At 30.6% G+C, this 144,179-nt stretch overlaps 2 protein-coding genes across 2 annotated transcripts; both read right to left on the bottom strand.

Annotated features, from left to right (window-relative positions):
- Positions 1 to 21,582: 21,582 nt before the first annotated feature.
- Positions 21,583 to 23,934, bottom strand: LOC129958426 (uncharacterized). The gene has a single exon (XM_056070916.1). The coding sequence runs from the start codon at positions 23,932 to 23,934 to the stop codon at positions 21,583 to 21,585; it is 2,352 nt and encodes a 783-aa protein (XP_055926891.1).
- Positions 23,935 to 24,466: 532 nt separating this feature from the next.
- On the bottom strand, positions 24,467 to 116,566 carry LOC129958427 (uncharacterized). Its single transcript, XM_056070917.1, has 11 exons — positions 116,393 to 116,566; positions 45,860 to 45,890; positions 44,679 to 44,731; positions 43,208 to 43,273; positions 37,690 to 37,764; positions 34,698 to 34,719; positions 33,017 to 33,058; positions 30,664 to 30,705; positions 30,535 to 30,560; positions 29,484 to 29,529; positions 24,467 to 24,551 (listed from the first exon to the last, which is right to left on the bottom strand). Exons 1-11 carry the CDS (start codon positions 116,564 to 116,566, stop codon positions 24,478 to 24,480), a joined length of 651 nt encoding a protein of 216 aa, XP_055926892.1. The 3' UTR covers positions 24,467 to 24,477.
- Positions 116,567 to 144,179: the final 27,613 nt, after the last annotated feature.

Here is a 144,179-nt window from a genome sequence, read left to right on the forward strand (position 1 = left end):
TAAAAGAGATTAAAATATCAAACAAATTATATGATCCTGTTAATACTGGCATCTAATATGTACTATTTATTATCCGGCATCTAATATGCATTCTAACATTCTCTTTGCTCATTATCTATTGAATTTTTATGCCGTATTTTTAAAAAAAAATACAAGAAGAGTTTCAGTACGAAAACTGCATAAGCAAGAATTCACGAAAACAGCCCACAGACTGAGAATTCCTGATTATGTTTGTTTCGCGCAACCAGATGGCAATAATTTTTGAATAACAGCTTTGAGCAATGTCTCAAAATCATGTTTTTCCAATATTTAACTGCTTGTCGAGAAATGGGTGGATTGTACAGTGACACATTATAAAGACCAATGGAAAATTTCTTCAACATTTCTCAAAACGTAATCCACTGGAAATAATAGGAGTTGAAATAATAGGAGTCTTGATTGTACAGGGTGCGGAACAAAAACTCGGACAAAGTTATTACATCATAGAATAGAAATTAATTTTTTTTTAAATTTTTGTTCACATCTTTTTATTTTAGTGGGACAGATGCGTACGGGTCTTAAAAGGCCAATAAAGTATGCGTAGCTCTTTCAAAAAAAGAGGATAGGGAAAGATTAGTCTAGGTTTGATAAAAGGCGAGAAAATGTATTGGTATTTTAACTGAATTTTGATGCTTAAACACAAGGAAAAAACTTTTGTCTCAATGTGTGTATGCTGGCTCTGTACACACCAGGCCATCTGCCTATCACATTTGGCCAATATGTACTTTGGAGTGTAGGAAAGTGATTTTTTGAATTTTTAATTATAATTTTAATTAATCAAAAATTAAGACAAATATTGACTTTTTTCCGTGATAACTTTCTAAAACTTTACAGTAAAAAAATAGTTTTTACTGGCAAATCATATCAATTTCCTGCATTATTCATTCACAGTCAAAGTATGTTAAATATAGTTCTCAAATGAAAATCAATAAACTTTATAAAGAAAATCCGAAATAGAAATTCCATTCTAAAAAAGGACACCTGAACTTAACTATTGCCATCTCAAACTATGCCAACTGTTTTAACCCTTTCTAGGGCCGTGGGAAGTATGCTTCCAACCAAATTTATCAATCTTTGTATGAAATTATGTAGGTTGGTATAAGTTCTGACAAATTTTTTTTAGTAAGTCAGAAACTTAGATGCTTCAGTTCTTTATCTCAGACAAAATGATGTACCTTTATTTGTTACTTTATTAATGAACCAAATTAATTAATGAAATTAAATTTATCTAATAAGCTAAATGAATCCCTTTTCTTATTCTAATTTCAAGCCTAAAAATATTTTAACATAATATGACTAGAAAAAAATGGCCCTTTAAAGGGTTAAGATAAGTGGATCATTTAAATGTGCATTTCAGCTAATTAATAGCACACAAGTCAATAAGAGAATTTAACGGTTGATAAATTTCCTATTTTTTGAAATTAAATCTGTTCAAAGCTTTTAAATTTCTGGTAATCAAATAAATAATTCATACACACATGAAATAATAAGCCTGGTATAGTTATAAAAATACATCTTATCTTATATTTAAAAATCTAGTATTCTCGTTTATATGAAAACTTTATATCTTTTCGTTAGTTTAAGTCAGAGATAACATTTTTTTGTATTAATATTTTTAAATGTACTGAATTGCATATTCCCTTCACCCAAATATACGTGTGTTACTAGAGAACCAAATAGCTGTATTTTTATTTGCACAAAAGTTGTTTTTAAGTTCAGAAATATATATATATATTTAAAAGAAAGCTCGTTCTCTAAAAACATATTTTAGAGTTAACAGCTCTATCTGAAATTTTATTTGTAAACTTTTCCAAACAAGCAAATTAGATTCATGCAATTTTCTAGCGTAGATTTAGTATAGCATCTATGCGAGTTTTCTGCATTGCAGAAAGCCTATAAAATTTTTAAAAAAAGATTATTCAAAAGAGATGAAGATTCTGTGAAACATTGTAAAATTACAATTAAGCCCTTTTTTTCAAATATGTTTTCTTTAATAAATCCGTGATTGTTTGGAACAAATTTTTAAAAAAGTATATCTTAGTGAAAATAATATACATTTACGTAAATACAAATTAAAATGATTTCTCTAGAATATATTATGAAAATTAAAACTCGCTGATATACCATGTTTCATGAACTATCAACATTAAATAAAAAGTTATTCTATGTTAAAAGAAATACATTAAATACTAAATGACTACATTAAATACTACTAGCTACTACATGTGTTACAAACCGAGTTTATTTTGCTTTTCTTCATTTTGTATCCTTTATCTTCAAATTGTATTTTGTTGTTGTTGTTGTTTGCATTAGGAAAAAGGGGAAGCATTTCTTTGCGCAAATGATATTTAATATTAGCCATGTATAAATTTCATAATAAATGAATGCTGAACAATGGTAAAAATATTTTTATACTTTAAGTATTTAGAACATTTCTGGTGCGAGGTTATTTCGGTAATTTTTAAATATAGAAGTGACACAAGAAATAATTTAAATTATTTTTTTGTGGATAGTAGAAGGAAAACTAAAGAATAATTCTCTGTTAAATATTCCTTCAAATCCAATAGAAAACCACCAAACTTTTAGCCTATGTTGAGAATTAAATTATAACTGTTACATAAGTATTATAATGCAATTCTTTTATTTAGCAATATATAAGTAAGAATTTATTCATTTCATTTTAATAAAACGATTACAAATTTCTATAATGGAAATATACTTAATATTTAATCAAAGTTTAATGAATTATGAATGAAAGTAAATTACAGTGAATGTACACTTATATAGTTACGAAGAAATAAAATATTTCTTTAAAAACTTCTTTATGTTACAGCAAGAATTTCTCATGCAATGCAATAACAGAAATCTGACTTTATTTCTTTTAATAAAGAAACTAACGTTCTAAATTCCTTTGCTCTTGAAATCTTATATTGATCTCGACTGGACTTCTGAAAACTATGGGCTCATTTTGAGATAACCAGACTTTTGCCCATAGCAAAATACCTGCAACTTGTGCATTGTTTCCCCGAAAAAAAATCGCTTAAGAACATCCTAATCAATGGGCACATCGAAACATGCCCTTGAAGCCATTTTTATTAAATATGATTAAATTCACAAGAAATTTGAATCTACTATACAGAAGCTGTATTGCCAACAGTCCAAAAAATTATTTAACTAATTCTAATCAAGGGGGGGGGGGCAAGATTTTTTAAATAGGTAAAGTTGGCAATTGTCAGCTCTTGATAATTTTTAATATTTGTAGAAAGGTATTTAGTTTTATACTTTCATTTAATGATAGAGGGCCCTGCAATCAAATTTATTCAAGTCATAATCAAGTATTGATTAAATTAAATTTAGAACTTTATTCTAGTAATATTCCTAATTACCATTTACAAGTTATTCGTTATGCTATTTTCTAATTCTAAAAAATTGGAAGCTTTACAGTTTAAAAAAATATATTCTCTTCTTTTACAAAATTGTTTAGAGTGTTTACAAAGTTGTCTTTTGTTTTCAATATTTTGCTTAAAATTAATTTTACATTTTAACTGTGCCCTTTTTTTTTTATTTGTACAATATTGATATGGACTTTTTAGAAAGGGACTTTCAACTTCAATTTTAAAAATGTACTACTTAAAATTGCTGAATTAAAATTAAATTGAAGTCAGTAAAAAAATTTGGAGGGAAAGGAGGGCTTTGAGATTTTCGTTATCTCAGAGCCCCTGGAAGGTTTAAAACGGCCATGAATTCTTCTGAAATTCGAAATATTTACATTGCTTAAAATATGAGAAAAAAACGCATAGTTAAGCATTTCAATAAAGGGGTATTTGTATATTGTTGAAGAGTGTTATCAGAACTTTATTCAACACTATTTTTAATGACTTATTGTACATATAAGAACGATCTTTAATAAAATTAAAGTTTCTAAAGAACATATACTACATATATTAATAAAAAAGTAATTTTTATTAATTCTGTTTCATTTTTTAATAGTAGATTTGGATTATGATTTAATAAATAGTGCAACTAGAAGAAAATTAAATTTGAATTCAGCTAATATCCCCTAAAAATTTTCGCAGATACAAATGATCAGTTAACCAGCTATTAATATACTTCTGATTTAGTAAGCTGCTTATTTTACGCACCGTATACTTACAATATTTTATATACAAAATGCAAAGACATATAATGAACAAATAATTTATCTTCATAAGAGTACAGATTTAAAAAAATGTAACAACATTTAAATTAAATCCACGATGAATAAACAGAAACGTTTAAATTTGTAATGGCGTTCCACTCTGGAAACTGATTTTTTTAAAAAACTGATATAGCATAGAAACTTAACATCCGTAGTTGGAAGGTTTTCTTACTACGTACGGCATTTCAATAATTGCTTTTGCAACTTTTCCCTCCTTACAAATCATTCCAATACCACTAACCACATTTAATTGTACTTTAAATTTAAGAAATAACTTTTTTAAATGCCTATATTTAAATAACATACATTTTAAAGCTCGAACTTATTGAATTAAAGAAACGAATCAAGAAGAAATAAAGCAAAAGCTAATGAAACACAAACTCTTATTTATTTATGTAAAGTAATGCATTTATATCTAAAATCTAGAAGAAATAGCTATTTCGAAGCGGATACACTATTTATATGAGAAGAAATATCATTCATGAATGATTTTTATCATACATATTTTGAATAAATGCATTGAAAAGAAATTCATCTTTCATAAAAAACAAAGTGGAAATTATTCATATAGAATTAAAACGCACGAAATTGATTAATGGACGTATCGTTAAGTATTCGAAATTGTGTCAAACATCATGCTAACTCTTGCCAAATATGACACTTTTAGATAACGTTTAAAATGTTGTAACCTCTTCTAGAACTGACCTCATCAGTGACGCAACCGCATTGTAAACAAGACTATTGATTGACGATTTCATGACTGGTATGCAAAGTGTACTGCACGCAAAAATCATACAACCACCACTTCAGTTGTAACATTTTATAATGTATCTTAGTTTATGTACTGATTTTTGGTCTTTTTACAATGCCAAGCAAAAGATATGCTATTTTAAAGTTGGGAAAACGAACAGTATGAAGTCATTCATTTGCTTAATGTGCCTCGGCAAACAGTGTCTGATGCAATCTATCGTTTCAAATAGCTTGGCAATGATGGTAAAAGTACAGGAAGTGAACTAAAACATATGGTGAACAATTTCAGTAGCCGTAGGTTATCAAAAAGCGAGTTCAATGAAATTCGAAGGTTTCTATGAGAAAGATCGCTCTGAACTGAAAAAAAGAGACAGAGCAGAGCAACGAATGGCAAAATCAGAACTTGGTTTGAAGCCTTACTAAGTCCAGAAAGTTCAGCTTCTCACTGAAGAAAACAAACTCGTGCGGCTCGAAAGACGCCGAAAACTTTTGAAACGGGCCGCTTATCAGAACTGAGAGATTCTTTTTTACTAATGAGAAGCTGTTTACCGTCCAAAATTTCGTAACTCCAAGAACTATAGGATCTGGTCTATAGACGCACCAAGCACTTCAGCAGTTGGTGAACATCGCAAAAATCCAAAGTCGGTCATGGTCTGGGGTGGAATTTGCGAAAATTGCAAAATCTCTCTGGTTTTTGTAGATGAGGAATCTAAAAAAATTCAAAAAGTGTACCAGTGGGACATTCTAAAAGATATTTCCGTGAGCCGAAACACAAATGTAAAATGTGAGTTTCAACAAAACTCTGCATCAGCTCACAAGGCTAAAGACAGAAGAGTGATGGAAAGAACATTTCTGGACGTGATAACATCTGGAAAATGGGCACAACAAACACAGAATCTCAATAACATGATTAAAGTGTATGGACCATTTTGAAGTCTAAGGCTTTCACTAAAGGACTTAAAAATTTGGTCTCATTTCTCATTGCGGCCCATTTCTGAAAATTTCAATAAACGTTTGCGCCTCTGCATCGCTGCAAAAGCAGGCCACTTTGAAACCAATTAAATTTATCAGTAAAAGTCTACTCATTATCATTTGTTATATTTTGTTAACTTATTAATTTTTATTCAAGTTATATTAAAATTTGTTCGGGTTTTTCTACCACATCCTGTCTACGAGATGCAACTGTATCAATGAGCGTAATCTACCTTTAACAGCCAATTCAAATAAGAAAAAGACAGCCGCTTATATGCAAAGAATCTTTTTATGACGGTAACACGATACAAGGAAACAAAAATGAGAGATTTGTGCTTTAAAAGGTTTAAAAAAGATTCTTGTCCGATGACTTGAATTGAAAAGAGCCCAGGCAAATGCTCAAATATAAGAAATGTCGTGAACAGCATGTCCTTCTAACATGAAAATACTGAAACATTTGCGAGACATTCTTATGAAGAAGGGTTGCTGCTTGATCAAGAACTCTTCAAACCACTCGGGAGCTTTCAAGGTAAACGAGAATGACAGTCACAGAATTTATAAATGTCATATCAAGTTTTTATTTCCGGAGAGACCACGTGCTCAATTGAAAGCACATAAAATTGCAAAGGAGAAACGTTTCGACTGTCTGCTTTATAATAATGAAAATATTGAAATCTCCACAAGTATAGAAAACTAAGATGAAACTAGCATGTAGTACAAGTGTTTAGATTATTATTTTTATAACATTTATATTTGGAATTCTTTCATACCTAAGATTATTCCTTTTGAATGCTCAATGAATATTTTAAAAGTAGATCAGAACAGCAAATACTGAAAAAGAAATGGAAAAACATTTTTCTGAAGGCAAATAATTAGATTTAGCCTAGGAATATGTTTACCTTTAAAAATGATCATAACATGGAAGAATCTTAAAATTTTACTACTTCAATGAGGAAAAGATGGCATAATGATTGTAAGCCCATTAAGTAATATTTGAATAATATTATGAATATCTGGGAATACCGAACACTGCAAGAAAGATATTGTAAAATATCTGACCAAAGTTTTAAAATCCTAGATTTTCAAAAATATTTTAAGGACTTGTACATAAATATTGATTTTCACGCCAGCTATTATTTGATTTGAAGTATTACATAAAAGAATTCATGTAAAAAAACTATTCTTTACAGTGCTGATTACACTTCTTACTGTAAAATACATGTAATACGGTAAAAACGATATATGAATTCAACGTCTATCGACGTTGCATAAAATGTGTTTGATAATATAATGAAATAAATATACGAGTGCATTAGAAACTAAAATTTGACTTTCAATATTGTAAAAATACATATTTTAAAGACTCCTCAAAATACACAGAAAAAGAAGGAAAGATGAAAAATTTTTAATAAATAAGACAAGGTTATAGTTAAAATACAATTTTTCAAAATCAAATAATTCTGAAATGAATTTATTCTTTCTTCCAAAAGATAACAGTATACCCCGTTAGAAAAAAAAAAATTCTCCACAATATCTTCCACGTTATTCGAAATGCCATAAACTATCACGAAGCATTATTCCGCATCTTGTGCTAAATGGAATCCAAGTATGTGGCACAAAACTATGAAAAAAAATAAATAAATTCTATGTTTATGGAACTTCATGTATGTGTTGAATAACGTACCGAAGTGAATGAGACATTTTAAATATTAAAAGTGCCGCTTAATGCACTGAAAAAGAAATAAATAGTCAAATTAATCTGTGCATTCTGTTATGTTGAATATTCCATTATTCCAAACTGAATTCTAGTAACATTTTTAGTTTTCAAGTTACCGACTCCGAAAATTATTCTGTTCAGTTAAAGCAACAAGACTCCGTTTCACAGAGAACTATTTCATCTCTTATAATTAATACTGAAATTTCCCTGTTTATAAAATAAATCAAAAGTAAAAAAGTACATATTACATAATACATTACGCTTTTAATAATTTTGAATGTAACATCCATAATTTGTTATAATAAGCTGAGAAATTCTCTTTTCTTCCCCCCAAAATTTCCAAATTAACAAGAGATCATTACGGAATTAAAATGTCTACTTAAAATTCGATCGGGAAGCGCAGACATTCCCTAAACTCCCGAATTCGGTAACTGATATCATAATCTTGGCCTTTCCAAATCTCAATAATAGGATGTCTAAGATGCTGATTAGCTTGTCCAATTTCGATACTCTAAATAAACTTTTCTATTATAATAAGAATAGCGGCAGGATAAACGAAAAGAATTATAAGGAAATATTACGAGTGTATAAATTTTTTTCTTTTAATTTACATAAAGGAAAATTAAAAATTTTCATTATTATACAAGATTTAATGCAGTATAACATTACCCTATATTTAAAAATTTTACAGCATTAACATTTTACAAGCTCAAAATACTATATAATATACACTGAAGAGCCATAAAAACAGTGTAGCAGGTCGTATGCAAATAATGGAGATGTTCCCCCAATCAGTTTAACGCGATGCGGTCAACAGTGCATATATAAGACAACAGGTATCTGAGGAAGCTATTGCATCGATTCTTGCTGTTACAATGGCAAATTATCAAGATTTAAGTGATTTTCAAACGGGATTAATCGTCGGCGCACGAGAGATGGGGTACAGCATTTCCGAAGTAGCGATGAAATTTCAATTTTGGCACACGGCTATTTCAACGGTATGCCGCGAATATCAGGCTTCCGGTAAAACTTCAAATCTCCGACAGCGGTGCGGCCGGAAATAGATCTTGACAGAACGAGATCAGCGACGGCTGAAAAGCATCGTTACACGAGATAGACGTTCAACACTTCCTCAGATTGCTGTGGATTTGAATGCAGGCTCATCAAGTGTCAGTGCATGTACTGTGCAACATACGCTAATTGATATCCGTTTTCGCAGACGCAGACCATCTCGTGTATCATTGTTGTTGACTCGGCGGCATAAAGCTCTGCGCCTTGCCTGGGCTCACCAACATCGTCATTGGACTCTCAATGATTGAAGAAACGTTGTCTGACGAGTCACGTTTCCAATTGTATCGGGCTGACGACCGTGTACGATTATGGGGAAAACCCAATGAATTCTTGGATCCCTTTTGCCTACAATGAACTGTTCAAGCTGGAGGAGGCTCTGTGATGGAATGGGGCGTGTGCAGTTAGCATGAAATGGGACCGTTGATACGTCTACACTCGATCATGACAAGTCAGAGGTACGTGAACGTCTTTTCTGACCACCCGCATCCATTCGTATCATGTGTGCATTCCGTGCATATCATGTGTGGACAATTCCAACAGGATAATGCACCACCCCACCGGTCTACAGTAGCTATCGAATAGTTCTCTTCTAAATTTCATTCCTCTCTTGGCCACCTAATTCCCCTGACATGAACATTATCGAGAATACCTGGGATGTTTTGCAACGTGCTGTCCTTGGGAGACCTCGCGCTCCCATGTCTTTGTGAACTGTTCTGTAGGTGCCTGTTCTGCAGCAGACCTCATGGTGCTACAGAATATCTTCAGAAATTAATTGAATCACTGCCGCGTGCTCGTGGGGCTTCTACACGATATTAGATTGGTGTGCCAGTTTTTCTGGCACTTCAGTGTATACAAGTCTTATATTTAACATTGATTCAATATTGGGGAAAATATGCGACATATTTGCTATTTCTAAAATTATTATTATTATTACTGCACATCTCATTTTTACTGTTGCTTGCTGATAACCTAGAAGCGTCAAATACGTCAGCACTAAAACCTTTCAGGAACAAGCGATGCAAATTCAACTCAATTATTCGAAGCAGTTATTTCCTTCTAATGAATCGAAAAGAGGCAGAGAAAAAAAAAGAAAAAGAGAGTGTGTAATGAATCCTTGAATTAACGAGGATTTTGATTAGCTTTATTTTTCATCATAGAACTTCCTTGCTATGAAAAAACAATGATTTGTTTGGTTAATTTTTCATAACAAGGATCTTCCTTTCCGAGGCATATAATAGTCCGCAAAGCGAGTCACGAGATTAGAAGGCGCAATAGACAATTGAAAAATGACATCAATACAAGCGGAATTGTTCTTGTTTTAATCCTACGGGGCCAGTTCAATGCACTCCATCCATTGTAGCATAAAGAAAAGTTGATTCATGCATTTCGGAAGTTTGTCTTTGGTCCGATTCTGCACCAAATGTTTCGACATGACTGGTCATTTGCTCAGATTCAGTATCCAAAGTATCAAAATTCCAATGATCTGAATCATGTAATTTCGAGTTATAATTATCAATAGCAGATGTTCGCTAACACCCCTCCCCTTAATATTTACATCTAATTTTAAATCAGTATTAAAAATGGAAATAGAATATGAAACCTAACAACTCATTAATTTGTACAACATTGCCTATTTGCCTATTTATTATAAGTTTTAAGCACTTTTTCTTCTCTACTCTGGTTTACCCTCGATTTTCAGCATTTTTAAGGGTTTTCTTTTCTTTATTCACACACACACACACACACACACACACACACACACACACACACTAGTTTTCTTAAATTTTAAATTTAAAAAAATGGATTATAAATTATGAAATTTTGAAACTACATTTTTATTTAAATGTACTACCACGTTTCAACACTAGTATAGAATTGAAATTCAGGTATCGAATTGGGATTAAAATAGTTACTAGTTTCATAAATTGATTAATAATTATAATCAAAATATTTTGAAAGAGTATTGCTATTGGTAATATGCAAATGTACAAAGTTCCATCCTTATTAAAACGAAACTAATCAAATTAAAAATGTATAATAAAAACTACTCTTACTGTTTGTCAAAGACGCCTAGGTGAAGGTTGCGCTGCTTGTGGACTAGCAGGAAAGAGCTGCCTGCGTGGCCGGGGAGGTGACGCTCTTGGTGATGGAGGCGGAACACTTGTGGGAGACATTTCCGCTGTGAACACACTTTCCGGTGTCCCTACCGGCGTGGATACCCTCAAGGGTTCTGGTTCTGAAACCAGCAACGGTTGTGGTGTTGCTGGGCGTGTCACAATCGGCGGTTGCACAGCCGATTTTTGTTCCAGCTGCAGGATGGTTTGCTAGAATTAATGAGAACAAATTAAAATTTCAGAATTATTATGAAACAGAAGAAATAGAATAGAAGCAATTTAATCTTCAGAGATGAATACTGTCGTAAAGAAACCAACTGCTTTTGCTTAATTAAATGAGTAGGTACGACTATTCGATTAGTTCTGTTTGTTTCTCAGAAATTAGAACTGGATTTCGATTTCATTTCTGTGTTATTCGATTGCAGTTCACAATTAAGCACTCATTAATTCCCTAAAACTAGAAATATGTCCTAGCATAAAATATACTTTAAATGATATATAAATGATTGTGTTTCATGTTTTAATGAATAAATGCATTGATGAAAAATTTGGTGAATTTTACTCGGTCGACTCTTGTTGGAATTTAGTAAAATAACACGGTAACAATTTAATCAAAAATGTATCACTCTTCTATTAAAACTGTACGAAATATCATGATTTGAATTTCATTTTTGAACAATTTAACAATCGCCTGAAGGAAGAGCTTTGAAATGATTGCGGATATTTCTCAAGTCTTTTAAGGTCTCTTTTCCAGATATATTCAAAAGTTCATAATTAGAGAAATTTAGTCTCAATAATGAATCTTTTTTTGATCCAAATGCAAGTTGAACAAGAAATTATATAAATTAAAAACAGCGGACAGAAACAAATTTAGACTGCCAGATTTTTTTCAACATTGCCTTTAATGATTTTACGATATAATTGTTTATTTCTCTTAGAGTAATTTTTTCAAACTAGAAGTATACGCTTTATCAACTATGAGATTGGAATTATTTGAAACTAAATTAGAGAAACAGTGCTTGACCACTTGAATGATTTGTCTCCCTCCCACCCCTACCCCCCAATCGGTAAACATCTGTCACCACTTCAGAAGATACATAATTGTTTATTTCTCTTAGAGTAATTTTTTCAAACTAGAAGTATACGCTTTATCAACTATGAGATTGGAATTATTTGAAACTAAATTAGAGAAACAGTGCTTGACCACTTGAATGATTTGTCTCCCTCCCACCCCTACCCCCCAATCGGTAAACATCTGTCACCACTTCAGAAGATACATTTTCAAATAAAAAAATTATTAAACTATGATACGAAACTAAGTACTTTTTTTTGTGCATGGCTATGTGACAGCACGTAAAATATCAAAGAAAGCTAATCTGAGAACATGTATGAAAAGGATGAAATGATATATTTAATTTGTCGCACTATAATTTAGTATCTACAAGTAAACAAACCAACATAAAAATGAATATTATATTTTAAATGTATAACTAGTCAATACACCAAAAATAAACACACCTAAAAATAATATATCCCATTCTAATAACTTCTCACGATTATTTTATGTAGACGCGTAAGTAAAGAAAACATTTAAGTTTTCATTGTCAGTACCTTCCAAATTTCGTTGTCTGCAATAATTTTCCTTGGAAGTGTTTTTATTCATATCTGAACACTTTATTAAAATGTTTAGTCATTATTCCTTTCACTGGAAGTTACCAAGGTTCAATAGACTTTTACAATTCTTTTGGAAAAATGAGTGTCTAAGATATTGTACTATATTTTATCAACGATCCAACTAATTCTGGGAATACGATATTCTCCCCATTTGAAATGAATGTCTCTTTGCAGAGACACGAGTTCATCAGAATAAGTCGAGACCGGCACCACATCGGTGCTTACAACTTCGAATCCAGAAGTGGAGTCACAATCGCTTCACTAGAAGCTTTCAGATTCTAAATACATTCTGTATCTGATGAAATTTCAACTTGAAGAAAATATGCATTCGAAATTCCAATCGTGAAACTTTTCCTGTATAAGAATAGTATGACGTACGAGCTTATCAAACGAGATATAATAAAACCAATTTGATAAGGTTTGAACGAATTCTATAAAAAGACTGTGCGAGGTGCTGAACACGTCAAATATCTTGAAATGGCTGACAAACAAGTGACATCAGTTGCGAATTATTCATGAAAGGAAGAATAACCCCCATGAAAGGGATTAAAAGAAATGCATTTCGTTTGCGATAGGAAGAACGAAGAATCCTTCGCGTTTGATTTCAGATTAAAGTGTGGTCTTTCGTATAATTTGTCAGAATGACTTCAAAAAGATTTAAAAACAAACTGGTGTGAAATTTCCTCACAAAAGCGCAACACGATTTTTTAGGTTACGGCTGGGCTCCCTTCGTTACGTTCTTTCCTGGACTTACGAGCACTAAACTCCATCTTGAAATTATTTTATTTTTATTCATGAAATGATATACATGTTCTCGGTTTTAAATTATGTAAATTATGCAGGAAAAGTGCAGAATGTTTTGCGGCGAAAAGAAGTCAATGGTGGAAATTGTAATTTTCATTTTTCTTATTACATAATTTTATTTAAAAAGTTTGTTGTCATCGAATAGATGCAACAGATAGCTCCTAAATAAAATGTGTGGTCAAAATTTAAATTTGAAGACTGAAACCCATTTATGCATTTTGTAATTTTCTAAATATTGAAATTGTTTAATTCTAAATTTAGACATTGTTTGAAAGCAAGGATTTCATCAATGTATGATTTAAATAAAAGGTTGCATAGCGCATAATTTATCACAAGATTAGACTTGCTTCAGGAGACTTTGCTACACTCATTCACGATACATTGAAGGTAAGAATAACAAATACTGATCTAATGTTGTGGTAATTAGAATACCACACTCACATTTTTAAAGGTATAAAAATATACACTGAAATTTACTAACCTATGTTTTGCACCATAAAATCGATCACGGTAATTACGATTTGCAAAAATAATACCGTATAAAATAAGTACCGTTAAGCACAAAAAAGTACAATACAAATACCGTTACAAAATAAGTACTGTTAAGTACAAAATAAGCACAATACAAATAATATCTCTTAATCTAATAATTTTTTTTAATTTGTCCATATTACTTTATTCTACAATTCTCTTATTTTTTGATCCAAATCTCACTTTTCTTTTTATTTCTAACATGTACTCTAATAAATTGCTAACTAATTCTCAGACTTCAAGCAAATAAAAATCCCTAATGCCTACGGAATTCCTTTGAAAGATATCCAAGATTCCCTATAATGAATTGACATGTGTTAAAAGGAAACCATATAAATCTCCTAGCAAAAGCACCAATGTAATTTCTCATTTTTAGATTAGGTCCTGAGGTGAACAAACGTATGTCATTGCTTCTGCCCGAGTACAAACCAGGCCCTCTCATGCAAAAATAAATTGAAGTTAAATCCCAAATTTGGTTCTTGTCCGCCACTTATATTAAATCAATACGCAGAGTGTTATTCAAAAACAGAGGGTATAAATGCGAGATTTTAAATTAAAGACAAGAAATAGAAATGCAGTGCATAACTATATATAAAAATTCGAATATTTATGTAAAATAAAAAATAAATAAATAAAATGTAATGTTTTCTTTAATAATCAAAGGATTTATCGACTGTTGCACTGCAGCATGCATTTCATTGTTATGCTAATATCCGCATCTTTATAAACAGAATTACATCCGATGCAAGAAATTCGTAGAAGATGGTTGAATGTGGAAAGAGATGGTTTCATTCTTGTCATCCTTGCATGCCAGATGGAACTGGCAAGCTTATCGGAACTGCTTTCGAACATACAATGCACAAAACATACAAAAGCAGAGAAAACACGAGCTTTCGAATCTACAGATACGGGGTGTATTTGAAATTTATCTAATCTGCAAAATTAAACTGTTACAACAGTGAATTCAATAATCAGGGACCAGCAATATTTCATCAGGAGAAAAAAAATGGATTTCCGATTTCACTTTGCCGTGTAATAAATTGAATTCAGGTTAAATGCATACAATAAAACTTCAAAATCCCCTTTATTCAGTAATGTAACTCATGAGGTTATCTATCAGTTATTGTTAATTAAAAATAAATATTTTAAGTCTATTCCTTTTTTAATAACCCTGTATATTATATATGCATTTTATTTTATTTGAAAGATTGAAGTGAAAAACTTTGTAACTCAAAGCTTAGGGTGGGTGAAAAGTCATGCTGCATTTACTGATACTCGACCCTCCATTTTTACCTTTTACCCCCTTAGGGAGATGAGATGATTTAATAGAATTAAAACTTTTTAAATCCTCCGAATATTGTTAATTCATATTGAATTTTATATCTTATATTTTATGTATGAGTATGATAGGATGTTTTTTGAAAATAGTATGTCATTTCTTTATCCCACTTTCAATAAATAATAGATTTTAAGAAAAACTGAGGAGTATTTAGGATTTTAGTAGATGTTTCTTTTCGTTGCCGACACCAGAAAGATTTGAAGAGCATGAAGGAATTTATTATTTGTCATAAATAAGGCGATATCTTATAGTAATAATGTTAATCATTTTTTTTATCGGTTTCCTTTCGCTTTTCATCAACTGCTCGTGTAAACTTCTGTATCTATTTTTTTCTGTCCTCACATCATCATTTCTAATTTTAACTTTTGAAGTTAAGAAATTCTTTAATGCTTTTTGTAAATAATTAAAAAAATAGAAATAGTCGAATTTAAATATATTATTATACAGTATTAAGTAGGGTTTGACGGTTTTCAAACCCGGTTTTAAAAAACCGGTTTTTTAAAGTAAATTTATCACATTCGAAAACCGGTTTTTAAATTAAGAAAACCGGTTTTAAAAATTCGTATTATTATGTAAAAATTAATTTTGAACTTATTTGATTTGCTATTCATTCTATGTAACGGCCAGCAAACATTTTTTCAACGTTGCAAGTTGCGTTGGCCAGTGCTTGTGCACTGCCCAGTTGCGCCTCGAATTCGTCAGTTTATGTTTTTCATGAACATCCCTTTTCACTTTTTTTTCTAGGTGAAACAAAAGTTTGATAAAGTTCATCTCACTTCTCATCGGATGTTTTGTCTATCGGTATGAAGTCGGTGCCAATAGATACGTCAGCAATTTGACTGGCTCGTTTCGAAGAACGTGTGAATGGAATAAATAATTCCCCGTTTTCTGCTTCCTGATCACAATATTTAATGATATCATTTAAAATTTTCTTCGTACCACTCCTGAAAGCTTTTTTACTACACCACTTGAACTAGCCATATCAATAAGAAATATTCAATTAAAATAAAATTGGAATTTTAAATAAAACACAGGGCGTTAAAATATTCCATATTTTCTTTCGCAACGTTTTAACATAAATTATGTCTTTAGCAAGCATCGGAATTAGATTAAAAAGTGTTTATTTTTTTCAAAATTCCTAGAAAATGTATAGATTAGATTATTTTAAATTGCATTAATATTAATAGTTAAAATAATAAAATTGTAAAATAAACTTCGAAAATATTTATTCAATAACTTTAATTTCATTTTTAAATAAAGTTTGAGAAGTTAGTTGGAAGTTCGGGATAATTTCAAAATGTTCGGGATAGACAAGGCAATCTGAAATCATTGTAATAAAATGTTGAGTTGCAAAGGATCATCTACGAGCAATCTACATAATCATTTGAAAGCAGTTCATAAAATAATTGACGGATATAATATAACTGTCTATCCCAAAATAGGGAAAAATATTTTTCCCTATTCAATTTTTTTGGGCAAAAATTCGGATACCGGCTAAAACCGGTTTTTTTAGAAATATCGAATTTGAAAACCGGTTTTTCAAAAGTCGGTTTTTGTATAAACCCTAGTATTAAGTTATTATTAGAATGTTTTTTTATTCTCTAGAATTAAAAATGAAATTAAATAACAGTAAAATGATTGTCAATTAAAATTAAACTAAATAACAGTTCAAGAATAGGGATTTCGCAGTGGCCACGTCACGTATTTTTAATGATCACGTATTTTAAATAAGTCTATAAGTAAATGCAGCATTTCTTTACCATAGATTGTATGTTAACTAATTAAACAAATACAAAAATTAGATTACCGAGAGGTGCGATTGAAAGTTTTAAATGGTGAGTGAATGGTTACGAAAGCTCTGGAAGAAGAGTGAGCGAAAGTAACCGAGATTTAAAAGCGCCATGAAAGCAAAACAAGCGAAAATTAAGAAGAGTACCGAAATAAGTGCTTGAAAATTCTATACAGAAATCCGATGGCTTTTAAATGCAGCATGACTTCGTAAAACAGTTGTATATGCTTTTTAATCTTATCGAATTTAATTTTATTCTATAAAATGTAAAAATGCATATACAAAGTTAATTGAACATTGTTTCGTCATTTGATCTTAATAATCATTAAAACGTTTTCTATTTCAGTTATAATAAAATGGTTAAAAAATTGTGAGCAAACTATATTTTCTGTTATAAATATTATTAAAAACTAGAATTCTGTGAAAATTTTTCATTCGTTAAAAAACGATTTCAAATTTCGACAGTTTATCTTTTTAATAATTCAGGATTGCTCTACGGAAATCTAAAAAAAGTTCTCATTTTTCTGGTTTTCCATTAAATTTTTCAAAAGTTGAATAAAATGAGTATTTTTTTTTGTCAGAATTAGCACAGCATGAGATACATGAGTATGAGTTCGGCGCTTACACATTGGACAGTACTCAATGCTTCGAACCCTGAAGTGTAAGTAATTGTCATTTGACTGACGGTATACCGATTCTATTACACAGTCAATTTTTTAATATGCGGTATTAATATAAGTTTTCATCTACCAATTTAAAGCAGCTTACTTGCAGCGTTGCTATTGTGCCTTGGGCATCCTGGTATTTGTGCTTCCAGAATGAAGCCTCGATTTCCAAGGCTTGGATCCTCTAGAATAGCAAAAGATAAAACATCAGAAACATATTAATTTTAAAAGAAATTACAAAGTTTTAAAAATAATTCGTAAATTTCTGGAAATATATCAATTTCAAATTTACATTTAAAATAAAAATTACTACATCTTGTAAAAATGTATGGAAATGGTTCGATATTTCATACTGCTAGAAATCCACAGGAATTAAATTTGCATTCATGCGCAGTTTCATGCAATTGCCTTTTTCATTCAATGAGAGCCGTTTCATTTCTTCTGCAAAGGAGTTTAATAATAATTATTTCAATTCAGAGGAGCGATTCTCGTTGCAGGAAGAATTCAAGAAGTTTTAATCATTCATTAATATCAAATGCATTTTTGTATATGGTTTCACAGTAAACATAAAACAATTTATATTTTTTATTTTATTTATTTTTAGAGATCACACAAATGTTCCTCGAGTTTAGTATTTAATCATAATAGTTTCAAATTTAAAAAGGTTTGAGAGCTTTGCAGAACAGATATAGTGACCTAACTTTCTTTCCAAACTTTCGTATTCGCCATTGGAAGAATATTTGCTCCACGAAATCGGATTTAACTTGCATCAAGTGAACTCTTCAGATCATAATTCAAGTAAAATGAGAATTCCATTTTTATAATGAATTAGAAAATTTTAAGATGACAGAAAATGCTGTTAGCAATTAAAACATCGTCTCGCACTTCCCGTTGCGGTCACTGACGGTTTAATGGACGGGACGATTGAAATTTAAAACGAGAATTTTTAAAATAACAATAAAGAAAATTGTAAACAATGGCTACAATTTTCTTTGCAAAATGGAAAAAGAATTATCTATGAATTGTGAATTTTAAAAAAGTCAGTGGCCCAGTGCTTAATTCGATTGTTACCATATTGAGGCAGGTAAAAATCGGTAAAAGAACCCATTATAAATTAGAAAAAGAATTTCAACGATAGCTACTAAGAAAATAAATTTCTTTTATAATGATAATAAAGATGAAAATGAATATGGAAGATGTAGTGCAGTTTCTTTCCTTTATTACAGAGTGCGAGACATTGGGCGTTCAAGACCAAAGAGACAGGAAGCGATCCATTTTTAGAGATAAATGATCCTATGATTTTTCTTTCCTCGAGAAGTTGATGAAAAATTTTCTCAGCAACTCTTTTTCGAATTTAAGTTATGGGCACTTGATTCGTTATTTGGCTGCAAGAACGTAATATGGAGAAGTGCCATAACAGTCCGATCACAGTTACATTGGTCATTGTCCTTAACAATCCTGATATCAGAAAAAATGTAAATATTTAATATGAAATAACATTTCTTCATCAAAATTAATTTAAAAGTAGTTTAAAAATGATAATTTTAAAGATTAAAACTGCATAAACTAAAATGAGATACGTTATCTACGAAATATATTTAAAATAGTTTTCAACCAAAATAGAAAAAAGGTAAATATCAATGCCATGACAAAATTTTCAAGTACTTTTTTAATAAAAAAATAGCAAATATGAAAGTAAATTAGCATATCATTAAATTTCCCATAAATTTTTAAAGATGACAGTAAGATTTCCTTACACATCCTACGTGTATTTCTTGTGGCTGTTCCAACAACGGCTGGCGCCTACTTAACGTCTAGGCCTGAGTGATTATTTTAAATCCAGTTCAATCTTAATAATCGCCCGGTTCAATCATGTTGATTGAATAGAAATAAATACAGGAACCCATCATATTCTAGATTATTATATTATTTACATATTTACAGTAATGGTTTAAAATATAAAACATAAAAGTGAATCAAGCCTCTCGTTCATGGCGAACCACGCCACCTTCGCTCGTCGTCCCTCGTCCTTATCTTGTCTAGTCCACTTCCTGTTCGTCTCTCCTGGTTTTCACCCCCTCGGATACCACGTGACCTTTCCCCTCCTGACTGGTTTTGCAAGCTTCGTCGTTGGGAGCGGAGGAGCGGGTCTTACACGCCCCCCCTTGGAGAAGCACATTGTCACCTTAGAGACAATGCTGCGTCTTGAGAACTGGACGGGTTGCTTATCACTGATCATCTCTCATGGTAAAAGGTTGATCCTGAAATGAAACATAGTTCCAAGCAGTATTTGTCGCTACAACTAGGAAAGGAGCAGGAAAGGGTGGGAGAGCAACTGATATGCAATTCCCAAAGAAAAGAAACAACACATACACAAATTCAAAATATAAAGACAAACAAATATGTATAAAAAAAATATCAAATATGCACAAAATTGGTGATAAAAGTAACAAAGCAGATGCACAAATGTTTTCGTACATTTCTGGAAAGCTTTTCTTTCTTACTGCTGCAATGGCAATCTAGATAGAGAGTCTGCATTGCAATGTTTACTCCCCTTCCGATATGATATTGTCACATCGTATCTCTGTAAGGCTAACGACCATCGTGTAAGTTTTGCGCTGTGAGGCGTTTGTTGAGTGAGATACGTCAAAGGGTTGTGGTCGGAGATAACTTGAACACGAGCACCAAATATCCATGTGTCGTATTTCTTCAAGGCCTCCAGTACGGCGTAGGCTTCTCTCTCGATAGTAGCCCACCGTGTTTGAGTTGCAGTCAATTTCTTGCTGAAAAATGCAATGGGTTTTTCCTTCCCATCATCCCCTATCTGAGCTAAGCAGGCTCCAACGGCTGTTGCTGAGGTATCCGTGTATAACTGGAATGGTTTATCCAGTTGTGGGGTGTATAATGAAGGCATCTTGATTAATTCGTCTTTTAAGATTTGGAATGCTTGCTCTTGTTCTTTGGCCCATGGAATTTTGTTGGGTACATTTTTCTTGGTGAGATTTGTTAGTGGTAATACTAATGAAGAAAAGTTTGGGAAATAGTCCCTGTAATAATTTGCAAGTCCTAGCAAACTACGGACTTCTTTCTTATTTGTAGGTCTCAATAACTTCTTTATGGCTTCAATTTTCTCGGGATCTGGGGAGTGCCTTCCTGATCCGACGATATGGCCAAGAAACTTCACTTCCTTTTTGCCAAACTCACACTTCTCTAGATTTAAGGTAAGGTTGGACTCTTGAAACGTACGAAATACTTCCATAATGTGCTTTTTATGTTCTTCCCAGCTTTTGGAGAAAATGGCGACATCATCAATATATGCACGATAATACTCTCGATGCTTTGAGAGGATCTTATCCATGCTTCTTTGGAATGTGCTTCCTGCATTTTTCATACCGAAGGGCATCACATTCCATTGGTACAACCCAGAATGAGTGATAAAAGCGGTATAATGCTTCGCTTCAGGCTTCATGGGAATTTGCCAATATCCTTTGGTGAGATCTAATATGGATATAAAATTAGCTTTTCCAATTTCATACAATAATTCAGTAACCAGTTTCATTGGATAGGCGTCTGCAATCGTATATTTATTCAGTTGACGGTAGTCTACGCACAGTCTGATACTACCGTTTTTCTTAGCAACGCACACTACGGGATGTGCCCACTCACTCTCGCTATGTTCAATGAGTCCTGCTTCTAAAAGTTCTTGAACTTGGCGTTCGACTTCCCCTTGCAAAACAATTGGGACACGATATGGAGCCAATCACTTAGGGACACAGTCATCAGTTACCTTAATATTATGTCCTGGCACCTTAGCTTTCCCTGGAAACTTACTGAAACTGTCTGTGTACTTAGATAAGATATCAATCAGCTCAGCTTTTTGTTGTAATGATAACTCCTCTTCTTGATTATGAATTTGCGTTCATATATCACGACTGATTTTGCTTTTCTGATTGCAATTGGTTGGGGCAGGAAATATTTCTCCAAATTCATTGTCTTGGTCATATATCACTCCGACTTGCTCAAGTCGTGCTATGTATGGTCGAATTTTATTGACATGAATCTCTTTATTCGTACCATCTTCCATCTTGACGAGTACTGAATGGGGTCTTGTAAAAGCAACAATACTCACTGGCCCGATCCATTTCTTTAACAGCTTATGAGAAGAAGCTGAATCCAAAATCAGAACCTTTTCTCCTACTTGAAAGGTCTTCTCACGAGCTCGCAAGTTATATCTTCTTGCATATTCTGCCTGGTTTTTTTCGGCATTCTCCATGGCAATGCCATGAGCCTTTCCTAAATTTTCCTGCAAATTTTCTAAATAACTCTCAATGGATCTGGAAACACCTACGGGGATTCTTCTTTTTCCGGTCCAGAAATCTTTCATCAGAGACAAGGGCCCTCTGGGTAACCTTCCATAGACCATTTGAAATGGTGACAGTCCTGTTGTACTGTGTGGTACTTCCCTATACGCGAATAACAGATATGGCAGATGTATGTCCCAATCTTTTCCATTTTCCTGGATATTCTTGCTGAGCATTTCTTTTAAGGTTTTATTCCATCGCTCAACTGCACCCATACTTTCCGGATGCCCGGGAGTAGCAAATCTTGGTGCGGTGCCAATCACTTTCAGGAATTCTTTAGTTAAAGTCGATGTAAAGTTAGTACCTTGGTCAGTGCAAACGACTTCAGGAAATCCTGTAGCTGTAAAAATTTTCATGAGCACGTCACACGTAGTTTTCGCAGTAATATTTCTTACTGGGATAGCTTCTGCCCAACGTGTACACAGGTCAATAGCGCAGATGATGAATTTGTGTCCTCTCCTGGACGGAGGCTCCAGTGGACCTATACAATCAATGCTCCAAACTTCAAAAGGATTTTCTGGTCTGATGATAGGCTGTATTGGGATCCTATCTCTGTATGTAATTGCCCTCCTAACTTGGCACTGTTTGCAAGACTGACAAAATTCTTTGACATCTTTCTTTATTCCTGGCCAGTAGAATGAGTACTTTATTCTTTCCTTCGTCTTTCTCTCTCCCAGATGACCTGCCAATGGTAACTCGTGCGCTGCCTTAAGCACACACTTCCGTTTACATTCTGGCAACACTACCTGTTTCACCTTTTCTCCACATACCCATTCAGAGTGCAATAAGATGCCATCTTCAACTGAATAACCATTCTGTTGGGAATTGCCAAATGCCCATGCCGTCTTCAGAGAGTCATCTTTTTGTAACTTCGAGAAACAAATTTTCTCCTCCAATGGACTTTCTTCATTATCTTCTTGATTTGGCTCTTCATGGACAGGTTGCTCCGAATCTACATTATTTATCACGGGTAATAAGGTATGTGCCTCTATTTTCTTACATAATGCTTCGTATGTAGTCGAGGAGATCAGCATGTCGCTTATTAGTTTCTTCGATGCTGCACAAGTAACAGGAACATTGCCATGCTTCCCATCATTAATTTTTACATTGATAGTAACTAATGGGGCAAGTTCCTCTTCCCCAAAGGCTGATATAATTTTTATGCTGCCCTCTCCTTGTTTAGAGCAAGAATCAATTATATCCTGTCTGATGACGGTGATTTCAGCACCTGTATCCACGATACCTTCAAATGTATTGTCTTCAATTTTCACTGGTATTTTCTGTAGAGGGCTGATTCGTGTTATTTCTTTTTCTGGTGCCTTTAACTGTGTTGTGAGAATCGTACCTTCATCAGTCTGATTTTCAGCAACATTCTCTGGAAATCTCTGCGATCCACTTTTCTCGCTTGTCGTTTCTACCAAACGTCTTGTCACGCGGTTAATCCTTGAGAAATTCTTCATCTTAGCTAGCTTTGGGCACTGGGCTCTTAAATGTTGCGATGATCCGCACTCGAAACATTGACGCCGATCGGAACGTTCTTGCTTCCAATTCCGAGGACTATTCGGTCTCTTATAATCAGTGTTCATTGCATTTTTGTCATGGACAACTGGATTTTTCTTTTCAAAATTCCCATTTGTTCGTTTCCTATCATTACCAGGAATATGTCCAGTTTTTGAGCTTCTTCTTACGCCGTCGTAATCATCAAGGAGATCGGCTAGCTTAGATGAAGACGAGATTTTTGTCCATGTGTCGACAAAATGTTCCCGAACTTCATTTCCAACTCTTCTTTTAATTTGATCTACAACCATAAAATCTTTCAATGATTCGAAATCCTTTACGTTAACACCATCCAACCACTCCTCCAAGAAGCTTCTCAACTCAAAGGCCAGATCCCTCCATGAACTTTCCATTCTCTTTTGATGTTGCACAAACCGCAATCGAAAGGTTTCTGCACTCAACTTAAATCGTCGTAAGAGTAATTCCTTAACATACTCGTAAACGTTTGATTCCTCTTCAGGTTCCCATTTATAGATTTCAATTTTTTTTTTTTTTTTTCATATCTTTACCTTAATCGTTTTTCTTACAGTTCTGTTTATTTTTCGTTTATTCAATTTTCATTTTATGAATACAGGGCTCTTCTTTCTTTCGAATACTAATGAAATTGAATCGATTTGTGGAATTAATTTCTCGTTTTCTCCCTTCTTGAATTATTCGGGAAAATAAAAAATAATCGTCAAATCTGTATTATTATTTGTCTAAAATAATATTTAAAAGTCTGCCGTTTGAGAAAAATTTAGCAAGTATGAATTTTAATAAGATGTGCACGAACCATAACCATATTTTTAAATACTGTTTCTCCAGATCAACAGAAAAAGCTACATTTTATTATGTGATAATCATCCGCTCTAATTACACAAAGAATTCATTTACTTTATTGACGGAATGAAAAAATTTTAGTAAGCAAATTTTAGTGTAAAAAGTTTTATTGCAACATTTATACATACCTGCAACAAATCCGAGTCACCCCCTGGAAAATAAACAAACATTTATAAGTATTTTTTTTTAAAAAGCTTTTGAAAATTAAAGAATGACACTAATATACTGGAATTATATAAATATAGGAAAACAATTTCTAAAAGTCAGTAAATGAATGTATTTCCATTAAAGGATTTCAGTGAATATTAAATTCCGATAACAAAATTAAAATTATAATTATGTTTTACAACATGCTTTCATCAGTGTACTAAAAAGTACCAAGTACACTAATGAAATTACTCTTATTTTCTGCTTTTAATTTTTTACTTTGTAATTAAATGTTATAAATATTTCGGAATCTTCATTATCAAGTGGCTGATGCATTACATGAAATTTTAATTTGCTAAATTAATTGGTAAATTCTGTAAATTTTAGATAGAATACTGCCATGAAAAATACAAAATTATTACAGATTATAAATATCAGATTTGTAAACCCCAACTCATCAGGAGGCTAAAAAAAATAGAGATTCCAAAATTCTATTGTTATAATCAGAAAAAGGAGAGTTCATTAAAAATAAACGAGTACAATTTTTCGAATACGTATAATGAATGAGTCATTTTTCTAGGTAAAACTTCTGCACAAACCAACGCCTTGTTCTTAGACTTGAAAAAATTTTACTTATCATTGATTACAAATATTCCGTCTTACCTATGGGATTTGTAAAACGAAAAAGGTGTATTGAATTTATTTCATACTTTTCATTTATAATATATATATATATATATATATATATTCATCGATAAGATGCATATATTCTCTACTCTCTATGTAAGTGCAGCAGTAGCACTTAACATGATTGTAGTGTAGGCTGGTTAAAGTGGCTGCCCGGTAATTCCAGAGCCATCTCGAAGCGACATTAGGAACCAGTGTTCACTCTAAAAACAAGGAAAACTCCATTTCGAAATTGTAAAGTATCATTCATTTGATAAGAAATTTGTGTGCACACTATTGCTTGGAAGACAACGCATGAAATGCGCATTAACACCGTTTTCTTTCACAAGAATTATTGGAATCATTCAGAAATTCAGAGGAACTGACTCGAGACTTTAACGAGAAAATCATGCATTTGAATATTAAAATTAGAATATAAAATAACAATGGTATTCGAATGCGTAACTTTGTGTAATAAGATACTAAGTGCTGAAATAATATCGAAATTGGGCCACAAATAAGCTTTTGCAGTATGTTCCCCTTTGTATTTCCTGTAAAGCTTAAAATAAAAAAAAAATCTACAGGAATGGACATCTTCAACCATCCTGCGTTATTAGAACAGAACTATCAAAATAAAGAGATTCTTGCTGAATGGCATTTTATATTACAGATAAACGTTCAATAATGTTATTATATTCCTGAAGAAACCGCTGTGTTTAAAGAAAGAAAGATTTAGAGAAGAAGTTTTGAAACTTCTTAATTCGTCTTGGCCTATTACTAAATCTAATATTTTTCCAAGTCCCCGGAGTAAAACTTCAATAAATTTTTGATTTCATAAAAACAGTTAATTATTGTCATTTAGGTTAGATTAAACAATAAGTATTTCAGGTGGCACAAAAATTTACCGAACAAACTTTAATAAATATGATTAGTTCTGTTTGAGGGTAATCAATGTTTAGGATAGATGAACCATTGATTCCTATTTATTTTCTTAAGGTGTAGAATTAAGATGACATAGTCTCTGCAGTTCTTTTTCTTTATTGATTTTCGAGTGAGACAGCAGCTGCCTATAATTCCACTTGGCGCAACCAAAAAGTAGAAAATTCTCTAAAATTTGACTTTCTATCATTTCTTAAATGACTTGCAAGCGAGCAAGTCAACCCTATTAGTAGAAAATGCCCAACGACGTTATTATGATATCTATGCGATACTGGCGAGTATTCAAAATGTTGGATAACATTGTAAAGATATCGTACAATATCTTCTGCTAATAGTGGAGATCTCCTAGTCCTTTATTATCTCATAATATATTACAACGTTAACTTCAATAAATTTTAAAATCTCTATTCAAATTTTATAATTAAAAGAATGCCAATGAAAGAAGTGTGCTCAACAACAGTTGTATTAACAAGATGTAAATGAGAATTGAAAATAATCCTCATCAACATTGAAATTCATACTCAATTCGAGAGATATACTGTTCGATTAAGACTAGGTTTACTTTACACTGTTTGCAATGTGCTTTTATTCTATCATTTCCTAAAATATTTTTAAATAATTCAAATGAAATTTCGGCCAAATTTACTTTTTTTTTGTACATATTTTATTTGATATACAGGATGTTCATAGTTAAACGGTCCTATTACAAAGCATACTACAACTATTGTTCAGGAAGTTACGAAATTTAATAGGACCAATGAAAGGATGGGAATTTTATTGATCTAATAATAATTTAGTTCAAAATGTCGTCACCAGAGGACGCTTTAAAATTGCACATTTAGCATTTACGATCAATTCTGAAGTTCTTTACTATAGAAAATGTTTCAAGACGGCAGGCAGCATTTTCATCTACTAATAGAGATCGTAAAATAGTGTTCCACCAGCAATGAGCTCTGGGGATAGAGGTGTCACTTCCACTGCCCTAACAACACCAGGGTTGGCAAGTCTGCTCTATAGAAATGCTAAGAACAAGTCGTGAAATGTCATTTTAACGATTAGATAAAGATGTTTCAAATGCTCCCATAGTCAAAAGCCGCATGGATTGCAATCTAGAGATCAGGGAGGCCACAGATCGCAAAACTGGTGGCTGATGACACGCCTTCAAAAATTACAAAAGAACATCCTAAATCCTACTATCATCCGGCTCAAAAAATCTTTGCGCACTTTTTTCTCCATTCCTAGTTCCAGAATGTCACAACGAAGGTCGCTTATAATCGACATACCCAAGATTTCCCAGTTACCACACGACTCCGTTGCATTTGAGGATTGCAATGAAATCTACAAGATTGAACATGAAGATTCTCAAATTCGGCAGTTGCCAACAGTCATCGAACCCTCCAAATGAAAGCAGGCTTCTTCAATCCAGATGATATTTCAAGGTCATTCTGAAACAACCTCAAAGACAAAAAGAAACTGAAGTACCGAGACTTGAAATCGTATGGATGTACCTTGCCGCGCAACATAGCAGTAGAAAAGGCTATCCAATCCTTTTGAAACACGATGGACTTCGTGCTAGCCTGTACTTCAGAAATTGTGCTCTTGCTTTTGGAACATCGAAATAAGCGAACTTCGATATGGTTTCTGCGGGAAAAGGTCCCCCCCCCTTCTCCAAAATAAACATTAAACGAACTTTTTTTCTTTTCAAATTTCAACTCCATTAAAGAATGATTTTCAATGGACATTTTTCGCATCCTATTCCGATTCAGATATTTCAGTAAAGCAACTACTGCTGAATTATCGCTTTGATAAAACAATTCAACTATAAAAAAGAACGTTTATAAATATTTCGGATGAAAATTAATAATCGAAAAAGTTTTCGATCAAGTGAAATTACGATACTTCATTAAAAGACCTAATGCTTCACAGTTGCTTTTGCACGCGAAGATAAATTTCTCAGTGGAAACTCACCTTTTAAGCGAAATCGTCAAAGACACTTTGCTTCTCAAATGTCTTTTTTTTTTCTTGTTAACTATCAAAGTGACTGTATTTTTTAATATAAATTTTATTCGAGAGCAACGAGTTCGATGGCAGTTGCTATCAAAGGTGTATCCTGGGGGGGGGGTTAAGTGTTTATTTATATTCCCTTTAGAGTTTGTATAATTCAATGAATATGAACTCGAGTGACCTATGGATTAAAAAAAGTGGCGAGATCTAATTGAATAATGGATCTTAAATGTGTAATTCCTAAAATAATACCGTCTGGCTGCTAAATTGATTTTTTTATTCGATCAAATAAATTACCGTCTCTTTCATGTAATGCACAACAGTTTATTATTTTCTTTAAAAAAAAACTTCGTTTGTAGTCAATAACAAAATCTTGTCACTTAATTAAAGACACTTGCTATTTCATATATTTGCAGAGATAGAATTTTATAATAGATTTTCCACTTATTTGTGTAGATCTAGCGATCTGAAATTTTACACGCTTGTGCATTTACGAGAACTATGATAATTACCTTAAGACTAAGAAGTAGAAGATAGGAAAACTTTTAACCGCATTAAAATAAATATGTTTAAAAGATAAAATCAAATTTATTTATATTGCAGTTTTTCTGCAGGTCATTCTATAAACAAGACGTCACATAAAATCTTGCAAATCCCAAAAAACAGGTTAGAAACGAAGCAGAAAATCAAAGCACGCCTTATTATTGTGGAGACATACAATTTTGTTTGGAAAAAACTGGTCTTGAGTGTGTTTGGTATCACGATAACTCGTTATACCAAAATTATATTTTAATAAATTTTTTGCTTAAAAATTTTTGTTCGTTTCATTTATTATATCGCTGGAAAGTTGTCTGCCTGCCCAACGACTTGATAATTAAATATTCCTATAAAAGATAAGTTTCAAACTTGGCATATGGTTTAACAAAAAAAAACCCCAAATTTATGAATCAGTGTTAGTTTTTGAAATGTAATGCCAAAGAGTCAACTGTCTACACTGTTGCGCACGTAAAGCTTTTAATAAAAATGTACATAAATGGATCTTGATACGTGGCCTTGACACCCAAATCCTATCTATCGGAGTTCCCACAAGATGAGCGAAAAGATGGGGATAGGAAATACATATTTTATTTCCGTCTCGAAATGGAATGCAAAGCATGCGACGAAGTCGACAAGAAATATTCCCACTATTTTGCTTCCTTTTAAGCAACTGGCGAACGTTACAAGACGTTTTTGCAGTTTTAACTACTTTGCAATAAAAAATTAAACCATTTCTGAAATAAAGGACATCTAGTTGAAACTTTGTATCGCTAAAAACAAGGACACTTACGCAGAGGTGGCCGTTGCTCTGGAACAGCAGAAATGGGATCTGGCAGCTGAAAAAAAAATAAAGATTTAGTTGATTGAAATTAACACATGAACACAAATCTATACATAGTATACGATGAACTCTCCTGAAAGCGTCTGTATGTTTGAACTCGAAAAACAGTTAACTGATATTGGAGATATTTGTACCATTTTGTAGGGCATTTATTGGGGAAGGTTTTAGTATATTGAAGTCCATGGGAAACTAACTTTATGTGGCACTTTCTAGATTACATCCAATTACGTTATATTCAATGATTTCTTTTTAAAAATAAATTTTATGACGACATCCATACTTTGAAACGACCCCTGTGCATCAAGTTTCAATTATTATAAAATTTTGCACACAAATCATTCATTACTTTTTATATCGATTAAAAAATGAAAAATTGCAATTTTAGTTTGTGCAATATTTTACATACTTTTCAAGAACTAAAAGGAATTAAGGAAATAAATATTTATAAAATATCAAAATGTAATGTTCATGGATTAATTGAAACATATTTATTCATTTCCTATATAAAATACTAAACATTTGCCTTTTTTTTTTTTTTTTTTTGCAGTAGCAGCACGATATTTTTTTTTTAAATCCAAGATTCATGGCAGTGGCTCAAAAATTAAGAAACTTTGCTCCGAATGTTCACTGCACCCATGAATTTCGAATAAAAGAATTAAAGGAATGCTTCTCCATGATGCATTCCCTTTCTCAAAGGGATTTCTCCCTTTTGCTTATTATGAGTTAGTTCATTGTGTTTTATGCGTCATCCTTTGAACTCTGTTATTAAATTCCATGTATAAAAGCAGTTTATCCTTTTTCTATGTAACAAGACAAAGCAAGCAACGTTTCAGATTTCTTTTTAATTATTTTGATTGTTTTCCATTAGCAGTACCGATCTTAGAAGCTGAACAAGCTCGAATTTAAAAAATACTGTATGTATAAGATATTTTGCAAACTGCCTTTTCATTTTATAAATGGCTGAAACAAAAATATACGGAAGAAAATAAAGCATAGTTACCTGGTCCAGAATCTCCTGTAGTGTTCCTGCAAAAGAGGACAATTTTTAAAAATCGTACTCGCTAAATTTGAGAACAAAAATGAATTGACAATAAAAAAAATGAATTGACAAACAAATGAATATGCTTACTTGTGGCTCCCACTACAGGAGGTGACTCTGTGGCTGGGGCATCTAAAATAACAAAATCTTTGAGAATATGCAACAACTACAACAAAAAAAGAATTTTCACAGGAGAATTCTCCCTTAAGAAAGTAGTTATCTTATTAGAAAATAAAGTAGCATCAATAAAGAATCCGATTCAAATTGTAAAGGGACACTAAAAAACGTTTTCTGAAAATTTATTCTGATCGTTCACGTCCATTTATAATATTTATACAAATTATTCGTAAAAATATTTGGTTTTTCAGAATTGAAAAGGAAGTTTTTTGATACACTAACTGGTATTTTCAAAGATAGTAATGGCGTTTATACATTAATAAAATAATAGGATCAGACATTTACTGCTAAAGAAAAAGAATCTTATCAAACAATTACTTATACGCTCGATAAAAAAAAAAATTGTTAATTGTTAAGTTTGAAAGCTTATTTAATCCATGGTTCATTTTTGCTGTGCAACTGTATGAAAAGAAAGAGCTTCATAGGATAGTCCTGTATCATTTCACAGTTATGCACAATAGACATATACTATTTATATCCATTTGATTTTAAATCAATTTAAAATTTGCAACTTGGATCACTCGGTGATTTTGATGTTATAACTGAATGATATTTCATACCTCTATTTGTATATTATTTGTATTTAATTTAATTAACTTGTTACTAAGCTTCATTTAAACTGATATAACTGCATTATATTTTGATGCTTTATTTTAATCTCAAATCTGTTGCATGAGCATAGCTGCAAGCTTGGGGTGATTATTTTTTCCACTAATACGTATGTACATATAAACCATATTGACTGATTAATAATTGTGTAATTATTTTAATACAAATAAATTTCCTTATTATTTCTAATATGTAGTTCTGTTTTACTATAAATATCCAATTTTTTTATGCCGTGAATAACATTAAATAATCATTGTTAATGAAATAGTGAAACTAAAACGTATGTTTTATTGAAAATGTTAAAATTTTATAAATGTTCAAGTAATAATTGCACGTTTTTATATATTTTAATTTAAATCTAAAAAGAAACTAACATATAATGTAAAAATCAGTAAATGTTAAAGGCAAAAAGATGTTATCTTGACATTCAGACAAAAGTTTCATCCATAAACATTTATTAATGATTTACAATGTGCTCATAACCTAAAAAATAACGTTTTCGTAAAAATTTCGAATATTTGTATTAATTTGTATTAAAGCCAATACATTTAAGATTCCAAAACGGTTTAACTTTTGTTTCTGCAATTTTTAGAAGCAAAGTTACTGGCAGAATTAAAACCAAAAACAAAATTTTTAAAAACTGATTTTAAGTTATAGAAATATTAAAAATGTGACCAAACAGCAGTTTGAGTTATTTATGCTAAAGAACTGTCATTTAACCTTAATTTACTTTGCAATTATCCTGTTACGTTACAATCAGTATCTTACTTTTGCAAAACAATGTTTACCATACAGGACAGTTTTCCTTTACGATGCTCCTCTAAAGAAAAAACTTGCAATCTCACTACTTAATTACAGATTATATATATATAATTGGCATACAGATTGGTAGTTTTTGTACATTTTTGTAGATTCATACAATTTTTCTTATTAATATAACTTTATATCATAATACATTCTTTTTTCTTATCAAAGTATTTGAACATGTACTGGAAAATTAAGAGTTTTTAGATAAATAATTAAAATGTTACTTAAAGAAGTATAACCATTTTTAATTAATGCAAAAAACAAAGTAAAAAACTAAACACGATTTAAAATCAACACATTCAGTTACTGATGTTAAGAAAAAGAAACCATTATGTACGAAGCCAGTATGCTTAGTCTTCAAAGAATGATAATCTAAAAACAAGAAGAAAAAAATTCAGGAAATGAGCGGACCCAATATCGGGAAGCAAAATGGTGCGCAACAGTTTTTGAGTATGCCAAGATTTGCGATATGGAGCCAAGAAAGGTATTCTTTCTTTAAAATTCTCCCCAGTCATACGACTCATGTTGGGTACGATTATTTCTAGAAACTAGAAATTAGCTCCCTCCATTTATATCTCAATTCTATGGTGCCTTATACCTTCTGCTTTTAAAGGAGTTCCAGTTTTGACTGTGCAAATTTGAGCGAATTTTACTACAGGGAAACGGTAAAATGAGAGAGTTTTGTGTTATAGAAGAATTACGTTTAAAAAACATTTAAAACCTGCGCAATTCTTTTGCATCTTGCTTTGAGGAACTCAATAGTAGAGTCACTTAACAAATCTTGAAAGGGGAAAATAATCTTTGGAAATTAATTATTTGCAAGAAAAATATATTGGATAATCAAACTTACCTGATACCCAGGGCCCCTGAAAGACCGCGCTGGCGGACGGTCCTAGATCAAGAAAAGAATTATTACTCACACTGAAAATAACAGAAAAATATAGATTACGCTACAGCAAATGCGATTATGCAGAGTAACAATAATCGCCGCTTTATTACATTTGCCATAACAGATATATTTAATGTATAAAAAATGCGTAGGGTTTCTTTTCGTTAAAATAATATATAGCATCTCAAAATTTATAACTACTATAGGTGATTTGGAATGTAATTAGGAATTCTGAACAGGTATTTTGATCAAAGTAACAAATGCTAAATGAATCATGTTGGTCATTTTTTATTAAAAGCCATATTTACCTTGTGACTGTGCAGAAGTATCATTTTCATTTAATTTAACTTCCTGGCCATGAAAAAAAATATACATTTGTAAAATATTGATATTTATTGAATTAAATACTTTCACGTATGAAAACTCTTTTCGGCATAACTAGCCGAAATATGTAGGTTCGATTACAAATATTTTGCATTCGTAAATAACACTGTTATTTCTAAAACAGATTTTTTTTTTTATTGCGTCTTATGTTGATTTTCATTTCTCTCTCTCTCTCTCTCTGTAACAAGCTAAGATATTCCTTTTTTCCCGCTCTCTATCATTTCTAGAGCGATAACAAGAATGCCTTCTTATGGCTGTTTATTACTATTGAGTCCCATTTCTATTTCCCAAAGTATCATTCTCTTTTTTTTTTTTTTTTTTTTTTTCCTTTCCAAAATTCTTAGTGACCAAAGACTTCAATAATTTTGGAAAAAAAAAAAAAAAATCAAAGGAACTCCACATGAAGAATTATTTAATTAATGTCATTGACTGTTATGCATACAGAATAAAAAATGTGCATTCCTCTAAATAAAGGAGGAAGTTTTTTTTAAAAATGTTCAAAGAAAAAAAGAGATTTATTCTTAATTTTATAAGTGGAAAAAACACGCGAATGCGGGTTTCAACGAAACAAAACTGGTTTGAGTTCGATAGAAAATATTACTGGAAATTGCGCTTAGCATTAATTTTTATAAATTTTTCAAAATTAAAAAAAAAATTTTAGGTAATTAAGTTATTTTTTAAAAAAAGAACTCTTATCTTTATGATAATATATAAATATATTTTGTGCAATAATTATTTCAGATTTCTTTTTTGGATGAAATTCTACTAAATGCAAAAATTTTTATCGTTTCATTAAATGTCTTTAAAAATTTGTAATATTTTACCGTTGAAACTAGTTGATAGAGAGCGATATATAAATTAAGCGTTGATATAGAAGTGGACAGCAGTAGGGCACACACAAATACCATACTGCAGCCCATTTAGAAAGATATGTTATAATAGACAAATAGACGTTTATTTATCGCATTATTTGCAAATAGGTTTTATATATGGAAAAAAATGGGCTAAAAAAGGAAGGAAACTGAAAAATTTATGGAAAAACCGATGAAAACATTTCTTACCCTTATTTCAATATGTGTCCAAAATATAATTTAATTATTTATGGGTGCGGAAAATAAATATGGAGATATTAAAAGCAATTTTTTTTTAAATTAGCAAAATTGATAACAGGATAACTTGTCAAATTTATATTCGATTCAACTCTGCGTGTGTTCCGAAAAGGGCTGAAAAACCTAACAAAGCAAGATGGGGATCTTACCTAGCTGTCCCAACACGGGAGGCTGCAACAAAAAAGAAAAAAATTATCAGATACTCAAAAACAAAACATATGAATTATAAAATTAAACTCTTATATGAATTATATTCCGAGCTAAAAATTTAAATAGATTATTCATCTGTTTAATAATGAAAAAATATTTTATAGATCATTTTGAAAGCTGCACAAGAAAAAAAGAATTGCTTCAAATAAAAACCTAATTGCAATCAAGAATTGCAAATTGCATTTATAGGATTGCAACTATTTTTATAAACATTCTGCAAAAATTATTTCCCTTTACAATTGATACACAAAGGGCTCATATTTTGCAATCAAAGAAAAGGCTATTTATTTAAACTTGTTTATGTGCTAAAAATTTTTTTATAAAAGTCCCCATGAAATGAAACTGCCGTATTTCCGATTATTATAATATTGTATATAATCGTAAATAGAATAGAAAAATTCAGGCATTCGATTGGCTATTTCGTATTTTTTAGATGCACAAGTCCGATACGAATTCCTAGCACGTGCAAAAACGAAGAACTCCAAATAATTTGCGAAATATTTATTGGCGTTCCCTTTTATGAGTGAAATCACTTTTTACTTAATATTTAAATAAATGATGGAACAGATCAAATAAAAATAAAATAAAAGTGTACTTGAATGTCAAAATAAACTTCTTGGAAAACAAACCTTTGTTAGAATTTCTTTTGGTAAACAAATGTTTTATTACAAGATAAAAATGAATTTCATTCGAATGTTTGAGTGTGTGTTATTACTTTTTTTAAAGATTTAATGTTTACAGAGCAGGCAGGATTAAAAATGACTTTAAATACTTGCGTTTAATTTGTTTTATCTCAGTTATATAATTAATACCGATTTATAAATTTGTTCTTGTATCTTTTGAAAAATTACGGACTTTTAAGAGCGAATATAAAAATTAAAGCAACATTTATTTTTAGACTTTTAAGTATAAATTATTATGTTTTTGATAACTTGCATTTGGTCGTATTATTACGATTTATATGTTTTACTGATTTTGTTACTCCATTTATACATTTGCTTGATGAATGCTACATTTCAATGCCTAGTTAATTTAATCAAAAAGTTTCTATTTAATAATGGAAAAATCCTTAAAGCTAGTTACTTCTGAAAGGACTTTCTCTGAAATAATTATCCTCGTAAATATACATCGTAATATTATACCTATACTAATATATTTATACTTATTATTTCCTGCGTTCAAATTTCTATTCATTTATTAGAAGCAGCAAAATAAGTGATGAATCGCTATCTTAACTACACATTGATGTAAATTAAAGATGTATATATGTGGTATATTAACTCCACGAGAGGGCGCTCTGCGTTCTTCCGGTGATAGCTAGCAGTCGGAGGGCAGAGTTCAGAGTTCACTGGACAGGGGGAGAGAACTGACGTCCGCCGAGAAAGGTGCGACCGGAAATCGAGAAGACGTGAAACTCTGAAAAAGGGCCGAAACTGGAATTCTTGCGAAGAAGAATTCCTCTGCAAATGCCTGTGTACCACACATAGGTGGGAAAGGTCCTTTAAACAATATCAACTGTCCATCTTCATGTAATATAAATTCCTTCTTTATTATCAGATTCTCATTTGTAAAATTCATCATTTGTTAATCAAGAATAAAAAGATTAAGCTAATCCAAGTGGACTGATGCATTAAAACACACATATACAACTGGGTGATGTTATGCAATTTGAATTCCGTGTTTATAGCATGCTTATATAATGCATAAAGGTCTTCATGTACTGAAATCTTTTGCAATTAAGAAGCAGTGTTCTACACAAAATGGTCGTCAAAGCATAGAAGAATACCGATTTTCTATTTATCGTCGAATGAAATGCTCTAATTTTTTTTCTACTCATAAAATCAAGAAGTTAATTGTTTAACGTCTGTTTTTGAGTGGTAAGCATTGAGGTTAGGAATAGCACATACGATAAAGAAATACAAAATTACAGCTCAAAAAGAATTTTTTCCCCTCTATTTCTCAATTACTTCACTCATGAATGATACTTTACATTTTACTATTTTGAGCGTAATGGTGACTCGGACTCGGTGTGATTTAAACAACATTTTCAGTACTCTTTAATAATTCTTTGGGAAAAAGAATCCAACTTCTCTCAGCAATGTTCATAGGTAATATTCTCATTCTATTGTCATGCATTCTGTAGGAATTGATTTCAACATGTAAATTGCAACATTACAGATACTTTTGAAGTGTCACAAGGAAAAGACCCGAGGTCAGGAGAATGCTAAACTTTGCCCTTATAAATATGGAAAATATTCCTTAACGAAAAATATTCAATACCTCCCTTTTTAATCAAAGTATATTAACTAAAATAGATACTCACTGGGAATTTATTCATAACGACGCTTAAGGGTTTAACCCTTTGGGTACATTTGACGTATCAGAATGTTCCGTATTTTTTTTTTTTCTTTCTATAATTCTAATTAGCTTAAGTCAACTCAGTATCAAGCATAAGTATATATTCTGAATAAGAAAAAAAAACGAATCCTTACGTAAAAGCCACTGCCTTCACGTGTTCAAATAATTAAATGCGCTTCAAATAAGTGTGTAGTCAAAGAATTAGAGTTATACGAACTCTGCTGACGATCTTCTACGAGTATCTTAGAACGCGTTGTCTTTTAGTATATATTTTTATTCACTTTAAAACAATATTTTTAGTTTTCACATACGATGTTCTACAGATAAAGTTCTATGGCTCTTTTTTTCCGCCCACGATTGTGCAATAAATATTTTAAAAAATAGCCATGAATGTAAAGTACGAATTAAAATTCACTTAGAAAAAGAAACATCGATATATTCTGGTCCCAAGAAGTAATGCAGTAAGAGACATTCTCATGAATTAATGAAAAACAAAGGACGAAATAGCAATATGCAGAAACTGAAAAGCAAAAGATCTAGCATGGTTACTTAGGAGAAGGCGGAAAGTCTTACCTCAGCTCGAACCTCCTCACGTGTGGTTCTTCTCTGCTCCTCAAATCCAATTGGTGGAGCCTCTCTTTGTGCTCCCTGTAAGAATAATATGCCATTTAGTGATAATTTCCTCAATTTTTTAATCCACCATGAAGTGGGTACATGAAAATCCGTATCCCACTTTCTTTCCAATTTCGGTTATCCCATTTGTTATTTTTTTTTATTATTTTGCTCAAGATTCCCCAAAAAATTCGGGATATCCAATTTTTATTTTGAAATTTATAAAAATTCATACTATTAAATCCATTGCTTCTATATTACATAATTAATCGTAAAACAAAGTACAGCAGTGCCATTCTCATCAAGTATGGAACACAAAATATTACTGAAAGGATTTGACCTTTTCATTCAGTGGCAATAATTATTGCCCCTTATGCATTGCATTGATTTATGTGTCACTAAATATTTCGCTGTTTACACAAAAAGCGTAAAGCGTTTGCATAACCTTTTTCCTGAGAAAGAAAATATTTCTTTCATTTACCATTTCAAATTGGTAAACGTTGCCTGTATACACATTATAAAAGTTGCATTCTTAATAATTTAATTTTACAAAATTTGAAGAAACTTGGCAACTCGGACTGACTGAGGGAGAACAAACTTTTGATGTTGATACTTAGATTAGTATACATGATTTTCTAAACAAGAATTTAAATATGCGTCGCCTTTAATTTTCAGAAACGTTTCCGATTTTAGCTTATAACCTCAGCAAACAGTCGTCAGCAATAAATGCCTGAAAAATGTATTTGAAAATCGGATTTCAAAACTCATTAAATCCGGTTCTTTCGCGATTTATTGTGGCAAAATTATTATATAATAAATATTTATTGTGGCAGTAAAAGTGAATATTTGAGAGAAAAAAAAAGTACTTCCGTTTTCTTTTACTCCTCTTTCGAAAGTTTTAAAACTTTTTCATTCTTTTTATTGTGCCGTGGTAATCCAAACAGCAATATTCAGCAATCTTTCCATTTAACCTTAAGATGCATTTAAACTTAAAGCTCAAGATGCAGCTGAATTTAAAATTGAATTGAATTTTGATAAACGACACTAAATACCATTTCATTAGATGAATAGAATGGATACGGTCGCAAAAAATAATCTCATTTTTATTCAGAATCACATTTTCACAAAATTGCGAATCTAACCAGCAGCACAATGCGACGAGTTATAAAGCTCACAGATTACGTGCGTGGTTCGAAGAGCACCGGGACGAGTTTACCGTACTCCCTTGGCCAGCAAATTCCCCGGACTTGAACCCAATCGAGTATCTGTGGTATCATCGCGATAGGCTTGTTCGCTCCATGGATCCTCATCGCGTAACCTAGAGCAGCTGGCCACGGCACTGGAACTGGCATGGTTCAACATCTCAGTGAACACCTTGAGGAATCTAAGTGACTTTCTGCACGTTTCGCAGCTGTCTTGCGAATCATTAATGTAACTGGACCATGTAGATATAATTTTTGTACATTTACAAAAAGCAAAAAATGCATTCTTCGGTTTTATTCCATCGATATTCCAAAAAATTGAACAAATTCAGATAAGTCAGATCTTTAACATGGATATTCATTTTCAAATAATATAGAAAGTTGCAATTGGAAATTTAAGCATAGTTTTCAAAGCTTAAGCATAAATTAAACATAAGTTTTCAAAATATTTTTTGAATTCGCTTCAATTTTAGACATTTTAATGACACTCAGAAATTTTAATTGTGAACTAGCTAGTATCCGGTGTGTTCCTGCCGCAGAAGAAATAATTTTGAAATCGTTTGAATCACTATCTTATTTGATTAGGAAAGATAGAAATAATGATATTTCTTTTCTTTTCGACAGTGAATACATTTATAGAAATTGAATGATATATAAAGGTGAAGTATAAATAATATTTATTCCATTTTTTAAACTTTATTTTCCGAGTGTCTTAAGATAAACAGTATTTATTTTTCCCCATCTTCAGCTAAAAAAATAAATTTTGTGGCCGTCCGACTCGTGAGCATGCAACATACAACTTGCCATGTGAAAAACATGGATTTTCTAGGGTTAAAGCAGGTGAAATTTTTCAAGTGAAATTTTACTTCATTGGTAGAAAAATAATTCGCATAATGGCATTTTACGCCAATGAATTTATCAGCCTTTATTTAAAAGAAGATATTTTGTTTTCAGGTATGAGCGATTGTGAATCAGATAGAAAATTCATTAAGATAAGAAGTACTTTTGATTTTCAATTGATTTCAACAATATGTTTATAAGATCAATAGAATAAGCAAGTTTAGGATTTGAAATTACAGAATACCTTAGGTATTGAGGTTGGAATAAAGGTTGATTCACAAAAGGAAATTGACTTCCGGTTTTAAAAAACGCATACGGAAGATATTTATGGCGCTGAAGCCATTCACTGAAATTTTATATATAATTTTTTTTATTCGCTAGAATTAAATTCTTATTTTGTCGTATGCGAAATATACAACACTATGCATTGTAATGGGCTAATAATTTGTCTCCGTGAATTAAGAGAATCTTCATGTTTTGGAATTCCAAGAAGCAAAAAACTTATTTGGAACTATATCCGCTTGTCTGTGAAAACGGAAATTCAAAAATAGTACTGGTTAGAGTTGTGAAAATTAGTATTATGTCTTATATATGACATCTGATATATGGTTTTATCATAAAACTTAAAGATCTGTTTCAAATTTTGGGTCAATTCATTGGCCAATGGTTGACTACCTGTCTGTCAATTCCCGAGCGTTCAAATGAGATTGCTCAGAAATGCAACAATCGAGACGCATGAAATTTGGCATGCAGTTTTGGCACTAAAATGGTACTCCTGTGTCGATTTTCTAATCCAAGAGTTAATGTCTAAAAGCAATAAGAAATTCATTTTTACTTCATAAAGTAACTAAAATATCAATTTTTGAATATTTTCAATAAGAATATTCATCTGCAATATAGTCACAATTTGAATACGGCCACGGAAGGTAATCACTTGTAGAAAGCATTAAAGGGAAAAAAAAGAAACAAATTAACTATTAATTTGCATACGGGCTTTGTTATATTGCATCTCCCAGTTTGAATTCTATTACTGGAACCAAAACCCACAGAAAGAAGTGCGGGTACTCAAATAGCAGAACTGTATGATATATAAACTACGAATTATCAGATTTTAAGAAAAAATATATACTTCTTTTACGGCTGTATAATTTTCGTCCTTTTTAAAAAATTTATTTTAATCATCGTTACGCAATGAGATGTGTTAAAACAAGGTATTGAATGTCCAGTTTACACGAGAATGATATTTGCATTACTATTTCTAATCACACATTAAATTAACGTAAAAGAATAAGGGTGCAGATTTTTAGCTATATAAAATTATAGATTCATTAATAGATCGCTGATTCAGCCTTGAGAGGAATACAAAAACTAATGCATTTGAAAGAGGAAAAAAAATCCACGTCCGAGTCGGATTAGAGGAAAATTCTAAAACCGGTTTAATGGACTCCACTTATAATTTGCATGAGAATCTTTACTTGTTTATCTATATTCCAAATTTATAAAACGAAACTGTTTAAAAATGTGGTTATCAGTCGAAAGCACGCGGTCTTGTTACTGCGACGGAAAAAAGTAAAGATAAAAATTCTTTTATTTCAATCTTTGTGATAATTGTTTGACTACCATTTCACTTAGATTTAATGATTTAATTCCTTGAAGTTAAACTTTCTTAATTTGCGTATTTCCGAAAAAATTATATAATCAACTTTAAAGTCTGATAAGATTGTGATTACAATCAATAGAGTACCTTAATCATAAAACGGCATTCTCTTTCATTTACGGTTAGTATTACTTTACTATTTGGAAAACAGAAACTTTTAACAATCTTTGAGGGCTTTTTATAAACAAGACAACTTTTATCGGCCTTATTTCAAATCCTTATGTTAACTGAAATCGGAAGTATATAGATTATATGATTAATGCTTAAATTCTACATAAAAATTCTTAAATTTACATTACTTGCCCAATTATTTATTGATTATCAATATTTAGAAAAATTAAATATGAATGATTCGATAAAATATAATCCGATAAATAAAATGTTTTGGATAAAATCATCCGATTTGGAAATTATCTAGTGATTTTATAATACGTAAAATTCCCCATTATGATATGCAGATCTATAGAAAATTAGAAATAACAGCCCTACAACAAGCAGCATGTCACATTGTTGTTACCAATCAACGATGGGAAGTTTGCAGTTGCATTTTTTGAAAATGTTTCAAAAACTTTTACAGATATGCATGTAATTTTAGGAATTCGATGTTTAAATATTCCAGCTTTGCTTTCCCATAAAATGAATTGTAACGTCAGAAAATTTACCACAATAGTGTTTAAAATTTTTTAAAAAATAGTAATTTTTTTTAATTTGTAAATTTTATTCACTCATTAATGAATAAAATTATGCTCTTTAAATGAGTCACCCATCCATAAAAAAAATCAGAAATAATTTTCAAGGTATATGCGATATTTTTTTTTTAATTCATTTTAAATTAGACGTGTCATTTTTCGAAACTTCGTAACTCCAGAAAGTTTCAGCAGATGCTGGTGAGAATCTGTGGTGACAAACTTCGTGACAAGTTATTGATTGAGTTAAAATGATTGGTAGGCGCAATGGGAAAATTTCGAGATATTAACCATTTTAATTAGTCAATGTGTCAATCCAAACAAATTTGTCAACTTGGACCAATTTCATCGAAACCAGTTTTATGAAGATGCGATAATAAAGAGCAAAGTTACAGATGTGTCCCATTATTTTTTTTATTGGCCACTATATATTGGACTATATACCACTATATATTCTTCCATCATGGTGAGAATTAAGAGAAATTACGAATTTAGAGATTTAATGAAATCATAGCAGAATTACTTTTTAAGATTCTCAATGTTTATATCTTTATGCAGTTTGTGTAGATGTCTTCTAACGCTTAAATTATTCCCCATAAAGTTCCCGAAAGATGCAGTAAAATATTTAAGCATTAAATCCAGAGACACGGTACGAAATTTAAAATAGCACTACAGTAACTTTTAATCCATACAAGATAATGTTCCATACTTACACACTTTCATTCTTGCCAATTATTGTAAATTTTAATTTATTCAAGATTAATTAATTCGAGTTTTTTCAATATGAGGTTGTTTTACTTTATAGTTAAATTAACACATTATTTTGAGTCATAATTTACAGCCTTAGTAAAATACTAGGCTGCAATATTTTTATGATCATGAACTTCTTGTGAACAATTTTAATTCGAGCTGATGCATACAAAGAAAGCAAATTTTAGAGTGCCAAATTTTACTTAATTTTCTGGTATTGTAAAACTTCTTCCAGCACTTTCAACAGGAAAATGACAAAGCTATTCATGTAGAGAAATCAGCTTTAGTATTTTTATGTCCGTTTATAGGATCAAGAATAAAAAGTACGAGAGCAAGAAACATACCCGGGCTGGTCTTGGTCGACCACCTGTGCCCGTTCGCCTCCTCAAAAATCGCCTGATGTCATAAGGCTGAAAATAAAAAGATAAATATATTATTACAGTTTTAAACATTCGAATTAAGCAAATCACAACAACACACGAAGAAAACTACAATCTGATTAAATGTTAATCGATTGGTGATCGATTTAAAAAAATGGTAATTGTTTTTTTGAACTGGTAATTAGTTCAAAAAATTGCTTCTCTATGGTTTTTAAATGACAGGATGCTTACCAAAATTCAGGTATAAAGACAAAGGGAAATAAAGGATCAACTACATGAATTGAAAAATTAAAAGCGTCCAACTTGTATTTGTTATTGAAGGGAATTCATCCTAAATTCATGGCTAATAAAGTTTAGAATTGCAAGATTTATTAAACTGAAAAAGTTGAAGAAAAAGATTTTCAAGCGATTTCATACTTAAATTATAGGCCACAAAACATTCAAGGAAAGGACTCAAATATTATTTTGGCACACTAGATGTTTTGGAAAGATACATTGTGACATAAATTAAAGTTTGAAAGAATTTGTTTTTCAATTTTGGAAATTAAGGCATTTAGTTAAGCAAAGGAAAAAAAAATTAACCAATCGGATGTGTTGCGAATATTTAAAATCGATCAGCAAGAAACCATCAAAATTTCTTGAAAATTAAAATAGGTCACACTGTACAATCCGGTGACACTACGTTGGTGACCTCCAAAAAAACTATCTGATCTAAACATAACCAAAACGATCTACCGAAGCCAAACAAAAGAATCCCAATTAGACATGTGAACAGAATAGTGTTAAAATTTGGTTTCTATGGACCATTTTTGTAAGCATTCATAAAACTTCATTCAGCAACTAGCTTATTCGCCCAGATTACTGACTTTTTTAGGCCTTTAAATGGTTTCTGAAATGCGATTAAAGACATTTCTTCTTGTTATTTGTTAATACTGAAAAGCATGTATTCAATTGAATCAGTTTACTGCAAAGCTATAAGTGTATATATAAGTATATCAATCTGATAATATATAACCCGATTATAAATTCATATATAAATCTGATGATCTGTCCCGACTATCATGAATTGCAAATATTTTTAACGAGTTCTCTTAACCCTTTCTAGGGCCATGGAAAGTAAGCTTCCCACCAAATTTATCAATCTTTGTATGAAATTATGTAGGTTGGAAGTTCTGACACATTTTTTTAGTAGGACAGAATTTTAGATGCTTCAGTTCTTTATCTCAGACAAAATGGTGCGCCTTTATTTGTTACTTTATTAATGAACCAAATTAATTAATGAAATTAAATTTATCTAATAAGCTAAATGAATCCCTTTCCTTATTCTAATTTCAAGCCTAAAAATATTTTAACATAGTATGACTAGAAAAAAATGGCCCTTTAAAGGGTTCAAGTGGAGAAGGGAATAAGCATAATAAAATTGGCTTCGACTTACCGCATGTCTGGACCGTTGTGGATCTTCTTCGGAAGATTCTCTTCTGTCCCCCTCTGCAAAGACAAGAATTCTATAAGGAATGCCAGAAATATTAACACAAATTTTTAATCGTGTCTGTTAAATTACTAAATCAAAAGTTCTTTTATTCTTCAGTTTACTATTGTTTATCTCGAATCAGATGGAAAGGTTCTCATGCCACACTCGATTCACTTTCTCATTATGGTGCGACGCCACTAATGGTTCGATTCATTTAATTAACGATTTCTTAGTGAAAGCCCATATGAACCGAGTCTACCAAGATGTGTGCAAGGTCTGAAACTAGCCATCGGTGATAAAGCCAAACTTTTGACTGTTGAAACCCTATGGAGCAACCGCTCCCAAAAGAGAACACTTAAACCCGATGCCATTCCCGTGCGATCCCTGATACACAGAGGTGCTCCGCTCATCCGAGAGTAATTTAAAACCCTTGTTTAAATCCACACAAAAGCTAGTAAAGGGTGAAAATATCGCCCGATCTCCTGAATGGGCCATCCTGTTCATAGGAGGAGCGTGGTTGAATTTTCATCTCCTTACAACTTATTATTGAAGAGTGAACGATGATTCAAATTAGAGCTATCATTTCGTCATATTAAACAATTTCAGATGGCAATTTTTTTGGACTTCTTTTTATCCCTTAGGAGAGAAAACCGCTTCGAACGATTTTGATTGTTATCAATTACAGACACCTCAAGAAAATCTAGGAATCACAGGATTGAGAAAAGGTGAAAATTCATTTAATTTTATCTTTCATGATGTGACGTTTTTATTTTTGATGAGGTTTTGATGAGGGTTTTTATTTTTTTAAGTATTGTTTTTATTAGAAGATTTTATCCTCCAAAAACTTAAAAATTAATGATAGTTTTTTCTTTTTCAAAGCTACGCAGACAGAACTTGCTTCAAGACATTTCATTGTTCAGATTTTGATAACGCATCAATACTTATTTTTGCTAAACCGATATAACAGATCGTCAATAGAATTTAAATAAATTTGTGGAAAGATTTCACAGCGTAAGACAAGAAAAAAAAACTGTAGTAGATAATTATATATAATAACGCAAGACAACTTTCAGAAGTGAAAAACAATCATGCAAAAATATTTAAAAAAATGAGAAGTGAAATTGAAAGAAATGAAGGTGACTTACGTCCATTTCCATCATTTTTGTCGGAACTCAACTGAAAGACAAAATATTTTGTTTAAGGAATAAATATATATTCAGATACATTAAGTTCGAAATATCTTAGTTTATTAGAAACTAAATTTATGATAAACAGAAATGGAGAAGAATAATTATAATGATATTTTGCATTCAAAATTTGCATTACACTTTTTTTTCCTGCCAAATTTTGTGCCCGATAAACGTTTTCGAATTTCATAAGCACAATTCACCAGTCTCTGAACCAGAAATATTTAGATTTTGCTTTCAAATATTTGAACGAAAAATATTTTAAATTAATTCAACTGAAGGAATAAAAATTTGTTTTACATTAAAGCATACCTGCAAATATTTCTTTAGTAATTTCTACTTCACCTAACTTTCAATTCAGTTGAGGCATTTAGTCTGGCTTATTCATTAGGAATTCGTGTTTCAGATATTAAAATAAAATTCTATCACGGATAACCAGGGCAGTGATCTCCTCGAAACCTTCTCGCATACTCCCTAAAGAAGATATTATGCCTATCATAACGCATACCCTGTGAAAGGGCGTAAAAGAAAGGGCGAGTGCTCAAATATTGAATCCCATATACGTCAGTTGTGAGCTTCGTGCTCGAGTATCGGTACTTGTGTAATAATTAAATGGCGAAAAAATAATTTCAGAGTACTGACATTTGGCTTGCATCTAGAATGCGATGACTGGACATTTTAGTGACGATTAATCATTAGCAATACAATACAAGTGCCAGAAAGCTGAATGTTTCCGAACCGATTGAAACCAAAACTTGGCACAGAGCTAAAATTGTAGTCGCACGATCACACAAATTTCCTTTAAGTAATTGCGTTAGCATACAGACGAATGAAAAGAAAGATGGATGGATTTCTTTCAAAGTTTTATACCTCCCAACATTTTATATTTAACTTGGATACCAAATTTTATCTATCTAGCTCTTTACCCTTTCCTAAATATCACATTCATTTGCAATCGGACAGCTGGTCAAACAGACTTTGAATGAATTTCATTATAAATTTTTCAGAAATCTACAAATGTGACGAACATTCAATGATGATATTCATCTTCACCGAATGCTTTTCATCACAAATTTCATCCATATAGCTCATTCATTTTGAATTATAGTGTTTACCGGTACTTGTATAGATATATTTTACAATTTCAAATTAAGGACAATTCAAATATGCGCTTTCTCAATTCTTGCAAGTCTGAATATTGAGTTCGAATATTTGTAATGATTACAGTATTTTCAAAAATTGTATATTTCACATGCGAGAAAGTAAAAATGAACTTCACTAAAATAAATAGGTTTATTTCGGTATAGTTGAGGTCCTAATATTTTTTTCTATAACTGTCAATTTCGAATCGTTTGAATACGTAAATGTATGAATTTAAATGAGCAAATATGTTTACATGAAGATGGTATTGTAAAATCTCGGTTCTCTAAAATGGCCTATACATTGAGTACAAATATGTTCGTATTCACATAGAATCTATTTCAAAAAGGTCCTCCATAAAGTTGTTAGCAAATTTAAAAGGCAGGTCATACTTGAAGAAGCACATCATTTTTGCTATTGAACATGAAAGGATAAAATGTACAACGCATATTTTAATACAATGAAAATTTCCAATGTCGCAACAACAATTAATCTCTATAAAAAATTTGAAACCTAGACAGTTTCAAGTCTTTGAACACTCCGGAGACTGCTTTCCTACTTGCCATTGTAAAAGACATGCTGTAATGCCATTATTTATCGATTTTGAAATGCTCTTGTACATGTATGTTCGGTTAAACATGGATTGCATCATTTACCTGTCATTTTTTTCTATTACAATTCAGTTAGAAAGAGGCCCCTCCCTCGCAGCGTAGCAACCACCTTTTGCATTTAATCTCAAGCTATATTTTAAAATTATTCCAATACAGCTTGTTTTTGTAAATTGTGGTTGCTTACACATGTAAATGACTTGTTGGGGTACTGGCTAGTTAAAAGCTATAACATTTGTTGCAAACATGTGGCAAGTCGGATTGCAAAAGATACAGCCAAGTCGAAAATTCAGAACCAGTTTGAATTTTTGGCGAAATAATATACTTCCTAGAAGATTTAACAATTGAAAACTTATCATTGCGATTTTATTCTGCAGAATTTGTGTGCTCGTTCTCGATACCTTAATGACAGCGAGATGTTCTAGTGATCTGTGAATCACGGTACAAGGGAAAAATTCTGTCTTTCGTCAATTTTGAATCTTATCCTTTACAATTTTTCACTCTTCAGAATTCTGTATAAAGAGGAATTCTTTAACTTACAAACTAGGAATTTTTTTTTTTTTGGGGGGGGGGAGGCATGTTGCACACTTTTTTCAAATTAAGTCGTATATATCCAACATTTACGAATTTCGTGATATTATATATAATTTAAAAAATTGATTGTGGGTAGTTTTCGTTAATTTAGAAGGAAAAGCAGTTTTTCTACTTATACACGAAATTACGTTTCACGTATAAACATTCAGATTTTTTTAAAAAAAATTTCTATTTAATTCTTGATTGTAATAAAAATAATAAAATTTCCAATATCAAAGTTTTGAAAAAATTGTTATAATATATTAAAGTTCTGAAATTTTTTCCCATCTTAAGTATTGTCGAATTCGACAAATGCGTCATTATTATCTAAACGATATTGAAGCAATGTAAGGAACGGCAAATAGATTTACCGCTTCATGTCCTCCGATTTATTTTGCGTCCTAAGAACCTGATTCTATGAATCGTGAAGTATTTGTAAAATGCAATATAATGCGTCATTTTTATGCCTTCTAATACGAGTTTTCCATTAAAAGATGCGTGATCCTTTCTTTTGAAAGAGAACGTGTTAACTCGTTTTCGTAAACGATCTGTTAATATAAGTGATGTGCAAAACCTATTGTCCTTGAACGTGTAGAAAACAGTTTACATTGATGATCAAATTTTTGGGAATATCTTCAATTTCGTATAATATTATTTTTATCATAAAACGGAAAAAGCAATCACTTCAAAGGAGAACTTCAATTTTATTGTCAAAAAAATCCTTAAATTTCGAACCACTGAAAATTCCTTTGATTTTCGGCTAATTCAATCCTTGATTCAATCAGCCGTTGCATTTTGAGAACATCGATTTTTTTTATATATATCAGGAAATTCGCAGAAAGAATAACGGCCAAAAAATATTGAATTAATAAAATACGACGACATTTAACCGTTTGCATTCAAATGTCTTCTCTCAGTCCTCATTCAAGATGGCGCATCATTGACATTTTATTTAATTACAATTGTTATAAATACCTACAGAATGTTAAAAAGATGAGTTTCCCTAAAAATTAAATCTACAATAAAACATTTGTATGTATTTATTTTTTGGTCTAATAAACAGATCCATGAATTAAATGAATAATTATGCATCAAATTATCTCACCGAATGCAAAGGGTTAAAGGTATTAGAATGCTCAGTTTCGAAGCCCTTTTTGAAAGGGCAAAACAACCATCCTTCGATACTTTAGCTTACTTACACAAAATAACACTTTACAAAGAGTGAATTTTCTCAGTGGTATCAGCGGAGGACGGGACGCAGGGTGGGGGGGGGGGGGAGTAATAAAGCCTGCAAATCAACTATCAGCTTAAAAATATTTCATTACTTCCCAATATTATTCGTGTATAATGCTGCTACTAATACATTTTTACTATGTAATATAATATGGAAAATCCGAGTATCATCCTTTTCAGTGCAATTCTCTGAGTCATTTTAAGTAGGAACACTTCAGAATTAAAAATTTGTAATTCTTAAGCATAGATCTCACTTTTATGATGAAATTGTATAACAAATTTCACTTATACAGAGAGATGCGTCTTTGAATTACGTTCGCATACACACGACTTCTCTTAGACGCACTTTGTATAAACAGCATATCGAATTTCATTAGTATAACTGAAAATACATCGGTTCATTTTCATACACATAATTAAAAAATGCAATTTTTGAGCTCGTGTGGGGGAGGGAGAATGATATAAACGTCGTATACTTATCGAAATATGGAAGTCGATATTTTCGCCATAACAATATTTTCCTTTTTTGTTTTTGAAAATGAAAACATCGTTTGAAATGCATATAAACCAACATGTACCAAGCATTGCTCGGAGAATTCCACGTGTTAAAGCTCGATGATTTTGTGTAAGGACTTGGTAAAAAAATGCATTCAAATGGCAATCAAAGAACAAAAATATTTCAGGAAATTCTAAAATTCCTCTGAATTCATTATCAATAATTAAACTAAAATATTTTAGAGAGCGATTTAAAAATTATTAGAATTATTGTTTTATTTTTAATTTTAAAATAACACAAAAATTCTCTTAATTATTCTATTTCATTCGATTGCACTTTTTAGACGAATACACCGAAACAACGCGTAACTCTTACTGGAGTTAATCCCTGCATTAGATAAACTAGTTTTGTAAACTTGAAAATTTTACCAGAGTAGTTGTTATGGTCGATATCTTCCAAACTATTGGGAATTTTCACAAGTGTGCAAGTGTTGGTCCTTAGTAAAATCGAATTTAATTCCTGCACAGATTTAAAAAGGAAACGCCGCAATGCACTTCGGGGTATTTTGAACTTTTTGCACTGACAGAGGTGCAAATGAAGAGTTATTTTTCAGCCTTTAGTACAAAAGTGTTGCGCAGACGCATATTTCCTTTGACGTAAGGGCTCACTGCAAAGCTTTATATAAAAATATTTTTTTCTTTTAAATCGTAAAGTGATTTATTTATTTATTTTGAAAAAAAATTTGCTGTAATTTTTTGCAATATTATATGCGCTTGCTTTTAACTATCAAGATTATAAATTAACTTTAGTGCAGTGAAAATGGATGTTGACTGAGAATGTTTGAGTTGCCTTTACGTAACAGGCTTTTTAATGTACGTACATATCCGATTTTCAAAAAAATTTTTTTTTAAAAAATAGAAAGTTTAAGTTGCATAATTACTCTGATTATAATGAGTTCTAGCATGGTATCTTAAATGATCCTTTCGAGTACAAAACATAATTAGTTGTGGGGAAAAAAGTCAAAAATTGTCGGTTTTGTATTAACGCGACTTTGTTTGCAGGTGAATATGAAATTTTCGACTTTGTTTCGATCTCAATTTAGTATTATTGAGATTTTTCTCAATTTAACATTCTGTTGGAGGAGTTTTTCGAACCTCAAACTAAGAATTGTTTCCCATCCACAGAGAACGAGGCGGTTCTCTGGTTTAGCCACTTCATTGTTTGAAAAAAGCGTAGCTAGAAGAATCGAATTTGATGACCTAATTCAAAATTTGCTGAATGAAAAGACAAAAAATACAGGTGGATAGAGCCTTGAAGACGAAAGGTAGGCAAATGAGTTTTCATTAAACTATATAATAACGGTAATCATAAACTTGGTCATTAACTATTATTCTGAAAATAGATTTGACATTGAACATTTAATCTGGCTTATTAATAAAAAGACGTTATTCTTATTCATAAAAAATTTGTTTCACAAAATAATTAACACTATATCCTCTAATTAATTGCATAAAAAATAGTTTCTTCTATAAATTTTATTTTATACTAGTCCAGAACCTACAGCTATGTCATTGCTTTATTTGCAAGAAGGAAAAAAAAAAGATTTTCCTTTAACAGTTTTTGTATCTTCAGTATAAAGTCTCCATGCAAGCACTTAGCAATTATTCAATAATAAAAAAGACATGCTATAACGGTAATTTTTAAAATTTATTATAGTCCTTACACAATTCATTGTATTTTAATAGCAATTTCAGAATTGTAAGAATAGAAAAAAATTGCATACAAATGTGATACAAATTTGTACAAATAAAAGGATATTTCAAGCTAAACAGTTTTCTTGCAAACACTTATCTATATACTTATAATAAAGCTCTATGTGTGTGCGCGCGCGCTCGCTCTACAGGTCAGACCGTTCGACCAACAGCCACCAAATTTGGCATGTGTATGCTTTGAAGGCTGGGAATGGGAAACCTCGGAGCAATTTTTGAATTTTTAATTAGAATTTTAATTAAACATTAAGCGCAATTTCAGTGTTTTTCTGCAATAATGTCCGAAAATATTACAGCACAAAATTTTTGCATCAAATTAATGTTCAAAAGATTATCTTTGTAATAATACCAATAAATTAATAAATAATAAAATAAATACCAACTTATAAATTAAGTTTCGATTTTCAACGAATTTTTTTAATATATTTCTCACGAAATAATAATAAAACTTAATCTGGAAAGGGAATGGGAAAAAATAAGGGGAAAATTCTTAAGGGTAAAATTAGCTTTTATCAACGTGTTGCTATCACATTGAGAAATAAATCCACAATTATTGCAAATTAAACATACAAAAGTGCAATTTTCAGCACATATCTGTATGAAGTGAAAAAAATTTGAATTATAATATTTTCTAAAAAATAAAAATGGAGGAAAAGTTTTTTTATGATCTTTTACAACATCTAGATTATTAATTCAATTGAAACCGTTTAATTTAAGGTAAGCATAGTTCAATGTATAAATAATAATAACAATAATCATCGCCCATCAGCTAATTTGGGGCATACATCTATTAACAAAATGGTCTAAATCGACTAATTTTTGCAACTTGAGTCAATAAATGCTTCGATGGATTACAAATTTTAAATTTTTACATAGGCCATCTGCCCTTTGAATCATATTTAACAAAATATACTTTAGATACCAATATTTTAAATAAAAATTATTGAACTCCAATCAACTAAATAAATCACTTTTCGATAAAAATTGGCAATTTCAGGCCACTTCATCGACCGTCTTAAAGAAGAAACACTAATCTTCTGCCAGTGTTTCTCAACAGTGATTGGCCTATGATTAGGAAAATGTTGATTGTTCTAAAATTGATATATAGAAATTTCATAAATCAGTCAAATTTGATAGCAGAAGATAGAAATGTTTATTTATCTATTTAAACGTCAAAGTGTAAAGAATACTTGGCAGAATATAATTTCTTAATACAAAAGGACTGTAAAATTTAAACGTATTTATGAAAAAATTATAAAGTTTATTGAAAGAAATAAAATATATTTTTATTTATATCATTTAAATATTTTGAAAGTAGAATTTTACGGTGAATCAGAAATTTTTGTTGAATAACTCTTTAAAATACATAAATTACGAAAACTATTCTGCAGTGACGACTTCAATGCCGAAAGGCTCTGCTTTCATATAAAAAAAAATACATGGTTTCAGTAAAAAAAAAAAAAAAAAAGGTTTTATATATTACAGTAATCCCGAATAAATATAGATATTCAGACCACTAGCTCGTTCATTATGTTTTGTCACTTTTACAATTTTATTATTTTTAAGTAATGAAATGAGCAATGAATAATTTAATACATCTACATTCTGAAATTCTCAATCTAAATTCAATAATTCTAAAACTTTCATTGCATCTAATTACCTTCCAACTGCAAATAATCTAATAAAAGAAGGAATGGAATATCAATGGCTGTAGAACTATTTATAAACTTCCATTTAAACAGTCAACAAAATAAATCTTGAATGAGGAGACTCATTGAGAGCATAAGTAGAGTTGCGTCACATTGATGACGCGGAATACAACTAATGAAGCGTTGGGAAGAAGATACTGGAATTATAAATCATTCAATACTATAATTTAAAAGTGAATTATTGTGGCAAATACGAAATTACTTTTCGGGGGCCAAATCGCGAAATTGGAAATGTTAATCATCGACTGATACAGATAAAATAAAATGCCTTAAATTTCTTGACATAGTCAAGTTTAAATTACTTTCCGATAATCTGAAGCTTTTCTGTATTATATATATAACATATAAACGAGTAATAATATATATAAAAGAGTAATAATATAAACGATAAATATATAAAACATAATAAACGAGCTATATATAGAATCTTTGAAGTTTTTCGGTTTTTATACGAAATGGAACTATTTATACATTAAGGAAAAAAATTTAAACAAAATTAATGCAAGAAACCTTTTTGTTTTTAAAGCAGAAAATTCCAATAAGCAAAAAGACACAAATATCAACAAATATTTAAAACAGATACGCAAATCGCAGTAGTCTAAAGGACTCAATAAAGTTTATTAAAAATTAAGAACACCAAGAAACACCAAATAAGTTAATATCCATATATATCTTAACTAATATTTATTTCGTGCAGTTTCTCGGTGCTTTATTGTTTTTAGTTCAAAAACGCGTGTCGATCTCGCATTAAACAGAGGTCGGAGGAGCTTTTTAATATGCCATCAGATATGAATGAAGGGAAATTATTTTACAAGAGAGAGCACTAATTTACTAGAAATCTAAGAGCAAGTTGACCGGAGGGATGTAGTGCATTGATTTGACTGGAATTACCATTTGAAATCAAAACACATAACCGATTATACGGTAATACCGATAAATAAGAATCGGACTGCGGTTTGTTATATCAATAAAAATTATAAACCTACGATTCCGCACGATGCTAAAAAATGCAAAATATCCTTTTAATCAATTGGCACTTAATGGCATGCATCATCATATAAAAACTGGAAATCGAGGAATACAACATTTCAAATATTACATTAACATGAAAAAATGAACTAATTAAAATTGTAAGTTCGAATCAGTTAAAAGCCTTTTAGCTAAACATAGTTGTTCTGAATTACGAAATGGAAAGTAACAAAAATCTACAAAACTATCATTCAGATATAAATATGGAGTATGGATAGCTAATTTCATATCTTGATGAAACTTATTTTGTGAATGAAGGGTGGTTAAATTTTACTTACTTTTACAAATTTTCAAAAATGATGGAATTCAAATTAATTCAAAAATAGCATTAATATAGCACAAAGAATTATAGTAAGAGCACAAACGAACAAAGTCGATTTGCAATAACGAGAATCTTCAAAGTATAAACTTTTTATTCGATTAGAGTAACCCTAACATGAGTAGGGGCATCTTTATTTAATTTTCATCGCCTTGGCTATGATCACATGGCGATAAGAATATGTTTGGAAAAGGCTTTGTTTTCATAGTCTTCGATGGAACTGCACAATCATCAAAATTTGTGATTCATCTGTCTATGAATTCAATAGATTAACACCTGCTTTCTACTATTTCTTTTCGGTTATCAAAGTAAGAAACGTTTGCTAAAATAAATGTTTTATAAATTTTCATCTGCTCTCTTTCATTTCGGAGACATAGTACACGGTTGAACAGTAAATAATTTCTGACTCACAAAATCCAACAATTACAACTTTCGACGATTTTAAAATGGCTACAGTAATTTAAATTTATCAGCTTTAAAATTGCATTTATAATTGTTTCACATGTTAAAAATTAAATTGTCTTTATCATTCAAGTATTAGTTGAATGAACATTTATTTTTGTATAAAAAACGTATAACTTAAATTAGATAAATTTGCAAATTGATAGTTTGAAATTAAAAAAAATATCTGAGGTTGAATCCTGACTTCCCGATTTCTAAACGACTACTTCAGCTACAATTCTGATTAGCCACTGAATTGTTAATTTAAGTAATTTTGAAAAATACCCAATCATATTTGTTATTTTCCTACTTAAAAGCCAACCTTCAAATTTTGGGAGAATAAATATTTGTTTTTGCATAAAAAGAAGAGTTAACGAATTACAAATAATTTTGCAAAAAAAAAAAAAAAAAAAGTTTTTTTGTTTTTTTTTTAAATTTACCGGCGATACAGACCTCTTGGCGACTACTGTACTAATCGGCTGCTCAGCGTTGGCGACGATTTAATTGTATGTAAGCTAATACAAAAGTTTGAAGTTTATTTTCTAAAAATCGTTTCGCTATTGCGCTTTAATATTTTTATCCTTATATTACAGCTCATCCCGAACTCAATTTTCCAGCCCATGCCCTCCCCTTGTTAGATGTGCAACTCAACATTGGAGATCCAGCTTGCACCGATAGAGTTCGGAATGCTAACCATGCTATAACCATACAAAACCGCCTTGTTTTGAATACGATCAAAAGAAGCAATTAGGAAATAAAAAATATTACAACTTTTTTCAATCAAAGCAAAGTAGTAAATGCTAACCAAATTAATCTTCGTTCCTCAATTGATGTGTCAGAGGTAAGAGGCCGCGGTGGCCTGGTGGTAAGGTCTCGGCTTGTGAAAAGTAGGGTTTCAGGTTCGAGACCCGATTCTACCAAAGAACCGTTGTGTGAGGGGGTCTGTTGCACGTTAAATCCGTCATGCCAAACTTCCTCCCACTGGTGTGGTGTGGTGTGGAGAGGGGGGGTGCTAGCTCAGGAGTCGTCCTCGTCATCTGACCATGGTTCAAAATTACGAGATCCGTCCCAAAATAGCCCTAGTGTTGCTTTACAACGGGACGTTAATATAACTAAACTAAAGTGTCAGAGGTAAGGAGTTGAACAGTTTCGGGCAGACAACAGGATTTTTGGCTATTTCATGTACTATTTCGAAAAGTCGATCGTGAAACTTGAAATAGTTGATCCGAGAAAATTGTTTATGATGTTTACCAACGTTTGAAAAATTCTAGTTCTTGAATAAAAAGTATTGGAATTCGCTAAAGGCAATAATTTCAAAAGGGAAGAAAAAAGGATACGTTAGAATTTTCGTGATTTTATTTTAAATTGCTTAAAATTGTAAAGGTCAACATTTTCTATATAAATTGCTACTTTAAAAGATAGTGTATTTAAGTGTTGATTTTTTTTTTTTTTTTTTTTTTTTTCGAAAGAGAAAAATCTTTGTTTTGAGTGTTTTTCTGAAAAGTACGCAATTTGAACCGGAATTTAAGTTTATTAATTTCAAACATCATTATCTCACATTCACATGCAAATTTCCATCCAAAATACGAAAAATACGGCAAAAGAAATCGCTGCTACTACATAGAAACGAAGTCTTTTCGGTGGTTCGAATCCCTCAATTCATAATTGCAGTATTTTCTGCGTTCTTCAACCGTCATGCCCGAACCGGGATTCGAACCCGGGACGCCCAGATCAGGGGGAAGATGCATTATCCCTATGACAGGACGCCGGCTTTTGAAAACTTAAAATTCCAAAATAAATGTTCCATCGAATTATCTTTTAACAGAAAAACTTTCTAAACGGATTAAAAAAAATCGGAGTTTTCATTGTTTTCCAATTCATTTACGAATAATAACTTTCAGGATTAAAAAATAAATAAAAAAAGAGAGGGAGAGAGGGCAATTCCGATCTGAGATCCACTTTGTTTAGCATTTTTCAAACCACCTGCTTGTTTTTAGTCTTCTTTGCTTTCTATTTCCCAGAGTCGGCGTCAAAAATTATCATAAATGCGCGCGCATCACATGGGCAGTTGAATCTTGAAACTTTTTTTCAGTTCGTCGTTCGATGGGAAAGCAAACTGTCAGCGATTCTGTGTTTTATAAAATGGATTATACATTTCAACTTAATAATTTCGTATATAGGCTGACGTTGCTGTTATTTTAACAAAATTCATTCGGTAAGTTTCTTTGCTTTTTTTATGCGTCGGTACTTTTTTGTTTCTTGATTCACTCTTAAAAAAATTATCGTTACGAGCTGTATATTTGTTTCTATGAGCATTTGTTGTAAGTTAAAATTTGAATTGATGTAGTTTATTTTAGTTAAGTTTGATACGTTACTAGTTGTTTGCAGAATGTGTTTATTTTCTTTTCTTTTTTTTTTTTTTTTTTTTTGCATATAAAGTGTCTACATTGATTTCGATTATTATTTGCCTGATTTAAAGGATTGCATGTAATTCGTAATTAGAATGTTTTAATGACCTAAAAATTTTGGATTGATAATAATGGTCTGAGGAAAATGATTAATATTTCTTGCAGAATTTGTTGAAAGTATTGAGATTAAATGAAACGCATAACGCTTTATCGCTTCGCGCTTTTTTAAGCATTTTATAATTTTTTGGCCTGAGTGAAGATTAGTGTGCACCAGCCGATTATCGCCAATATTGCAACCCATCGGATCCCTCTTATAGCAACCGTACTGCTGTTTTGTTTACTACTTTTTGCAATGGTTGAGTTGTACTTAAACTACAATTAAATTATGAAAAATGTTAAATTAAAAATATTAAAAAAATATCGATTAAAGATTTTACTTTTGTTCTTTATTATAATTAAAATTTATTAAATAAAGAAATTTAAGCTTATAATTAAAAGTTATTTTCTTCTTTCTTTTTTGAATGTGAATACGAACAGAAAATATTTATTCTTTTGCAATTTTTAATTGTCAGTATTCGCTTTAAAAAAATCGTCTGCATTCTCACTTTCAAAGACAGCTGCAAATGGAATTCTTCGCAGTTCTCGTAATTCTTTTGGTGTTATAACGGTTGGTTCCCTTCATAATTTGTTATGTCGGGATTATTTTGAACCTGTAGAATGGATGAAGGGCGACTTAAATATGCATACATATATATTTTACGAGTTAATGAAATTAGGAAAGGATGCTTGTTTGAAATTTTGTATTGAGAATGGTTTGATATCGAACCGGCAGAATGGATGGAAGGTGAGTGGAATATATTTTTTTACAAGTTGATGAAGGTGGAGAAAGTATGTTTGTTTGAAATTTTGTATGGAGAATGTTCCGATTGCTTATTTCTCCGTTTTTTCTTTTCTCTTGGTTATGTACTGTTTCTGTTTTCCACACAGTCTTTATGTTCAATGTGCTAGCGAAGCTACTAGGTTCCCGCTCCCGCTGCTAGCGAAGCCGTAGGATGTTTTTTTTTAAGTTAAAAAATTCTGCCCGGTGCCATCTACAGATGCCGAAGGCACCGGGCAGTATGAAAAAAAAAAAATGCTTATCAGTAAAAAGTTCTAATTAGATGGCGGGAAATAGTAACCGTAACTGTTCTGCGGAAGTATTTGTTTATTTTGTCCGCCATCTTTATTGGCGACTTGGCATTGTTGGCGCAGCTGGGTGCACACTAAAATTCACTTTTACCATTTTTTTTTTTTTTTTTTTTTTTTTTTTTTGATATTTTGAAAATGTTAAAAAATCTGATTTCAAATTTTGATGATGTATTTGAAGCTTCCATATCAGATTTATTTATTTCATGTTCGTAAAGATGACATTTTCGTAATAAATCTTGACCTTAATCCTACAGGTGTGAAATTTCGAATCCACATTTCTATTGATGAATTGCACTACAATTACAGTTACTAGCATTTACAGAATTTTATTTTGGACTTAAGAAAATAACCTTCTGCTGTAAATTGGTGTTAAAGTTCATAGGATCACATTTTTTTTTATGTCATTATTTTCGAGACTTGGGAATGATCGAAAATTTATAGCTTTAATGCATGGATCTCTTTTTAAAGAATTATCGCGTAAGTTTTTAAGTTAACTAAATAATTAATAAGTTAATAACATTTTTGCATTTGGTCTTTCAATCACTTTTTTTATCGGTATAGTTTGGTGAACACACATTTTCAAATTTTACTTAAAATCAATCAAAAGCTCGGCTAATCAGTGTGAATTTACCGTCTTATTTAAAAACAGAAATAAAATTATATTCAACGAATTTTGATAATTTTTATAAAAGATTATGAAAAGAAATTGATTGAAATTTGTTTATGTATGTAAATTTTATTTATACTAATTTAATATATTATAAAATATTTGAAATGCCAGCCATGCTGTTTGAAGAAAAACGACTTATTAATTATTAAAGCACTTTTTATCAAATATAATTAGTAAAATAAAAGGTCATTAATCCTGGAGCATTAATAGTAAATGAATTGATTACTAGCATTTACAGAATTATTTTTCAATCACAACAATAATATCCAATAAGAAAATCTAGACTCAGTTTTTAAAAGAATATATTTCACTATACTAATTACCGACTTATAACAAGGTAACTATTTTAGTAAATGCTACTCTAAAAATGATTCATGAACAAAATTTAATTCCTATGTATACTAGTTGTTCCTTATTAGGTTATGTGCTTTTATTTTTAAATTATTTTAGACTCGTGAGAGGCTATTGTAATTCTTGTATTGAATATGTTATCAATTCTTATTAAATGTTTATTTTTAATTAAATTCAACGTAATTTTTTAAAACTTTTGCTTTATTGGTAAACGACACCATACGAGATTAGCCTCTAAAACTACCTAATTTTACAAATATTTTTGAATAGTATGTGCTCATTCGGAAGAGCCGTTTTAATATTTTAATTATTTTTAATTAAAATTATCTTCAATTTTATCATTATTCCACAATATTTCTAAAGATTATATTGACACAAACTTTTTAAAGTTTAAAAAATTAGTTTTTTTGTGATATAAATTTCTGAGCATTTTTTCCTGTAATTTTAATACATGTATTATTTTTTTAAATAATTACGTGCATTAAAATAGATTAATTGGTAGATTCCGAATTGCATAATTGCTGCAGCCATCAACTCAAATCGTGTCGAAACGAATAAAAATCTCTAGTCGATTTAGAATGCAAATTTGAAACAAAATCAGAGTAAAAAAATCAGTTGGTTGTAGATAATTAACAAAATTCATATGAAATTCAGATTTAAACGAATAAATAAAAATATTTAATAAATCGTTTCTTTAGTGTGGTCATATTAGTGTGACTGTCTTCTTACGTACTGTGGAAGTTGGAGAAATTGAGAGAGAATAAACTTTACCATTCATCAAAAACTTAAGAAAATTACTATAATGTTCTTTTAAAAGTAAATCATGTAAATCATTTACGAAATAAAGTTTTAGTAATGAACTTCTCCAGAATTTAATACCGTTTTTTGAAATAGTGGCAATACAAATGCAGGCAGATTGCAAAATATGAATGCGCTCTTTCAATGAAAGTGAAATGATAAATGAAAGAAGCAGTTAATATCGTAAGCTAATATAAACGATTTTTTTTTTCGTAAATATTTATAAACAGGAATTTTATATATAAATTTAAAATCGCAGCTAGTGAATCCATCAAGTTCATTGAATAATGGAACAACGAAACAGGCAATTTATATTCGAACAGTGAATGGAATAATAGGCAAGTTAATTCGAACAATGCGATCAAATGGAATAATAGGCAATTTAATGGCATCCAAAAATATTCTCAAAAAGTTGTTAAAATTGGAAACATTGTTCAACTATCTATCATTGAAGAGAACTTTTTTGTCACACTATCTTTAAATTAAAAAAAAAAAAAATGTTACACTGTTATTTTTGTGTAGTAATGTTTTCAGAAGTTCAGAAGTCTAAGACAAGAGATTTCTATTAATTTGATTCATTAAAACTGAAATTAAAAAAAATTGCTTTAAGGTGTAACTTCCTGCCATCCAAAATCGATTAGTGTCAAGTTTGATTAAATTTGGTCAAATAGTTGGATCTAATATGCCAGTGGATTGACATATACAGTTTCTCCTTTAGTATTAAGATAAATTATATATTAAATATGGATTGCGTTTCATCTAAAAGACATGATAGTGATATCACATTAAAATGTTTAATTTTTTTAAAATTATGCCAAAAATTTATGAAATTTTGTTAAAAATGTCTAAGAAATGTTTATATTAATTCTTTAAATCACTTAAAAAGGGCTTGAATAATAAATTCGAACTGTTTTATCTCTGAAAGTTTTGAACTGTGCTAATATTTTTAGAAGCATTTTTTTAAAAGAATCTAAGAATCTCTAAACTGAATCGAATATTTTTTTCTGTCAGTGATTTAAAATTTCGATTTCTCAGAATATTCATTATTGGAGCTTCGCGACTAGGTTTGAAACTCCATTCCACTGAAGAACTGTCGTGTAAGTCTGGTCTGTATTCAAATAAGCGGAATCAAATGCCACACCGCTGAAGTGACGCGGAAGTTTGGAGAAACGAGTGCATTCTCAGAATCCATTCTAGTCATTTGACCACGGTTTGAATTTATGAGGTCCATCTCAAAATGATGCTCAAATTCATTTAAAACGAGTGTAAATATCTGTAAAACCCAACTAGATCTCTTTATTCATCCTATGTATCGTATCTATTAAATAGAAAATATGGTCGTAGACTCCATGTACTGCCATTGATAAGATGTGGGAAGTTATGATATAATATTATTTGACTGCAATTTCCGATAAAGCATTTAATAATTATATTGCACAAAAGTAGCATTTAAAATTTGTGAATGCATCAAAACGAGATTCAGGGATTTTGTATCGACTACAATTTTGTACCTCTAGTTAATAAGTTAATTTTGTATCTTGTGATAAATTCAATTTAGTTGGTTTTAAGGTTTTTACTTATTTCCTGATCACATTTCTTACAGAAATAAAAAATAAAAAATGTTGTCAAAAATTGAGTTAGAAAAAAATAGGATGCGATGCATGACCCTTTAGAATTTCTTTGGGCTTCTCTTGTAAAATGTTCTAATTGCCTTTTCGGTAGTTTATATACAATTTTACAAATTGTACATCAATATGTGACTGTTTACAATTAATAATTTGATTTTAGAAGCAGTTTGGAGTATTAATGCTTGTGTATTTTAATTGTTCTGATATTTTTTATTCGGTTCTTGCAACTGATTCGTGTTAATAGAAAGCTTCAAGCGATCACTAGTTCTTAATAATCAGCAACATTTATCATAAACGTGTGAATTATATTAGATGAATTTTCATTTTTAGTAATCGTTCCGAGAACATCAAATATAAAATATATCGAATAATCAAATAGACTAAATCTTTTCATTTTATTTTCTTGATTTCAGATTTCAGTGTAACTTAAATATTTGTTCATTTGTATAAGTTTTGTTTATTTAGTACGAATGAATTTTTCAAACTAACTATGACAGAAGGTTGGAACCTATTCTAAGTAACATTCATGAAGTTATAAACAAAGGCTGACATAAATTTGACTGGAAAAGCAGTCACCTTTATGGTAAATGTGTTTTTTATGTATTTCTAGTTTCATGGACTTCCTTGAGAGAATTGCATCTGTAAATTTATTTCTTATTTGTGGAGTTTTTTTTCTTAGTGCATAATTGGATAATAGCACATATCAAGTCATTAAAAGTAGTTCATTTGGATTGCATTTTAACAGCTTTGAAAGTTTTCAAGAATAAGTGCAAAATTGCTATCTTGCTCGTGTATTTTTTTAATCATGAAAAAAATTGGGGGGGGGGGGGAAGGTGAGAACAAATGAACATTTTTAGCACCTTAAGGTATTTTTTCTAGCTTTCTTTTTCCAGATATTGTTTTTAAAATAACTAACCAATAATCAAGTTGAAATCATTATTTATTATAATTGTTAAAGATTAATTCTAATAATGGTAAGTAACCCTTAATGGTTAATATTTTTTTAGATATTTAGGTAAGTATCCTTGTTTTTACAAACTTTATAATGTACTTTTAAACACCTGTGCATTTTGAAGGCCCAATTCTTGACGGCTCAGTATAAAATATTTAGCAAACATGAATGTCCGTTCATTTTCGAAGAATAATTTTAACTCCACTTTTTTAACAGTAGCGGATCTTGAATATTGTATTAGAGCAACAAATTTTAACATAAACTGCAAATCCCTAGCGTCAAAATTTACATCTGTACAGTTAAACGTTTTAAACATTTTATAAATTCCTGTTTGGAAAATTATTTGGAAGATTTAAAAAATCCATTTTCATGAGTTTTCACTTCTTGACATTTTTTAAATAAAGATTAAAAAAAATCTTTTAGTATACGAAATGAAAAATATTAAATTGTCAGATCTTTTTAAACAGCAATTATATTATTAGGTGTAAGTGGAAAAATGAAATATTTTATAGCTGCTCTTGTAAAACACCAGGAGTTTATTAAGTTTCTTTTATGTCTTTCACATGGGGTTGTCGCTTAAAGTGTGTTCACAAAATTATGGTGTGTTTTTCTTGGGCTTTTCGCAACTTAACGTCTTCGACTGGCATCCATATATTTTCTTTTAAGTGAATGAAGTAACTTTTCCTGTTCACTTTTCAATCCTTTCTTTTATGATACTTTTTCTATTTCTCCGCGATAGCTTATTTGAGCTTAAATTAAATGAAAATTCTATTAACATAGCATATCAAATATGACCATTTGATTAATGTTTTAAAACTCTGAAATTTTGTAAAATATTTTTTATTAAATCTTGATAAAAGCAGTCTTCAGTATAACGTGTCAATCTCAAACGCGGTTCAAATTTGTAATTGCGTAAGTTGTTAATAAAATGTTTTTAATTGTGTAAATAAGAACAATGAAGATGACCAGAGATAAATATTTTACATTGCAGACAATATAAGAGAAAGTGCTAAATTTGTGCGTAATGAACGTTTGCTTATCTCTTTGTAATGGAATTGGTGGCTCTCAAATTTATTAATCGAACTTTCAAGTTACCAGAGAGTAGGTAATTCCAATATAAAAGAATTTAATTCGGTATTACCCATAAATTATTGGTATTTTATATCACAGCTTGTCTAAAAGTAATGAGTTAGATTCTAAATTTTAATCATTTTTAGTCATTGTCTGAATCCATGCATTAATCCAAATACTCCTAGTGTTGCTTTAAAACGGGACGTTAATATAACTAAACAAACCATGTCTTAATCTAATAATAAAACTATTGGGTTAAATATAATAAATAATAATAAAATCCAATAATAAAACTATTGGATTATTGGAAAAAATTAGTAATTGATATTAAATATTATTTGTTACTTACGTTTTAACTTGAACATATATTTATTTATATTTTATTAAAATGCTGAAATTTTAATAATAATGATTGAATAGTAGAAGTTTTAAATGTTTTATTTGATATATAACTAAAGCATTTAAAATGCATTCGTTTTTTATTTGAAAATATTTTTATGATGCTATTAATTATGTAGTACAAAATGTAAAGATTGGAAAAAACCTAGCATTGTAAACTAATATTAAAACTGGTTCTGGCTATGCGAAAACAGTTTTTTTTTTTTTTTTTGCTTCTTATGAGAATCCTGCTATTTACTTTACAGTATAATACATTGATTTTATTAGAAACTTAAATTTAAAAATATCAACTAAACACTCTATTCTAACAATTTTTATAATTTCTAAATGCTGGTATGGATATAATATATGTACCTTTTTTTTTTTGCAAGTTGCTTGTGAGTTATGTTGTCGATATCTAGACTCGGAAGTTTGCAAATTCGTGCCATCGGTATATTATAAAATGCTATACAATATTTTTAATCAATTCTGCAATATCATATGAGAATCTTGAATCTGTAGATTTTTTTGATCTAATACGATTGTTTAGGAAGTCTTAAGATATTTTAATGCTTATTTTAGGTATAATATATATGCATATGCTTTTTATTTCATTTTAGCACGTTCATAAAATTATTTTCTACATTGTTAAATTCAAACTTAAAAATATTTAACATCTTAATGCACTGGAATTACTTTATGAATCTTGGAATGCAATAGCAGTAACTGTTAAAACGTCGCGAAACTTGATTTTTGTCCTTTTAACTTCATATTCATAGAATCGAAGATACGCCACATATTTCCTCAATGGTCATGTCTCGGACTCTGACAGTTTAGAAAACTAAATTTAAGGTTCGCCCTTTAACTCTTTAAAATCCAAGCACTTTTCAAGTGGCACTCCCTTTAACATCCAGACTTTCTCAGCGGGTCTCTGAAAGACATGGACTCTTACTAGCTGAGGGGCAGTTACCCCCCGCACTCTGAAGTAATAAAACTGTCGACGCTCTACCTTGAATAATTGCCTTGCGGTTTTCGGCAACGAGATTCATTTTCCATCAGCTTAAGAGTTTTATTCTAATGTATTTATATTTTTTAGTGTGAAATGTTTCGCTCATCATCTTTGTGGGGTATTTTTTTTTTTTACAAAAAATTTGAAATTTATTCTATAATTTAGAAAATAGTTTTTTTTTTTTTTTTTTTTTTTTTTTTTTTTTGTAAGTTTCATGTTAGGCTTCCAAACCATTTAAATAAAAACTGGCTTTACTAGCAATTTCAAAAACCGCTTTATGTTTCATTTACTTCTCAATAGGCTTTTACATTTTTTGTTGCCAAAATTAAATAATATGTCATATATTACCATGTAAAAATTTTTTACATAGTAATGTAAAACATACATTATACATATATCGATGCAATTAGTACATTTTTTTACATAGTATAGATGTCAATGCTTTTCAGTGATAAACAAGATAATGTTTTAAATCTTCATTTAATACCGAAATAAAAACAATCGTTGGATAAAAAAAATGTTATTGCTCTTTTTGAAAGATGTTTCGAAAATATGTTCTTTCGACACTCAGCTAAGATTTTTTTTTTATTATTATTGTCTTTGGCATTTTTTTTTAGTATAAACGATTATCTTTATTGAATTTTTAAATTTAAAATATTATTTTTCATTTTCGATAGTGATACTAAGAGAAAAGTTTTAGAACTTTAATTAAATTTTTAAAGAAGTTTTCACATTTTTTTCCCCCAAAACCTTACGCATTCTTGCTTTTACATTAAATAATCGAAAAAGAATGTAGGGTGAATATAAATTCCAAAAATATCTTTATTTTGCCACTCATTTTTACTAATCTTTTAAAATATAACTATTAAAATTTTTTTCTTACCAAGGGAATATATTACGTCAAACGTTATATATCTCATCTATCAAATTGTTTCGATAGATGAGATAACATATTTTTAAAACTTCATTTAATAATGAAATACAAAAATTTATGAAATAAAATTCGGGGGAAAAATTACTCAGTGAAATATATTTCGAAAATACATTCCTTCAGTTTTCAGCCAGAACATTTTACTAAAACATTATTCTTCATAAACTAAATATGAAGATTTAACACATTTAAAATTACATTAATCATAAATATTACTTTTTTAGTATGAACTGTCATGTTGAATTTTTCAAGCTGAATTTCTGATTTTAAAATGTTATGTGAAGTTTTCTATAGTATTGTTAAGACAAGATAAATTTTTGAACGAAAGCTTCATATTAAACTTCCACAAATTTACACACGAGGGAATCATTTGCAAATTTTTGATAATATATACATTATATAACATTTTTTACTCCTCATCTCTATCTCTCTCGTTCACCTGACACTCGTTAGTTTCATCTCCTGCTTCTTTGCTTAGAATAAATGAGAGATCAGCTAAAGTATCATTTTTTGGCCAACCATCATCTTCGCTAATAGATCACTGTCACTTTCATCAGAATCAAGTAAAATTGCTTTAATTTCTTCTTCAGTGTGTTCACGATTTCTTTTACTCATAATGAAGAAATAATAAGCGTTTCAACAGAAAAATTACTCTGATAATCCAAACACCCGATTCACAGTACATAAAATAAAGAGTAGAAATTCACATCTGAAGAGAAATTTTCAGAATGGCATTCTAAAAAGGAACTCCGTATTTATATAACTTATCTCACTCTTTGAAGAGGGCGATAAAGAATACTCCCAATTTTTTTTTTTTTTTTTTTTTTTTTTTTTTGTCTTTTAATTCTATTTTAAAAGCGGTAGTTTGTACACGGCCTCGGAATTTCCGACAGTCCTTTGATGAAAGAATAAGATGCTTGGAGTGTAAAACGACTTCCTTTCATAGTAACAAGTGTCGCTACCCATTTTGTGAGAAAACTACGATGTGAATAGGCCGCATTGACAATGCAATGGTTTGTCTTTATATCATTACAATAGTCTTACTACTGAAAAGGGCTTCTGATGCTTGTCCGAAAAATAAACAACGTGTCGGTATCCTTATATAACATTCATCGTTACCAGAGAACTTCAGTGGAACATTTCTTTTATAAATGGCCATAAAATCTTTCCAATTTTGAGCTAACAACACGTGAAAATAGAAACTAAAACCCTTTCAAAATACAAAATGTACGCCAACAACCTATTTAGTGAATTCCTCCTCAACCCCTACCGCCCTAAGGCAGAGGGGAAACTACTGTGAAAAAGCCGCGATTGTCGAAGATAACGAGGACCTCATTGAGTGTTCAGTAGAGTAGCCTCTTTTAATACCCATCTCCCCTAAAACGGCTAACAGCCGCTCCAAACCGCCCCGCTGGAATCGAGAGGGTTAATCTCTCAAAATCAAAGTAGTTACGGTTTGAAATCTACTGTGCATTATCTATTTATCATATTGTTTATATTTGCAAGAATATCAACCATATTCATTAATTCAAATAGAATGAGTAATTGTGATTTTAAATTTTGAAACAATCTATTTTTAGATTGTAATTTTTGGAAAAATTTATTTTGTTTCAATATTGCTTTTAAAAAAACTTAGTTAAAAGAATATTAATTTAAACACTATGTATTTTTTTTCATCTAAACGATTTAAAAGAAAATGAACGAACAACAGTTATTGTTATAGACTATGAATCACCTGTATTGAATATGGAATGCATTTGTTAAAAACAATCTATTTAAAATTTAAGTCAAATATGACGTTAACTGCGACATTTGTAAGATATTAGACCAAAAGAAATTGCCTTCAAAATGCAAAGGTTTTTGAATTCTGAATTTTGTAATTATAGCTTTGTATGTTTTTATAATGAAATTATATTTATAAATATACATTTATGCACTTGTGAATGTTTTAATGCAATTGCTTAACTGTGCATGTTCAATGTTGAGGGAGTTCTATCCCTCTGATTCATGTCTCGATTCGACTTCTGACTCCGCCCCATCACTATCGTTCTTCGAGCGTTTCGGGGGATTCACCCACCACGACATTCCTTGTGACTGGGAACGAATCCTACAATGCTCGGCAGACCACAGTTTCTGTTCTTGCATCTCCGCTCAGCAAATGAAATGTATGCAATGAATATTCATCACATTTGCAGGGAATTGAACGGTATAGATTATTTCTCCCCTGCAGTCTTGGCCAAGAGTGGTGAAACATACACGATGGGGGGGGGGTAACTCAGAGGCGGCGGCAGAAGATAGTCTACGGTGGGGGGGGGCACGATAAATCCAACAAGAGGGCAAGCTTATTTTCTCTTATTTCTCTTTAAAATAATTCATAATAATTCAATTTAGTTAAAGGACATTAAATATTATTTGGCCTTTTTTTTTTAATTCAGATACTCAGATTCTTTTCTGCGGAAAATCTGCGGACCTGACGTCGTTGTCCAAAAAACGCCAACCAAAAATTATCGGTGATATCAAACGTCCAACCAAAGATTATCGATAAAAGCGACATCCTATTGATTTGACAGCTTATCAATTTGCCAAATGTAGTCTAACCTCTTAAACCTTATTCGGATGTTTCGATTGTATACAGTATATTAACTTTAAGATGGTTTTTAAATTGTTATAATCGTTAATACTCAGCTCTCCATAACCATTCTGAAATGATGGAACTCTTAAATTTCTCGCAGACGGGGAGAGGGAAGTGGTTGCCAACAGAGTAAATGCCCCCTTGCTAATGCCGCCTCTGTTAACTTAAAGCCAGTTTAACTTAATAATGGGATCGGGTTTAACTACTGTTTAACAATGAAATGTGTATCATAGCCGATAAATATGCAATCGCCCGAATTGTTTAAAATCGTGGGGGGGGGGCGGATGCAGGCATTTTGTTGTTCCAATAATAATTATAACCCCCTCATTAAAAACTAGCAAATTTAGTGAGACATTTAGCAGAACTTTTGACTTATCATTGTTAATTTTTTAAATAGCTTCGTGGCAATACATAGATTAATTTTTTGCCATCCAAACAACTCAGCTTTCACTAATTTTCGTGTTCAATTCAGAAGTCAATAGCTCAGTTTTATATGCATATTTTCTTAAAATTTCAGAACTGAATTATTCTAAAGACAGATATTTTGTTGAATAAAAAATATTTCGAGTTATTTTCTTTCAAAGGTTATATTTTAGATGTTGACCCTCATCATTCGGATGCTTATCCCTCATTTTCGCAGGTTGTAATTCAGTCAGTATTTTACTGCATCCCGTTATTTTTTTATCTTCATGTGCTTATCTTTTTTACTGTTACAGATTTGAATCGTATCATATCATTATCGGGTGCCATATAACAGCAGTTCCATTCTTTAAAAAATTGAATTTGTTAGCAAACGCAGCATTTAAATAGTGATTTTAAAAATGCGGCAGTAAGAAGGTTAAAGCTATATCAGATCAAAAGAACGAACTTTTATTATGAAGAAATAATAAATTTCAAACAAATGTAATTTTAAAAATTATTTTATAAGACTTGTAAAATTGAATATGCCATAACCAATTAATAATTAAGATTCAAATAATTATTCTCAACTTTATTTTATGATTTTAGGGATTTAGTGTTAACAAACATTATAGCCCTAATATTTTATAGTTCATGGAATTTATTCTTTTGACGAATTTATTTACAATGATGTATATTTTTAATAGACCTACCTGCATTCTGCCCCCCCCATCATTCCTGAAACTCAGCAATTCTAATCATTTGCCTAATTGAAAATCCGAATACTCGAAAAGGTATTGTACTAGAGCTTTAGAAAATTTATGACTTAGTATCAGAAGCTCTACTTCATTCATTTGTTATAAATAGTACATATCAGATTGCACCCTATTTAAAATAGCCTTCAACGTATTGGATAATTGTGGCTTTAATTAATATGATTTCAAAATGAATTCGGATTCAAAATTAATATTATAAAAGAACAAATTTTTGAATTTTAAACCGGCAGTTAATATTATCATTGATAAAAATGCGATGTCTTTCATCTTTAAGTACACAAGTCTTACTAGTGTACGAATGTGAATCACTTAATTAAGCTTTTATGTAGTTAAAGCACAATATTTGCCTGAAGAGGTCGGTAAACATGAAGCATATCAAATCGCATCACGCTTGTGTAAGAATGAAATGCTCACAAAAGTTTCCAGCTCTGGATTAAACACTTGATTATAAAATGGATTCAGATGTGGTTTTCATAGGTTGTGGAAAGGCTGCACCAACAGATTTTCGTTCTTTTAGAGGGAATGGAGTGTTAAAAATTCACCATCTTGCCAAGACTGTAGTTCCTGCATATGCTTTTTTTAGTGCTTGAATAAAATTTATATATTTTAAACAGATACAGTCTTCAGAAATTTTTTGTTGTACAATGAAGTTATGAAGCCAATTAAACTATAAAAAGCCTGAAAACTCACATCTCATTTCCATTCGTACTTGAAATGTTGTGAATTTTATTGTGTTCCATATTTCGAGTAGCAAAAATTTTGAGTGATGAGAAAAAAATGAGTTGAAGCTTTTTCAGTAAAAAAAAAGTTTGAAAAGACGAATAAATAGGAATGTCATTGCGTTTCTTAATCTGTCTCAGAACTAGCATTAGTTAAGCACTGGTTTTTACTTGTAAAATTTGGAGTTATTGCCTTTAAATAATACATCCTAATTAATACAATGCTCATGTTAGGGATAGCAATGACTCATCTCGATCGAATAAACGAATAACTTTTAAAAGAAATTGATTTTAGCGTATTGGGCGAGTCAGTATTGGAATTTCAATAACAGAAAGTTGCTGTAATGTGTATCAACAAAATATTATAGCCAACAGCTAGAGAGGTTGAAATATTTTATAGTAAATATTATAATCATTTGTAAAGAATTTTTGGGAAGTCTGAATTAAAATGAACCAAATCATTCGGTTTGAAATGAAGCATTGGAATTTTTCGGAAATTCATTCCATTCAGGTATTTGCGCTTGATATAATATGTACACATAGTTATTTCGTGGGAATTTGATAGTTGAATGATGTTTTCTCATGACATCTAAAATACCATAATCGAGTCACATCGTGCAGTTTGAAATTAATAGAATACGGAAAATGGATGCCAACTATTTTATTCACTTTTTAAATATTCATTTCAATCAGTTTTGAATAAAAACTTAAAATCTTCAAGTTACAAAGCAAAAAATGAGATTATAAAATATCGTTCTTTACGTTTGCCATTTGTTATCTCATAGCAGTTCTGATTCATTTGTTACCATTCTAACAATGTATTTCGTATTGACGATTCAAAGCTTCATTTATACGTTTTCCTTTTTATAAATTTTCAGCTTTAATCTTGCTTCTCCTCGACTACTAAAGGAGAAATCTTTAATTCAATAATCGTAGACCAAATTGTCTAGTATTAATGTAAAAGATAATAAAGAAAAATGTAAAATTGCACCACTTTTATTCTAAGGACACTGCAGAATCTACTGAAAAACCTGGAACTCATTTTGTTTATCAGAACTCCAGTAAAAAAATATTAAATGCATTTATTCGATTTATTCTATTCAGTTTTACTTTTAAACACGGTATTAATATAAACATATTATTCTTAATACTTAGTTAGAATGTCAGACGATTAAGTTTTTTAAATCAAACGCTTATTTGTATGCATTTAAATCTCATGCATTAAGAACATAATAATTAATAAGCAAGATAAGCAATTTAAGTATGAATTTTCACTTTTATTAGCTTAACTATTTAATTTTAAAACCTATTCTCAATGCCAACTTGTAACATATTAGTATTATCTTAAAAATTCTTTATAATATATTAGAGTATCTTTATATATCAAAATATATTAGTAGTTAGTCTTTGTATTAATAAAATTAAATGCTTAATAATCAAAGTTAATTAAGCGTTTTAGTTTATACCAATCCGTTAAACGATGTACAGTATTTTATTGAAATTAGAAAACTGGTTTTCTTTCTGAAATTTAGAACATGGTAAAAAACAAACTTTATTTATTTTTTAATTAACGATTTGTTTGTGATTTTAAATAACGTAATTTGAAAAAATGTTTCTGGAAATAGCACAGAATTGAAATAACTAACCTCTCTCAGGTAACAATGCTAAGCTTTTCGAGCAATAATGTTTTAATCTATACTTATAATAAAGCTCAATGTGTGTGTGTGTGTGTGTTGGCGCTCTACAGGCCAGACCGTTTGACATACAGCTACCAAATTTGGTACATGTATACCTTGGAGGTTGGGAATGTGCACCTGGGGTTTCTTTTTTCGAATTTTTAATTAGAATTTTAATTATTAATTAAAAACTAACTTTCCCGCCAAAAAAATCTTCCATTATCCCCAGCGCCAAACGAGAAAGGCTTCAGTTTTTTTTCTCCCAACAGTAATGAGGCTAGGGTTAAAATTTTTCGGCGGATTATTTCAATCGGTTCTGTTTATTTTCTTAATGTTTGATGAATTTAAAATTAAACATTGTTAATGAATCAATCTTTCAGATTCATTCTGAAGTACTTTTGAATTAAAATAAAACAGAATAAAGGAAATTAAAAATTTCTAATCCGCATAGCGTTACCCCAACTGGCGTAGAAAAAAATCACGTATTTGCGTTACGTAACCGGCGAAGAAAATTCACGCATGCGCATTCTGTTCTGATTGTTGTCATGACAACGTTATCAATGGATTTAAATTATTTTTGGGTTAGTTGCATGCGTTTGTAAGTAAATTGTATTTATGTTAGTTATATATTTTTTGTATATACTTATAGTTTTAAGTACATCGTTTTTTAAGTAGTTTTTTTAAAACCTGTTTTCAACCGTTTATTTTAATCGATTCGTTTTATTTTCTTAGTGTTTGATGCATTTAAATTTAAACATTGTTAATTAATCGATCTGCTCATAATGAATCTAAGAAAATTTTGTTGACCAACTCTTGAGATATTACATAAATTAAAAAAGATATTCTTTAGTGCCCATAAAGTTTAAACGCTGAGTGACTCTATTTTCAGTAATCAGATTATAAAAAAATGCTTTGTTTCAGTAAAAAATATTATTATATTAATTGAAGATAAATTCTTTCCACTTTAATTTAAAGCATAAATTCTACGGGTGCTAACAGAAAATGAGAGAGATACATATTACGTTATGACTGAAGGCCTTTATAATATTATGAATGAATTATATGATAATCAAAATTTGAAGTTTTAAAATATTTTGATGAAGAAGCTATTAAAGTAGAAATTGCATAAAATATTTAATTATTAAAATTTTAACGGACATTAAGATTGGCGAACCTGCTGGTCGCCAAAGGCGGCTAGTAATAAATAAAATAAAATGATAAAAGCTGAATATTATTAATTATCAATATGCTTCAAAATTTAATAGATGTAAGACCATCACTGGTCATTAATTAAATTAATCAAAATTATATAACAGTTGAATTATCAATGAGAATGCACAATATTTTTGATCATTCATGCTTATTATTAAATTAGGTGATGATATGTCTAATATACAATGTTTATTAGTGTCTTGTAAATTTTTTTAATAAGATTATGAAAGCACTCAGTTCAAATAAAATGTATTAAATGAGATCTTATAGCAGGAATATTAATCGCTTTCTGCTTATTTAATGTAACACGTAGATTTTTTAAAGTAAAATTTTCTAAATTATATAAATTAGAAATTAACTAAATTTAAAATGATAGTGTGAAAAAAAATTAAACTACGAAAAATTTTGAAATTTTTTTCAAAAATATTGAAAAATCATTTAAAACTCTTTTAAATATATGTAGGATTTTTTTTAATATGGTGAAATATTGAAAAATAAAATTTTAAATTCCTTGCATTATTTCAAAAAATATAAATTTTTGAAGTGACTGTGCATTGACTTCTCAATCTAACGAATAGTCAAATATGTGCCAGCTGACAAGTTAGAAATATATATATTGACTTCGAAAGTATTCCACTATTTTCACTTTTTTCAGTTACGACAGTAAAATACATTATTAACCTTCTGACGTTGTACTAAATATTGATTTACATTTAGAATGACTGTTATCTACAACTAAATTTTTTCAAGCCTCGTGTAATATTTTAGATGATATCATTAAATTGAGTCTTTAAAAAATCTTTAAAATTATTGTCTATATTCTTACACAAAAACTTGGTCTAAATTCTTAGTTTAAAATAGTGGGCGATGTTTATTTGTTTTATTTATGTACAGAACCTGCCTATTCGAAGTTATATTAAAGAAAAATCGAATCAAATCAAATTCATGAAAATCATGGCGGAATGGTTTAATTAATGAATATGACAAAGTTTTAATCAAAATGCATTATTTGGATTCTTATTTTTTGATACGTTTATATGTTTTTAATTCTTTGATGGAGAGGTTATTCTCTCTGATCTGAAGTTTGAGATTAAAACAAAATCTTACCTCGTTTCGGAAACTCTTACATGCATTGCAATTTTGAATTCGTATTTTTTATAGCCTGCATAACTCCTGTTTTTTGTGCTATCTCCTCGGGGTATAATAATTTAGACATGTTCATTGGATGGATACGTGAAATAATGTGTTGTGTAGAAGATAAAATATATAAATTTTATTTATATATTTTAAGCTTTGTTTCCATTCTGATAAATTAATATTTTGATGCTTTAGTTGACGAGCTTCGAAAATTTTCGTATTTCTTCAATTGAAATTTAAATCTGTCCGGAATAAAAAGAATAAATTATAATTTTTTGGTTAAAGTTCAGTAAAGTAAATTCAGTTTTTCTGCCCCACTGAATCTTTTGATGTTAAATAAAAATATTGAAGAGAAATAAACGTTGCTTCTTGTTTTCTTGAAAATGTAAATCTAAGGGATCTTCTGTTCTCTTTAGTAGATGCTTTAAACTGGAGTTTGAAATGGGAATTGTTTTAGATTTTGTTTTAGATGTTATGCCTTCGTGAAAATTGTTTTTCTTTGGTGTATAATTGTCAGGCATCGAGATGATGATTTGTAAGGCCTTGTCACTTAATGATAATGTTTTATTCCTTTGCTTGAATTATGTGCACATTTTTCGAAATGATGTCGTTGCAAAGTTTAAACATGCAACCATAATCACTTTGGTTTTTTAAATTTTATTTTTGATTTGATTCATTTCTTGCGTTTACTTCAGTTCTTTTTTGCCATTGAACAACATGAGCTCGAAAGTAATGCTCCGTTCATTTACAATTCGATTTGCTGTTCAACAGAAAATGTTCTTGTAGTGATCTAGATTCTTTTTCCATTTCAGAATATTTATCAAAGTGAACATTTTGTATTTCCCAAAATTGTAGGGATAAAATTTCAAACATTTTCAGAAGTATTGAAATGTATGGCACTTGAATGGAATAGGTTATACTGATATGAGGTTAAAACCCACGATGAAAACGATTATGGAAAAGTATAATTCTTTCATAAGATTTTTTACATAATATCTTATTCCAGATGTTAATATATTTTTGTAGTTCAAAAACTATGACAATAACTTCTGTTCTAGCTTCGAAATTTAAGTCTTTCAAAAATGCTTCAATTAGGTATGATGCAATGCGAAACTTTCAAAAGAATTTCTTATACAACGTTCGTTTCTTATCTAAACTAATTTTTAGTATGGATATGTAGGCGAATTTCTGAGATTATTCTCAAGAGTAATTTGATTTTTCTGGAAATAGATTAATTGTGTATGCTGCCATTTTTGTTATTAATCTTTCCAGATGTTATGCTGTGAAAATTAGATAAAGATGTTTTAAAAATAACTGTTACCCCCAATTTAAAAAAAAATGCGATACTATTTTTCTTTGTGACATATCTATTGTTACCACCCACCTTCATTTTTAAGATAATTTTAAAGGTCGAATTCTACCTTTAAATTTGAAAGCATTAATGTGATGTCTTTTTAAAAATGTTATAATTATTCATGTTTGTTTAACTAGTCGAAAATCAGAATCGGTTTTATTTTTAAAAAACTGAAGGAACTCACACATGAATGTTACTAAATGATGTGCAAAATGATCAATGAGTTATAAATATCAGTTATTATGCGCAACTAAATTTAAGTGCAAAGAAAAACCCCTAAAATTGGTAACGTCCGATATTAAAATGCATGAATCATCAATTTAAATATATAAATAGTTAAAATGGGTCGTTCACGTTTTTATAGCAAATCCTTGAAAAAATTCTTTCCGTTTTTCGCAGTTTTAAAGTAACGCCTTACACGCTGACTGATATGTACCATACAGGCTTTGATCTGTGATTCGTTTTTGCACTTGCATGCATATAAATGATACCTTATAATGTCATAAACGAAAAAAAAAATTAGATCTCTAAATAATTCTCAGCGGACTATAAAGATAGATATTCTTTACAGGGTGAATTAGACGCCGAAAGTATTAAATGCATTTAAAACTAATTTATTGTTTCAGAAACAAAAAGAAGTTTCACATGAGGGGGAATTAAAATCCTAAATTTTTTTAAATACCTAGATATGTGCAAAAGCAGATATTTGCGATTTTTTGACATTTTCGCTTCTGGCACTTCTTACATTTATCATCCTTAATGAATAAAATGAATTAAGCCACTAATATTTAATTTTTAATTTAAAAATATAATTTTTAAAATTATTTTACCTGGATATCTTACTTTTATTCATTTGAATTACTGTTAACTGGAAAGTACCATTTAGTGGAGTATTTTTGTATCCAGTAGAATGTCCATCAGTAATGCGTTTGGAAAATCTTATTTCTGTCTGTATTCAAACCTCTCATTGTCCCAGATTAGCTGAGAGAGTTCCGTTTTCCGATTCAATCTCTGCTTTTCCTTATTTTCCCTTATATCTAGAGTTTCCCCCTAATGATATTGAAAAGATCTTACCGTTTTATAGTGTAAATAACCCGAATAACAGTAGAAAATTCGAAAAGATAATTTTCAAGCATAGCCATTAACAGATATAAAAGCGTATTTTGACTAAGTGGAAAACTAAATAGATAACATGGTTCGCCTGAAATCCGACAAAGATTGAATACCTAACAAAATTCAAATAAAATGTACAGTTTTTCAATTTTATTATGGAAATTAAGATCATAATGAATAATTTAGGTATCAAGTTCATCACTAAAGACTCGATCCATTCCAAACCAAAATTTCGCGATCTTTAAAAAGAAAATTCTAAGAAAAGGTGTTTTCTGTTTTATTCCAAGAAACCTTTCTCAACATTTCCTTGGGAGTCTCTTGGGGGGAGAAGAAACTAGTTTTAGCTTCAATATTCATTTCATATATAAACCGGGTAAAAACGATATCGGATAGCAAAATATTAAGGATTGCGCATTGATAACAAAAATAAGTATTGAACTTAATAGAAATAGACTAGTACATTATCGACTTTCATAAGTCCTAGGTCCGAAATCTAATTTCTGACATATGTGGACATGGTGACCTTGGACGTCAGGTTTAACATCCACACCTACCTTCAAATCGTTGTGTTTGGAGGGGAATTTGCTCAGGTATCGTCCACGGCATCTGTTCACGATGTAGAATTACGAAATTTATTTCAAAATAATCCTTGTGTTCTTATGTAGGATATTATTATAAAGAAGAGCAGCAATTTCTCACTCCATCAAGACAATTAAAAAAAATGCTAATAGTTCAATGATGAATGGTAGCATTGTTTCCCTTGAATTCAAGCGTATCTTTAAAAAGAAATAAACGCGCCTAAATGATCGGAACCGCTATATAATTATAATATATTTACTCAAAAAGACTTGCGAGCAACCTTTATTTTTCTTCATAGCTTTAATCTAAAAATGAAGAATCTTGTCAATACTGCAACCAATTACTAAAAGTCATGATTACTGTATAAAATATGGCGCATCTATATTTACTTTTAATTTTTATGGCTTCTTTTTCAACCATAAAATATATTTTAATCAAATTTTAGGAGAACAATTTCCCAACTACCGACCGATCGAAGTTATTGACTTCACGATACATGTTTTCCGTGAAACAGATAAAAAAAATAAGTCGAAGGCTATTCTAAGCAAGGAAATCTTACAAGGCTGCCAATGAATCTAAATATGTAATAGCAATTGCCTCCGTTGTGATTTTAGTGCAAAACTAAAACATTTCCATATTTGAAAAAAAAATACGCAATTTAGTTTCTCATTAGTATGTTAATTCCATCACTTAATCGAACAAAGGTAATTCTCTTCTAATATCTAAATGACATCTTTTCAATTTGCCGTGTTTTCAAATCGCATTAGCAACGAAATCTTAAAAATATCAAATGTCGATGGGTTAATCATGAAAATACTGTAACTATTAGTTAACATGACTCATTTGTTAATTAAAGAAACGGTTCTGTTGTAAGTTTCGTCATATTTTCTTCAGTACATTAATGATTCTGCTCATGTGTATGTCAACCATTGATCAAATTTCTACAAATATAATTCTGCGATTTTCTAGCATCATATTTTTTTACAAGAAACTTAGATGACAGGATTTATACAACTAGAAAGGACGTATTATTTCATTGTAGTTTTAACGATTCTTGCCTGTCTAAATTCCTTTTCTGGTTTACTCATCAAGCATAGTAATTTTTTCTTAAAATTTTAATGTTAAGATGAATCTCGATATAGAAATTATTTTTTAACAGAACATTTTTTCGTCAATTGTTAATTTATAAAATTTTAAAGTCTAAAAAATCTGGATGGGACTCAATGATTTATATTATTACAATGATATATATTTAATATTTGGATGAATCTCAAAAATGAAATATGTGTAAATAATATACTTAAAGTATTCCTTTGTTAGTGATTTCATCTTCCCGAAATTTTATAGGCTGAAGTAATTCGCTGATGTGGATTATAAGAATTATTAACATTCATTTCCATGAAAATATCTCATTGAACGTATAATGGAACGTATTCGTATTTGATTTAAGAAAACGTTCGAAATTGTGGGAAATCTTATCATTATCAAGTTAACTAATGATAATCTTGAGCAATTTTTTTTGTACTTCTATTAGTTTTTGTATTTTAATTTGTGATCCTTACAAAATTTGGCTTAACTTCCAACAATTTATTCAATTTAGAATGTTCATCTGTTTTGTAACATTTTTGCAGTGAACTTCAGTATTTAATGCTAAACAAAGGCTATTTTACTATAATGGACTGTCTTCAAATTCATGTAATAGAATTGAAATTTTCTATGCTTATAAAATTTTCGACTGCCTTATTTTGAATTTGTGAGCAATTTTGTCGAGATGGATATAACGGAAATGTCTTGAAAATTAAATATGGTACATTTAATGCTGATGATAAATAGATCTCTTCAGTCATTACAGCAATAGGAAATACAATTTTAAGTCCCAGGAGACATCCTTAAATATAGGAATATAAAATTGCGGAAATGAATAGTGTGACAAAAATATGATTAGTAAGCTTAGGTGAGATTTTATTTTTGGTTTAAAATATCGGTTTCGAATTTATTGCAAAAAAAATGTGTTATCCTGAAAATTTTTCTCTATGATCACAATTTCATTTTTATGGATTATGGGAATGAATTAGCTCAAATATGAAATCTAAATTGCTAAAGAAAACAAATGTTTATTTGTTTGCTGCATTATTTCATTTTATAAGTACAAGCAGGTATGTTAAGACTTCATGAAATTGATTAAATATTCTTACAGCACATTAAAGAAGTTATTGATTGCTATTTATTATTATTAATTATGACTCGGTTAATAATAATTATAAATAATTCTATGCATTTTTAAAATTAATAATTGAAATTAGGACATTTGTCTCATGAAATGAATGCTAGTTTGCTCATGAAGTAGTAATAATTACGAAAGTTTACTTTTAAGAACTTTAAAAAGTGATTTTAGATATTAATATTTAAAATTAGTAATTGGATATAAAAATGTTAAAGAAACTTCTGATCTAATTTTTTAATTTTTTTTATTAAATGTTTTCTTGTATCTAATATTTTTTATTTGAAATTATTTTTTACTTAATGTATTTTGCACTATTAAATGTATATTGCACCAATTAAATGCATATTGTAAATGTATATTCCATAATTATTTGATCTAGAAATGCAAACTTATTGTAAATTTGAAAGTGGAAAAAATTATCAAAGTGTTTGTATCGATGAATGATATAAATTATATGTGTATGTTATGTGCGAAGCTTTACGTTTATAGTTTCTGCAATATTTTATGTTCGTTGAATTAGAGAATGTTATATGTATTAATTATATTACTGATTATATAATTATATTATGTGTAATTATTTTTCCTCGTACCATTGAGACTCCAAAAATATTATTTATAAAGGAAATTAAATTTACATTATAGTTTTTTGCACCAGTGCATTAAGCATTTCTATGAAGTTTCCGAAACATTGTCTTGAAATAAAAACTATTGTTTATCATAATTATACAAATAATATACAAAGGATATTTATCAAATGTGATTATTCCCCAGTAAAAAAAGATGTTTTTTTTTGGAAATTCTGTTTATTTTATAGAAGGTGTTTGGTGATAAATAATTTTTTTAAATAAAAATAGCATTTCTAATAATTCAGATAACCAAATTTTAAGTTAAATACATGTGAAATGAATATAGTACTTTATATTTCTCTTTTAAAAATTGCAGCATCAAAATTGTTTCTGTATATTTCAAATGTTCAATTAAATGTACAAATTAGTTTCTGTTCTGCAATTGTATATATAACACTAAACTTATGATTTTTGCAAGTAGTAGTAAAACGATTATTGGAAAAGAACTCTCATTACTGTAAAGTTCTTCTTTGACTGCATCAGTGTACCTTACCAGTTATTCACCTACGGTAATGGAAATAAATTTGTCATGGTTACCAGTTAATTGTGACATGAACTGAACTTACGCCGCTAATGTTTTGTATTGATGCGTAGAAGTGATGCGCATGAGCATAATGTTTCAAAATTACCAGCTTTTCCACAAGTGAGCACGAACGAATATGCAACTTAAGAAGAGAAGGAAGGAAAAAACAAACACGATTTCGAATGTTATTCAGTACCACAAATACTACTTTCTTTACTTTCTTGTCTTCTCTTCAACTTATAATGCATTATGTGAGAAGGTTAGTGATATCAGATATATGAATTGGTGAAGGCTTTATTGGTTAATGGAATGTCCACCCATTATAAACTATATATCGAATATGTCGTGATCAAGTGATGATGGCTGTTGCAAGGGGAAAAAACCTCTTCCTTCGATTAACCATTGCAAGTAAAAAAAAAAAAAAACTTGCCTTTGATGAACTGTTGCAAATAAAATAAAAACTTGCCTTTGATGAACTGTTGCAAATAAAATAAAAACTTGCCTTTGATGAACTGTTGCAAATAAAATAAAAACTTGCCTTTGATGAACTGTTGCAAATAAAATAAAAACTTGCCTTTGATGAACTGTTGCAAATAAAATAAAAACTTGCCTTTGATGAACTGTTGCAAATAAAATAAAAACTTGCCTTTGATGAACTGTTGCAAATAAAATAAAAACTTGCCTTTGATGAACTGTTGCAAATAAAATAAAAACTTGCCTTTGATGAACTGTTGCAAATAAAATAAAAACTTGCCTTTGATGAACTGTTGCAAATAAAATAAAAACTTGCCTTTGATGAACTGTTGCAAATAAAAAAAAAACTTGCCTTTGATGAACTGTTGCAAATAAAAAAAAAACTTGCCTTTGATGAACTGTTGCAAATAAAAAACAAACAAACTTGCCTTTGATGAGTTGTTGCAACTGAAAAAGAAAAAAAAACTCTTGCCTTCGCTGAACTGTTGCAAGTGAAAAACTGTTGGCTCTAATAAACTGTTGCAAATGAAAAAAAAATCTTGCAAGAAGAAACTAAAAAAGAAAAAAAAAATCTTGCAAGAAGAAACTAAAAAATCTTTGTCTACAATTAAAAATAAATCCTCTTGCACAGCTGCAAAAAAAAAAAAAAAAAAAAACTACTTTAATGTAAAGGAAAGAAACTGCTGCATGAATAAAATCTACTGCAGATAAGTTTCCAGGCTCAAGACTGATTCTTCACAGTTAAATCTTCTCTTAATTCATCTGGGAACTCTAAAAGCCATCCTCTCAGGTCAACATCCATAATCTATTTCTACGTGTATGTAGAAATAAATCGGCCTTCTTTCACCAGCAGATGATCAGTCTTAAAATTACAAGTTTGAACTTCTCAACTAGTTGACGAAATTGCCTGTAAATTAGAATCCTTTAAGCGGAAACGGCGAGAAAAAACTATTCTTGAAAAGAAAGACGGGCAATTTGGTGGGAGGCAACTGTTAATGCCACTTCTTTCTGCTATTCATTAGTCGAATGCATTGTATCGACCACTGAAAGTTTGTGAAGTGAAATGATTCTGAACGCTTAAAATTGCATTATCAAAACGAAAGCGTTGCATCGAAAATTTATTTATGCATCCGTTGAAAATGCTATTTTTCAATCTCTTCAAAAAATATATGTTCCATCATTACGGACAAATTAATCGCACTTTTCCATGCTTGTGGAGTGGACTTGGCACACTAGCAGTCTCATAAAGTAGTTCTTCTTTTTGCATTATTTAGTTGAATGCTGCAGTGTTCAACCTAGTATTGTAGACTGTAAAAGATGTTTTCTGTGAACATTGCTTCTTCGAATAATTTTGCTCTGCTTGTATAAATATTGCTGATTTATGTGCGATAATGACCATATCATATATTCATAGTATTTATACTTGTTGACCATATTATATATTTATGATGCTGCAATTTCGGATGAATACTATGTGTAATAGCGTAATAATGATTTTATAAAATAATTTGCTATAAACTCGTAATAAAAAAAATATTTTTAGCATAGAATTAGTATGAAATTGAAAGAAAATGTTCGTTAAAATATTCTTAATATTGGGAGATAATACTTGAAAAATGCAGTTGTATTGCGCTGGTGCAACAAATAACTCCGATGTCTGTTTAATTCGAAAAGAATTAATCTGTTTTACATAATGAACATTTCAGCAAATGTTTTTCTGAAAATGAAAAAAAAAATCATTTTATGATACTTTCTTTGATAAATTTTATATATTTTTAAGTAATCATTTAAAAAAATCTAGTATGTAATATTAAAATCATTAATTAAATATTTTTTTAACTGTTCACAAAGTTAACCGACTTTTTACTATGTATATCTGCTCAAGTCATAATCTATAAAACCTATTCCAGCCGATTTATACTTTGGAATTTTAATTCGTTTCCAAAACTTACCATTTAGGGGAAATGCAAGATATTAAGAATCTTTGCATGTTTTGGAGTCTCAGTCTCAAATCAACATTAATTTCAAACATGTGCAAGTGACATGAACATCTTTTAATGTTGCCTGTTCAAACGGACTGCATGGGACAGGCCAGAATTTTAGGCTTGTTTATAATCTTGCATTTAAAATATTTCCTTTTAATAAAACAGGAAATACTTTAATTGATATCGAAGTTTATTCTATTCGAATTATATTGAAATTTATTAATTCTATTAACATTCATTTTCATAGAGGGCTTCTAATAAAATTAAAAAAAGAAACTTCTAGATATTTCAGAAAATTTCTCTTTTCCTGAATTTCATTGTTTTTTCATTATGTATTTCCTGCAAGTCAGAAATACGTTTATAAATCGATAAAAATATTTGAATGAAAAGTTGCATTGAAAATTAAAATCATGCAGGACAGCTAAACTAAAAAACATTATTCCTAGAAATCTGACCACATTATTTCCCATTTTATTGTAAATGGTAATGATTTGTGTTCAGATTAATGAAATATTATTTATTAAAATTCATATATTAACCCTATATTGCATAATTATTTACATTATTTAAAATTTTTCATTCATTTATATTTTTATTATGATTTTAAAAAATTTGTTACATTTTAAATTAGGTGTAGGGAATCTTATATACAAAGAAATCTTAGTTTAATTTATAAGAATTTGAGTTCGTTTTGCTTTAAAAAATCAATTTTAAATAACTAAGCCGACAAGTTAATATTTGCAATGTATTCTAACTATTCATTTACATTTGTTTACACAGTTGTGATTGAAAAAATAAATTGTGCAATATGGGGTAAAACTTTGTCACGTTACTTGTGGAAGAATCTAATATAAATGTAGTTATTTCGTAGCTGTTATTGTGCATTTCTAACTTGTATTTATGATGTTTAAGGGGGAAATGAGAAATATTCAAAAAATATAAAAAAAAGAAAGAAAATTTTAAAAAAATGAAAGAAAAAAAAAGAAAAAAATGAAAGAAAAGAAAAAGAAAAGAAAAAAAAGAAAAAAGAAATTTAAAAAAAATGCAAAAAAAAAAAATGATCATTAGAAAAAGAAAATAAAAAATGAAAAAGAAAATTCCATTCCCTCTTCTTTAAAATGCTTATACTTGTAACCAGTGTATTTTGATATTTCCTTTATGTTTCATAAATTTTGTGCTTAGTTTATAAAACATACTATATATTTATATTCTTTTTATAACAATTTCAAGTTTATGACGCTTGTAGCACATTGACTGCCACGAAAATTTTGCGGAAATGGATGTAAAAATATTGAATCACTCTTTATAATTACTATAATCTGAAGACTATTATAATCGAATCAGAAGACTATGTATTTCAACATGTTCAAATGATCTAATGTATGGAAACCTGAGTTACAATGTTTTTTATGCTAAAATTGTGATTTTTGCTATTTGAAATGATAATTCTTTGTTGAATGAAATGGTGCAAATATACAAGTATTCATTGTTGGATTTTGAGGCATTAAGGCTATCAATCTATTAATTGTTTGAACCAAAAATCAATCATTTCAGTTTTCAATAATTAATGCGATTTTTACAATTTAAACTGTCTAAACAGTGATTCAGGAAAAAATTGCCTTTATTGCATATTTTTAATGTCTTGTTATATAGCGTTATTTTTTTGCACATGATGCAGTGTGTGCACTTTCTTTAAATATATAAATTTTATTATTAGTAATACTTTTACAATAATTAAAAATTGAAAAAATACTGATGTGCTAAATTTTATTAAACGAAATAATTTAACTTTTAAATGCATCACTATTATAAAAATGTCTAGTTTGGAATGATAGGAAGTTTTTTGTTACTAAATTTTATTATCAATATGACATTAAGCTTTCAGAACTTTTTGAGCAAACTGGATTTTCTGTAAATTAACAATATTTATTAAATTATTATATATGTGACACGAATCTTATTTTTGTTTCATAATGTGCTGTAAGTAATAATAAACTGTTCTCTTCAGTCTTATTTGACAAAGATAAGGCTGAATTGTATTACTGTTCGTTTCAGTATTCTGAGACGACTATTATTCGATGATTCTATCTCACTAAGGGGTTAGACGCAAAATGATGTGCGCATTTCCAGAATTTACTTTATTGTTAAACTAGCCGCCTTTGGCGACCAGCCGGTTCGCCAATCTTAATGTTCGTTAAAATTTTAATAATTAAATATTTTATGCAATTTCTACTTTAATAGCTTCTTCATCAAAATATTTTAAAACTTCAAATTTTGATTATCATATAATTCATTCATAATATTATAAAGGCCTTCAGTCATAACGTAATGTGTATCTCTCTCATTTTCTGTTAGCACCCGTAGAATTTATGCTTTAAATTAAAGTGGAAAGAATTTATCTTCAATTAATATAATAATATTTTTTACTGAAACAAAGCATTTTTTTATAATCTGATTACTGAAAATAGTCACTCAGCGTTTAAACTTTATGGGCACTAAAGAATATCTTTTTTAATTTATGTAATATCTCAAGAGTTGGTCAACAAAATTTTCTTAGATTCATTATGAGCAGATCGATTAATTAACAATGTTTAAATTTAAAAGAATCAAACACTAAGAAAATAAAACGAATCGTTTAAAATAAACGGTTGAAAACAGGTTTTTAAAAAACTACTTAAAAAACGATGTACTTAAAACTATAAGTATATACAAAAAATATATAACTAACATAAATACAATTTACTTACAAACGCATGCAACTAACCCAAAAATAATTTAAATCATCCATTGATAACGTTGTCATGGCAACAATCAGAACAGAATGCGCATGCGTGAATTTTCTTCGCCGGTTACGTAACGCAAATACGTGATTTTTTCTACGCCAGTTGGGATAACGCTATGCGGATTAGAAATTTTTAATTTCCTTTATTCTGTTTTATTTTAATTCAAAAGTACTTCAGAATGAATCTGAAAGATTGATTCATTAACAATGTTTAATTTTAAATGCATCAAACATTAAGAAAATAAACAGAACCGATTGAAATAATCCGCCGAAAATTTTTAACCCTAGCCTCATTACTGTTGGGAGAAAAAAAACTGAAGACTTTCTCGTTTGGCGCTGGGGATAATGGAAGATTTTTTTGGCGGAAAAGTTGGCGGTGGGGAAAATGGAAGATTTTTTTGGCGGGAAAGTTAGTTTTTAATTAATAATTAAAATTCTAATTAAAAATTCGAAAAAAGAAACCCCAGGTGCACATTCCCAACCTCCAAGGTATACATGTACCAAATTTGGTAGCTGTATGTCAAACGGTCTGGCCTGTAGAGCGCCAACACACACACACACACACACACACACACACACACACATTGAGCTTTATTATAAGTATAGATATCATCCTCCTTTCTTTTCACCTCTATTTTGTCGAATTAAACCCATCCTAACGCATGCGCAAAAGCACGGAGGATTTTAGAATCCGTTGGTAAACAATGTTTTTATTTGAAAGGCGACTTAAAACAAACTAGCTGTTTATAATCATAAATTTAAAGAAGTTTATCGATCATAATTGTAGAAAAAAATCTCATAAATTTAATAATATTCAGGATTCTTCAAAGCTTGGATAAATATATTTTCTAATAAAATTTAAACACCTTCGAACGTCAAATATTTAATCTATTGTTTTAAATATCGCAGGAATTTTTCAGTTTAATTCACTGCAAAAATGTGATATGTGTGCCAATTGCTTGAGACTACCGTTAATACAACTAACCTTCTTTCTGTCTTTTTAAATTCATGTTGCGAAATTATTAGTCACTAATTAACCAAATTTTCCATCGAAATATTATTTTGCTATAGTAGATTTGAATGATAGAATAATACTTAAAATGAGTCCCATCTTAATATTTGCGATTACTTCTTGTTCTATTTTAATCAGTTTCTTTCGCGCTGTATATTGAAGAGCAAAATTTGCGAAAAAATCATTATTCATCTTTTTTAATGCAAGACCAGGTCGAATCAATTGTGAATTAGACAAACAATTGACTTGAAACTTCTTAATAATCTTCAAAATAAATAAAAAATAAATAAAAAAAAACCTTGAAAATTCCTTTAAAGGTTTAAAAAAAGTTTTTTTTAATAATATAAATTACCTGTCTGTAGTTGAATACACAACCGGATAAGTGATATGAATTTTTGTAATTGAACTGTCGAGAGGTGGTTTTTACCGTATTTGCATAGTTGAAAGTTTACATCTTAGATTACTAAAGCATTGACTTCCATACTATTCTTGTACATGACTATATTGATTAAGTTGCCAAGATTTGCGAAATTGAGAATTTTATTTTAGTATTTTCCTGATTAGCCCATGGAATAATTTCAGAATTTGGATATTCTATTGTCAATTTAATCCACTACTTATTGTGCATTATGTTATATACCTAACAATGTTTTATCGCATGAAAGCTGAAGCCAGTTAAATTTGTTTTTGTATTTTGATCGCATACAAATCTTTTGCAATATAATACAGTGCCTAATTAAAAAAAAATGTTGTTCTGATTCAAACAATTTTCTTCAGATTACTCGCAATAAAAATATTTAATTGATAATCTTTATTGTTCGGAATGTTTTTTATTTTAATTGGACCACAACTGAATTGCAGTTGATGATTTAATTATTCATTGGCAGACGATTTGGTTTTTTTTATTCGACTTCGTTGCAGGAACTAAATGATAGTTTCGCACTTAAATGGTGCTCACAAATTTAAATTAATAAATAGTTTTTCATTAGTCGAAATGGATGCTCTTTTAGTTGCTTAAAGCATTTGCGACTCCATTTATAATATAAAATGCTTAAATTAGAATAGGAAGATATTTTAAAACATGTAATTGTGCTAAACTTGTAGTATCGAAGTTGGACATAAGGAAAAAAATTGGGTAAATACAACGAAGATATATTTTTGGGGGGATGTTTCAGCGAAACGTTAATTATTAGGCCTAAATATGCACGAGTCTGCCTATAATTGTGCGGAAATTTTTTAAGAGAATGATACTTTCAAAATAAGGCTATTTTTAGTATTCTTTTTATCTTAAAACTCTTCGAAAATTCTAAACTATTTCATATTATCCTTTCTACAGATTACGAGTGTTCAATATTCAACATTAATAGTACGTAAATTTAGCAAAGTAATTCATATATATTTTTAAAAGTTTTTTTCTGTTGCTGCCTTGTATGAACTTAACGAAAAAAGTAAATTTTTTTAGATCTACAATATACTTAAAAACTACAAGTTGGTTTCTTGTTCTAAAATCATTTTCATCTCATGAATTTTAGAAATGGAATTTCAGTTATTAAATCATTGATAATTTGCAGAAATTTACAGGAAAAATAGTGTTTAAAAATTTTACAGAATCGTAAATATAAAACTTGTGATAGAACAGTTTATATCTATTATAACCCATATTCTCTCATACCCGAAATTTGAATCGAGCAGACAACAATAAAGCCGTGAATGTAACTTTTGAATTTAAAATGCGTCAATCCGAATGATTCGATGTATTGCAGTTCCACAATTCATATATTGAAGTGTTTTAACGTATAAATTTAACCGTTAATTTTTTTTTGCTCATAATTTTTAAATCGATCAATAATAAAGAAAGCACGGGGGAAGCAGTTTCTCTTCATATAGGTAAAAGTATTTCGTAGAACTTTATTTTGCTGTCCTAACTTCTATCTACTTGGCATGCTAACAATACGAGGACTTGCTCCCCATCATATGGTTTGAAATAATTTTTGAAATGCACTGCACCACATATGAGGCTGCTAGTATGTTTTCTCGAACAATTCGAAAATATTGAAGGCGATAAAAGTTGATCAATGATAAATATTTTTAAAGATATTATTGTATAAATAAAATTCTTGCAAATATATACGAAAATTTTCCCACGCGAACATTATAATTCTAAAATTTTTTTTTGTTCAATCCCAGTTCTGCTATTGAGTGAAAACGAGTAAGAAACGCAGGGGAAATAATTTAGAAAATTTATTTTAATGATTTTTTAGGTTAAAAATGAATGATTTCTTAATTAAAACACCTCAAAGAAAGACTTGGGTATATCGGATTCAAAATCTAATTTCCATTAATTTATTGCTAAATTATTCAAAATTGAGAGGTAAGCTCATGTTATATAAAAATGCAGAACTAAGCAATGCTGTGCAAGTTATGAATATAAAAAAAAATTGCATCATATCCAGCAAGATAAAAATATTTTACTTATTGAAATTTTTAAAAACAACTATAATCCATAATTTTTCGTTTCTGTGAGAATATTTGATCAAAGTATGGAAATACGAGACACATATCAAAGTTACGAATTGTACGCAAAAATAATAAAGATATTTACCTAATTTTTGTTTTCCACGGCTTTTCATTCATTTCGAAGAAATTTTCCTCAAATAACTCATTCTCCTTCATTCAAAATTAAAATTTGCATATTTTAGGAAAATAAAATGGTGTTAAAAGCCACAAAAAAGACTTATTTTACAAAATATGAAACGACCTCGTGATTCTATTTGAACTTCTGTTTATATTTAAAATAAAATTAAAATTCTGATTTGAATATCACTTTTGAAATTCCACTGCTTGGCAAGAGCTATGCAAAGTATCTTATTTTCTAAATATTTTAAAAAATAGAATAACAAAAATAGTTTCCACGAGCTTTAAATGATATTCAATTATTATTATTTTTTTCATTTTGAATTCTTATTAAAATCTGAAGATCTGAAATGAAGCATTTGAACTTATGTTCATGGTTTAGTTTAGTATTTCATCTATAGAGAAATGCGAGGAAGTGGCAATTTATTTTGGAAGATGAAACAAAAACAATTCCGATATTTGGATGAATGATTCGGCTTGAGAGCGAAGATAACCGAAGATTATTCCTGAGTGCTTGATCAAATGTGGTTTTAGGTTACCAGCACTACAAAAGTAAAGATTTAAACATTCCTGTTTGTGCCTTTTTGAGAAAACTGTTGTTTTTCTATAATTTTGGAAAATAAATAAGACATTGAATGTATGTTAGAGAAAGTTTCTTGCTTCATATTTCCATGTTCAATGTTTACACGTTTGAAGTCCTGCATTTATCTAGAGAATTTCATCAATGACAAATTGTTTCTGTCATTCTTCTTTCAACCAACTAAAATTCAGCTAGATCATTGTCACTTAACGGAATATAGAAGAAACATTTATTTAGCATGTAAATCAAATTGAAGAATTTTTTTTCAAGTGACTTGCTAACTCAAAATTGAAATTTCTTTTGAAAATGGTATGGGGTATGCTTTCCAAAAACATTTCTCATCTTATGAACTTGGGTAACTTTTTTAGTTATTCAAATACTTTCTCTTGAGGTAGTTATATCTTATTTAATATTTGTTTGGTTACGAATGAAGCAATCTGAAGTCCGCGTCATTGCTAATAGTCAAAAAAATTTTTTATTCCCACATATGGTAAGAAATTCTGTTTCTCAAAGGCTGTTCTGTATTGTTTATAAATGCATCCATTCATGATTTAGATTCAATATATGTGAATACTTTTTGATTCACAATGGTAGAACAGGTAATGGTTCTCGTATTCTATTAACAACTGCTTTCGAGCTCATGTTTTCAAATACAATCGATTTTTTTCTCGTTTTCTTGGTCGATTTAGACTTTGTCGCTATTTTTTCACATTGATATTAGTACAAAATGCCTGTTTACAAAAAAAAAAAAAATTGTTTGTAGATTTTCTGTGTTTGATAGTTTATATTAGCTCGGAATAGGATCCATTTTAGAGGTCAGATGACATTTTTCAGGTACTTCAATTATTCATTTACCATATGCGTAGAATTCCAAAAGGAATATTCATTTTGCAGTGCTTAGGAAATAATTGCCTTCTATCAAAACTTTGTTTTGTTATTTTCAAATATTTGCTCCATTGTTAATGTTTTCCGTAATGTATATTTTTATATTTATACGTTTTACAGTAATTTAAAATAAAGGAAACTCCTCTATTTCTAGGTTGTGGAGAACCGTCTCATAGAATATGTAATTTAATTAGAATTATCTCAAAGAAATAATTCTGATCATCGATTTGTGATAAAATGACTGAAAATTAAATAGCATTTATGATTTTCTGAATGGTTAAGGAAAATAAAAAATTTCATTTTTACAGAAATAAAATATTTTTTCAATATTTTGCTCTCGCTTTAGCGTTGTCATTAAAATCATGAGCTCAAAAAACCGTTTCCCTAAATATCCGTCTTACATATGAGCCAGATGCATGTTAATAAAGTAATTTTGAAGGATTAGATGTATTTTTTTTTTTTTTTACTTTTAAAATTTGTTAGTGCCCTCATAATGAATTATTTTACGTTTTGACTGTTTCTTATTTAACATCTGAGTTTTACAGTTATTTACTGAATTGCGTGCTTGAAAGTTCGTCTTTTGCGGATTTTACTGACTGTTCGTTCTTCTCTTTTCTCCATCTATATCCCATCGAAAAACAAAAGGAACTTTTACTGTGAAATTAACTTTTCACAAATCGCCGCTTCGGATTTGGACGTATGAAAATACTGGAAAATTGAGCTGTACATTTAACATGCTTCGAGGGAAAATTAACTAGCGTTTCAGGTGCAGTTGATTTGTTTCCTAGTCAGTCGAATCCATTAAGATATTTTACCACTCTTAAAATGGGTTTTTAATTAATCTGAGATTTAATATTAAATTTTCATGTAACTGTACCCGACGCGTATGAATTAAATAATTTTTCTGATAATTAACTCCTGAAATGTTAAGTTTCGTTGAAAATTTAACCAGCACTCTCAAATTAGGAATAATTTTCCTCATTATAATAAAATATCCTCATAATAATAATCATACTTTTATTTCCCTATTAAAATACGTATGACATTTACAGTTTAAATTTTTTTTCCCGTATATATTAATCGTATACTAAGAAACAATTTAAAATTTCTGTGGTAAAAACCAGCACAGAATGTTAAATATAAATCAAAATAATTTTGTATTGTATGTTAGTGTAATTGACATTGTGATAGTGGGTACCATGGTTATTTTTGAATAAAGAGATATTTTTAATATCTCGTTATTCAGATATCCCATACATGATCTTTTTTAGAAATCACTTTATCTTATCCTTCTGATCTCAAAAATAATCTGGAGATAAAAATTTCGAAAATTCTTTTAAAGCTTAAATTTTACATAGAAACAGAAACTGTTTCTAACCTTTTAATATTAATCTTGATCTTAATATTATACGTTTTCGGTTTCCTTCGTCATACTTTGGGATGTACGGTAGAAAAAGGTAATAAAACAATCCAACGGGCAATTGATTTATAGATTTTAATTCCGAATGGAAATGATAAGTTGAAGAAGCATAAATTTCTAAGTAATGCAGGATCATACGCTAAGAATAATATCTCTCAATAATAAGCTGTAAAGAAAAGGTTGAATAAATTTTTTCTGTATAAAGATTTAGAAAGTTTACATAAAATGATTAATGGTTATAAATTTATTATATTGATACAAAAAAAAAACCCGTTTCATAGTTCTGTAACATTAGTTCAATTTTCACTTCTTGGATATCTGACCTTCCAATATCTGATTACACTAAAAAACGCAAACATTAGTTCTGTGGAGCAACAATTAAATAAGGTATTTAATTCGTTTTTTATTAGTCTATCACTAGGAATACTGATGCCTGTTTATTTTAAAAAGAAATCCTGATTTAAAAAAAATAATACATGCTAGCAACATCTTAAAATAGAAAGTTAAATATGATTTTTTTTCTTTTCACTTCAGGTCAGTTAAAAAGAAGCTTGGTCTAAAATCAAATCAAATTAAATTAAATATTTATGAATGATGTTTCGCCATATTCAAAATATCCATAGGCCGCAGTGGCCTCGTGGTAAGATCTTGTTTTCGGGACTAAAGGGTTCCAGGTTCGAGACCCGATTACACCTAAGTGCAGTCATATAACTGAGTTTGGTGCACGTTAAATCCATCGGGGACAATAGTTCTCCCGCTGGTTTGGAAATTTCTAGATGTGGGGTGCCAGATCAAGTGTAAACCTCATCATCTCGCCTTGATTTAAAATGATGAGGTACGTCCCATAATAGCCCTAGTGTTGCTTTAAAACGAGACGTTAATATATGTAAACCAAACTAAACTCAAAGTACCCATTGGCTTCTTTTCGAATTTGTGAAATGAAACAAAATTCTAAAATCATAGGTATACCCAAGTGATAAACTTATGCTTAATATTCTGAAGAGGAATTTTGCTGCTTAAATCCTATTTACTTCTCATAATAGATTTTATTGCAATATTTTATTTATTGATGCCTTGTATTGTTATCTCTGGTGTGGCGACACATTTTCAATGTAGGCCCAAAGCTCAAGCAGAATTCTCCGCAACAATTTAGCAAATGAATGAAAATAATACTTTAGCGTCTTGTCAAAGTAGCCTCGATTGGAGCTGAATTCCTAACATCGCCACGCCTGGGAATATCATTGTTATCTTTTGTTAAATCAATGTGAATTTATCAAGCACTAAAGCAAGCCATAATCATCTGTTAAATAATTTCGGAATTGGTTTGTGTAGTTGTCAGTGGCGTAGAGAGTCGACTATTATTATCTTTTTGCTTCTTCCCTTTTCATATTTGCCTTGGCTCAATTAATGTAATGAGCGGAATGATCCGCACAGTTCACCATGAATGTTCAATCATTACCAGGCAGGGAATAATATGCTCTCGCTTAATGTCAACTGCCGTTACACATTTCTTGAGCATATTACGAAAAATGTCCCAAGATTTAGGGCCGAAACGATTATCATACTAATTAAATAGATCATATTCTTGAGTATAATTCGAACCTTTGCCTTATTATTATTCAGAATTTATAAAACCATTAAAAAAGAAAGGGAAAAAAGAACTGTTATACAGCAAAACTCGTCGATACATGCCATTTATTTAATGAACATCCTTAATGAATAAAGTTTGAAACATAGTCGTGTCTCTGACGCAATAGTAAATATACTATAGTCAGTGGCAACTCAAGTTCTCAGTGCAGTGAAAAGTCGCATCTCCTTACGCTCCGGTAAATATCCGGCACATATAGTATCCTCTCCTCTGTCCATCTTGCAGAATTGCAAAATCCATCACTAATAGTTTTATAGTCATTAAGTTGGTTATCTATAAACGTTTTTCAGTAATCTGAAATATATCAGATCAGTGAAGGATTAGTGATGCTTTTTGTGCGAAATATTATGTAGAAAAATTTACTATATTTGATGAGTATTACAAAATATAATACGAGTACGTTATTGGCTTCGTTACAAGATCACTGAAATTTGTATGCAATGACTAGTTTTCCATTTATAGCTTTCCATTTGTGTTTTTGAAAGCCCGAGAGGGACCTGGTTATAAGAAATAACAATATTTATAATTTGTCGAAACTACATCACACTTCATCCGGGTCTCTCTATTCTGGATTGAACATTCGGTTATGTCTCATGCAGACAACGGAATCGCAATAACCCTATTTAAATTTGATATATTTAAAATATAATAGAATCATATACTGAACCATTTAATTGAAATTTAGAACATTTAATTTCACTCAACAGGAGTGCATAGAAAGTATAATAATGGAATTTTATATGAATTAGTTGTAAAAAATGGATATTGGTTTTCAGGCTGAAATGTGGGGATATATAAGCACAATTAGCATTTTAATATTTTTGTACAATTTTTCTATTATTGCACTTCATGATGCTAAAGGGATAATTTCGCTATAAATGATAATATATCTATCAAATAATATTCTCAGTCGAAATCTCAGCAGTATGTAGAAACGCCACATCAGTCACGCAATATTATGAAATACAAAGAGATGAAAAATATTAAACTAATGACCAACAAGGACAACTATTGAAATAATTAAACGTCAATCACCATTGACCCTTTTAAGACTAATGTATTAAGCCTTAAATGATTCATTAACTGCTTTCATAATTGAAGACTAAAAGGGATGAAGTAATAAAAGCTAAAAAGTTGGGGATCGCAACACGTAAGCAAATCACATTAGTGACGTCTGTATAATTAATCCAGTTTAACTAAATTTAAATGAAGAAGACTATCATTTACTGTTCACGTTTACAAACACAAGAACGACGTCAGTACTTTACTTTATTCGTTTTATTTTTTTCTTCTTGCGAAATGTTTAGAATAATTTTATTCATTTATTATTTTTAATTCTCAGCTCTTGCCACTGACTATAAATTGTCTTCACGACGCTTTTTTAAACAAATGCACCATGCAGATACAACCGGGCAGTAATCCTTCCTTTCTCTCTACGGCACTACAATCCATTTGTACGCAATAAACATTCATCACATTTCATTTGATAAGCGGGGATGCACGAACAGAAACTGTGGCTTGCCGAACATTGTGGGATTCGTTCCCGGTCGCAAGGAATGTCGTGTCGGGTGAATCCCTCGAAACGCTCGAAGAACGATGGTGATGAGGCGGAGCCAGAAGTCGAATCGAGACGCTGATCAAAGGGGTGGAACCTCTCAGCATTCTACATGTACAGTTCGGTAACTGTGTTAAAAATTCATCGCTTGCATATGTATATTTAGAATATAATTTTATTATAAACATTTGAATTGTGATTACAAGATTTTGTCAATAATATACAGTAGACTCTCCTACAACGAGATTAACAAACCGCGTATTAATGACTACACGTTATGAGCAACTTGGTACTCTTTTTGTAAATGAATTTGTCTAACAGGGCGATTCCTTGTAATGAAACTTCTTAACTTCGTTGTAGAAGAGTCTACTATATAATGTATGATTCATAAATTTAGAAGGTAGGTTTTGTAATAGGAAACCAACTATCATTTAGCTTAGTTCCTTGTTTCAAAGCTACCTTAGATGAAAAAAATTGATACTGTAATGATGAAAATGTTCAAGAAGCATTTTCTCGGTAAGTTTGATTATATTTTCTTTAATCCATCGTGCCCTACTTTCATTAAACATTCTCATAGTGCTTTCCTTTCTATATCCTTTCCGTTTACAATAAAAATCAAGAAAACTGCTCTGGCTTAAAATATTTCATTAAAATTAACGGATGAACTTTATTTAAACTGAGTTACTTTTTAAGTTGTTAATTAATGTTTTTGCATTTTTAATTTTTCGCATTTGTTATTGGGACTAAATTTTCGGGTTAAAACAATAAGACTTGTGATAAGTTCTGAGAAGCCTGATTTAATGTTTTAAATGAAAACTATTTTATTTAGCCAATAACAATAATGGAAGTAGTTCAATAGGTAAATAAAAGTATATTTATTAATGAATTTGATTGACTAATATTTCATCAAGGCCAAATGTGTGAGTTGAAAGTGTCATTTTCTTTAAGAAATATATGGCTATAAAATTAAGTCATAATGTTGAGAGAGTTTTTATGTTGTGAGAACGCCGTTACTGTTACCTTCAACTTTTTAATTTTCTACTTAATTTATTTTTAATTAAAATATCTATAATCCTATCCATAAATCCGTCATTTTCTACTAGTGTTATTTAATGTAAGAGAATATTTTTGCTGTTACCCTTGTTAGACAGAATATAATGAATTTTCATAATGTTTTGAATAATCAATTATAATTTGCAAAATTCCTAATGATGCGTAATCGTTATTCAAATCACCACATCCACGCATCAATCGTAACGTAGAAATATCAGATGAAAGTTCATGGGAAAAAAAATGCGGACAAATCGGAACTGGATTATCAAAATGGTAAACTACTGCTTAAGAGCCCCCCCCCCCCCCGACTTTCGGGAGGCTGAAAACCTCAGATTTTTTCTTTGGTATTTTCAGAGTATTCTAATTGTGTACCGTAATTTATTTTATGAGAATCGCGCATCACTCTCATAATCGTTCATCATCTTTTGAGAATCTGCCCCCCTCCCCCCCCAAAAATCATTTACAGACTTGTGCGAATTTAGTTTTTTCCGTATTTGGTTCACTTACATACAACAGAATATATTTTGTTGTATAATATATAAATTTTCAAATATTTAATTATTTCACTATTTTGTTTAAAATTATTTCTACATTTTTTATACACTGTTAATTGAATCTCATTATTTTAAAAATGAGTTCTGAAGTTAAATAATTTATTTCGTTTAGTCAAATTTGTTAAACTTGTAGGCTATAATGGTTAAACTTGTAGGCTATAATTTCTGATATGTACATCGAATGATTGAATTTTTAGTAAATAAATCAATGTGTTACGTCATTTAAAACGCCAAAATCGCTTATTGTCTCAATATCTCAAGTGTCCTTCTTTATTATGGAGATTTAAATAACAATGTCTCAAATATGTATCATCTAATTAGGAGGTCAAATAAATACATAAATGCAAAGTTTAATGGCTGTTTATATTAAATTTAAAATCAATAATAAAATAAAATCTGATTTTGGTTCTTTGGAAGGAAACTTGCATTGTCTAAGGGCTCCTACACATTTGAATTCGGCCCTGTTACGAGTATATAATCTAAGTTAAAATAATTAGTATAAAAAATGTGTGGGATTGCGAATTTTTTCTAAATGCCAGTAAGAAAGAATTCGAAGTTGTCATTATTTGATGATACCGGCGAACAATGAAAGAATGAGAATTTTATTCTATTAAAAGATTCAAAGAAAATGGTTTTATAAACCAATTCAATGGAAGCATTGCTCGCAAACTTTAATTAGGTGATTAATTAAATGGTGATGATTAGGTGATTAAATGATGATGAATGATGATTAGGTGATTTAATTACTGAATAAATATAGAATGGGTAATTTTCTTCTACAAATAGTGGATGCGAATACATTGTGCAGATTCGAATTGATAACATAATTCGAGGAATTTAAAGCGCCTAATTTTCATAAGTATTTCTACTCAGATTTAGAAGTACGCAGAAATTCGAGTACGTAGGTTTTTGTTCTTTTTATTTGGCATCACTAATTTGCTATAAGTTATCATATTTATGAAAAAAATTCATATTTCAATATTTCTTTTATAGTTTGCGTTTGTTTTTAAATGACATTACAAATAAATTAATAGTAGACACATGACTGCTAGCAAATATCAAATTGGAAATTCTTTCCTTTCTATTTATAATTAGTTTTTATAATGTATAGTAAAAAAGCATAATATTTTTGTTATACTAAGTATAGAAAAAGTAATGTTATTGTGGCGAGTTGGTATAAGCGGGGATAGAACCTGGGACCTTGTGGTTCGCAGCCCAGTAACATAACCGCAATACAAAAACAACTGCTCGTGTAGCGTAGCTGTTAACTGGCTTATAAGCTATTCACTACATTATTTTAAACTATCCCGAGTTTTTGATGCATCTCCACGTTTTATTTTGACTTCCTTGTGGCCTAATATATCATTTTTGGAATGTTATTTGTCTGTGAACAAAATCACTCAAAACTTCATCGAGCTAAGTGAATGAAATTAGATATCTAAGTTCTATCAAGAGAGTTTAAATACTAATCCAGTTTTGGATCAAATCCGTCTAGGATTGGTAGTCTGTCGATCTGTGTATTTGTGGATGTGTGGATGTAATAATTCAAAAACATACGAGAGTAATTTTGTTTTTTTATGAACTTAGTCAAAATTGTAAATGTTGGTAAAATTTTGGGGCCAGTCAATCAAAAGGAAAGAGTCCAAATGCGCTCTCAATGAAGATAAACACAAAATGCATCATATTTTTTACGTGTACTAGACAGTGTTCCAGCTTTTTATTCCCATAGAAAATTATAATCTTTATTTGGGTATCCTATCTACTAATGAATTTGATATGCCAAAGGGAAAAGGAATTACTGAAAAATTGAAAATTTCTACAGCCATAAATTATTGGGAGTGTTGAATATCTAGGATGTGACAATAGGCACCTGGTCTTGGTCTACCCAACGACCAGCCTACCCGAAAGAGTGTAAGACCTTGAAGGTTGCCGGGGAGAGAACCATTATTTATTGAAGAGCTTACAGTCAATGTCAAAACATTTAGAAGGCAATGATTTCGCTGACATTATAGAAGTAATGAAAGAACTTAAAAAGGTAACGACCGAGTACCCTTTACTCTTCTCACAGCTTAAAAAACTAAAAACCGCAAACACTGTTATGGAAAAACTGGACATACTCATGAAGGCATTCGATAACCCAAGTCAACCTGTCATTAACTAGTTTTCTCCTGCAATAGCCTTCGCATAGTCTACTGGAATGCAAATGGCATTAACAATAAAATAATTGACCTTCGTCATTTTGTAAATAAGTATAACCCCGATGTAATCCTACTGCAAGAAACCCACCTTAGGCCACAAAGAAAAATTTTCCTGGCAAACTGTTTCTCATATTACAGTTACAGAGCTAACCAGGCTGGCGGCGGTACTGCAATTTTAATTAGAAACGATTTACCTCACAGTGAGGTAGTGAGGTAGGTCCCCCCACCTTTACTACAACATGCAGAAGCAAGCGTGGTAAAATTAAATTTCAAAAATCAAGATCCAATAACCCTAATCTCTATTTATATCCCCCCTAGTGCAGATAATTAAAATTTTATTTTCGCCATTGAAAACCTGATGCAAACAGGACCTAATCAAATAATTTGCGGAGACTTTCAAGCTCACCACGTTAGTTGGGATTGTAAGCATAACTGCCCAAAAGGTAATTCCCTAAAATCATTCGCCCTTCAGGCCGGATTAGACATTATAGCACCCCCCCCCCCCACACACACACACTAGATTTGGACCCCAGTCAGCCAATACAATAAACCTCACCTTAAAGACTTCCTGTACCCATATGAAATTCACTACTTACCTGAACTTAGCTCTGATCATAATCCCATCTTACTAAATTTTTTTCATTAAATATTCCCTGCCCAATAATCTTACTAAACAAACTGGAATAATTTTAAATTAAGCATCAGTCAATCAAAAACCCCAAACATCGATGAATTTACAAACCCAGATAAACTTGATTATTTTGTTAACATCTTCGAATCGCAAATTATTAACAAAAAAAAATCTACCGTCAAGCCCCATTATAAATAGTCAAAATTTAATTCACCCCAAAATTAGAGACCTTATTAGGGATAGAAACTTTGGCAGGAAAATTTTTTAAAAAATCAGAGACCCAGTCTTCAAGAGACTAATGAACCAACTTAATAAGGAAATTTAAAAACTTAACAATAAAACCCAAAACAATGAATTTATAAACACAGATGACGGATCAATTTGGAAACTTGTCAAAACTTTTAAACGTAAAATACAAAAAATTCCGGCCCTTAAAGGCCCTGCTAGTATTGCAATAACTGATAAAGAAAAAGCAAACTGCTTGGCGGCTAGCCTTGAAAAACAATTTAAACTTAATGAATTGAGCGATTTCACCACACAACATAATGTAAATAATATAGTCAAAAGTTTTCTCGACTCACTGCTACAAAAATTTATTGATAAACCCCCTCCCTCAACTGATGAATTAAAAGATCATATTAAAAAAAAACTTAATTTCAAAAACTCCCCTGGCCTTGACAATATTAACAACAAAATGTTAAACCACTTCCGGACAATTACTTAAAATTTTTAATATAATTCATTGTATTCTCAAATTAGGACATTTTCCCATGTTATGGAAAACAGCTGCAGTTATCCCCATATTGAAACCTGGAAAAGACCCAACTGATCCCTGCAGTTATAGACTCATATCCCCTCTGTCAGCAAAATTGCTGAACAGATAATTCTCTATAGATTAAATAATTACCTAGAAGAACATAATATACTAACTCCTGAACAATTTGGATTTCGTCGTAACCTATCTACAACCCACCAATTAATTAGAGCAGTAGAATTCATTGAGGAAGGTTTTGAAAATAAACAAAAAACGGCAGCATTTTTCCTTGACATTCAGAAAGCTTCTGACAGAGTGTGGCAAGATGGCCTTATTTACAAGCTAAATAATTACAACATACCCCCACACCTTATCAAAATTATAATTTCTTACCTTAGTGATAGATCCTTCAAAATCAAAATAAACAATGGATTTTTTTATGTAATACCTATTCTTGCAGGTGTACCTGAAGAGTCTAATATAGGGCCAATTTTATTTTCCTTGTTTATTAATGATATCCCCAAGCAATTTAACACTATGCTGTGTATGTACGCCGATAACACTGCAATACTAGGTAGAAACAAAAATCCAAATTTCATCACCATAGCTTTAAACAGACATATTAAATCTTTTGAGGACTGGTTCGTTGAATGGGAAATTGAAATAAATGCTAATAAAACTGAAGCTATAGTTTTTAATAAAAGTAACTGTAAAAAGAATCCCCCACCCTCAGTCAAAATTAAAAATCAAATTGCCCCGTGGTCTAATGAATGCAAATATTTAGGCGTTATCCTAGATAGGAAATTAAGTTGGAAACCCCACTTTATTTACACAGCTAAAAAGTTTCGAGACCTAACTCGTAAATTTTATCCATTAATTTCTCGAAACTCCAAAATGAGTAGACAAAATACACTGCCTACTTAAGTCCAGTATTAACTTATGGATGCCCTGTGTAGGGATATGCTGCCAAGGCTAATTTTAGACTTATTGAACGCCAGCAAAATAACTTAATTAGAAATTTCTGCAATATGAAATACTTCATGCCCAATACAAATATGTACCGATGCCTAGACTATCCCCTTCTTAAAAAATTCATTAAAAAACTAGCTACTAACTTCTTTAAAAACATGGATAAGAATGAAGCAATAGTTAAAATCCCTAAATATAAACCAACTGCAAACTCTAGAAGACCCCGTAATATACTACTTTAATTTATCTGACCGCTCTAGTTTTTTCTTCTTAACTTTTATTATTTCAAACTGAAACTATATCTCAATAGCCAATTCTAGCTCACAAGCAGTAAAAACTCATTAAGCCCAACGGCAGCGTACCCCCGCACCCTCACACTTCTATCAGACAATCGCAATGACATTCGCCATCTCCAAATCTCATCGAAGACGGCCACGGCAAAATAGTGACAATAAAGCTCTGTGAAGTCTCTCCTTACCATGGATAATCCCCTGCCGGGGCTAGGCCATCCGTCAACCCAACCATTGACAAAACATGGGCGATAAATAAGGGTTCGTATATTTTATAGTTCATTTGACTAAAATGGAATATTTAAACTAAACAGTTAGCAAACCAATTCTGGGTTCAGGAGACTAAGTTCAAAAGTACGTGCAGAAAGCAATAACACACATAAGCATAAAAGAATCACAATGTCCAAAAGACGGAAGACGCAGTATACTGCACAGCAGTATCAAACAAGACACCTGGTGGTCACTAGTGGATTGATTAGTATTTTAGAAATCTATGTGGAAGCAAATGCAACTTTTTTTAGTAAATATAAACAACAGGGCCATATATTTATAGATATATTAATATATGATTTATAATAGCTATTTATTTGTCTGGACACTTTCGAAAGTTTCATTTAACTTAGCTGCCCTTTTGGAGATGGTGAGCTTCGTTATGCTTATTTCTTTCATTATTTGTTATTATAATTTGATTTTTGAAATCCTGGACATTTTTTTAATATAAGAAATAAATTGAATGTATAAAAATCACGAGTATTATAAGCATTATTATTATTTGCATATCTGTAATGCCAATTTCAACTATTTGTTCCCAAAATATTTCACGAATGTATACTTGTGCTAAACTCGCCTCAAAATACCAATAAAGGAAAGAAAAACATGCAATTATTGACTGCAAGACTGCAATTAATTTCAGTCACTCCGAAGAACTGATAACTGATGAGTCATACAAAAGCTTTAAGATGTTATATATTTTTGAATTATTAAACTTTTTTATCTTATATAACAAATATTGGTGCAGGTGAATGATAATATGTTACTAATTCTTCCTTTTCAATTCTAAAATATGAAACTACGGAGGGTTGTATGTTGGAAGCTGGAGGCTGACTCAAGACTAAGAACACCTAAGTTAACCAAGAATTCCTCTGAAAAGTGTTCTCAGTGCACAGATGTTTCATCATGGTGGAAAATATCTGACTGCCTTAATTTCCTGTTGATACCACATTAAACCTTAACTTTGGTCCTGCTGTATCATTGGACAAATTTTCTTCGTCTACGAATGAGCTGAAAAAATTCCAAGGTAAAGAATTTTCATAATTCTAAATTTTTTATTTTTTTTTTTTATTTTCACTTTTCAATTGTTGTTCTACGACGGGTTCTTGTATAACTCGCATACTGATAAATGTGGGGAAAAAATTTGATTATCATACAGAATAAATTGTCCTATATTAAGTGTAAAATTTTTTAGGCTTTATTGTTTTACCTATCATAAATAACTTTTTAATTTTTACTTTTATAAATAAATAATTTTTTATAAAAATTGGCAGTTACAAATACATTAGTCACCTTTTAACGAACAGCTGGTTCGCGAAAAGTAATGCTTCTGAAATTTTCAAATATTTATGTGCCGTTGTCTCTTAATAAGCTTCTTTAGTAAAATACTTTTAAGCTTCAAAGTTATATGAATAGAACTCGTACTATTATAGAAGTCTTACGATATTTAGAACATTGTACTATATATTATCTCTCTAATTTTCTGTTAACTTACGCAAGATTTAAATTTAAAATGGAAGAGATAAAACCTCAATACATACATTTTTCATGAATTGAAACGTATTTTTTTTAAACATAATAAAAGAAAATCTAATCTTTGAACGCTATAATCTTAAGTGTACCACAGAATATTTTTTTAAAAAATGTATGCAATATTTCCAAGAATTATTCAAAAAAGAAATTCTGATTCAATTTAAAATTCTGTTTATCTTCAATCTATAAATGTATTTCTGAAAATAATTATGATGTCCAAATTTTGTACAGTTCTTCGTTCCTCTAAATCCTATTCAGTAAAATGATCTTGGTAGTCTAACGTTTCAATTTTCTGAGATTGTCTTATCGAGTTATAGAATTTTTATTATCATTATTTTAGAACAATCAACGATGAAATTTTTTAGGCAATCAGTCTTGGTGAAAGTTCGTTCAAACCCTGAATGGGCGTATTTTTTTATCAAAACTGTGGACGGAGAGGTCTAAAATCACGCGTTCCCGGACTTTTTTTCTAAAGGTATTCCAATAAATTTTCGATGGAATTTATATCGAAGCTTTGGGGTGGAGTATTCATGACATAAGGACAATTATATAGAATTCAGGAAGGCGTTCGATAAATTTTGTTTCGGGGATCATTATTCTGATAAAATCACCACTTGTTGCCAAGAGAAAGTTTCCGCACACATTGTTGTAAATTTTTCTTTTAAATGTCTAAGTATATATTCTAAACCAATCTCCCTTCAATAAAATGCAAGGTTCCTGGGCCAGTAGCTGAAATTGAGCCCCAGACCACTACCGATCCACCAACATGCTTCACAGTTGCTTTCAATTTTTTTGAGAAATTCCTCGTTTAATTAAGACGTAAGGTTTGCCATTCAATCCAAAAATGTCGAATTTGCTTTCACCAGTAAATAAGTTATTTTTATAATAAAAAAAATCTGTTTTCACGTTCCTTACGAATTTAAGTCCTTATTTTGTAAATTTAAGTGTTAGATTTCGATTACTTATGTTAGGTTTTTTTTGTCTGGATTTTTTCAATTTAATGTCTGGATTTTTTTACTATTAGTTCACACTCCCCCTGTGTATATATATATATATATATATATATATATATATATATATATATATATATATATATATATATATAATATAATATAATATAATATACTTGCCGCCTTTGGCAACCAGCCGGTTCGCCAATCTTAATGTTCGTTAAAATTTTAATAATTAAATATTTTATGCAATTCCAACTCTAATAGATTCTTCAGAAAAATATTTTAAAACTTCACATTTTGATAGTCATATAATTCACTCATAATATTATAAAGGTCTTCAGTCATAACGTGATATGTATCTCTCTAATTTTCTGTTACCCCTCATAGAATTTATGCTTTAAATTAAAGTGTAAATGATTAATCTGCAATTAATATAATATTTTTTACTGAAACAAAGCCTTTTTTTAAAAAATATGATTACTGATAAGTCACTGAGCATTTAAACTTTATGGCCACTAAAGAATATCTTTCTTAAATTATGTAATATCTCAAGAATTTGTCAACAAAATTTTCTGAGATTCATCATGAACAGATCGATTAATTAACAATGTTTAATTTTAAATGCATCAAACACTAAGAAAATAAAATGAATCGTTTAAAATAATCGGTCTAAAACAGGTTTAAAAAAACTACTTAAAAACGATGTACTTAAAACTATAAGCATATACAAAAAAAATATATAACATAAATACAATTTACTTACAAAAGCATGCAACTAACCTAAAAATAATTTAAATCATCCGTTGATAATGGTTGTCATGATAACAATCAGAACACAATGCGCATGCGTGAATTTTCTTCGCCAGTTACGGTAACGCAAATGCGTGAGTTTTTCTACGCCAGTTGGGGTAACGCTATGCAGATTATACATTTTTAATTTCCTTTATTCTGTGTTATTTTAATTCAAAAGTACTTCAGAATGAATCTGAAACATGGATTCATTAACAATGTTTAATTTTAAATGCATAAAACATTAAGAAAATGAACAGAATCGTTTGAAATAATCCGCCGAAAAATGTTAACCCTAGCCTCATTACTGTTCGGAGAAAAAAAAACTGAAGCCTTACTCATTTGGCGGTGGGGATAATGGAAGATTTTTTTGGCGGAAAAGTTGGCGGTGGGGAAAATGGAAGATTTTTTTGGCGGGAAAGTTAGTTTTTAATTAATAATTAAAATTTCAAAAAAAAAGGGACCCCAGGTGCACATTTCCGACCTCTAAGGTATACACGTGCCAAATTTCGTAGCTGTTGGTCGAGCGGTCTGGCCTGTAGAGCGCCAACACACACACACACACACACACACGCATTGAGCTTTATTATATATATATATATATATATATATATATATATATATATATTAATTGTAATTAATTAATAAAAAGAAACTAAAATAATAAAAAAAAATTGTTGATCTAAGTAGGAATTGACTTAAAAAAATTATATTACTTGTTTCCACTGAGATGTGTCTTATGGCGCACATTTTTTTTTAATTGTTGATGGGCTAAATTTTTTTCCTAATTCTTTTTTTTAGCATTAATAGATAGGTTTGGTACACTAAAAAAATGGATTTGCTTTTACTTTTCTGATTAAATATCGATCAATTGCTTCGTTGTAAATCTTATTCTGGGTTGTCTTAGGCTTATTTTCCACCTGATTATTGGTTTTAAAGCGTTTTATAATGTCATTAACCTTGAATGACTTCTGTCGGCAATCTGATATTTTTGGCACATACTTTCCATCTTTTAGTATGCTTAGTAATCAGTTTTCTTAACTCAATGCTCCTTTAGCCCCTTTGCCTTAATATTTTAATTAAATTAATATTTACTTGCAGTAAATGAGAATGACACAATTGAGAAATTCCCCTGATCAATTATAACGTTAACCATAAAGGCGGTAGTACTTTTTATCCAGGATTGCAACTATTTGGTGCTTAATTGTGAGATGTCCGAGTTTGGCTTACGGACTCTTTTTCACAAATTTTGCTTTTATGACTAAATTGTTAATTATAATTTATGAATTGGCGCTGTTTGGATTTGTTTTTAGATGTAAAATAAACTCAGTTTAAAAAAAATTTCTCGTTTTTTTCCAATTCATTTTAATTAATTTATCCTGGCAGAGAAAGTTATTTTCCTATGGTGTCTGAGTTTGGTTTGTAGCGACTATATTGAAAATTAATAAAGTTTTAGAAATTAGCTGCCTAGCCCTGATTAGAGCAGAATTCTGTATATATCAAACTATGTATGCCTTAAATATAACAGAATAGAATGAATGACGTAGCCATTTTAAAACGTCGCAGAAAACTATTTATATCGTTTTTATTTTTTAATAGAAGATGTATTTCATATTTATTTCATTTCTTACAAACACGTGCTGTAAATTGCGCTTTCATCGGTTTAGTTAGTATTAAACATTAATTTAATGTTTCTTTTTTAATTTCTGTCAACGTGATGGCAACGCACTGATAAAAGCTGACTTTTCCCCATGCATGCTTAAAAATGAAATTTTATTTTGCGCGAAATAAGTTGAAAAATATGGTTAAAATATAATTTTTAAATTCATTAAAAATTGAAATTTCATTTATAAGTTAAAACATTGGTATCATTAAATTGATAATTTTTTGAACTTTAACTTGATATAAAAATGATTTTTATACAATAATATTTTCGGAAGTCGTCAAGAAAAAAACTTCAAAATTTCGCTTACTTTTTAATTAAAAATCGCCGCGAGGTGCACTTCGAAAGTATTAATGCTCGCTAAAAGTTTCAATTAAATATATTATGTAAAAGCTTCACATTTTTATATTCCTATAATTCAATTACACCGTCCTGTACTTGTACTCTGTAACTCCTTTCTGTGTGCTAATAAAAATATTTTTTTAATAGCTCACAGAAAATAAAAAAATAGTAAAAATTTCAGCAAAATGTTTTAAAACATTAATTCAACTTTAATTGCAATTTATTCCTTTGCATTTTAATGTAAACATTTTTTTCTTAAACTAAGCATATTTTTTTAAAAAAAACGAGTTCTGAAAATAGTCTGCACTACAGAATAATTTTCATAATTTATGTAACATCTCAAAGAATTATTCAACAGAAAACTTTTAGATTCCTCATAAAATTAAATTTTTAGTTTTACTGTCAAAAGAATTTGAATGACACCAATAATACTATTTTATTTTGTTTCGGTCTTATAAATATGCTTAAAAAATTATGAAACCTAAATTTTATGTAGTCTTTTGGTCCCAAAGAATCACAATCTGCCAAATATTCTTTACACTCCAACTTTTAAATAAATAATGAACATTTCTGTCTTCTGTGATCAAATCGAATAGAATATAACAGTTTTGAAACAATCAACATTTTCATAATTTAAAGCCAATCTTTTTAGAGAAACCATAAGCGTTAATTGGGTATTTTCTTTGAGCCGGTCAATGAAGTGGTTTAAAAATGAATAGTAATATTCAGATTTTCATAAATCAGTCAGTTTTAGTGATTGATTTAGTTAATTGGAATGTAACTCTTTTTTAAAATATTAGCGTCTCAAGAATATTTTGTTAAATACGAATCATAAACCATAGGATCTAGAAAAAAAATTTAAAATTCGCAATTCTTCAAGGCATTTATTGAATCAATTTACCTAAAACATAATGATTTATAAATAAATATCGTAAATTTTTCTTATATTTACATTTTAGAAAATAAATGTAAGGATATTACTTTCATATTTTATATGTATTTCTTTTCATACAAATACTTGTTGAAAATTATTTTCTTAAATTTAATTTGAAGTAATAATTGACTAACTCAAATTAAAAATAAGTGATTATGATGGCAGTAAGTGGATGAAAGAACTTTTTGCTATGCACGCCTAATGTGCTCGTGTTGGTTAAATATTGTTTTTGGAAAATAAATTGTGGCAAAATATGGTTAAAATAGACATATAAATAGATAAAATCCTTTAGCCATCGAAAGAGACATATTTGAACTAGCACTAATTCGTTCAATAATTTATGATCCATATAATACGATTACATATTTTGAGGAATATACCACCCATCTTGGTAGGAAAGACCGTTGAATTTCTGTTGGTATTATTAGTTTTATCATTAAATTTCGAAGTTGAAGAGATTGGACAGTAGAGTAAAACAAAAATGACTTAGATTTTAGTTTGATAATAGTGCGGAAATTGTGCGTTTTGGGTTAAAAAACAATATTTAAAAATTTGGCTGCAATGTTACATTATCTTGAGGTGCCGCAAAAAATTTGAAATCTGTAAAAAAAAATTGAAAAAAATAAAAAAAGGCCTTTAAAATTTTTTCTTACATTTTACTTTTGTAATAGTATGGAAAAGTTGCCTTTTAGGTTCAAAAACAATATTTAAAAATTTGCTTGCAAAATTACATTATCTTGAGACGCTGCAAAGAGCTTGAAATTTACAAAAAATTTGAAAAAATGAAGTTTTTAAAAAGGGCCTTTAAAAGATTTTCGTAGATTTTAGTTGGTAATAGAGCGGAAAAGTTGCCTTTTAGATTCAAAACGAATTTTAAAAAATTATGATTGCAATACAACAATATTTCGAGGTTCCGCAAAGCGCTTAAAGTTTGTAAAAAAATTGAAAGATTATAACGTTAATAAAATATTTTTATGAATTTTTCGTTCATATAATGTTACAAAAGATGATTTTAGTACATGTATAAGCATTACAATTTAAAAAAATATTAATTACAAAGTATAATAAATATAAGATATTTTTTATGTTCAATTTTGCGTTTCTTATTTCTGTATCCTTAATGATTACACATGTTACAGCTACAAAATGTTTGTTTCTATTTCACTGCAACATTAAACTGTTTTTAATTTTGAAAACGTCGGGGAAAGTCGATAACTGAGTCCCCTATACTATTTGGTTCAGCTTTGGATGCCTTCTGCATAAAGTTTTAACTTAAACCGCGCAGACACTTGGTAGTTTTATCTTTTCTTGTCTATTTGATGGATCTGGTTGGCTTGCCTCTTTTTGTAAAGAACGCCTTTGTTCTTCAGCGTTGTCATCGTCGTCAGCAATCTTTTCTGATACACTAGTATTGTTTGCCCGTTCATGATTAAACTTAACTATTCTCTGTAATTTTTTACTCTTTCTTGCTTCTTTCTTCGTCAGAGTGTTTGTGGTAGTAATATCATTATTACCTATAACGATTTTCTGTTGCAGCATTGATCGTTTAGAATCTTTTATTCCATAACTGGCATTTTTTTCTTCTTTTATACAAGTCATCAATATCAAATAAACGTTTAGTTTCTTCTCTAAATTCTGTGAGGTTGGAATTAAACTGACCTGAACATGTTCTGCTTTGAGACTTCATCATGCTAAATACAGGAATTTATTTATATTTTATCATTTGTGAAATTCTTTTGCTAGAAACAACTGGTGTAGAAGCTCTTGACCATATTTGTTCTATTATGGGAACTAAAGTGTCCCACATTTCGCTTACAAAAGGATTCTTCTCTGAAGTAATTTGAGGTTATGTCTAATATAACAATAGTGCTAGGTTCGTCAGTAGTGCGTTCATCTTCAAGCAAATAATTTCTCAAAAATAAAACACTCCGATATTTGTCTGAGCCATTTCTACTCACAGCAGACACAAACTAACAAATTGGTTACTTTAATCAGTTACACAATAGACGGAGGAGAGAAGTCAACTGAACACGGCAAAGCTACTGATTTGAAACCAGCTTTGACCTTGTCACCGGACGCAGACAAATCTCCGCCTTACCTCAATAACAACCGCTCCGGCTACAGCTCAGTGACATGCTTGTGCAATAGTAAAACTGTTTTTATACTTTTATTCATATGGCAATGCCTAATGAAAGCTTTTTATTTCATAATAGAGGCACTCAAAAATCCTTAAAGTTTCAAAAAGTGAGTGTTTTTATGAAACTTGAACGTCCTTGCGGCACCTGAAGACCTACTCCAATATTTTTCATATTTATAATTTATTGACGCTCTACAGATCAGACCGTTTGACCCCAGACTTAACAAACTTGGAACATGTATACTTGCAGATCAGGAATGTGCACCTCGGAGCAATTTTTTTATTAGAATTTATTTAACTAAAAATCAGGTAAAATTTCAGTGTTTTACCTTCTGAACTTCCCAATTCTCCCTGTTAACTTCCGAAAATATTTGAGCATAAAACGGATTTTTACATTATCTTAAAGTTAAAAAAAAATGATCATATAAATGATACCATGGTTTTAACCTATAAATTAAGTTATTGTTTTTGATGGATTTTTAAAAAAATGGTTTAACTATTTTTCCCAACAACTTATTTCGCAGAAAACAAAAATAAGGCCCGAACGAATGAAATTATATATATATATACGTGTTATCATCGCATTGGCATAGCTCAAATTAAAAAAGTTAACTATTATTGCAAATTAAAACTAGAAATGTGAAAACTTGGAAATATTTCAGCTCATGTCTGCATGAAATGAAATAAGATATTTTCTAAAAAATAAATGCAAGAAAATGTATGTAACGTTTTAAAATAGCTATATTATTTATTCAGTAAATTAGTTTTATTTAAAGCAAATATGGTTTTATAATTTTTATAGGATATCCACTCTAATCAACGACCAACAGCTAATTTGTAAACTTTTATTAATAATCAGGCTAGGAGAAATGATGTAAATGAAGTAAATAATTATACTTTATATAACTTGTGGCAATAAATGTTCTGATCAATGACGAATTTCAAATCTATACTTAACTCTTCTGGTTGTGAAAAGTATTTAACAAAATAATCTTAGCACTAATATTTTAAATAGAGAATTGCACTCGAGTCATCTAAATCGGTCACTAAAACTGACTTATTTGCGTAAATTGAAATATCGCTATTTTGTAATAACGCACGATTTTCGACCTATTCTTCCACAATCTTAAAAATATATATATATATACACTTCTATCAGTGCCCAGAGTTTCACCTAGGCTGTGTATGATAAGTAAAGGAATCTATATTTGCACGCGCGTGTGTGTTAGGGTTGTACATTCCGGAGCGTTTGACCTTGATCTAACAACTTGGCACATGCATATTTTGGAGGGTGGAAATGTAAATCTCGGTGCGATTTTTTTTTTGGGGGGGGGGATTTTTAATTAGAGTTCTAATTATAAAGCAAGCGAAATTTTGGTGCTTTTCCGTGATAACTTCCGAAAATATTACTGCACAAAACTGATTTTTACATCAAGTTTAAGTTCAAATAATAATCCTTTCAATTGATATCAGTGTTTAAGCCTTTAAGTTAAGTTTCTATTTTTTAATAAATATTTTAATCATATTTTCCAATTTATTTATCAGAAAATGAACTTTAACCTGCAAGATCACGTTAAACCTTTAAAGGGCTATTTTTTTCTAGTCATATTATGTTAAAATATTTTTAGGCTTGAAATTAGAATAAGAAAAGGGATGCATTTAGATTATTAGATAAATTTAATTTTAATTAATTTGGTTCATTAATAATTAAGTGACAAACCAAGACAAATCATTTTGTGTCAGATAAAGAACTGAAGCATCTAAGTTTCTTTCTAAAAAAATTTATCAGAACTTATGCCAACCTACATAATTTCATACAGAGATTAATAAATTTGGTGGGAAGCATACTTCCCACGGCCTGCCTTAGAAAGGGTTAAGAGATCGTGGGAAATATTAGCTTTTACCAGCGCACTGCCATCACGTTGACTAAAAAAAAAAAAAAAAAAAAAAAGACAAACTTTGTAAGGAGCAAAATCAAATCTCAATTCTGCAAGCTGCATCTACCAGATGCCGGGTTGTTGTTGGAAAATAATTCAGTTTTCAATTAGAAAAATAAAGCATATTAATTTAGAGCAACCGCCGAGCTTACACTCGAGATTGCTTCGTTCTATTTACAAGTACATAATGGCGTAATGACAGACCAGTCAGATCGCCTCATCACACCCCTTCAACTTTCGTCGTAAGTGCTGAGACTTCACAGTTGCGATCCAACAGAAATAATGCAATGGTGTCGCAACATTCTCCAACTCTTTTGAGTGTATTGCAGTCACTCTAAAGCATGTATAACCTCATTGAACAATCCAAGTCTTTCAGATATCTTAACTAGTCGACCTGATCTAGTGACTTTATTTTTTATGATTTCATTACTATTCAATTTTTTATCAACACTAGATGTCACAATGGCATCGAATTTTACAATTTCGTCATAATTTACAAATAGTATTGTACAAGTGCAATAGTACAAGTGGATAAACACATTGAATTGGTCGGATTAGTTCAGAGTTCTTTCATTTTAATTTCAAAGTACGGTCTTTACCATCTCTACCAGGAAGCAGACTAATTACCTTTCCTAAAGGCCAAAATGCGTGTTTTTTGAATGGCTCTTCAATTATGACGATATCACCAACCTTGAAATTACGTGTACAACACATGCACCATATGAGCTTTTAGAAGCATCAACAAAAACATGAAGTTCAGAGGCTTCGTTTATAGCAATATATCGAGGCACAGTAAATTTTTAACAAATACATTTCATTTAACCACTTAATAAGTTTATTTACAATAGATTTGGGCAATTCTGAATTCCAAAGCAGTTTTAATTTCCAAGTTTCTTGCAATAATAATTTGGGCGGCAATATAGCTGGTGATAACAACCCATTTACGTCAAAAACTTTTTGAACTGTTGACAAAATGAACCTTTTAGTAATTTTTGTTTCGCACATTAAAATTTCAGATTTTTTTTTTAAATCTCAAAGTATCTTTGTCTAAATTCCATATCGTGCTCAAAACGAAAGCATCTTCTGTATGTTGAGAAACATACTTACATGCTTCATTGCTTTGCCAACCTCGCAAGTTAAAACAACCTTTTGACTACAACACCTTTTTAGCTGTATCAATGAAATTTTCTTCATTTACATTATGTACATCAGATAAATAATTGTCAACATAAAATGAATACTTCAATTTCTCTACAACATCACTATACTAAAATGGTGCGTTACCCAATAGATGTTTTATAGATGTATTTAATAGGAAAGGAGAAGAATTTAAACCAAAAACAATTCGGCAACGCTTATACACCAATTATCCCTTCTTACTAGGAAAAAAGTATCGAAGATAGTCTATCTTTTGGGTCCACAGATAACATTAAAAAAAGCTTTCTCTATATATCTGCACTCAATCCTATCAGATAGTCTAAACCTGTCTAAAATATCAGATATTACTTTAAAAAGATTTATACCTTCATATAAACATTGGTTTAATGATGGTTACGAGGCGTCAAGGATACACAGAAAAATTAATACATATGTACTGTTTTAATACAGTAATGTATTATGTAATTACAAAAGCATAACTGTAAAACTACACCTTTTTGAAGAAATCAGTCATTTGTGTTTGCTTCTTGCTTTGGAAGCATTTTCTCTTTGCTTGGAAGCAAAAAAAAAAAAACTTAGTGTGGCAGGGGCGGATAACCCGCCCGCGGATAATCGGGAGTCTACTGCAAAAAGATCGTTTTAAACCACAAACCTCAATAGAAAACACACTGTGATGTTTAGGCTTCGTTTCGTTTCATCCCCTCCCCCCAACAGAGAATGAATAATGGCTTCCTCTCTGAGCGGAGTGGCCTTCAAACTATTCGTAACACTCGCTGATATAGTTATTTTCACACGCGGAATCAATGAGAACTCGAACCCTCATTTCCTGACCTTTGATCCGTATGAAAACGCAGAGATTTTCAAAGTAAATACAGTAGACTCTCGATTATCCGCGCCTGCCGCACTAAGTTTTTTTTTTTTTTTTTTTTTTTTTTTTGCTTCCAAGAAAAGAGAGAATGCTTCCAAAGCAAGAAGCAAACACAAATGACTGATTCCTTCAAAAAGGTGTAGTTTTACAGTTATGCTTTTGTAATTACATAATACATTACAGTATTAAAACAGTACATATGTATTAATTTTTCTGTGTATCCTTGACGCCTCTCGTAAGTACAAAGCACTTTTCTGTTTTCATTAACAAAATGCATTTTAGGTTAGTTTTGAGTGATTACTAAAATAGTAAGCGTTAAACATTTCCTGCTGTTTATTTTACGTTTTATTGTACATAAAACGATTTTTCAAAGTTGGAATGACTGTTTTCTCTTTTGCTATACCTGTTTTTAGCTTTTTTCGGATTATCCGCGATTTTTGTTATCCGCGGCGGCCACGCCACCCAATTCCGCGGATAATCGGGAGTGTACTGTACTTTCTTTTCTGTTGCAATTAGATAGAGAATTCTCCGATTTTATGGAACACTTTTGATCATAATTTTTATCCAATTTAGGGCGCATAATTTCAAAATGAGAATAATTACATTTAGAACAATTAATATTATTTTTAAATTCACAATTTTTACTCAAATGACCTGCTTTAAAACATATAAAACAAGCACCTTTTCTTCATAATAACTGTCGCTTTGCAATTAGGCATTTTTCTAGTAGTATAACATTTTTCACTTGGATGAAATTTATCACAAAAAATACAATTGTTGCCCTTCTTTCCTGTAGAATTTTCGGAGCTTACCAGGGCTGATGCGGTCATTGAATCATCAGGTTTAATCCGTTCAGTTGGGGGATCTCTCTTTCTAATATTAGTTCCCAAACCGGATTTATCCAGTTGCACCAACTTGTCCCCTCGTACTTCTAGGCGAAGGAAAGTCATTAAATGTTCTAAAGAACAAGATTCTTTGGCGTCCATTTTATTACTACATTTTCACTCCCGAGCAACCAGGACTTCCTCAGGTAAACAGGATTCCACCACCTGTTAAAAAGTCTCCATACTTTTCTTGGGTTTGTCCAAGGCTCTCTAATGACCGCAATTTACCTTCAAGTTTGTCGTACAAGGAGAGCAAATGCATTTTCGTTCTTCCCGCAACAGCATTCTTCATAACTAAACTTAAAAGTTATCGAAAATAAATTTGTACAAGCAAATCTTCGGGGCCAAATCTCTCCTTTTAGTTGTTGAACGGCCTTAGGATAGTTGTCTGCCGTTGCAGGAAATCTTAAAACTAATCGTTGTTTTCAATTTCGGTTCTATGGACTGCCATAAGTGTTGCATCTTATCTTCATCGGCAGTACTTTTATCATTATGAATTTTCTGGAATTGACTCCAGAAGGCCAAAAAGTCTTCAGCTTCGCCGCTAAATTTTTTCAATTTTAGGCAGTTTAAAACTTTACCTTTTTAGTTTCGGTTGGAATAGCAGCTTCTTGTAATTTCAAATCCACTCGGGAACAAATTTCAATATAACGGTCTCGGTAGTTTACTGCTTCTTCCATATAATACAAATACAGTTGCTCAGCTTCTTTCGTTTCCAAGAATTGTGCAGAAACTTGATTCTGACAAGTGTCAAGTCTCTGAAATTTATCCATAATTTGTACTTTTAAAATCGAAACTAGGATAAAATCAATCGGTTCTTTCATAAGTTCGGTTTCAATCTTTTTTAGGCCAAGAGAAAATGCTGTTCTCAGCCTTTTTGAGCTTTCAAAGTACTCAAATCCATTGTTCAGTTCAAAGAATTCAAAATTCAATAGTTCAAAATCCAGTTGTTTAGAATGGAATTTTCGGATTCAGGTTCACTTCCAACACAACAACCCGTCCCGCCGAGGATACCACAATTATGTAAGGAACAAAATCAAATCTCAATTCTGCAAGTTGCATATACCAGATACCAGATTGTTGTTGGAAAATAATTCAGTTTTCAATTAGAAAAATGAAGCATATTTATTTAGAATAACGCCGAGCTTACACTTGAGATTGCTTCGCTCTATTTACAAGTACATAATGACGTTATAATTTACAAGTACATAATAATCAAATCGCCTCATCATATCCCTTCAACTTTCGTCGCAAGGGCTGTGATGTCGCAGTTGCGATCCAAGGGAAATAATGCAATGGCATCGCAACAAACTTACTCTTACTACAAACTAAACCTAGGAAAATATAATGTTTAACACATGTATGTTTTAAATGGAATAAATATGAAACATGATATCTTTCTATTATGTAATTTTTTTTATAAGCATTGCATTTTATTCGCTTTGTGACTGGTAGACAGCGAGTCACCTGACAGAAAACATTTCAGATTTTTTTACCAGTATTGTTTGAAACATTGAATAAAAATTAGTATTACTTCACAATAAATATTTATATTGCACTTGGCGGTGAAATGGGGACAGAAAGGGAAAAGTAAAGCTTTAATCAACACCAAGTCAACAGCAAATGAGTTGAAAACACTATTATTTGTTTGTGGTAACATTAATGAATAGCTTTCCAGTTTCTTTATCTTTTTCGAGTAATGAAAATTGTTCATCTCTCTGAACTGAACTGACAGAAAAGCAGAAGATGCATGTTTACCTTTAAAATATCTTGAATCAGTCGAGAAAAATGGAAATAAAACGGCCGAATGGCAAGAATAAATTCAAAGTTTTACTGAATTGAGTGAGATATTCCTCTCTCGGCTAAGAATCATCTGAATACTTAAGCTAAACACGTGTTCCTTTGTTTTAAAAAATTATTAATGATGTGTCTAAAGATATCAAATGAAGTGGGGAAAGAGCGAGAATCTGCTAATTTAAAAAAAGCTGATCCTGAAGCTGTTGTGTTAGCGTCAAAACATGAAAAATTGAAATAATATTTAGACATTGGAGATATGAGCAAAGAAAGTTCACGCTGTGGTTTCAGTTTTGAATCGTAAGTAGGTAAGTTTGAAAATTTTATTTTGTCCTCACGGAATGATTATTAATGGAATTATTAACTTTCAACACTGAACGAATGGCCAGTGAAGTTTAAAAACTTACTAAATGGAACTGACAAACATCGGGTACAGTATCGGACAATATCAGTGTTTACGAGCGAAAATAAGAAGGATTCGACCCCCCCCCCCTAGTTTCACATAAAAAATGAATGCGGGAAAAAGTTTTTTTGTGAAGTTTTAAAATACCAATATATTTATTACCAATAATATTCAATTTTATTTAAGGCACCCCTATCTTAATATATACAGACTATCCACTCTAATCAGGACCCAACAATTAATTTCTAAAACTTGATTAATAAACGTATATATCTAATAAAAATGTCTAAATGAAATAATTACATTTTATGTAGTTGGAATCAATAGTTAATCTGATGAATTACGAATTTTAAATTTTTATACAGATCCTTCTCTGCGAGTCATATTTAACAAAATATTCTTGAGGCACTAATATTTTTGAAGAAAAATTTTTGCAATTAAAACTAATTGAGTTATTAAAATTGGATTGTTTCTATTGTATAAAAGCGTGCGGTTTTGAACCTCACCATTGACCGTTTTGAAGAATCACGTTTTGACTTCCACTAAGACTGATTGTCTAAAATAATGAAATTGTTTATTCTCCTAAAATAATGGTGCTGAAAGCTGCTTTGTAACTTGATCAAGTTTGATCGCAGAAGATTGAAACGTTAATTATCGAGATAATTTTACTGAATATGATTGATAGGATCTAAGGATTTTATAAAATTTAGACTTCATAACTGTTTCAAGTATATTTATTGATTGAAATAAAATATTACCACATTTAAATCTTTTTTAAAGTAAAATTGTATTTCATGACGAATCAGAAAAAATTCTATTGAATAATTCTTGGAAGTTTTGTATAAATTATAATAGGAAATATTCTGTGATACACGTTAGATTACAATTCTGAAGATTCGATTTTCCGTAGTCATCTTTAAAAGATATGCTTGGTTTCAGCAATAACGCTTTCGCGTTGATTAAAGTTTTCTCTTCCATTTCAAATTCGAATTTAAATATTACGGAGACTGATAGAAAATTAGAGACATATTGTAAAATGTACTAAATGCAAGGTTTCTATAATAGTATAAGTTATATAACTATAAAAATTTGATGCTTAAAAATATTGTGCTGAAGAAGCTATTAAGAGACCAAGTTACATAGATATTTAATTATAAAATTTAGAAAGTACTACTCATGATGAACAGGCTGGTCGCCAAAGGCGGCTAGTATTTAATAATTTTAATAAAAATTTTAGGTTTTTGTCTTCAAAAAATTTTTTCTACTTCTCAAATTATTTTTTATGTTCATCGTAACAGCAAGACAACAAGAAACCGCAATGCAAAATTTCAGTGATTTCTGTTCAATAATTTCAGAGATATATAGTTAAATTCAAGAATATTTTTTAGTGCCGATGTTAATTCTCATTTCTAGAGTCTTTACAGTTTACCATATAAATTGAGGGGGAGGAAGGCGTTGAGTCACTAAAAGTTTGCTAGAAATAAAGTTCTTTGTTATTTTAAATTGATATTCTATTTATATAATTATTAATTCAAAAAGTACAGAAGCAACGGTCTATCGATTAATCTAACGGCTTTAATATGATTAATATTCGATAAAATAGTTCTGTGTAATAATGAAAGGAAATTTGTTGGGATTGCAAAAAGTTTCTCGAAATCTTAAATATTTTTACAAGGTAGGTTCAACTTAATGAGACTATAAAAATATAAATAAATAGCAAAGCGAAAGAATTCAAATAATAATTATATTAAAGATAATTAATACTTGTTTAAAATGCAATACTTTTTCGAAAATGAAATATAAATTAGAAGACCTTTAAATTTCTTTTTATTAGTGATTCTGTCTAGTTAAAAAGATTTGAATCTAAATCCTGTATTAAAAATTGTCAGGACTTATTTCCATTTTTATGAATAAATACTTTATTAATGAAACATTAATAAATTTAAGCTTTAGTAATGAATTTTTTTTTCTTAATAAAGAAGGCTTCAAACAAATCACCTAATCATAATTTTTCAGCTGTCTCTCTCCCCTCCCCCCCCCCATCCGAGTTAATGTAATGTAATACTCTATTTACTTAAATTAAAATTTCTTATATCGTAAAACACTGAAAACATCAACAGCTCCTTATGTGCAAAAGAAGCAACAAATAAAAATAAAATAATAGTAAAAATTTCCCTAATTTTACTTGCCGGTTCTAACACCTATTGAATCAAATTATAGTTAACAATGATTTTATTCGTGTCTTACAGTATAAACCTTAATACGTTCTTTTAAAATTTCAATATTTTAATGTTTCAGTCGCAGATGATTTTATTTAAACTGATCATATTTATTTGATATCGCCTTCTAATTACAAGGATTTTTTTTTCCTTTTTTAACTTAGTCAGTGTTTCTAAAACCATCCCCACAATTCACAGAATATTTTTCGATATGAATTTCGTTCATTTCATTTATAAATCTTCGTATAAAACAATCAACAAATAAATAGGAATTTTGACCAAATTATCGTAATATGAAAAGTATCAGCATATTTAATATATTATGTAAAATTTTAAAGGGCAATTTCTTTTATTAGGCAATCGAATTTAAACGATCTGCCGTTAATGATAATTTTATTTATTGAAAATGCGAATTCGAACTTATGTAAAAATCAAATTATAAATTGCTCTCTTACATCGTTAATTAATTCGGAAACTGGTTGCTTGAATTAGAAAATGAATCTGAATTAATCTTAGCTATTGAAATGTATCAGGATATTCGCATTATTTTTAACCAACATTCAAAGAACATTTAATACAAATGATGGATCTTCCGGTAAATGATTCAATCGTTTTTAATGTAATTTACGTAATCTCCTTGGGGCAATTAAATAGCGAAATCCAGGTTGTTATATTTGGTGAGATGCCGTATAAAGAGATTTAGTTAATATTTTCCCCTTGTTTTCTTTTTATAAATGAGCATTATAGAGTAATTTTTGATTGATTTTTTTTTCAAAAATGTTATGATTCTGTGCAAAATTTTGTTGGAATGACAAAAGAGACGAATTTGCAATTTTAAGTTGAACTTAAGAAGTGTAAAAAAATTTTTTGGAAAAAAAACCCTTTTTTTACATAAATACGTATTGAGGCAAACTCTTGAGCTTTTTCTTCTAGCATATATCGGATTATTTTGCTTCTAAATATCTAAAATTTCGTGTTTTGAGGTTTGTTAAAAGTGAAATCATTTAAAAATTAACAATTAGTCTTGTCATTGGAGTATTTGAAAGTATGAAAATTTAATACCGTAAATGAATTAATTTAACTATTAAGTTGTTTGCTTCCAAAGGTTTCTTTGTCGGCGTTAAACTGTTTGTAAATACGATTTGCGTTTTTGGGGAGAAATTATATTAAATCTATATTACCTACTCTAAATACATGTAATAATTTCTAATTAATTTTCGTCCAAAAAATATTTTCTTGTCTCGATCTCTGGCTTTGCGGCAACTAAGTTGAGCTGACTATTTTCCTACTAAACCAAAATGCTGTGTGGGTAAATTCCCTTTCTAAAACTACATAAGTTCTGAATAATTTTTCAGTCTCTTTTTCTTGCTTACTATATTTCTAATCTGTAGCTGCCTTGTGCCTGATGATGCTTTTAAAAACAAACTTTGATGATAATTTTTTTTAAAAAATTGAACTAATTCTTAAAATTACGTTGTTGTTAAATTACGAATTGTAAAATCCGCGCCTGTTTCACCAAAGAATACTTTTACTTATATATTATTAATAATTTTTTGTTTTATTTTTAGGAATCTTCTGTTTCACATTAGGCTGATAACCGAGGGAAATAAATACGAGGCCTCCTCTTTAGACTGTCCTTCAACCCTTCACGAAGAGCAAGAGTTTCGCCTTGATATTGCTCTATTTCAATATCCAAGAGTGTACTCTAAACTGCAATGGTTAGTCTTGATGATTCTGGAAAGTTTCAAGCCTGCCGTTCTTGAACAACAATGGACAAAATAACCAGACATCATAAGCTTGTGCTGTACCTTTAACATATGGTTATGTATACAGATAAACAGCATGTTACTTGAAGAAAGAAAGAGCTTATGTCTGAAAGAAATACATTTACCAATGAAACAGCAATGTTTAGTCTGCATAAAAGTGCTGGACTGGTGGTCGAAGTACGGCTTGCCCATTTTCTAAAATTCGTTTAGTGTCCGCTTCATGCAATATTCAAAATTTTCCTTTTAATTTGCCACCTAAAATCTTGGTTTGTATTACGCAAACAAAAAAGTTTGGATAAATAACTTGAAAAAAAAAAGATATTATGGAGAAAAAAAAATGCGAAATCTATTTCCTGTCGTCATTTGTTAATAGTATGCCTTCATTTAACATTCCTTTTGTGATCATGTGAACTAATTTGCTGTAGTTAATGCTTTTACATTTTTCATTTTCACTGTAATATGTCATATTATTGAAAAGTAATGGAAAATATAAGTCTTAACAGCTATCATCTGAGACATCGAAATTTCGAACTATTGCCAGTTTTGGACGTTAATATGAGGAAATTAGTCATTGACAATTATTTAGATTTCTGTTGTATAAAAACTTTTTCTGGTTCTAGATCCTCAGTATTTGACTTTTTTTTTCCACCAAGGACATTACATTTTTATGAACTTTATAAATTATGGTTTGAATTTGATTCACTGTAAAAAGTAGCTCAAGCTATAGAAAATGCTATTGTAATTTTTGTTATATTTTTAATGATGTAAATGTTTTTTTTTCAGCAACTAGAAAATCATCTTCTGATGATAACTGAATAATACTGATTTAGTTCTCCCACAAAAGAAAAGGGAGTTTTTAAAGTAGCCAAAAAAGGCTGAAGGGACCCTAATCAATCGCATCCAGACGCCAAAAATTTTAGGAGCTGGCATGCGACTGCTTAGTGGTCAGAAAAGTAGGTTGTGTTATTTCTCTTTTTTTTAAAAAAACTGAAGAACAAAAATTTAACCACTTTGCTGATATTCCACAGCCTCTATTAAATTTAAGCTTTCCAAAATTTAATATTTCGTATCATTATTCCTTATTAAAAACTCTTGGAAGTGTTTTTGTGAACAAGAACTTCTTTACCTATACGATTTGCTATAAATGTGCCGAGTGTGCTAAAAAAAAATGTTGAGAAAGTGTACTCGGAAATTTCATAATGTTAAAATTCAGTTCAGTTAAATAATTAAGAATACCCATTTTGTTTCCTTCATGAAAATATTTCAAGTATTTAACAAAAATTTCCTCCTTTTATCATAACGTTATCAAATTTTTCTGCCGCTGATCGAACTACGAAAAACGCAGAAGAAAGGTGGTGGCAAAAACAAAAGATAATGTATGTGTTTTGCTAATTTGCTTTGAAGCAGGGAAGGAGTTAGAAAATTTTGCTATTGTGTGCTTAAATTTTGAGTTAAACAGTTGCTTAGAAATGGTTAGTATCGGAGGGAAAATCACGATAATGGCAACTGCTGTAAATGTGTATTGAATAATAAGGTTGCTTTGGTGAATTGTTGGGTGAAGAAATTTAGCATAATTCTACAGGAAAGACAATTAAAATATGTATGAATATAATATGACTCAACTTAGAACTATATTTCGCTGAATCTTCTGAGAATTAGGCTGAATTTTTAATCAGTTTGTCGAATATGGTAAATGTAATTGCTGAGTTTTAATGAGCCTTGGTTGTATGTTTAGTATCGACTTTTGCTTTTAGAATTTGCAATGTGAATGGTTTCTGATTAAATTTTTGTAGATGTAAAGTGTAGTAAATCTATGTAGTGGATTTAAAGATGGGTTCAGGGCTTCTATTATTATTATTATTATAAATAATAAGTGCTCTCATTTTAGTTGCATCATATTGGAATATCTGTGAAACCATATCGTGATGCAGAATTGCTTAGCCGAGTATACATCAGATTAAGTTCTAGTTCATTAGTTTATAAAACATTGCGCTCTGCTCTGTCGAACCGTTAAAATTACGCATCCTCGCTGTAGAATTGTGACATATAAATTTGTGTAGTAATGCTTTTATATTGAGGACATTAAGGATAGTTAAAATGGAAATTTTAAAGCAGGCCTTCTGTTAAGTAAGAGATTATTCGTGAAAAGTTAGCTTTTTGCTTAGTTTTTAAATGGATGTGAGGGTTTGTTCGATTCTTATAAGGAGCATAATTTACGAAATCGGTTAATGAAAGTTCGTACTGTCAGCTGCATTTACCAATTACGCTTCTTTTTTTAATGCGAGAAATAATACCTCGATCATTTCCGTTTTTAGAGTAGAAGCAAATTTGAATGGAATATTTTGTTGATGCATTGACTTACTTGCTCACTGTGAATTGCATTTCAAGGGAGGCAGGTTGGGTTATTGTAGCGGGGAAATAAAAATCTGCCCTGATGATAATTTTGGCAAATTTGCTGCTTGAATTCCGATTGGTAAGGAACTCCATGTTCTCAATTTTCTTGGATGAGTATTATGATTATTCCGGTTTCATTCGCCTGTTGGCGGCGTATATTATTGAAGTATCTAAAATCTCTCAATATGTGTATGGTTTTATTAGTTGAAACATATTTCTGGAATAGAACTGATTTATATTGAGCAACAAGTTTTGATATATTGTAATTCTGATTGAAAGAGTTTTGTTTCTTGTCTACAGCTGAGCGATAATATTTCACAAGAACTGTAGCCCCTCCCTTAATCTAGATTAATTCCTATGTGGTGTATAGTTTTTATAAAACCCCAAGTCTCGACTTCCATTTATTTGGAAACTTTTTGTTGTGTATTTATATTAGAAGAATAGGTATTTTCGGGTTAAAATAATTGGAAATTATTATTAATATTGATCAAAAATTGTAGATTCGCACGTGAAATAAACGACTTAAAATGGATTCCTTATTGAATGTAAGTGGAATTATGCAAAAGACAAATTTGCGTAATACTTATTTTAAACATGATATATAACATGCTTATTTAAAATGCATTTATCTCGCGCGAGTTTATATTGCATTTTGGAAAAAATGACTTGGTATGTCCTGTAATACTAGTGTGTCGGAAGTGGACTTTCTAAACTCTAGTTGATTGTTTTATTGCTGTTATAAATTTTACTCTGACTGAATTTGTCAAAAAAAAAAAAAATCTCTATTTTCTAGCGCAGATGTTCTATATTTTATTATACTAACTTGTAGCGTTTCGTAGTATTTGCGTTCCCTAGCACCTGAATTGATCAATAGTCAGTCGTAGACAAATCCAAAATTTTGTAGATTTTAAAGTTTTTTTTTTTCTACAAATTTCACTTCGATTTTTTTTCCATTGAATTTTTTAAGATATGTGCACATAGCTGCAAAATTTAATTTAAAATATGGATTTAGAGGAATGTTGAAGGAAATGAATCTGTCAAAAATTCGGTGGTTTAATTTTTATAGTATTAAGTTAAAACTGAATTTTAGTCTTAATGATTAAATATCTTTGTAATAAACGTGGGGAAAAAAGGTGGCGTTTGTTTTAAATTTAATAAATATATTCATAGTCTGGAAAAAATTAAATTGCAATTTGTACTCTATAGATTAATTATACTTCTTAAGAAGCGAATTCATTTTTAACAGATTTTTAAATTTGTACTCATTTCAAGGAATGCGATTCCCTCTAAGAATTTAATCCTCTTGTGAAAGAGGATTAAATTGCCAAATTATTCGTCAGAATTCTACTCATCAATAGGATAATTACTTTTTTTTTACTTTACTTTTTAAGAATCCTTACATTTTCAATTTCATTAATGTATGATATCAGTTCGAGAAATTGCTGGTAAAAGTCTAATATTTAAGAACAATCGCGGATATTGTTCCTATAAGATAATTTGCATGGAATTTTTGCAGAAGTTATCTGTAATAGATCTAAAGCTTCGTATTTTCTTTGTTTGCTAATGAAGTTTAGAAAGATGCAAGCTTGCGATCAGAATTGGAAACTTAAAAAACGTAAATTATTTTTGAATGGATTTTCGCGAAACACCGGATCATTAATTTGTTAGTTTTTGTCGCGAATTATACCATGGGAGTAGTTGCAGCGCTAAGTAGATGCTTCTCGTCCCTGATTTTTTATTATGCCAATTAGTAAATATTCAAAAAAAAAAAAAAAAAAACTCATGAAAGCTAAAAGTGTCCGATTTGCGGTTAAAAATATTCTGTTTGTTGGCTATTTTTCAATTCGGAAACGGCTATTTTTATTTTGCAGCTTAAGGTATACGTACACACTTGAAACTTCGAAAATCGTTCAAAATATCGAATATTTTTTATTGCTTCAAAATGTTCTCTGATTCTATAGCTTTCAAAGGATACCAAAATGTTGTCAATATTCGGAATATTTTGTCGAGTTCTAATTATTTTTTCTTGAGGTACTTTCACTAAAAACTCTAGTTTCGGTGTTTTTAAACTCATTTTTTGAAGAATGATATTTTTCCACTTGTTGCTTCATTCAAACAATTGTAACTCAACAAGAAATTAACCAAATACAATTATTTTTATATCAAAATAATCTGTAGGAAACAGTTGATGTTTTTTGCTTCAATCAAAGTTATATTTATAGAAACAAATTTTTAATATCTATTTAAAAGTTAAAATGACAGAAAAAATCTCGTTTTTTCTATTCATGGTTGAGGAAAAAATTGTTAAAAAAATATATATTTTTTTATAACTTGATTCAGACAGACAACATGAAGACTTATATTAGGCATCATTTCCAACTAGAAATGTGTGTCTGTACAAATTAGAATTTAAGGTATCATGTTTCAAAAAATATGCTAATTAGCTCATTAATTATTATTTAATTAATTAATAATTAGTGCAACATGGTTTTTTCCTCACTGAAATCAGTTTAAACATATATTAATGACCTACTGTGAAAAAACTGGATTTTTAAAGTTAAAAAATAAATCTTCTAGTGTTTACGTGTAAATTAGGAGCAAGTTTTCAGAGGTTTACAAATGTGTGTTGGTTTTTGTTTATGGCTAATATTGTCATAATTTCAGAATACATGTTAGTGATAGCTTGTCAGTTCAGAAACTAGCAGTACTGCAAAATATATTTATCAAAGTATTTGCATTAAAAAAAAAAGAACTGCTCTACCCATAAGTAGCCTAAAACTTTTAAATCCACAGATGAGATTTCTTGCATTTTAAACTTATTCAATGATCGGTATAAAAATTCTTTAAAATTTTTCGCAACAGAAAGTTGTGTAATAATTCAGCAGATAAAAGGATGGGTCTTCATTCCCGCATAGTCCTTATTCTAGTCAGCTAATTTTCTTCAAAAATGAATATGGCATAAGATATGCATTCAATTATCCGCAGCGTTAATGTTTTTTTAATCTACTGATTAAGTCTTTGTATTCAAGAGGTGACTCATAATCACCATTCAAGACGTTGCATCATTTGAACGTTTTATTTATTTGTTTTTCAATTTCGATTGTTAAAAATTCCTATAGAATGGTAAAGAGATGTGAATTAACTTTTAGAAAAAATTCAACTTGAAACACATATATATATTTATTTTTCGGGATGATAAACAAGCTTCGTATTGGGTGAATAATTTTGTAACGAATTACTTTTCCGAGTACAAAGGGTTAATATTTATGGATCGCTCACAGAAATGTGTATCTGAAGAACACTTTTAAAAACCTCATACTTTTTTCGAAAATCAATTTCTGGCAAAAGAATATGAATGACCAATAAAGCAGACGTGTTTCTATCGAGGCATTGAGAATCGAAAGCAATTTATTAATATCTGACGAGATAAAAATCAATAACAAAGGCGAATGAGAAGGGGGGAAAAAATGACTAGCCATCCACGCCGCTGCTGATTGTAGGTGCATCTCCTCTAAATTCAGACGATGAAAAGGGTCACTTGTTTATTTAAATCAATCGATTTTTCACACAAGGCACTTGCATGAACTGCGCTGATCTGCATTTTTCTTTCTTGTTGGTTCATTCCCCACCTTATTTTTACTTTTTTTTTATTGCTTTCGTTGATCACCAGTCTATCAGGGCTGACAGAATAAGCAAAGAACATCCAACACTCTAGATAAAATAAAGAATTCGATAAAAAAAAATTTACTTTTGAAGATAAGCTAAGTGGATAATGCAGCAGTAATAGATGAATTGTCATTGATGTAGGCATAAACATAATGTTTCTTGCTTTGTGTAAGCTTTTGATAAATAGGAGAACAATTATGGTCCGAACCGCGACTTTTCTTATCGGTTTAATTATAGGAAATTAATATAATGATTGTTATATAATGAATAAATAATTCATATCAAATATTATAATGAATTGAAGGAGCTAGTCCATTTTTCTAAATTATTAGAAGCTCTTTTTTTTTTTTCTCATGGGAAACTTCTGTCGATACTTGCATATTTATTTGCCCTAAATAAGTGAATAATCTGCTCAAAGCATTGAAAATTATCAGCATATGTTGTTATTAATTAAAAGAAGTTGAATAAAAGAGATGAATATTGATAATATAATAATTTTTGTCTGAACTCTGTAAGCAACATCGTTTAATTTCTTGATCATCTTTCCAATTCTTTTACAGCTTCGAGCACGAATCTCTACCTCCAGGCTCTATCGCCATCCTTTATAATGAAATAATTTCGCAGGAACCGTTTTGAATCATAAATAAAGCTTAGCAAGAGACACTGCAGAACTATAGAATGAAATTTATAAAAATTCCGATCAGGTTTTTAAGACTGACCGTCATCATGTCAATCTGAGGGCAACGAACATACCCAACTGATACTCCTGTTGCATACTCTCATTTTCCTAATGTAAATTGTACTATCAAGGGAATTCATCCTCTTTATGCCTCACATTAACGCATAATTAAAATAATTGTTTGAATAGCATAAGGGAAAACTTCTAAAGGAAATACTAAAAGTATAGTTCTAGCCAAAAATCCGCATATCCCTGAAACACCGCACGTTTCTAAGATTCTTAATGTGTTTAACCATTCCTAGTTTCAAACAAAATGGGAATCTGTTCTAAAAGCACTAAGCTAATAATAGGAATGATTTCTGCAACTGTGTAAGATTTTGAAACTTAAAATTTATTGATATTTTGGAGTAAAATTTTAATTCTGAGGTGTAAGAGTTGGAAAAATTTCATAGTAACTAAACTTATATGGAAAATAATATTCAAAATAAATAAAAAGACAAAGAAAAATATACAAACCATTCCTCGGTTTCTAGACTCGAACTGAAGACCAGCAAAAACCAGTGAAAGAACTAGGGAGTGGAGTGGAATTTGGCGTTTATTGGCGCAAGAGCCATAACTGACTATACTGCGCCAGACACATGGTAAAAAGGTAGTCTTTGACTTTATTTAAATAATTTTAAAAACTGGATAGAACACTGATAACACTGATAAAATTTCAAAGCAGTACGTCTTAAAATTGTAAACAAGGTAAAAAGAAAAATGTTAAATAGTATGGTAAAATCCAGTTGCTTTTAAAAATTTAAAAAGGTTTTTGTGGGGATGTTCCCCCACAAGCATTTGCATATCCACTGATGAACCATTAAAAAATCTCAAACGATGATGATTAAAATTAGGACATTCAATTAAAAGGTGAAAAACCGTTAAAAACACTTGGCATTTTGAGCAGAAAGGAGCCCGTTCGCCGAATAAAAGATGTTTGTGGCTAAAACGTGTGTGGCCAATGCGGAGTCTAGCCAATTTGACATCTAACTCTCGCACTGGTAAACAAGGCCAGGAAGAAATAATCGGTTTTACAGAATGGAGTTTATTATTCGTCTGATTATTCCATGACTCTTGCCATAATGAGTATACACGACGCGTAAAGGCATTTTTTGCATCGTTGTATGGAATATCTTGCTGCAAAACCAAAGACGCATTTTTTGCTGCACTATCCGCCATCTCATTACCTATTATTCCAACATGGCTAGGAATCCAGCAAAAAAGTATTTGAAAATCCCTGTCTTGTAGAGTCCTTAAGAGTCTCAGGATTTCCAAGGCAACTGGATGAACCTGATTTTGGAGATTAGAAAGCATTTTCAATGAACTCATGCTGTCAGTATAAATGCAGAATTTGCGTTCAGGAGAGAGTGAAATCTTCTGAAGAGCATAAAAAACTGCTAATAATTCAGCAGATAGAACTGAAAGAGAAGTATCAAGACGGTAACTGAATGTATCGGCATCAAAAACAATACCGCAACCAACATGATCATTTGACTTCGAACCATCCGTAAAAATTTTTAAGTATTTTGCATACTGACAGCAATGAGCATTGAATAAATGCTGATAGACAATAGGAGCAGTACCCTGCTTCCCAAACCCAGAGAAGGGATTTAAAAACGAAATTTGGAGAATATCCCAAGGGGGAAAGCAAAAGAGATCAGTACAGTAGACTCCCGATTATCCGCGGGCGGTTTATCCGCGGAGCGGATTATCCGCGCCTGTCGCACTAAGTATTTTTTGTTTGTTTGTTTGTTTTCAAGCAAAGAGAAAATGCTTCCAAAGCAAGAAGCAAACACAAATGACTGATTTCTTCAAAAAAGGTGTAGTTTTACAGTTATGCTTTTGTAATTACATAATATATTACAGTATTAAAACAGTACATATATATTAATTTTTCTGTGTATCCTTGACGCCTCTCGTAAGTACAAAGTACTTTTCTGTTTTCATTGACAAAATTCATTTTAGGTTAGTTTTGAGTGATATACTAAAATATTAAGCATTAGTTACACATTTCCTGCTGTTTATTTTACGTTTTATTGCACATAAAACGATTTTTCAAAGTTGGAATGACTGTTTTCTGTTTTGCAATACCCGTTTTTAGCTTTTTTCGGATTATCCGCGATTTTTGTTATCCGCGGCTGCCGCGCCACCCAATTCCGCGGATAATCGGGAGTGTACTGTAGTTTGAATTACCCTACCATGGAGTTCAGAATCATGAAGGATAGATTTAGCTCTCTTGCAGAAGGGAAGGATGTGAGACGGTCGAGCATTATGAAGTCTCCGAAGACTATCCGGAAAAGTCATAGAAGACAAGGGGTGCTTCGGAAAAGACAAAACTCGAAAGTAGTACTGTACGGATAATTTTTCGCGTCGTAAACTAAGTGGTAATTGGTGACAGAGAACATACAAACTATTCACTGGTGAGGTGCGAAATGCTCCTGAACAAATTCTCAAAGCAGAATGGTGTATAGTGTCAAGTCTGCGTAAGATGGTAGAACGCGCAGTGCCATACACCATACATCCGTAATCAATACGAGATAAAAACAACTGCTTTATAAATTCGGAGCATGGAAGTACAATCTGCTCCCCAGGTGGTTCTAGAAAGTACCTTGAGTATATTTAATGACCTGTCACACTTTTTCCGTAGATGTAAAACGTGTGGAAGGAAAATGAGCTTATGGTCGAATATTATACCCAGAAATTTAGTTTGATTAACCACAGGGATGGTAGCGTTTCGAATACGGATTATAGGATCCAAATGAATACCCCGCTTCCTACAAAAGTGAACGCAGTGACTTTTCTCTGCAGAAATCGTATGTCCGTTTTCATTGCACCAATCTACGAGTTTATTAACAGTAACTTGCAATTCCCGCTCAATCAAGTGCATATTGCTCCCTTGGCACGATATTTGAAGATCGTCTACATATAAAGTGCCTTGAATGGGTGGAGATAATACGTTTAGTATCTGACTAAAATGTAGGATAAAAAGGGTAACACTAAGGATACTTCCCTGCGGAACACCCTCAGCTTGGATAAAATTATTAGAATAAACGTTTCCTATGCGAACTTTAAATGTTCGACAAGATAAAAAGTTTTTTAAAAATATAGGTAAATTTCCCCTAAAACCAAGATTGAAAAGTGTTGAAAGTATGCCGTAACGCCATGTGCGGTCGTAAGCTTTTTCTATGTCAAAAAATATAGAAACAAGGTGGTTTCTCCTAACAAATGCGTTGCGGATTTGGGTTTCGAGAAGTATGAGATTGTCAAACGTTGACCGACCTCTACGGAAACCACTCTGCAACGGAGAGATGCATCCTTGTCTCTCTAATTCATACATAAAGCGAGCATTGACCATCCGTTCTAAAGTCTTACAGAGGCAACTCGTCAGAGCTATTGGCCGATACTTAAGAGGGTTGAATGAGTCTTTATCCGGTTTTAAGATCGGAATCACAATAGCTTCGCGTCATTGTATTGGGTACTTCAGCTCTATCCAGATTCTGTTGAATAACAACAGTAGATTGGAAAGTGAAGTTTTATTCAAATGGCGAAGCATGCTGTACGTGATTCCATCTGGGCCGGGACTGGTATCGTGAGTTTGAGATAAGGCCCTTTCCAATTCAAACATCCTAAACTCGCAATTGTATGGAGAGGTACTTTGGTCATTGAAACACAACGGCAACTGTTCCGCGCGATTCTTAATTGCTAGAAAATCAGAGCTGTAAGAATCAACTGCGGAAACTCGTGCGAACGTTTGTCCGAGTACATTGGCTACGTCTGATGGGGCACTATGCATCAAATTTCCCGATTTCAAAACAGGAATAGAAAATTCGGTATAAATCCCATTTACGGCCTTCACCTTCTTCCATAGATGTTTACTGCAAGTAGAGGATGTAATAGACGATACAAATTTTATCCAGCATTCCCTTTAACTATTACGCCGTATGCGACGGGCTATGGCTTTCGCTCGTTTGAAGGCTACAAGGTTTTCGGTCGTAGGATATCTCCTGAAAATATTCCATCGCTTTTTCTGGTTTTTATAGCTATTTCGACAAGCATCATTCCACCATGGCCTTCGGAATTTTCTTGGACGCGATGAGCTCTTAGGGATACTATTATTAGCGGCATTCATTATGACATCAATTACATGTTGAACGGCCTCCGAAATGTCTTCGGAACTAACCATTTCCTGAGTGATAACTGCTAGTTTCGAGAAATTATCCCAGTTTGCCCGCTGAAATAAGAAACGCGGAGGCTGATTAACCACACCGCCTCTATCAGCATGGGTAACAATAACTGGGAAATGATCACTATCATATAATTCTTCGCAAACTTCGAAGGTTAAGAACGGCAACAATTCTGGAGAACATATAACAAGATCGAGACTATGGAAGGTGCGTGTGGGTTCGTGGAAGTATGTCGTTTCATCATTATTAAGTAGACAGAGATTGTTATTTGAAATTAACTGTTCAATCTGTCTTCCTCTAGAATTAGCATTCGCCGAACCCCACAAAGTACTGTGCCCATTAAAGTCACCAAGCATAATAAAAGGCGGAGGAAGTTGGTCTACCAAGCTGTCCAGATCATGTTGAAGAATGACATCATGAGGTGGTAAATATATGCAACAGACTGTGACCAATGTTCGTATGTGAATTTGTACAGCCACAGCCTGCAGAGATGTATGTAATGTGACAGTTGTGCTCGGATAAATATTAGATGTGAAGATACAGACTCCTCCAGAACTGCGAGATCCAGTGTCTGCATCTTTCCGAACGCAGTTATACCCGCGCAATTTGATGGTAATGTTAGGTGACAAGAAAGTTTCCTGAACACCGAAACAAATTGGATGAAACTGATTGAACATGGACTTGATGTCGTGAAGTTTTGAACGAATGCCGCGACAATTCCACGAAAGAAAAGTACCCATTAAGAAAGTTTATTTTGGGGAGAGGTATTTGAGACGGTAGTTGGAGAGTGCGTGGCATCGCAACTCATTTGAAGTTCTTCATCCTCCTCCTCAGACGGATGTAGCGTTATAAGGTCGGGGCTCTTGGACATGCCACCAAAAACAGACGCAAGGTCTCTATGGACCACACCCTGATTTGCAAGCCCCAGAGCAACAGAATTTTTGATTTTTTATTTTCTTAATTTTGCCTTTAATTTTTCTGAAATCGTTTTTTCTGGAATGTTAGATTTCGAAAGTTTCAGTTTAAGTGATCTCTGCGATTTGGATGATGTTTTCCGTTTTGTGGGTTTATCTGTGTCTGGAACACTATTTGAGGATGGTTCAGTTTCTGACTCTGATGTTTTTTCAACAATTTTTGTTTTGGTGGTAAATTTAATACAATTCATGCAGGAGCAGTTTGTACAGAAATTTCCCTGAACTGGAACTTTTGCAGCTGTAGCATAACTTAGACCTGGCTTAGGTGTTTGAGCGAGAATCTTTCTTTTTGCCTCTACATACGATATTTGTTCCTTAATCTTCAATGCAATGATATCTTTCTCCAACTGCCAACGCGGACAAGATCTAGAAAAAGATGTGTGATCGCCGCTGCAGTTAACACATTTTTCTTGAGCCGTACACTGCTGGCTGTCGTGTCCTTTCTCTGCACAACGGGCGCAAGTGGGTGTCCCGCGGCAGGAAATTTTAGAATGTCCAAATCGTTGGCACTGATAACATCGCAGAGGATTAGGAATAAAGGGTCGCACAGCCAATTTCATGTAGCCTGCTTTAACCTTTTCTGGCAAAGTTGGAGATTGGAAAGTGAGAATAAGGTGTTTTGTGGGGAGGAGTTGTCCATCTCGTCTGATAAAGATACGACGCACATGAGTTACTCCCTCAGATTTCAGGTCTTCCGTAATTTCTTCAATCGTAGAATGATACAACTCCCCACAGGTTATAACACCCTTTGAGGAATTAAGGGAAGAATGAGTGCTCACTTCAATAGGAATTGTAGCCAAAGCTTTCATTTTTAAAATTTGATGGGATTGTTTTTGAGTACCAACTTCCACAAGTAGGTCACCAGAACGAAGTTTACGGATGGATGGTACTTCTCCAATTACGCTCACAATAGCTTTCTCGACAAGGAATGGCGAAACTGTGTGAAATGTTTCCTTTGTGTCTGATAAACGCTTGATGACAAAAAAATGATCAAAATAGATTTGTTTAGTTTTTTTTTATTTCCGTTCGTTGCTGAAAGGTTTTAGGCCCCATGCGATATGAATATGGTTTCGGGTCCTGACGGCACCGCCCACCACGGAGTCCAACAAGGGAAGGCAGCCACCGGCTCTGGCCATTCCCAGCCTCGGCGCTTACCCTAGCGCTAATCGGTACCTATACGCTCAGAGTTACCCCCGGGGACAGTGACCACCCTTAACGCCAAGCCCAAGGAGTAACCCCTTCGCTTGATCCCTAGCAGACTAGTAACTCAGGTTGCTAGTTACCGGCCGATTGATACACCGGGGACCACAGTGCACCGCCCGTCTAATGGGTCGCCACGCACGGCAAACACGTGGGGGTATTTGCTGTCCATGAGAAGCAGGAAGTAAACAGAGCGGCGACAGCTTCTCATGGAGAGCTCCCTCGCCTACCCTCGAGGGAAAGAAGAAAAAAGGAGACAGCAGAAGGCGCAGTGGAGAGTAAACATAAAGGGAGTATAGATCCCTGGGTACCTTGGGATTGGGACACCCCTACTCACCTATAGTAGGTGAGCCCCTGAGGGGGAAAGAACTAGGGATTGCAATACCGAATACCGGTATTCTGAGCCATTTGTACAATTTTGTAATACCGGTATTCACAAGTTTAAATACCGGTTTTTCGGTATTTACTAGAAATTTTTAAAATTGTCTCCACTATATGTTCAGGTATCGCGAACATAGCAAAATAGTATACGTTTTTGTTTTTATGTCTCCCTAACGGGTGAAATTTATTAGCCAATTAATGGCTTAAATCTAAATTAGCGAAACATGAATTATCTCTGAAAGAAAATATTGTATCTATAACGACTGATGGGGCAGGCAATAATTATGAAAAAAGTTGGAAAGTTTATTGGTGCAAATCAGCAGTTGTGCTATGCACATGGAATTCTATTAGGAGTAATAGATGTATTATACCAAAAAAATAAAGAACAGAAGAATCCAAATATAGAAATTTCGGATTCCAAATTTGAGGAGAGTGAGAGTGATATTGACAATGAAGATAATGATAATGCAATTGTTGAAGAAGATATTGCTAATGAGGATGAAATATTAGCCCATCAAGAATTGCTTACTATAATTTATAAAGTTCGAAAAATTGTTAAGATATTTAAACATTCCCCTATAAAAAATATATATATTACTAAAATATATACTAACTGAAAATAAAACAGAATATATGTTAATATTAGCTTCTAAAACACGTTGGAACAGTTTACTCCTAATGATGGAACGATTTTTGAAACTGAGAAATCCAATCCAAAAAGTAATAATCGACTTAAACCTGTAAATTAATTTTTCAGATAGTGAATTCGACTTAATATCCAGAACTGTATCAGCTCTACTTCCAATAAAACTGACTATTGAGGCGTTATGTCGATGAGATTCAAATTTATTAACAGGTAATGCAACAATAAATTTCATGTTGCAGTCACTGAAAGAACAGTATCATCCCTATCTGAAGAATTATGTATTACGTTGAAAAATCGCACAGAAGATAGGCATACCGAAATAAAAAATTTCTTATGGTATTTACATAATTATAATGATTTTAAAAATGGAAAAGAAAATAACCAATTCAAATCTGATTAAATTTTCTTAAAATTTTTTACCCACAAACCTATCCACATTCAGAAGAATTCGGTTCAATTATCGAAGATTATGATGTCATTACTGTCGATATTGAAAAGGAATTGTCTCTTGAACAAAAATTAGAATTAGCGATAAATAAAAAAATTTCAACGAACCAAAATACAATACAGAAATTAACTATATCCAAAACCTTCCGACGAAAAATCGATTTGTTTGAAGATAAGGGATTTAGAGGTAAATACTTGGAAAAAGTATATCACGCATTGCTAACTTTATCCCCAACTAGCGTAGATGCCTAAAGAGCGTTTTCGATAGCTAGTAATTTTTACACAAAATTACTTTTCAGGCTTAATGACAGTACAATTGATGATTATGTTTTGTAAGATCACATTTCAAAAATTTGTAATAGAATCACAGACTGAATAGTGATATTTGCACTTTTTTGTGATTTAAAGATATTTCTTTACTTTTTTGTGATTATATACTGTTGTAATTTATAAATTACAAGTTATTTTTTGTGATATTTACACTCTCTAACAAAACTGGCAAATAAAACAAAGAAACCTATGTTTTCTTTCTTTTTCTAAAATTTCTAATACCGGTATTAAAATCGGTATCCCGGTATTAAGATTTAAAAAATACCGAATACCGGTATTGAAATTTTGGTCCGGTATTGCAATCCCTAGAAAGAACCTATTGTTATATCTACCAAACCTCACATCCCTGATCAATTTCTAAGATTCTTAATATGTTTAACCCTTATGAAATTCAAACACATTGGGAATCTGGTCTAAACGCATTTTGCTAAGAATAGGAATGGTTTATGTGCATGTGATTAAGATCTTGAATCTTTGAAGTAAAATTTTATTTTCATTGTTTACTGAAATGCAAAAAATATTCATTTACTGGAAAAGATAATTATTTAATAAACGAGTGCAAGACAGCTTTAAAACTCCTCTGATTTAATCATGTGAAAATAGTTTTTTTAAACTTAAATGGAAATTCTCCTAGCAGAAATTTTCTGAAAATGCGCCAACGACATTAATGAGAAAGAAGAAAGAGGAAAGGGAATCTTTACCGCAGAAAAACTAAAAAATATACTCAATGAAGCGATTCTTGAATAATGTTTTCTTGGCGAGATGCAGCGTAATGCAAATGTGCACAGAAATGAAACAGTTGCAAAAGGTTACATAATTAGATAGGAAAAAGCTATGAAACTAGCGAAATGAAAATTCATTTATAATTTTGTTTTAAAGGAGAGATGAATTTTTTAAAAAAAGCCTAATTTAGGTGATTTTGCTTTGGAATTAAGAATTTTTTTTAATTAAAAACGCAAAAACTTGAAGAGAATGCAAAGCGAATTAAACAATTTTTTGGTTTTCTATACATTTAAAATTATAAACAAAAAATATATTCTAAAGCTATTAAAAGTTTTTATTTACGAAATTATTTATTTTAAATTTGTAAAAGATATTTTTTCATTTCCTTGGCAACAATTTTTGAACAGGAATTTCAGAAAAAGTTTCATTTTTTTAAGTTCCTTTCGCTGCGAGCCTCTCCAACATAAAATGATAAATATTAGAAATGTACTTTTTAGATTATCTAAAATGAAAAATCAATAAAACTTTTTTCTTACGATTGTTTCAAAAATTAAATTTCAATCTGTCATTGTTGCTATTTTGAACTAACAGTGCTGATGAAATGTGAAATTATATAATTGAAAAAAATATATGGAAAGAAGAGAATTACCGACAAAAAACGTTAAGAAATTAAAATTACATAAGACTAATTATTTTAAAGGCAAACATTATAAATTTTCCCAAGTCAGAGTAATTTCAGATATTACAGGAAACTGGATATTTAATCTTTACATTACTGCAATAAATGTATTTTTTAATGTTGTTTTTTTTTTAACAAATATTGGAAAAATTTCAATAAAAACGAGTCATTATTTCATAAAGGAAAAAAAAGTGTAAACATTCAAGGACTTCTAGTTCTAACTGAAACATATATTAAATGTCTGAAGGATTTCATTAATAAATCTCGATCATTTTCCTTTTAAATTTATTTATATTTTTCAAGTTTTGCTTATTAATAAAACAATTACTATCTATGCATTACTACTACGAATTTTTTTTTTCTGCTAGCGATAATAGCATGCGGCCATCTTTAATTTTATTGTGATTACTTTTCTCTTGCACATGAAGTACGATGCTTTCAGAAAAAAAAGAAAAAAAAAGGATACACAACATGGAGAGGGAAGAAATATGAACTCTGTTCTTACTTACAAAACTTGCCTAATTCATTTCTAGTTCTTACGCGTTAAAAACTCGAAATACTTAAATTACCCATACTTAAATATAGACATCTGCAATATTTTTTAAGCAGAAAAAATTAACTCTGCATAGGAATATTTTGCTAAAATAATTTTATTGAAAATATTTTTGCACTGTATATTCATTTTCTTAAGCAAAAAAAAAAAAAAAAAAAAAAAAAAGAAGCTAGGGGCTGAATTCAAAATAATGAAAAATATTATAATGAAGAATATGAATATGACGGCAATATGATATTACTGCCATAATTTTTATACGTGTTTGTTTCATTCGAATGCAATATAACCGGTATGTTTTTTTTTTTGCAACTGCGCCACTTTAAATGCTATGTTAGCGCAATTCTGCATTTTTTTTACTCCAACTATTTAGAATTTCTGTCCTTTTCATCTGCAATAGAATATCTAAAGAAAAATTCTGTGTATAGATAAATTTAATAATTAACATTGTTTTAATATTCTTTCTTTCATAAAAATTTGGAAAAGGGAAAACAAAAATTTTAAATAAAAACTTTTTTTATCTTATAATGTGAAAATATAAGCAATCAGAATTTTTGTCTTTATACTATTAGGAAAAATTAAATTTTTTCAAACGATCAATTAGATACACTTTTTCTTATTAAATAATTGGTAAATTAATTAATAAGAAATTCTATCATTAATTCATCAATGCATCGATGTCATTAAATCCTGAAAGCAAACAAATAATACGAATCATTCATTTATTTGCAGCGGAAATATATTTGTAGTGAGAGACGAGAACTGACAAAAGTCGTTTTTAGCAGACAAATTCTGCATTCGTGTTGCTATCTTTGGAGCAAAAGAGAAAATAAAAGTCTATTTATTCATTAGTGCTGCCATCTGGAGAATAAAATAGAAGTTTTTCTGTCATTGGCGATGCCATCTATGAAACAAAAGAGAAAATAAAAGTTTGACATTCTTTGTGCTGTCATCTATGAAGAAACATAAAAAAGAAAAGTTAAATTTTTCAATAGTGCTGCCATCCATGTGCCAAATAAGAAATAAAAATTGATTTTGGTTTTCGTGTCGCCATCTAGTATCTAACTCATTTAATAGAAATTTTAGGCCGGTTTTCCCAATTTTATTTAGAAACAGAAAAATTCTTCTAAAAAATAAAAATTAATTTTAAAAATTCTGAAAAGTTGATTTTAGTCTTTACCTATTGTTTAATTATATTATAAATTAATTATGTTGATAAATTAGATTATATTCTTATTTCTAAAAATATTTAAAAATAATACCTCTTGAACAAATTCCGAATATTTCGTTTAATATATTTTCCATTCCTCATTAAGTCTCAGATAAATTTCATCTATGTTAAAAGGATTTTCATGCGAATCAAAATCTAATGTCCATTATTATTTTTTTTCTATAAACAAGGTACATAATAAAGGTTATCATTTTGCATTTTTATAAAAATAATCAATACTTATATAGCAAAAACTTAGATACGAACCATCAGAAGTCCTTAACTTTATATTTTTGTATAGAACACGTCATACGTAATATTTCGATCACAAATTTAAATCATATTTCAGTGCATTTAAAATAATCAGAAATATAAAAATGTATTTAAAGTATCAATCGAATTAAGAAAATTATTTTCCAAAATTTTTCCTACATAAACAAAAAACAATTTCTTTAACTAATTAAAGCGAGCATTTATGTGCAATTATATCAATTCTTATTACTGTAAATAGTTAAAAATAAATTTTAATTTAATTGAACAACAAGAGCAGAAATGTCGACCCATGCACAGCGCACAGTTAACGAGCACGGACACCCCGTTCGATCTATGCATCGACATTTCTCACCAGAAACAAACATAAAATACAATGTTAAATAAAAGAAACAACAAGTGGAGAGATGACGACCCATGCCGAGCGCGCAGTGTCAGTTACCGAGCACGGACACCTTCGTTCGATCTATGCATCGTTTTTATTAAATAATTAATTTTTATTTTAATTAATGTTAGATTAATATCGATAACTGTTAATTAATCTCGATAATATAATAATTCTTTACTTGGAGTTAGGTGACTTCTGAATTCTGTAAGCAACATCATTTACTTTCTTGATGATTTTTCCCAGTTTCTTACAGCTTCGGGTTCGAATCTCTATCTCCAGGCTCTATCGCCATCCTAAAAATGGTAATCTGTTTCTTTAACGGAGTAACATCTAGAAATCGCATATATGGGTTTAACTTCTTGTTATATAATTCGGAAAAAACACGTTACTTAGCCATTCAAAAAGAATCATAACGGGAATTCGCAGCCTTCGACCTTAAAGCAACTCTGATAGAGTCCGTCTAGTCATTTCATGAGCCGCTCTCCTATTAGCCAGGATAAAAATGCAAATGGTAACTCTATCGATCTAAACAAGCACAGGAAGATTATTTAAATCTCTAGACTATGCCATCTTTTTCAGGATGTAGTGCTGCTAATTGAATCTTCAGAATTTAAAAACATTTGTAACTTGTTCCAGATACAATAACACCGTAGGCTCACTGTATTGGGAAATCCAGCTCCGAACGAATTCTTAAGCTACAGTCGAAGCTTTGTAAATAGAAATGGAAATGGTTCCCGGTCATGATAAAATAGTCCATCAATACTAAGACATATCTGTTGACCTGTGAAATTCAAGGTAAAAGAATAATCAGGAATATCGAAATATATTATTTCGAATTCTACGTTAAAAAAAAATTAAGAATATCGAAATATAATATTTCGAATTGTACATACACGTAATAGTGCTGTAATGTACGTTTGCTCCTTAGCTCTAAGTCAGTTGCAATAGCTGGGTCTTTATTTAATTTTGGTAGCTCCAAAATGTCCTCTACTTTGTTACCAAGTATCTCTAGAAACTTTTTGAATTCTTTCTTTCTGGAAAAATTCAATAAGCCATTGACGGAACATTCTGTTGAAAGTAAAGAATTCTAACTGCAATTGATGAAGTTATTCCGGAGTAAGCAGAGTTAAGCTTCCTTTTTCTTTAAAATTAATCTATTATCTAGATCTTTCAACTGCGGAGATCTAGATAGCTGTACTTTTTAGATCTCACTTCAAGACAAGATATTTGCAACTGTTGTTAAAATTTTAGCGGAAGCAACTCGTTTTACTGTTTCCGCAAAAATATTTTCTTGGCATTTCAACAATGTTTTCAGAATTTAATGCAAGACCTTCGAGAGAGAGAATCCAAATTTCTGCGAGAGGTCTTTTCGATTTTATGCACCATATGCTCCAATGGTAATGGTACCCCCCCCCCCATTGAATAGTGGAACGTAAAGAATCCGAAGGCAAATAAACAGTGTTTAGGCAATCGAGGAGAACAGTGTGGAGTACGTACATCTTAAGAAAATTAATATAACAACATGCCTGTTGTTTATAATTTTGTTATACAAAATTAGTATAACAAAATTATAAACTTCTTTTATAATTATATATAAATCAGAATCATCAAATTTATAAGAAGAATAGGTAGAACTCACAACCAATGAAAAACTGACTGTAAAATTTAGAAATGGATGCTAAGAGCTCAACAGGATCAATATCGGAATCCTGCACTGAATTATGGGACAGAATTTAAATGCTTTCAATTGTATTTCTTTCGTTGCATTTGGATGAGTGTGATTTCAATTCAAAAACTTGTTTCCTGTCTAATAAGAGAAAGAGGCTGCGCATTTACTTAGCGCTGCAGTTTGCGACTCATACTAACGAAACTACCTGAAACCATTCATTTAACTTTTTATTTTTAATTAATTTTATGATTATTTTTTGTATTTCACTTTTTATTGCATTTGATGACCACTTTTATTTTCACTTTGTAATTTTTAGATAGACATTTAAAATAATTTTAGATAATATGCAACTTTATTTTAATATTTATTATGATGACTAACTGTTATAGAAAAGGAGGAGACACAATAATTCTTTTTTTGTGAAGGAAGTTGTGACCTAAAGAAAATGTGGAACTATACACTGTCTGATAAGAAAGGAGTTATCTGTTCTCTCTTAGGGAGACGTATAGCTGCTCTCAGTCCTCCTTCTCAATCCTTGCCACACTTGCAATTACTTTGCTACAGCAATATGACTTTCATTTCCTACGGAATTGTTATACAGCATATTGACAGCATCACACATCATTATATATGCTGCATTGGTTCGGAGTATGCGGTATTGATCATACTCCATGTTCAAAGTGCTTTTTTTTTAATACCAAACACACATTCGATTAATTCATTTCATAATTAGTCCTAACAAATTGGTAGCGCATTTTCCCCGAGATCTGGGCGTTCCGGATTCGAATCCCTGTTCGGGCATGGTTGGTCTTCTGTGTTCTATCTGTGAGGTGTGTGAATGTGCTCCCCTGTAAAAAATTGTTGTGCAACCGATTGCGACGCATGAAATAATCAAGTCGTACTTTTGTCCCTAGTTAACGCTACTTAAAAAAAAAAAAAAAATAGACGCTTACTCGGTTTACATCACTGACAGATAACTGTCAGCGGGCTTGTAAAGACCCATAAGTCACAACACAACGCAATTTTTATAGCACAATAACTGCCCGGTAATTTCATTTTATGTCATTTTACCTTACTGTGGGCTAATTTCATTATTTATTTAGT

The sequence above is a fragment of the Argiope bruennichi genome, chromosome X1, assembly GCF_947563725.1.
Source record: "Argiope bruennichi chromosome X1, qqArgBrue1.1, whole genome shotgun sequence".
In the NCBI taxonomy this organism is placed as follows: Eukaryota; Metazoa; Arthropoda; class Arachnida; order Araneae; family Araneidae; genus Argiope; species Argiope bruennichi.

Coding starts and splice junctions, on each gene's coding strand:
- LOC129958427 (XM_056070917.1), bottom strand. CDS start 116,566: ATGGACGCCAAAGAATCTTGTTCTTTAGAACATTTAATGACTTTCCTT. Junction 43,274..44,678: donor CACAACGGTCCAGACATGCG/GTAAGTCGAAGC, acceptor TTTTATTTTCAG/CCTTATGACATCAGGCGATT. Junction 24,552..29,483: donor AGAGCAACGGCCACCTCTGC/GTAAGTGTCCTT, acceptor TTTATTTTCCAG/GGGGTGACTCGGATTTGTTG.
- LOC129958426 (XM_056070916.1), bottom strand. CDS start 23,934: ATGGAAAGTTCATGGAGGGATCTGGCCTTTGAGTTGAGAAGCTTCTTG.